The sequence below is a fragment of the Mya arenaria genome, chromosome 13 (assembly GCF_026914265.1).
Source record: "Mya arenaria isolate MELC-2E11 chromosome 13, ASM2691426v1".
In the NCBI taxonomy this organism is placed as follows: Eukaryota; Metazoa; Mollusca; class Bivalvia; order Myida; family Myidae; genus Mya; species Mya arenaria.
Window position 1 is genome coordinate 17,479,327 of NC_069134.1, and position 136,399 is coordinate 17,615,725.

The 136,399-nt window shown below is 35.1% G+C and overlaps 9 protein-coding genes across 12 annotated transcripts; 6 read left to right on the forward strand and 3 right to left on the reverse strand.

Moving 5' to 3' along the window:
- The first annotated feature begins 687 nt into the window (after positions 1-687).
- On the forward strand, positions 688-2,427 carry LOC128214981 (uncharacterized). Of its 2 annotated transcripts, none has more exons than XM_052921704.1 (2): positions 688-835; positions 1,170-2,427. In XM_052921704.1, exons 1-2 carry the CDS (start codon positions 743-745, stop codon positions 2,019-2,021), a joined length of 945 nt encoding a protein of 314 aa, XP_052777664.1. In that variant the 5' UTR covers positions 688-742; the 3' UTR covers positions 2,022-2,427. The 2 variants fall into 2 exon arrangements, with proteins under 2 accessions (XP_052777664.1, XP_052777665.1); XM_052921705.1 differs by having other exon boundaries at positions 688-829.
- A 2,569-nt stretch (positions 2,428-4,996) lies between these two features.
- LOC128215079 (uncharacterized) lies at positions 4,997-7,108 on the forward strand. The gene is made up of 3 exons (XM_052921805.1): positions 4,997-5,134; positions 5,368-5,564; positions 5,783-7,108. Exons 1-3 carry the CDS (start codon positions 4,997-4,999, stop codon positions 6,834-6,836), a joined length of 1,389 nt encoding a protein of 462 aa, XP_052777765.1. The 3' UTR covers positions 6,837-7,108.
- A 3,440-nt stretch (positions 7,109-10,548) lies between these two features.
- LOC128212772 (uncharacterized) lies at positions 10,549-15,355 on the forward strand. Its single transcript, XM_052918076.1, has 2 exons — positions 10,549-10,682; positions 14,316-15,355. Exons 1-2 carry the CDS (start codon positions 10,629-10,631, stop codon positions 15,168-15,170), a joined length of 909 nt encoding a protein of 302 aa, XP_052774036.1. The 5' UTR covers positions 10,549-10,628; the 3' UTR covers positions 15,171-15,355.
- Positions 15,356-31,720: 16,365 nt separating this feature from the next.
- Positions 31,721-33,364, forward strand: LOC128212883 (uncharacterized). Its single transcript, XM_052918272.1, has 2 exons — positions 31,721-31,851; positions 32,278-33,364. The coding sequence occupies exons 1-2, from the start codon at positions 31,765-31,767 to the stop codon at positions 33,133-33,135; spliced, it is 945 nt and encodes a 314-aa protein (XP_052774232.1). The 5' UTR covers positions 31,721-31,764; the 3' UTR covers positions 33,136-33,364.
- A 1,215-nt stretch (positions 33,365-34,579) lies between these two features.
- LOC128213192 (uncharacterized) lies at positions 34,580-74,560 on the forward strand. Its single transcript, XM_052918744.1, has 13 exons — positions 34,580-34,655; positions 36,581-36,832; positions 37,164-37,331; positions 37,597-37,775; positions 38,111-38,182; positions 38,432-38,610; positions 69,155-69,347; positions 69,990-70,081; positions 71,086-71,237; positions 71,675-71,796; positions 72,113-72,208; positions 73,622-73,768; positions 74,127-74,560. The coding sequence occupies exons 2-13, from the start codon at positions 36,583-36,585 to the stop codon at positions 74,202-74,204; spliced, it is 1,728 nt and encodes a 575-aa protein (XP_052774704.1). The 5' UTR covers positions 34,580-34,655; positions 36,581-36,582; the 3' UTR covers positions 74,205-74,560.
- LOC128213193 (neuronal acetylcholine receptor subunit beta-4-like) lies at positions 50,288-51,879 on the reverse strand. The gene has a single exon (XM_052918745.1). The coding sequence runs from the start codon at positions 51,693-51,695 to the stop codon at positions 50,676-50,678; it is 1,020 nt and encodes a 339-aa protein (XP_052774705.1). The 5' UTR covers positions 51,696-51,879; the 3' UTR covers positions 50,288-50,675.
- Positions 74,561-89,034: 14,474 nt separating the features above from the next.
- Positions 89,035-90,746, reverse strand: LOC128215516 (uncharacterized). Its single transcript, XM_052922200.1, has one exon. It carries the CDS (start codon positions 90,642-90,644, stop codon positions 89,904-89,906), a length of 741 nt encoding a protein of 246 aa, XP_052778160.1. The 5' UTR covers positions 90,645-90,746; the 3' UTR covers positions 89,035-89,903.
- Positions 90,747-99,711: 8,965 nt separating this feature from the next.
- Positions 99,712-100,857, reverse strand: LOC128215080 (neuronal acetylcholine receptor subunit beta-3-like). The gene has a single exon (XM_052921806.1). It carries the CDS (start codon positions 100,855-100,857, stop codon positions 99,712-99,714), a length of 1,146 nt encoding a protein of 381 aa, XP_052777766.1.
- Positions 100,858-122,308: 21,451 nt separating this feature from the next.
- Positions 122,309-130,339, forward strand: LOC128215591 (mitochondrial enolase superfamily member 1-like). 3 transcript variants are annotated; one of them, XM_052922303.1, is made up of 16 exons: positions 122,309-122,401; positions 122,563-122,671; positions 123,184-123,286; positions 124,205-124,320; positions 125,100-125,186; positions 125,532-125,558; positions 125,784-125,824; positions 125,979-126,010; positions 126,362-126,400; positions 126,865-126,947; positions 127,163-127,197; positions 127,390-127,477; positions 127,698-127,832; positions 128,127-128,298; positions 129,589-129,770; positions 129,990-130,339. In XM_052922303.1, exons 2-16 carry the CDS (start codon positions 122,585-122,587, stop codon positions 130,116-130,118), a joined length of 1,356 nt encoding a protein of 451 aa, XP_052778263.1. In that variant the 5' UTR covers positions 122,309-122,401; positions 122,563-122,584; the 3' UTR covers positions 130,119-130,339. The 3 variants fall into 3 exon arrangements, with proteins under 3 accessions (XP_052778263.1, XP_052778262.1, XP_052778261.1); XM_052922302.1 differs by lacking the exon at positions 123,184-123,286 and adding an exon at positions 123,670-123,772; XM_052922301.1 differs by lacking the exon at positions 123,184-123,286 and adding an exon at positions 123,834-123,936.
- Positions 130,340-136,399: the final 6,060 nt, after the last annotated feature.

Genomic DNA, 136,399 nt, shown 5'->3' on the forward strand with positions numbered 1-136,399 from the left:
ATAAGTGATACTGCATCAAAAAATTTCGGAGCACCTCGGCCTATTTCCATCGAAAACAACCCCGCATGTATATTGACGGTTTACAATGTCAGAAATCTTTTCATTTAACTACGCTCCAAGATCGCATAGTAATTTTAATGTAGCAGTTAAACTGTATAACTTTACTCTTGGGAGTCTGAATTATTTATGCAATAGTACTTCATTGGTAATTAATTTAAACTTAGTAACAAAAAATGCACAATTTATTATTACTAGTATATAAAATTTAACGAACTTCTTCTACTAATGTACCGGCATGCATAGGGGGAAATCGGACCTGATCGGCCATTTTCAAGCGAAAAAAAATGGCCGAGGACATCCGAGATTGTTTTCGATGGAGAATGGCTCAGAAAATGGCCAATGCGTTCCGACTTAAAATCGCTGAACCAATTGCTATCTAGAGGCCCGTTTCCCATTTCCATCTCCCGTAAACTTACGGTCAGAATATATGCGATTAATGGTCTTAAGATTTTTTCCCTAAACACGGGTTTACGCCTGAAATTTGACTAGCTTATGCATTATTTTCTTTATTGAAACATATTTACACGTATGATAACGACCAAACAAAGATAATGAAGTGTAGAGATAAAGTTTATCAATACATTTTCAGAAAATGAAAAAAAAAGATCCAGGGTCTAAATCGTAAGCGGAAAGGCGTATTCACAATTATTTGAGGATAAAAATAAGATAATAACCGCCTAAAATGAGTCTTAGGTTGAAAAAGAGTTGGATAAAAATGACGAAGTCCAGCGCTGCTGATGACACTGGTGAAGATAAAACCCAAGCAAAGGTAAATGTAAGTGACGTATTAAGTTTTATTTTCTTATGATCTTAATTTTCCAAAATTCATGTTAACTTATAGAAAAAAGGCTTCATAATATCATGTTCAAATGTTTCACATTGTCAATATTTTATTATTGAAACTATATTTGTAGGGATTTAACGTATAGAAGTATGCCATTAAAAGTTATACTTTCAGAAATGTTTGACATATTGTCATCTCACGGCTGACATTGTTAATAATATTTTAATAACTGTTATCTCCATATCTGATCGACTTGGTTAGATTATATCTTTCTAAATGTATGGCGTTGAAATATTGTTTTAAGATATGTATGAAATTATTATAGGATATTGAGCGATCTTCTGATGAAGGTTCAGGCTCCGTTGATCAGGCAATTATTTGCAAGGCAGAGGACGAAGTAGCGTGTGAAATTACCGGATGCGTTGTTTTGAATTCCAAAAGCATTGTTGTAGCCGACCGCTGGAACACGTCATTGAAACTATTGAGCACAGACGCTTCCAAGCCCGAAGTTATAAGCTGCTTGAAGCTAGAATGTACCCCGTTTGACTTGACACTGACCCTTGGGGACAAGATCGCAGTAACAGTTCCAGAGGAGAAGAAGATAGTGTTTGCGTCTATTCAGAAGGAAGAGCTTTCTCTTTGTGATGCGCCTGGAAAGGAGAAGAAAGATGGATTATATTTGCATTACAAGTGCTATGGGATAAACTACAGCGAACAAAAGCTATACGTTGTTATACAAAAGGATGATAGCGAAGAAAATTATCAACTTTTGATCTTGAATGTAGCTGATGGCTCCACTTTGAAATCATTTCCCATGCAGCAGTATCGGGGGCTACGGTACTTGGCCATTTGTCATGATAAAATCTATATGACATCTGACTCGGGCACTTTGCGATTTAAGAAGCGGACAGAAGATATAAAGATTGTTGAAAAGAATAGATTTTCGCACGGCATCATCGTAGTCGATGGGGACATCATTGTCTGCAATAAGTCCAGGAACAGTGTTCACACGGTTTCCCGAAGTAAATTCGCTTACTTCGCTGGTAGAAGGGAACTCCTTGAGATTCCGAAGCCCCTGGCACTTTGTTACTGTCCGGACAAAAAGAGACTGTTTGTTTCCCAGTCAAGAGAGAGTGGGGGTAGAGCAAACGTGTTGACTGTTTGTCAGATGAAGTAGACAATGTCAGCCCGTACTAAAAGCATTTGCTGTAAATGACTCCTTGTATAACGATTTTACCAGAGTTACTGCCTAACCTAACTGAATACATGCATTAAATGGCCTTATATAGACCGAGTAACAGCCGATTAAAGTAACCCATTTTTATATTTGAACAACTAATCAACATTATATTCTCCATTCTGGTTTCTGACCACGTGCACGTAGCGTATCTCGTTTGTATATTAAGCCAGACGAATGTGGTTGTACGTGTTATAGTAATAAAGAACAATGTATTTGTATAGACGGTAATGAAACACAGCATTATTTCAACTATAGTTACTTTTTAATAGGCATTTGTTTATTATCTTTCTTTCTCGATTACATCTGTTCGTTTTAATACTCTCATATGTTTATCTTCTTTCTGCTTCACTCTATTCTATATCACAGTACGTGATATGAACATTGTATTTCTATATATTGTGAGCTTTCTCTGTTTATGTTCTGCGTAAAAGGGAACAAAGCATTAATAAAATTTCTATATTCACCCTAGAGCGATTTAATTGTTAACTTACTAAAATAGTCGAATACAATATTTAAAACAAACAAACATATGAGAAGCACTACAGTTATGTACACACATATAGATATGATATGAGCATATTGTAATGACCCTGTCATCATACATAATACAGGGGCAGAAACAGGATGTGACGTCCGAGGGGGCGTAACTTAAAATGTGTGCATGGGGTTTTGGTACTCCCCAAAGACAATTTTAACAGTTTCTAGTCCGAAATGGTACATAATGGATTGTGCGCCGGAAGCGCATCTCCCCCTGAACCCACTAGGGGAATACTCACCTGGACATTTACTTGACATCTTTCTTGGGAACGAATATACAGTACTGATGGGGTTGGGGTTGGGGGTGGGGGTCTCCATGCACCTTACGTATTTACATTAACGTGTTGAGTATATTTAAAGTGTTACGTATCATTGTTTCATTAACATCATAATCCATACTTGTCCCATGATAATCATTTATAGTTTGAGTCTAATCGTGATTACCTAATTATATGTTTATAGATATGCTCTCAAAGAGACTTGTGAAAGTAAGAGGATTTATATTAAAGGGACTACACACCAGATTGGCACTAAAAACATAATTTTCTGTAACAAATCTCAAGAGAATTATTTAATAAAATGTTTTACTCTTTGATATCATAATTGTAAAAAATAGACCGTTAGTAACGGTTTAAGCCATAAAACATCAGTTTCGACCGGAAATGTGACATTATGCGATCTGATCTATTACCAGCAATCATTTATCATTGGTTTGCAGATATAAACGCAAAGATTTGCTCTTTCCAAGTCAAAAAATAAAGAAGTTGTAAAAACGGTATATCTTCGAGAGTGCAGCTTTTAGATGAATAATAAAATATTGCTTTATATGATAATAATTTTCATATCTTATCTAAGAAGTAATTCGTTGAAGTAGTTTCTAAACAAAATAATCCTACCTACACTGTTTTTTTCCAAAATGTTTGAACTGAAAGCTGGATTATATTAATTGAAAAAAGGGAGGTAATAAGACAATAATGGGCCATGATTGTCGTAAAGTTGGGTGGCGTATAAGTCCTTCATGATATAATTCATATTATTATACCTCACTTATATTCTCTATGTTAAATTCCCTATACCCGAGCGGTCAATATTTTTTAATATTGCCCGGTAATGTTGACTGGCAAAGTAATATCACATGCGCAAAAAAGATCCGCGTGCGCTTTAGAATTTTTAATGGCCGCATTAATAATAATAGCTGAAGCCCGCACAATAAATAAAATTGCATAACAAAACCGTTCAAGTTATCGACTACGATATGGAAACAAAAAAAATTGTCAGGACATCAGAGGCAGTGGAAACTGAATTCTTAACCTTTTGCCTCTCATATGGAGGCCGATGGAAATACAATAGTTGAGTCTATAAATATTCCAAAACTACAAAAAGGTCTAAAAATAGGCATTTTTTGGTTTCCCAAGGCTGAGGTGGTAAGCGCTTATTAAAATGTGTTGTTAATCTGGTTACAAACGGTGTTTGCATTATTTCTAGACGTAAATTGCAACAAAATTACAGCTAATAATGTAAACAAACAATAATTACAGAATAAATTGATTAAATTTGAAAGTTGTGTAATGGTAAAAATCTTGAATATGTATAAACATGTAACTGTGTTCGGTATAATAAAATAAAAATTGCATATACTAATAGCAACTTTATTTAACGAAGGTTACATACTAAGTGTACAATTATTACAGACATACTTCTTATTTCCAGCATGGCCTTCACACAAAATGTATTACAAAAACACATATACTAAGTTACATATTAAGCAACATACAAAACATACAATCACACTATTACTATCATCATTTCTTTGACAAACACAACTCAGTCTAATATGATGATTTAAATTACAATAGTTTCATACTGTAAATAATGTAAATACATTCAGTAAAACCACATTCAATCAATATATTTTCAACATTTACATATTTGGTAGTATCCGTTACAAGTTGTTGCAAGAATATCATATACGTACATTAACACAATTCACAATTCATGTAAACAATGAACGTTTTATTATAATGTGAATTAAATAAAGTGTCAAGTTTTTTTTTCGTGTGATAAAATTATTCTGCCAATTGTCCTTTCCGATAACTCGATTATCTTTCCCTGAATACTCTTCAAGTGGGCATGCGCAAAAAGCGGAAATTTACTTCCGGGGACTACACAAACCAGGAAGTAAACAGCAACAAGTGAAAATGGAAAGTAAAGATTCAAAACTAATAAAGAAAACGGGCAGGAAAACCCCTAAGTACTGTTGTATTTGTAAAGGAATTTACAGAGGAAAGGTTATTGATGGGAGAAAAGTGTCATTGCACCGTTTTCCTCAGAACAAACGTTTAAAACGTGTGTGGGTGCAGCGATGTAAAACGGTCATGAGATCGTTCCAGTGGAATGAACACAGACGATTGTGTAGTGAGCATTTTGTTGGCTTCAGAGGACCTTCATTCCAGCATACACTTCCATCTATGTTTCCAACTGAGACTGGTGCTACCAAAACCTTCCAGCCAACGGTATTTTTTATTTCTTATATTAGTTTAAGTTCTTCCTTACATGCACCTCAAAATGAATTATGTTATATCAACGGTGCTTAAAAACAATGTCATTGCACTTATTTGTAAATTTTGTAATTTAAGAAATGATTAAAGAATTGTTTTCAAATACAGCCTGGAAAAATGTGTACCATATAGCCTGGCAGATTTTGTACTAAAACATTTATCTTATACAGTTTCATTTGCAATTTCAGCTCCTTGATGAAGACGTAGGTGATGATGATGATGGTGATACGGTCAATGACGATTTAGACCTAGAACTGTCAAATGATGATAGTATACAGCCACAACTGTCATTTGTATCCCCTTCCGGGCATGCCATTGATACCTCTGTCCACCTGCATGATTACTGCATGGGACCAGTACTACAGCCACAGAATCAGTCCTTTAGGTATTGTTCAATATATATATATATTGCTTCTTGTGCTATGAAATCGATCTGATAAGTTAATTACTTCTGATCATTTTTCTTCATTCTTTAACAAAAATAGGAAAATTTAAGTGTTTGTAAATGTTTAAGGCCAAAAAAACAAACATTTGGTTAGGGTTACCAGACTGTACATGTAAGATGTGGTAAATGGGTACATGATCAATTTGTATATGTTTCAGATGTTGTGACACACAGACTGAGAACAACTGTGCAGTGATGGAAGTACAAACTGAAGAAAGTTTCCTGGGAAAAACAGCAGACTTCAGTTCACAAACAGAACATTCTACTAGAGACTTTGGTGTACAATGTCAGCTACCTATGCTCACATATGATGACGTAAAATACAATGACGATTTGGTCAGTTTTTACACCGGAATCCCTAATCGAGTTGTGTTTGAAGCTTTGTTTGATGAAATCAAGGATGAAGCTGAAGTGCGGACATCAAGGCGGAAACTTAACTATAAAGATTCAGATGGAGGACGGCCAAGAACTCTAAGTGTTCTGGATGAATTTTTCATGGTGCTGATGCGCCTACGTCTAGGTCTGTTATTTGAAGATCTAGGTACTAGGTTTTGCATATCCACTTCACAATGTAGTGACATTGTTGAAAGATGGATCAACTATTTACATGTACAATTATCCTTTCTTGTTCAATGGCCATCTCGTGAGGTAGTGAAAAATAACATGCCTGAACAATTTAAAGAGAAATATTCTAACACTAGAATTATTATCGACTGCACTGAAATTTACAGTGAAACATCCAGTTCTCTTTCTTTGAAAAGTTTAATGTACAGTGATTACAAGTCTCACATGACTCATAAGATTTTGGTGGGTATAAGCCCAAATGGTGTTGTAACTTTTGTTTCTGACTGTTGGGTGGGCTGTACCAGTGACAAGAAACTCACAGAAAAATGTGGACTCTTGGACTTGCTTGAAGAAGGAGACGCCATAATGGTTGATAAGGGTTTCACTATTACAGACCTTACTACTCCAAGAGGCATTCATCTCATTATTCCACCATTTAAACAGAAAGGAAAACAATTCTCTAAACGTGAGGTTCTCCTTACAAAAGATATTGCAAGTTTACGAATACATGTTGAAAGGCAAATGGAGAGAATCAAGAACTTTCGAATATTGCATGGCAATATTCCTATAACACAGTCAAGGAGAATTTCTAAAGTGTTCAAAATATGCACATATTTGACAAATCTATGGCCACCACTTGTTCAATAATAACTCATGTGTCAATGAAAGCGTTTGTATATATCAAGCATTAGATTTAGGGATAAAAACTTGTATACTTCTAACTAGAACAATGAAATTACAATTTTGTTTTAAAATCATTTTTTCGAGCAAGTTATATGATAACATATGAGATTACACATTTGATTCAGGTTTGACAAAAATGGATAAGGAAATATGCTCATGTGAATGGATTTCAAGATTTGATTTGAAACATGTATGCATTAACTGATCAATTTATTGATATAATTTTTTGTTTGTGAAACATCTGCTTTGTATTTTGTGGTTTTATTATTTGTAACATTTCTAAGAATAAAAGTCAAAGATCACTTATTAAGTTTGGCTCTGAAATGAGTTTTTTTTTATTTGCCATGTGTAATTGATCTACCACGTACTTCAAATCATTAGTATTGAATTGCTTAAAGGATTTTTCAGTATGAACCATTTTCATATCAGTTTCATAATTGAACTAAGTGGAAATAAGAATAGGCAAGAGTGCCATAGATCAAACTGAAATGCCCGACAAATGTTAACTTTAAGATACATTAGATTAAAAAAACTAGCCCCATGCTAAATATGTCCCAATGTTTAAAGGGACTGTACACCAGATTGGCACCAATAAAGTTTTTTTCTGTAACAAATCTCAGGACAAATTATTTAATAAAATGTTTTACTCTTCTGATATGATAATGGTAAAGAAATACCAAAATGTAAAAGAAAATTGAGCTATGGATTGAACTAGTGTCACCAAAATAGCTGTCCAGTGTTGTATCCACTTTGCTACGAAGGCTTATCCGAAACCATATGAATGCTTAAGCTAATATACCTTACTTGGTTATATCCCATGATATCATTTTAATGCATGTTTAAAGGCTGGTAGCTTATATTGACATTTAATGTATGTAGGAAGAGAATTCCAAAATTTTCATTGCTTTTTAGGCAGATGTATTTTTATATAGTTTGTTCTAGGTATTACAACAAAAAGATCCTTGTTTTCTGAAGAACGCAAGCTATAGTGCTCATTTTTGGCAAAAGTTAACAATTCTGTGAAGTACGAAGGAGTCAAACATTTCATGCTTTTGAAAACAAGTGATGAAAGATGATAATAGCACCTGTCTTCAAAAGATAGCAACCCAAACTGTTTGAATATGTTTCCACAGTGGCTAGTTCCCGACTTCATTATTAGCTTAATCGCTCTTTTCTGAATATTAGTGATTTTGTGGTATCTGAGGAATGTGTAAGTCCCCAGACACTACAACAGTACTCCATGTTTGACGTGATATATGCATTATAATACAATAATTTCATCTCGTCTGTTAGATAATATGCTATTCTTCTTAGAAGTGCCAATTTTGAATTAAGCTTATTCACTACAGTCTTAACATGTGTATGCCATGACAATGTCTGATCAACATGCACACCGAGGACCTTTTGACATTTCACGTTTTTTACTGACAATCCATCTATTGATAGTTCAAGTTGCAATGCATGTTTTGCCTTATAATTAGTACATAGAATCATACATTTGGTTTTTGATGGATGGATTGACATATTATTTGTCTTACACCAACAGTTCACACGATTAAGACTTTTTTGTAGATCTGATTGGATGCTCAATATACTTGGACCTATTTTGTATAAAGTGGAATCATCTGCATATAAGTCAATACATGAATTGGAAGAAATTAAAGGCATATCATTGATGTTCATTAGAAAAAGTAAGGGACCGAGTATTGATCCTTGAGGGACATCCGACATAGTTTTCATTTTCTCAGAGTTAATGTTGTTCCCTTTCACAAATTGCATCCTGTTAGTCAGATAGGACCTAAATAACTTCATAGACCTTTCTGTGAAGTGATAAAGTAAAAGTTTGAGTATTTCATGGTCAACTACGTTAAATGCTTTTCGGAGATCGAGATATATGGCCCCTACATAATCACCACTGTCTATACCCTTCAACCATGTATCTATAAGATGGGTTAGTGCAGTCTGGCATGAGTGATTTGGACGGATACCCGACTGATTTTTGTGTATAATATCCGATCTCTTAAAAAACATTTGCAACTGAGACGCAATATGTCGTTCAAATATCTTTGATAAAGTATTGAGAATGGATATAGGGCGATAGTTTCCCGGTTCGTACTTATTTCCTGATTTGTGTATCGGAACAACAGAAGCTTCTTTCAATTTGTCAGGAAATATACCGCTTTCTATACTGTTATTGATGATAGAAGCTATTGCAGGTGTTATGTAATCGCCACAATAGCGTAAAATGTTTGGTCCTATTCCATCAGGACCAGTGGACTTTGAAATGTCAAGTTTGTCAATGATGTGCTTTACATCAAGGGCTGTAATATTTTCGACATTAAATTGATGATGTCGCAATTTTTTAATCCAGATATTTCTGCAGAGTAGAAAAATGTTCCTTAGCAAATGGTTTTCTCTTAATTATATTAGATATATTGGTGAAGTGAGAATTTAAGGCTTGCAATATTTCCACTGTACCCTCAATATCTTTTTTCATTTATTATAAGTTTATTTGGAATACTTAATTGGTGTGCTTTGTTGTTTTTTGTGATATCATTCAGGTTTTGCCAAAGAAACTTTGAAGATTTATTATTTTTGATAGCATCGTTATAGAAGGATTTCTTGCTTTTGCGTATCATAGATAAAATTTTGTTTCGTGTTTTTTTGTAATTCTCAAAATCTTTGTGCAAAAAACAATAATCCCTCAAAAAAATTGTTTGTTTTATTTGATCCGAGAACCAAAACGGTTGACTCGCATGTTTAATTCTCTTTTGCTTGATTGTCGTATGGTTAGAAAGAGCAGTATGAATTGTATCATATAAAATGTCCAAAGCAAAGTTTGGATCTGCTATTGAATCGATAAGAATCAGATTCGAGTTAACTAAATCTGCTTTAAAAAGATCTTCATCGAAGCTTTTATAACATCGATATGTTATTGAATCGTGACTTCGCCTCGGGAAACAGTATTTCCCTCATGTTGACAATATGTACTGTCACACTGGAAGCCATGCAATATTTATATACTGTTATATGTAATGAATTGTCATTGAAAATTGAAAATTCAAGTTTACCCATTCATTAAGAATAAGATTATATTAAATATGCAAAACATCCTCCGTAACTTTTCTCTGAGCTTTGATGAATCGTGTCCTAACGGTTCGTAAACCAAGCTGTAAAACCCGTAGCTTACGAGTTTGGGGACAAGTTATCAAATACCTATTATCATTTGTCAAAAGGGTTGTAATAACGATTGCAGAAATACGTTTTGTTTTGTATCTTGATGTTTCTTTTTTCTTTGACCAGTTTATACAATTGTTTATTCTTAAAAGTTGTTTTAAATCAAACATATTTCATAGTTTTATTTATCAATAATAATATTGCCTGGTACATTTTGATCACGTGATCACGTGACCCTCCATGGTAAAACATTGAAACTTATTACAAATTATTTTGTGCAATAGATTAACGCTGCAAAATTACAAGCCCATTACCTAATTTGTGTTTAATGTACACCAGGATAAATGCATAACTTATGGCGTCGGCGATATTTGATAAGGATTTTATCTAAACCCAGATATGTATGATAACGGCCACTCAAATATATTGAACGTGCATAGCTAATGTTTATTAATGCATTTTTAGAAAACGAAAGATAACATTTAGAGCATCTGAAACGTATTGCGTATTAAATAATTATTTTCAAAAAATTAACTAACCCCAACAGTGAGTCTTAGGTTGAGAAAAGGTTGGAATAAAATGTTAAAATTCAGCGCTGCTGAAGACACCAGCGAAGACAAATCTTCAGCAAAGGTGAATATGGAATAATAAGTTTTATTCTATATGATTTTTAAATTTGCAAAATCGATATAAACTAAAAGAACAAAAGATATAAGGCGATATTGGCTTATATTCAAATGTTTCACATTAACATAATATAACAGGGGGTCCAACGTGATTTGTGTTTGACGAATTTTAAGTGAAGAAGATGTGTGAAGCACAATAAAATGGCGGCGTTTGAAGGAATTCGGTGTTTCAAAAAGGTATTTTCACCTAATAAGTAAGTTACATCACCTTTCTCACAATATAAATATGCCTATCCGGAGACCACACGTGTAAGCGTCTCTCGTTTTTTTTTTAACTTTTGATTCTAGAGGCCTTAACAAAAAGGTTATTGAATATATAAGCTGAGCGATTGATTGTTTACAAAGTGAAAATAGAAAATTTGGTGACTTGAAACTGTGTTTTCAGTCCAAGTGTACCATTCTTGTACCTATTTTAGCTATTTGTTATTGAATTTTTGCATTATTTATTTTTTCGACGGCTGATGCACTTACTTGGGGACTATACAGCCGATTTTTTTATGTTTAAACACCTTTTATGTTGGGCGACGAAGTTTTATGCAGTTATTGTGTGAAGCAGAGTCGAAATATGCATGCATCGATAAAAGTGTAATTAAGACACGAGCTGTAACACATGTTAATATTTATAACAAAATCAAATCTGAACGTGTATTTGTTATGCAGATTTTACTTGTATATAGTATTCTAGCAATTCATCTATCTGTACTCGGTAATTAAATTATTACTCGGTATAACAACGTAAGAACTCTTGATGTAACATGGACGTCCCGCAAGACCGTAAATACAATAAATGCAATATTTTTTTTCAGTCCGATATTATCATACCAACGAAAATACGTTTTAAAACAGTTGAAGTCTACTTATCCCCCCACCAACCCCGGCAGTTGTCTGGCAATGGATCTGTGGGCACAACGCTAAATAACAAAATATATGTATAAAATAAAATATGATATAACAATAAAGCACAATGACTTACTTTCACTGAAATGAACAGATATTTATGTTGTCTAACCTTGTCCAAAATAATTTGTTAAGAATATATAAAACTATTCTTATTTATGAAGGATTATAGAAAATTTCTCTTCGTATAAGCCTCAATTTTGAATATGTATTTTTTCTAGATCGTGCTCCCTGCGGACGAAATTACATTTCTTTTATAGTTAAACTAAGTCAACTAAAGGGATATGCAAATCAAACGAATTCATCACACAATAATATATTGAAACATCTACACTTTCATTATTTTAACGCCACCCATATTATACCATGACAAATATTAATACGACGCCGGGAACCCTGCGTCGGCGTGGAATCATTTACGGCAATCGGACTCTTCGTTAACAGTCAAACAACCATTTCACAAGATTTATATGATATTTTAGCAAGATCATATAACATAACATAAACACATAACATATAAAATTAAAACGTTTGAGTTTACTAAAGAAATATTATTTTGTCCGCAGAAAACACGATCTAGAAAAATACTTATTCCATTTTTAAGCTTAAGCTTTTACGAAGAGTAACCTTCAGAAATCAAGCATCACCGTGAATACAATGAATACATAACCGTTCGTTGTGCTATTGCATGTTATGGAGCTTTGTCAAAAATAGTGTAATCAATAAAAAATACTTTGTTTGTTGACGTTTTCATTAACAGCATGGAATCATGTCAGCAAGTGCACGTGACGTACGTTTCTACCATTGAATTAATGTCGTGTTAATTGAAGAGATTCATGAATACTGGCTTATGAACACTGCTACTCTGCATTGACCTAATCCTGAGGATTTCGCTGTTAATTCAGTTAAAACTTAGAAAAACAATAATAATTGAACTATATTTACTCATTAAAGTTTTCCTCTTGTTCCATGTTTCGGTTTGTACAAGTCTGCTTCGTAAATGTATTTTCCAGATATGGTAAGGTTATAACTAAGGGGAATTACTGTTCATTTTTACACTAGATGCAATTAATTATTCCATCTTGACAGGAAGAAGACATTTATATATCCGGGTATATTACCATATAATTTTACTCAACAATTTATTCTAGATCCTGTAAGACTACCTAAACATTGGTACACTTTTTTCAGAGAACATAAGTTATATTGTTATAAGTGGAGTGCTTATTTCCTCAACATCGTCGATGAGTTCAAAGTGGCTGTGGGTCCTCCCACACGAAAAAATTATCTTTGGTCAGTGTAAAATGGTGTATTTTAGAGTATTCAATGTTGCTAAAATAGTACGCAAGTGTATCTGGTGAGTAATTTTGCATATTAAATTCGCGGTACGTTGTTATTGGGTAAAAAGTTTCTTTTATTATTAATATAAATATGTGTTAGAGCTCGTGACATAATTACACTTACGCTTATTCTGATTCTGCTTCACACAAACACTGCATAAAACTTCGTCGCCCAACATAAAAGGTGTTTAAATATAAAGAAAAATCGGCCGTATAGTGCCATTGTAAGTGCACTTGCCGTCGAAAAGATAAAACATGCTAAAAAAAAAAAATAGCTAAAATAGGTACAAGAATGGTACACTTGGACTGAAAACACAGTTTCAAGTCAAGCAATTTTCTATTTTCACTTTGTAAACAATCAATTGCTCAGCTTATACATTCAATAACTTTTTTGTTAAGGCCTCTGGAATCAAAAGTTAAAAAATGAGAGAAGCTTACACGTGTGGTCTCCGGGTAGGCGTATTTATATTGCGAGAAAGGTGATATAACGTTCTTACCAGGTGAAAATACCTTCATGAAACACCGAAATTCCTCCCAACGCCGCCATTGTATTCTGCTTCACACAATTCCCTCACTTAAAATTCGGCAAACACAAAACACGTTGGACACCCTGAATAATGAAGCTATTATTATAGAGCTTTATCGTTGTTGAAAATTTATTACGATACATGTTTGAAATTGTAAACTTAATATTGTCACAGATATAGGACATTTTCAATTGAATCTGCGTACATATTTGCTTAACTCCACAAAACGAGTGACTTAAATAAGTTAGATTTTCAGCTGAAATGTTTGTCGTATTGCCATCACGCAGGAGTCGATGCTAAATAACAAGTTTTAAAGATGCACTCTTACTCCCAAATAGGATTTACTTCAATAAATACTATTGCTTTAATATTTCAAAAAGGATTAGTAAATGTCGAAAACAATGGTTCTTATGAAGGATACCAAGATTAATATGTATGGCATAAGTTTGATATGAAAGAAATGAGCATAAAACACGGTATTTCTACCTTATGAGACTATAGTAGACCACAGTAAATCTTAAAGCATTCACCAATCATTTAATATTTTTTCGCTTTCTGCTATTAAATACACGGTTTCAATCTTGTTATCAGTAAATAATATTTTCCATAAATGCATTCTTTAGTAAGTAGTTCATAGTTTATCAGTTAAAATGATACATGTGTATGCATGTATTGATTTTGAATAAGAGTGTCACTTTAATAAAATCGTTACCTCCATAGCCGATTGGCATCGTTAGATTAAACGATTTATATAGGCTTTCTCAAGGTTTGACGCTACCAAACTATTGTTTTAAAATATGTTTGTCATTATTTTAGGATATTGAGCGTTCATCTGATGACGCTTCACGGTCTGCTGATCACGCAATTATTTGCCAGGCACCAGGCGAAGGTGCGTGTGAAATTACCGGGTGCGTTGTTTTGAATCCCAAAATCATTGTTGTAGCAGACCGCTGGAACATGTCATTGAAAGTATTGAGCACAGACGCTTCCAATCCAGAAGTTATAAGCTGCCTGAAACTGGAATGCAGCCCCTTTGACTTGACCCTGACCCCTGGCAACAAGATCGCAGTAACAGTTCCAGAGGAGAGGAAGATAGTGTTTGCGTCTATTCAGAAGGAAGAGCTTTCCCTTTGTAAAACGCCTGGAAAGGAGAAGAAAGATGGATTCAATTTGCATTACATGTGCTATGGGATAAACTACAGCGAACAAAAGCTATACGTTGTTATACAAAAGGATGATAGCGAAGAAAATTATCAACTTTTGATCTTGAAGGTAGCTGATGGCTCCACTTTGAAATCACTTCCCATGCAGCAGTATCGGGGGCTACGGTACTTGGCCATTTGTCATGATAAAATCTATATGACATCTGACTCAGGCACTTTGCGATTTAAGAAGCGGACAGAGGATATAAAGATTGTTGAAAAGGATAGGTTTTCGTACGGCATCATCGAAGTCGATGGGGACATCATTGTCTGCAATAAGTCCAGGAACAGTATTCACACGGTTTCCCGAAGCAGCAAATTGGCTTACTTCTCTGGTAGAAGGGAGCTCCTGGCGATTCCGAAGCCCCTTGCACTTTGTTACTGTCCGGACACAAAGAGACTGTTTGTTTCTCAGTCAAGAGAGTGCGGCGGTCGAGCAAACGTGTTGACTGTTCGTCAGATGAAATAGACAATGTCAATCCGTACTAAATGCATATGTTGTAAATGACTTTTTGTATGACGATCTTACCAGAGACGGTAATGAAAAACAGCATTGTTTCAACTATAGTTGCTTTTTAATCGGCATATGCTAACAATCTTTCTTTCTCGATTACATCTTTTTGTTTTACTACTCTCATTTTTTTACTACTTCACTCTATTCTATATCACAGTACGTTTTATGAACATTGTATTTCTATGTATTGTGAGCTTTAAGTTCTGTGTAAAAGGGAACATAGCATTTGTAAATTGTCTTTATTTCAACCCTAGAGCGATTTAAATGTTTACTTATTAAAACAGTCGAATAACATATTTAAAACAAACAAACATATGGGAAACACTACATATATGTACTCACATATAGATATAATTTGAGCATATTGTAATGACCCTGTTATCATACATAATACAGGGGCAGAAACAGGATGTGACGTTCGAGGGGGCGTAACTTAAAATGTGTGCATGGGGTTTTGGTACTCCCCAAAGACAATTTTAACAGTTTCTAGTCCGAAATGGTACATTTCAAGTAAATTTGGGCGATTGAAGGAGGGTCGTGGGCCGGAAGCGCATCTCCCCTGAATCCACTAGTAGGATAACCACCTGCATTTTGAACTAGATCTCCAGTTTCTATATCCTGGATGAAGAAATTTGACAGGACATCCCATTCATTCACTTCCCCGTCGATGACCTCTTCAATCTTATCAGTAAAAAAACTGATCAATATCATCCTGTTCTGAGCTCTTATAATCTTTATCAAGGCATATCTGTTTCTCACTCGGTGATGGGTCATCATTTGCTTGGGAATTCCCCCGTTTTAAGGAGGTGACCTCTCTTTTTAAGCATTTTATGCTTTCCGTCATCGTTTCCATACATCTTGATAATTGGTTCCATTCGGGAAACGCTGTTGATGAGGATGACGCGTTATTCCCTATTTTGTCAGCCTATCAAAAAGGCTCTCTTGAGGCGCATATGCGCTGTTACTTCCACCCTGGCTATCTGCCAAATCCGCCTGAAAGGCAATATTTCTCTGTGTACCTTTCTTTCTAAATATATATACGAATTTCTAGGACGTGGTATCTGTCCGATTTGTCTTTTTTTTGTAGAGTATCATTTGTATTCTTAATTTCGTGGGATCCGATCCATCGAATCATTAAATAAAATACAACAAATTTGACGTGGTATCCGTCATATACTTAAGTGTAATACATATACTCGATCAAGACGTGGGATCCGTCGTTAAATTCCATAAAATACACATAATCCCGACGTGGTATCCATCGTATAATGTGATAAAATACATGTTATCCCGACGTGGTATCCGTCTGATAATCTTATAAAATACATGTTATCCCGACGTGGTATCCGCCGGATAAATCAATAATATATATGTAACTCCGACGTGGTATCCGTCCGATAATTTGATAAAATACATGTAATCACGACGTGGTATCCGTCGGATAATTTGACAATACACATGCCATTCTGACGTGGTATCCGCCGTATATTTAAGATAAAGAACATCTTTTATTTTCCAATTCCACCAATATAATTTTTCATTCGACGTAAAATTCGTCGTATATGAACACATTTGAAACGTGGTGTCCATTTCAAATACATTTGATACAACTGTGTAATCGTGTCGTTAATTTTTCGTCTTGAAAAAGAATGCAATATACCTTCTCTATACGTTCAGTAACTTTTTCAATTATTGATTTTCCTCAAATCAACAACTAAACTATTATTAACTAATTGAATCCTCGGGCATTGCATATTAATATACCCGCCATATATGTATTATTAATTGCATACCCCTGATTCTGCATTTATGCTTGCTCTATCATAAATAATATCCGCTATTTTCACTAAATTATTAGTTTCGAAGAATTGCTGTGAGCAAATTTCGCTGACCGTTCTCGGTGCACTGTAGCCTCGTAATAACCACCTTTGTGTGCTGATATTTTTAGCTGCGTCGGTTATCTGTGGAGCTCAGAAGGGATTTTATGTGTTGGATGAAATAATCATTAACAGTTTGAGTCACATCGTTGACGTCGCGTGGAGGCGCGACGTCAGTTTGGGATAGGTCTCAATATTGTACCATGGAGGATCACGACGTCAAAATGGACCACCCAAATTATTATTGTTAAATAAAACTATAAAAAATGCTTTTTAAAAAAAAAAACTTTACAAACAAACAATTGTATAAACTGATAAAAGAAAAGGGAAACATCAAGATACAAAAAAATGTATGTCTTATAACGTTATTACAAACCTTTCGGCACTTTAAATGGGTATTTAATAACTCGTCCCCAAAATCGTATTATTTTTAATAAATTGGTAAACTTCAAAAGTCAAGGACAAATCATTACATAATATATATAGTATATATGTATAGTTGACCAATTTATTAAAAATCAGATTTGATTGGATGACGGGTTATCGTGTGAGCCTAAGTAATTGTTGGGTTACGTACAGTTCCTACAATTTATCATTGATACTGTTATAATATTATAACATAACATAACATAAAGTTTATTCTGATGTAAGCATGTACAGCTTATTATCAATTAAACATTTTTTTTCAAACATACCTGTATGTAAATGGTATACAGTCAAACAATAACATAGATAATGATACAAACACAGAAAACAAAATAATAAGTTAATTGACATGAGAGTGTATAATACAAAATGTAACATATCACACAGGAAAGTGGATTGCAGAGTTTCTTACTTTATTTGCCTTTATCAAATAAGTTGCTATTTTGTTAAGGAAGTGTTTTTTCGTTGTATTCAGCATGTATACAAATTTGAACATATTCGGTCTTCTCCGATAATACAAAGGAATATATTTTTCACGAATTTCCCTATATGTTGGACAAATAAGAACGAATGAAATTCGTCTTCTATGTCATTATTTCCACAAATAATTGTTTTTTGTTGTCGCCTGTTTTCTGTGCCTGTTTAGTATTCTTCAGGTATGGACCCCCTTGAGGCCACTAGTGCTACACCGAGGGTTGCAGTTACAGCAACATCAGGGACACCTTCCACTAGATCCGCCAAGCGTCCTCGGGCAGCTATTGGGTCAGACTCCTCTGTTGACGGAGAACTCTCCTACCTGGATCTTGACACGGGAAGGGTACTATCAACCAGGAACAAGAATCATGTAGGGCATGTTATGTTACCAACCGAAGCCTATGATGCTATGATGAGAAAACTCAATATCCTGGAGAATCGCCTTGCTAAGCTCGACAAACTTGATAAACTTTCCAACATAGAAATACAAATGGCAGCACTATCTGTGAAAGTGATTGATATTGATGACCGCTTGAATACCTCCGAATACAACACTGCTGAACTTACCCAATCTGTCTCATTCCTTAGTGATAAATATGACCAAGTGATCCAAAACAGCAACACTGACTCTGCCAGAATATCTATTTGTGAAAAAGAACTGCATTGCATTAATACAAACAATGATGAACTTCGCCGAACATTACCTGACATGAACCAGCTAAATAAATCTCTAAAAGAAGACCTGATTGACCTTAAATGCAGAAGTATGCGTGACAACCTCATATTCATAACTATTCCTGAAAAAGTACAAAACACTGGTGGACGAACTTTTGAAAATACAGAACATGAACTAAACTGCTTCCTCTCTGATAAAATTACAGATAAGAAACATACAGTTTGAACCTGTACACAGGCTGCCCCCCCCCCCCCCCCCAAAAAAAAAAAGAGGACAAAAAGGCCCTAGACCTATTATCGCCAAGTTTAGTCTCTTCAAATAACGTGAATTAGTACGGAAGTCATCATATAAGCTTAAGGGCACCAATTATGGTATTAGGGAGCAGTTCCCAGAAGAAGTTGAGGAGAAGAGGAGACAGCCCTACCCAGTTATACGCCAGATAAAGAGGAACAACCAGAAGGCTACGCTCGTCGAAGACAAACTCTTCGTCAATGGAGCACCAGTCCCACCTGATTAGCTGCCCCTTCCAGAGACCTCCCGACAGGAACCACTCAGCACTCGACTGTAGAACTGCCATGGTGGAGACCCATCACACCGACAAAATTTATCATTTTCTTGTTTAAATGTTTGTGGGCTTAAGCCAAAACTAGATATACCTGATTTTTGTAGTTTTTTTTATCAAAACTTGATATTTTTGCATGTACTGAGACAAAACTTGATGACTACGATAAAGTTAGGCCACAACAAATTGATCATTTGTTCTACGGATTTTGCCCAAAAAAAGTAGGAGCGAGCGAGCGAAAAAAAAAATTAAAATACTTTTTTTTAAATTTAAGGCAATTCAGAGGCGAGCGCAAGGCGAAAAATAAAATAAAAATTAAAAAGTTTATTTCTTACTAAATTTATCATGCAATATGTCAAGAAATGCTTTTTAATTGCAAACATAGGTTCTTAGTTTAAATATAAATGAAAAGGTTTTGATTGTATCACATGAAAATCTGTCTCAATATATAACAAATGGCAATAAGATCCAGTGCTTTACTATTACTTAAGACACTGCCGATTAAATTGCGGGACAACACAATTGAAGCAGTATTAAACAAATCTGCAAATTTGGCACCGGTCATTATATTAGAGCAGGTGGTGGAATAAAGATGTTTCCCTTTCAAGACCTCGCCTTTACCACGAACCAATGGTTTATAGGTCTGTGCCTTGAAAAAAAAATCATGACACCCTCCATAGCTTCAATGCCCGTAAGAAACAGGCCACTTTAATAACAGGCCACTTTACTACAAATCGATCAAAGAAAACAAGTGGATAAGAACAAAGAATTGAGAAAATTAAAACAGTCATTTTACTTATAAAAGGTTTTATTTTCTGATTTTACTGATGTTATTTTTATACTGTACATGTATGTGTAATGCACTAGTCAATTGTAACCACGACCCCCAAGGTCCGGGGAATAGCGGGGACTTTGACTGTCGGTCCAGCCAACCCCGGGTAAAACCAACGGCACTGCGGGGGAAGGTGAAAACACGGCCCATTTCACCGGCTATCTCCGGTATACCCCCAGTCCTGGGGGGGGGGGGGGGGGGGCATGGTTACAATTGAATGGTGCATAAATACAGACTGTTTCTGAAACATTTACAAGTCCTTTTATTTTTATCAATTACGATTATAAAACTGAGAAATGCATTTTAGAATTTAAAAAATAACTCACGAAAACATGTTCATTTGTTGTAAGTCGAGTGTCCGTGTATTTTAATATAAGCTTTGCACTCAAAATCTGATTTAGTTATTATTTAACACTAAATTTTGAGTACAAGACAATGAATTACTTAAAACACACATTAATAATTATTGCCTTCGACGCTGTGAAACTGTTGTTGTTTACTGAAGACTATAATCCATTGACTATGACACTGATTTTCAAATTTTACATTAACGAAAACTGAAAGTATCCTGCAAATTAATACCGGAAATAGATAACAACGGTGTGTCCTGCAAAATGTTCCCGACAAAAAAAGACTGTCAACAAATATCGGCTGTTTTGCGGTTACCCGGAGCTGATTTTGTACTGACACGAGGGAAGTTTGCTCGCGGAGAATGTAAAGCATGGAAATACCTTCAAAAAAAGGCGAAGTCGACGTTGCAGGTTCAAATTTTAAGTAAAAAACCTTCAGAAAATAGAGGAAATTCAGAAGTAAAAAAAATACATAATATGCGCGGCCAAATAGTAAATGCGGGCGCAAAAAAAGAGGTTTTTTTATTATTTTTTCGTTTTTCGAATTTTAGGTGCGGCAAATCCGACGAACAAATGATCAATTTGTTGTGGCCTTAAAGTAGAAAACTATACATTTGTACCAAAAAATAGAATGCAAAAAGTTACCAAAAAATCTGGAGGAATAGGAGTTTTTATTAAAGATGATATTTTACCTCATTTCAAAACTATAGAAAACAACTGTGAATACATTTAATGGTTTAAAATTGCTAACACTCTGGTTAATACTGATAAAGATGTTTACTTTGGAATAACTTATGTCCCTACAGACAATTCCAAATATTTTTCCAGAGAAATCTATGAAGCCTTTTACCAAGAAATTGATATACATAGCACATCGCATACAATGTGATTTTATTAGGGGATTTTAATTCAAGAACCGGCTCACTGTCTGATATAACAATTGTTGACAACTTTATTTTTGAGCAAGTTGATATCAATCCAAATGAAGTATTTGACGAAAACATTGCACAGTTGTTAACCTCTTCTAATATGGCTTATAGAGTTCTGTAAAAGCAACGATCTTTTAATAATGAATGGAAGAGCATTTTCTGATAAAAATGTTGGTAGTTTTACTTGTTAGAATGCTTCTGTGGTAGATTATATTATTGCCTCTAAAGAATGTCCTAAACTGTTTAGTCACTTTGAAGTCACTGGCAAAATGACAAGTGTGAAGAATTTGTAACAAACCTAGATATGCAGAAAATAAACGATATTATAAATGTTCATGATAGTAGCAATACTATATTTGATAAGGTAATATTAAATGAGGTTGTTTCAAAAATAGGAGATGTACTTACATCGTCTGCAAAAATACTTTTGGCACTTGCGACAAAGATACTAAGAAGCCGATAAAGAAATATCCAAAGAAAAAGTGGTTTGATTACAACTGTAATAATGCCCGTAAAGAATTTCACAATAGTAAACAAAATTATATTTCTTGCAAATCGGATATAAATAAACATCGTATGATAAATGCTAGTAAATCATATAAGAAAACTATTAAAACTTCTGTTGTAAATTATAAACGTAAATTCAAGAAAGAACTTAGAAACATGCAGAGTAAATCTCCAAAATATATTTTTTTTTAATTTCTTTAAAAATTTGAACGCTACAAATAGCGATAATGTTGAAGAACCTATTGCAGACTTCCCAGATGTTGATGTATTACATAGTTTAGATAACAACATTACCAAATCAGAAGTTACAAAGGCTATTGATAAGTTGAAAAATGATAAAGCCTGTGGTCTAGATCAAATAGCAAATGAATACATTAAATCAACGCGTCATATTTGTATTGATGTCTATGTTAAATTGTTCTATGGTGTGCTGCAAACTGGTATTCTACCTGAAGCTGGGCTTGTTGGTGTTATACTACCGATCTATAAAAATAAAGGAGACATGATGTCTCCGGAAAACTACAAACCATTACAATCTTAAGCTGCCTTGGTAAACTATTTACTGCAGTATTAAATGCTAGGCTTACATCTTTCATTGAAGAAAATGAGTTGTTGTTAAAAAATCAAGCTGGCTTTCAAAAAAAACATAGCACTATTGACAATATATTAATTTTGCATTTATTGTCAGAATATTGCAAGCATATGAAAACCAAACTATTATGTGCATTTATTGACTTTAGAAAGGCGTTCGATTCTGTATGGAGAGCGGGCCTCTGGGCAAAACTAGTTAAATATAATATAAATGGGAAATTGTTCAATGTCATAAAAAATATGTATAATAACATTAAATCATGTTTACTGTTGAATAATAACACAACAGAATATTTTCAATGTTGCAGCGGTGTCAGACAAAGCGAAAATTTATCTCCTATACTGTTTTCTTTGTTTTTAAATGAATTAGAGCATTATATGCTTAGTAAAAGCAACTCATGTATTGATATAACTGATGTTGACCTTGATATATACTTGAAAATAGTAGTATTATTGATACAGTACTGTTTGCTAAATCAGAAAATGAGCTAATTTCTTTAATGAATAATTTTGCTGATTACTGCGATAATTGAAAGCTTGATATTACTGTTGAAAAGACAAAAGTTTTAGTATTTGGTGACAGACCAAGACGCAATAGAAATATCTTTGTTAATAACAAACAATTTGAAGTTGTAGATGCTTTCAAATATCTTGGAGTAACTTTTTCAAAAAATAGAAGGCTAACAAACTGTAAAAAACATGTTGTGGAGCAGGCTAGAAAAGCTTTATTTTGCCTTTATGTGAAGATTAGAAATCTATGGCTACCATTAGATTGCCAAATTAAGTTAATTTTGACAATACAGTTGCACCTATTTTACTCTATGCTTGTGAAGTTTGGGGCTACGGTGACCTTAATTAAATAGAAAAGGGGCACACTGATTTTATGAAGCATATTTTGAATGTTAAAAAGCACCCCTCATATAATGTTATATGATGATCTTGGCCGATACCCTTTAAGTATTTTGATTAAAAAACGCATAGTAGGATTTTGGTATAAACTGACCCATAACCATTACAATATGTCATCCATTTTGTATAAATTTCTATTGAAAGATTTTACTGATCATGAACATTATTATAGATGGTTGAGTAATGTCAAAGCTATTCTTGATGAATGTGGTTTGAGCTATATATGGCAGAACCAAGATTATACTGCTTCAAAGCAATCTTTGTTAAATCCAGTCGAAGCTTGTTTAAAAGACCAGTTCAAACAAGCCTGGAATAGTGATGTCTTTAACTCCTCCAAATGTACCAATAACAGAATTTATAAAATTGAATTGGAACTTGAAAAATGTTATCTTAATGTAAATGAGAACATTGTCCAATCTCTAATTAATTTTAGACTTTGTAATAATCATTTACCATTTGAAAAAAAAGATGGCTCGGCATAGACAGAAATGATAGAAAATGTCAATTATGTACTATAAATGAAATTGGTGATGAATTCCACTACCTTTTACTGTGCCTATATTTTGATAATGATAGGAAAAGATACTTACATTATGTAAACATGCATAAAACTAATATATTTACTTTCAAAAATGTTATGTGTGAAAATGATCTTTTGAAGCTGAATAACCTGAGCAAATTTGTCACAATTATATGTCAAGCTTTTAAACCCTTAACCAACATTACTTTATTTCTCTAATTTTAGCATCCACTGTCCTTATAAATAGTTCTAACTGTTTATGTACTCAAACTTTTGTTTGAACCTACTTAGTACTACATTACTAACCATACAGCCTGGTTAATATATTTTATTGTTCTTTTACATGTGTATATACAACATTTTGTATTATTCATGTTGATGACCTCAAAACACATATTTGTATTATGTGATGAGAGTAAATAAATGAGTCTCTAAATGTCCACACATCACTAAATCCAGTCAATTGTAACATCTCCTTAACATTTCTCACCCAATTATTTTTGCCTTGATCACATCTACGTTTCAACGTGTTATACATAGTGTAAAGTATATGGTTAGATGTGTAACAATTCATAAGTTTAAACCAATATTTTACAATTCTGACTTTCCTGATAACAAATAAAGGGAAACGTCCCGTTTCACCGTATAAAGCTAGGTTATTTGTGGTCATTTTTACATTAAGTGTCCTCTTTAGGAATTTACGATGCAGTCTCTCTAGGCTATCGGTGGGAAATCCCCACAATTCTGAACAATAATTAAGGATCGAGGAAACATAAGAATCAAATAAATCAAATGTGATATTTATTGGTAAATATAGGTCGATTGTCATATTCCGAAGTGACATAATTGATTTCAATGCTCTACTTGCAATATTATCGACACCTTTACGAAAGGACCCCAGAGCTCATAACAAACCCTAAGTAATTGTAATTGTCCACTACTTCTATGTTTTCACCGAAATACGTAAATATATCGCTTCGTCGTAACTGAGCCTTGCGGAAAACCATTAATTTGGTTTTGTTGATATTAACTTTAAGCTTCCATTGTTCATCGTACCCATGTAACATGTCAATGTGACTTTGTAATCCTTTGGCCGTTTCGCTAAATAAAACACAGTCGTCGGCAAACATTATCAAGAATATTGACAGCTGGTCTAGCGTTAATCCTGAGTTCATATTCTCGTGTAACATTGTCTCAATGTCATTCAAGAATAGGTTAAACAATATCGGCGAAGTGATCTCCCCTTGAAATAAGCCGATGCCATTCTCAAACAAGTCTGATAGCCTGTTCGTATGTTTAACACATGACCTAACATCATTATACATTGACCTGAGAATTTTTAGCATCTTTCCATCTATCCCTTCTTTAATTAGTTTAAACTATAGTCCACTTCTGTAGAACCGGTCAAAACACTTTAATAGAATAGTCGACGTAAGCAGCGTAGACCCTTTTCTTTTTATCTAGATACATTTGGACGAGATTATGCAATACGAAGATCGCATAGTAGTGCTATGGTAAGCTTTAAATCCAAATTATGCGTCCGTTAGCTATATTATAACAGTATCAATGATAAATTATAGGAACTGTACGAAACCCAACAATTACTTAGGCTCACACGATAACCCATCATCAAATCGCAGGAAATTAATTCGGAATTACTTGGCCATTTTTATCTTTGAACTTTGAACTTTTATTAAAAAAACTTATGGCCTATTACAGGCATACAGAGTTAACAAACAAAATGCAATAATAAAATGGAATGACGAACAATGGATACACATAACATTAAAAGAATGACATGGAAATTACTCTCTACAGCACTACAACAAGATATATGTACAATGAACAATGACATGGAAATTACTCTCTACAGCACTTCAACAAGATATATGTACAATGAACAATGACATGGAAATTACTCTCTACAACACTACAACAAGATATATGTACAATGAACAATGACATGGAAATTACTCTCTACAACACTACAACAAGATATATGTACAATGAACAATGACATGGAAATTATTCTCTACAACACTACAACAAGATATATGTACAATGAACAATGACAAAATAGTTTGCATGAGAAAAAAAAGAAAAAAAAAGTAAGGTGGAGTTGGAACTAACTAAAATTTATCTTTTAAATTTGAACAAAATAAAGTTTATGAATTTATCTTATCTAATTAAAGTAGAGGTGTCAGTGCTACACATTAACTTCTGGAACTTTAGTGTATTTGGATACTGATGGTAATATTTATCAATAATATTTTTCCTATCTGCATAACAAAGAACATCTCAAAAGATAATGAAACTCATCACCAAGGTCATTTATATCACATAATGTACACTTTCGTAAAGTCCTATCAACATTCATATAACGACCACTCACAACAGGAATACAATTGTTCAAACATCTAAATTTACATATCATATAAGCAAGATTCCATGAAACATGTGTAAGATAGTTTTCCAACTTAAAATCTGTTTTGAATAATCTATAGCTCATACATAATGAAAAGGTGTTAATGTCACTTGACCAATTTTGCTTATACTGATCTTGCAAAGTCAATTTTACTTTACTTTTAAACAAATTTACACTTATAACCGATTGAGAGAGCCAATACTCAGACAAACCCAGATTATTTAATACACTTTCCACTTTAACAATCCACGGGCAACTGTAGACATTATTGATATGCAAATTATACATAAGTTTATATAGGACAGCACAATATTTATCTGTTTTTCCAGGGACGAACAAACTCCAAATGTTGAGCATTTTTCTCTCAATCTTAAGATTAATAGGGTAAACACCAAGTTCACCAAGAACCATAACAAGTTGGAGTTGATTGATTTAATTAAGGTATCATTTTATAGACTTTGAGTTTCGATTTTTTTAAAATCGATAAATTAATGTAGTCATGTAAATCTTGAGTATAGAAGCTTTTAATTTAATAATTATTGTTTGGGTTTGTTTGTGTGTGTGTTTTTAATGTGATAGTTGGGGAATACAATTTATTTTTTATAACACTCTATATGTTTTAATTAATACAATGAAAATGAGTTTTGATCTTTAAAAAGCCGATAAATTAATGTAGGCATTTCGTACCCTAGCCATTTCTACCCTCCAAGTTTTGAAAGTGTGATTATATGACCCATGGCGATTTAGAGATGATACTCTTATTGTAATACAAAAACAGCAACACAGAGATCTCTATCCGATAATCATTCCTTCAATAGGCAATACATAGCGTGTCATTTGATACCGATATTTGTCATCTGATAATATCCCGGTATCACTGGAAAGTGATAACGGGTACCGGGTTTAAGCAACACCCTTCTTTCGGTTTGAGTTTTCCTTTGAGGTCAGTGGGCCATAGGACAAGGTCGTTGTGACTGTTAGCTGAAAATACACAGTTTCCTATCAATAATTGCTTAGGCATAGAGACCTCGAATATGACCAGCGCTCTAACTATTTTGACTCCAGTTGGGCTTAGATCAAGGGTGACCTTGAGCTGAAAATCCGATTTCGTTCAATAACTGAAGAATGCTTGTATCCAGGTTCCTCAAACTTGGTATGCTAGTAAACTGCATCTGCTTCCTTTAAGTCATCTTTCAACACCATATGCGACGTCTTTAATGCTTTGCATCAAAAGTAGTCTTGTTAAATGTTACTAGCAGTAACACGAATCTTATCAAGTTAACCAGTTATTATCTTACTTATTAGGTGGATTTTTGCAAACCATAATTGGTTAACCTGTTAGCTAGTGTTGTATAGCTTAAAAGGGTAATAGGTGGCAGTTCTGGGCACTTTCAAGCCTGTTTTAGACATATGATATTTATCTTACCGACAATTTTTCGCGAATATTAACTAGATAGCAAGTTAATTATAGCGAAAATGACGTGGTTAACACGAAACAATTCGCGAACGTAATCAGGTTATCTTATGGCAATAATATGGCACCATACGAACTCTAGCTTCCATCGCGATACTGCATTTCATTTTCTGATTTAGTTCAATTCCAACATGTTTGCCTGATATTGAACACTGGACAGAGAAACTATTTATCTCTAGTGATTAATTCTTGTGCGTTTTCTTATCGAAAATGATATATGAGCTTTAACTTTCGTTGGGTTAGTATCGCCATCTGTTCGCATAGGCAGACACAATGTCGGTTTGCTTTTGTATTGCTAGTTTATGTTGTGATACGAGCGTCAAATCATCGGCGAGCGTGGGATTTCCCGCCTTTAAATGTCCTACGACAGGCCCATACTGGGAGGATTGTAGGTCTTGGAGGAGCTTGTCTTTGAACAAAAGATAGGACCACGTGGACCATTCTCCTCCCTGTTGGACGTTTTGCTTGACCGGAAGTTGGGATGACGAAATGCCGTTTACCACAATGATACTTTGTAAATCTGAATAGCAGTTTATGAAGGCTCGTAGAATTTTACCTCGTATCTCATAGTCACGTAATTCCACGAAGAGACAATCGAGCATGCACATTATCAAATGCAACTGAAGTGTGTCGGCGAGCCATGTTCAAGGTTGGAGGCTATAGTATGGTGGAGGTTAAACGATACGGTTAAGGAGCCTAGTCCTTGGTGATGCTCGTTTTGTTGAGCACACAGAAAAGCTTTCCCGTGTACAGCTGACCATTGCAGTATTTCGGCTGTGGAGAAGTTTTTCGTCAATCTGTATAGAGCACCGGAAGTTATGTTTTTGGGTTGTAGCTGTTGCAAATGTGTTTCGGTTTGTTTCCTTAACGTATTGGTATATTTATTCCGACTTTGCGTTCACTGAGGTGATTGTTTAAATCATACTAAATCAGACAGAATAAAATATTTCCGTCTCAAATTTGACGATTTATTGTCTGCTTCAGGGGTGAGACGTTTGGCGGAAGGGTATTGGTGGGAATGCACGTGGTTTTCATGATGCGATATATAAGAAGGTTTTCGCTGAAAACGTGGTTCGCCAATCGAGGGTTTATTTGGGAGCGATAACATTTATTTATTTAGTCAGTATGTCACACCCTCCCACCATTGTTGTTTTTAATGATTTATGTATCAAAATGTGTTTTGTTGGTCTTTATATTAAAGACAAATACTTGTAAGAATCTCGTATAGCAAAAGTATACATCAAGGTGGGTGTTTTCTAATATTTTAGGGGACCAGTTAAAATTGCAGAAGACTTTCACAAGAAGAACGTAACCTTTGGTTTGCGTTCAAATGAATTATATATTTCAAGTGTTAAAATGATTAAATTAGTTTCGTTCCATTTGAAGCAAGCATTTCAATGTTCACATCGTCTTTCGAACGGAAACTATCGTGTTCCGCGGGTGCTCCTTGTTGTATCGTTTTGAACGGATGACGTGGCCGTGACGTGACCGCCGTCAGAAATCACGCCAAAAATGACAGAGGACAGCTCTAACCGCAATGGACATCACATGGGCATGATTTAGGACTTTGTTTGCGTATTTCACCTTTTAAGCGTTTTGGTGCGCTCAAATTTAACAATACATGGATATTATTTATCAACGTGCATTAAATTTGATGTTGCTATATATATGTAAATATTGAATATACATGGCATATGTGCATTACTCGCTGCTTAGGCGCGGTGGTACAACTTTCCAGAGTTTTCTGCATTTCCAAATCGGGCTGAAGGTTTATTTCTGGTTTTTACTCTGGCCTAGCGCATCTTTGTAGGCGAGTGTGAAGTTTGGTTGCCAGTAAGCATAATGTTGTATATGTGGACGATTTGAATGAAATATTGATCTTATAAATTCACCATTAAAATAAAATTGTTTTTACGAATATAGTGTGTTGTATAATTTGTACGTGCATCTTTTGAATTGCATTTATCATTTTTACTGATTTCTTTCATAAAACTATGTTACATGCAATATTCCTTATCACGCTTCAATAGGCAAATATATGAGAGTTGCAAATTTTATTTGAACTATGGGAATGGGTGAAGGGGCCATAGATAAAAGTGAAAAATGTGCCGAGGGCCAAGAGCGCTTGTGCCCACACTGGGCGAGGAAACAGACATATCTATATTTTTTTACGGCGTCTTGTGTCATTTTGTTTATGTAAATGTCACTTCAATCGTCGTAATCCCCCATCCCCATGTATTTAGTGTAACAATGCATTTTTTTACAAACTACTTCAGCAATAATTCCATTCAAAATGCACAGCTTATCACTTCAGTCAAAGTATCCCCATGTATTTAAAGTTACAATGCATGCCCCTTTCAAACGCTTCTAAAGGGTTTTCGGTGCTTTGCTTAGATATCATACGTTAGGCAAGTTTTATGAACATACACGTTTTTATTGTTTAAGGAAAATGATTTTGATTTTACGAGCAACTTTAGCAATAATTCCTATCAAAATACAGAGCTTATCAGATGGTCGTTTTCTCGCGATGAGGACAAACATGTGGTCAGTTAATGTATGTAGAAACTATTTTTAGAAAATCAGTCAGTAAATGTAGTTGAAACTATTTTTAGATTATCGGAAATTGTCCGTTCTAAGAAAGTGAATATGATTGTGCTTTTTCAAGTTTTATTGATAAATAAATGTTATTTATGTTTTAATATGTAAGTATCTGTGTAGAAATAATACTAGTGCTGTTATGAATGCTTCCCACTCTTTGGGTGTTTTACAGGTTAAATCCAAACTACTTTTCTTCATCAAACGTATGCATAACTCACTGTCGTATCAGGGCATATGTGTTAGAATAAATTGAAAGCCTAATGTCCAAAACGATGCCAACAAAACACCGGAACGAAGCGTTTACGCAAAATAATGAAAACATCTTATTAGAAAAGAACACGCCTAAAAGTCAAATATGAATAGTATTTTGTTATTGTATAACAGGCAAATCATAGTATTTGAAGCATTAGCAACGCGAAACCTGAGATACAACTATTTTGACTTTCAGACAATCACTTTTGTTTCTTATCTCATAAAAGTAATATAAAAATACACCATTACAAATAAGCGTGCTTCATTGTCACACCAGGTTATAATAACAAACCCTGCAGGCGATGGTACACTTGCGGTCGGTAATAATTTCTAGAACAACTTGGGCTCAGCTCAGAGTGAATATCAGTATGTTACCTTCCTACCAGAGCCTCCATTATTTTGACCCACATTAATCTGATAAATATAACGATCTATATATAGTTATATTCTGCTAAAAATAAAGCGCCGGGTTACAGAAATACAGCGCGGAAAGAGCCGAACAAGCAAGAACTCATGCTCGTACCGCAATACAACTAATCTATTTTTATGAATTAGTCGTCATTCTGCTAAACATAGAGCGCATTGAGACAAAAAATGGGTTAAAACGACATGAAAAGAAGTAGTTCTTTGAAGTTTGCGGTCTTAAGACTACCTGCACGCATGCGCAGATAGTTTAAAAACTACAGAAACAGGTAGCCAAAAGTTTAAACATAAACCCTGTTTAAATGGCACAGGGTAAACGCCTAAGACATAGAACACAAAAACAAAACAAAAACACACACAAGAAACATGGAACAACAACACAAAACTCCACAAACAGCACAGTGCATATATATTATATAAAAAACCCACAATGTATACAAGCCCAGTTCCTGTTTTGTGTTGTAATTAACGTATACCAGAGTACATGTATAGTTTATTGCGTCGGCGATATTTGATTGGGAAGTAATTGTTTTTCTCACAATCTTAGTAAGTTATTTTATCTAAACCAGATATGTATGATAACGGCCACTCAAAGATATTGAACGTGTATAGATAATATTGATGAATACATTTTTAGAAAATGAAAGATAACATTTCGAGCATCTGAAACGTAACGCGTATTAAACCTGTTCGTTTACAAAAAATAAATAAAAATACTCCCACAATGAGTCAAAGGTTGAGAACAGGTTGGAATAAAATGTTTAAGTCCAGCACTGCAGAAGACAGCGGTTCAGATAAAACTTCAGCAAAGGTAAATTTTGAATAATAAGTTTTATTTCAAAATGATTTTAAAATTTGAAAATCCATACAAACTAAAAAAACAACAAATAAGGCGATAAAGGACTATCTTCGAATGTTTCACATTGTCAAAATATTGAACCCACATTAATATGGCTTTGAAATTTATTACGATAGATGGTTTACATTGTGAACTTAATATTATCAAAGATATCGGACATTTGCAATTGAATCTGCATAAATATTTGCTTAACATGAGGTAAATAAGTTCAGAATTGTTTTACATATTGCCATCTCGCAGAAGCCATTGTTAAAAGCTTCAATAAAACCGTTCCCTCCATAGAAGATTGGCATCGTTAGATTAAACGACTTATTTAGGCTTTCTAAAGGTTTGACGTTACAAAATTATTGTTTTAAAATATGTTTGTCATTATTTTAGGATATTGAGCGTTCTTCTGATGAAGATTCACGGTCTGCTGATCACGCAATTATTTGCCAAGCACCGGGCGAAGGCGCGTGTGAAATTACCGGGTGCGTTGTTTTGCATCCCAAAGGCATTGTTGTAGCCGACCGCTGGAACATGTCATTGAAACTATTGAGCACAGACGCTTCCAAGCCCGAAGTTATAAGCTGCCGGAAGCTGAAATGCAGCCCCTTTGACTTGACACTGACCCCTGGGGACAAGATCGCTGTAACTGTTCCAGAGGAGATGAAGATCGTGTTTGCGTCTATTCAGAAGGAAGAGCTTTCTTTTTGTGATGCGCCTGGTATGAGGAAGAGAGTTGGATTCGATTTGTTTTACAAGTGTTATGGGATAAAATGCAGCGACCGATATATATATGTTGTTATAGAAAAACAAAGAGTAGATCAACTTTTGATGTTGGATGTAGACAATGGCTCCACTTTGAAAGCCTTTTCAATGCAGCAATATCGGGGGTTACGATACGTGACAATTTTTCATGATATCATCTATATGACGTCTGATTCCGGCGTTTTGCGATTTAAAAAGGATAAAGGGACAGATGATATAAAGGTTGTTGAGAGGGAGAGATTTTCACACGGCATCATCGAAGTCGACGGCGACATCATTGTCTGCAATAAGTCCAGGAACAGTGTTCACACGGTTTCCCAAAGTAAATTGGCTTGCTTCGCTGGTAGAAGGGAGCTCCTGGCGATTCCGAAGCCCCTGGCAATTTGTTACTGTCCGGACACAAAGAGACTTTTCGTTTCTCAGTCAAGAGAGAGTGGGATTAGTGCAAACGTGTTGACTGTTTGTCAGATGAAGAAGATAATGTAAATCTGCAACACATGCATATGACGTGAATGACTTTTTGTATGGCCATCTTTCCAGAGTTACTGTCTAACCTAATTAAAAGAGTGTAGTAAATTTACTTATCCATGTATAAACTGTATTTGCATGTACTTACTGCTTTTATTTCCAATGTAAAAGGGGACTTATAATATATGAAATAGCAGTTGAGTTTATTCGTCGTTAAAACGTTTTGATATAATTGAGATGTTATGAACAGCAGCTATCTTTACTGTGAAAACACAACCAGAGCAAGATGTCCTGCGTTAAACGTTTATCGTCTGAAATGGGGACGTTTTTCCCTTGTATCAAAACAGTTTAAAGTTATATCAAGGTCCCCATTTTAACGAAAATGTTCCAAATACATCGTTTAAATAAAAATTAAATAGCGACCTCTAGGTGAGCTTTATGCAATCAGGTTATACACTACTAAATAATTTCCGTATACATTTCAATGTAGATATGCAACACTTCAGATTGGAATAGATGCCATTTCTTGCGTTTCACGTACATGACAACAAAAATGCCAAGGTATATCTCAGAATGAGCTTACTAATCACCAAGATGAATTATTATACATATTTGTATAATCCTCACTAAATGTATGTATTCAGTGGAATCAATTTTTCTATTCTTTTCTTGTAATTATAAGTGGCATTGACCTTAAAAACCCTGGAACCATTTCAAGGTACCTTTTCGCATATGCTCGGCTATATACCAAGCCAAGTGTCATCACTTATTATCATTATCTTTAAAGGCCTAGTTTAACTTATGTTTGGCATGATAATCCCCTGCAGTGCATCTTCTGCTAACTGCACTGGTGTCACTGTGGGTGCCAATTTCCTGTGTATTTGTTTATTGGCTCAGGGCAATTTAGGATCCATTTTAATAAAAAAATATCCCAAACTGCACAGCAGGATACTCAGATCGGAGATCTGATAAGAGGGATCAAGCCAAGTAAATAAATACATTGTGTACTGTACTCAGATTTGGGCGGGGGTGGTGGTCACTTATAGAAGGCTTAAACTAGGCCTTTAATACCAACCGAGAGTTATATACAAAAATTAATGTATTAAACACGGACATATTCATATGAACTTTTAGTAAATGCGTACTATCTGAGTTAGATCCAAATAGAAAATGCGCATATTGCTAAACACCAGAGCCCCGATTCTCGAAAAGAACATTTTCGTTTTAAAACCCACGTGGTCTTTCTCAGGGAGGTGCTTAAATTTTGCCACCTTTTTGTTTTGGTTATATTTTTCTAATTTATACCTGATAGGGCTATTTTGATCTGGATAAACTTTTTAATATAAATACTATACGGCTCTAACAGAGAGTAATTCTCTATGTCTGTGCAACTCGCTCATTTGTCTCATATCAAGTATCAACTCTTACGTAGCAGCAAAGGGAAGTAGCCGCTGCGTGGAACTTGACTAATTTCGTTGGGTTAAAACAAAGGTTAAAAAATAGAACGAAATACGTTTACCGAGACGACATTTCAACGGGTACAGTATTTTTTTCATTTTTTTTTCTTTTTTTTCAATTAACTGTTTCATAATCTTGGTTTGCTTAAAATACTAGATGCTTTCATTTGAACTTTGAATGAGCTTACTGAAGAGTTAGTCCAAATAATTGTACGTTGACGGATTTTTTTTAGATTTTTGATATGGCAAATCCTTTAGGGATTGGAAGAATCCCGTATAACACGTCTATTATTTTAGACTAACTCAGTTAGTAACTGAAGAGTCTTTGACGATTTTTGTTTTGGCGACTCATGTTCATGAATGATTTAGTTCATGTGCACTTATATGTACAGTATATGTACCAACTACTTGATAAGGTGGTCCTGACAATGTACATATACATGTAGCTACTGTTTGTCCCCGAACATGGTGGTGTGTACAGTGGAAGAGGTGTCACACAAAGGCAAGCTCTAGTGAGGTCAGACATATACACTGTATGTGTAAGAAATAGAATAGTTTTTATTAACCCTTTTTTTTAATAGTATTACTTTCAGTATACCGGTGGGTGGGTGGCGTCATGGACCTATAAACCATGGATTGGCAACTCTCATCTGTGTTAATGCGGTAATCTCAAACTCACGCGTGCAGCGGGATTTCATTCCAAGATCTTACCGTGTGGTCATTTTCGAGACGTCCGACATCGGCCGAATATATACATGTAGGAAAACATTAATTAAAATTGACTCAAATGCGCGGTACTTTCATTTGAGTTGATAATAGTCCAATTGAATCTGATTAAAATCACAGTTTTTAATTATAATTAAATCTATACCGAACAAGGCATTATTAGCAGAGTTGGCGGAAATAACCGAAGATCGCCGTTAATCAACGATCGGGGATTCGGCTGAATTTTCCGATATTTGCCGAGTGCGCGCTAAGGATTGTGACTTGAGAATTATTATTTCTTATCGTTTTACCGATATAGGGCAGTTGCCAATCCATGGTTTATAGGTCCGTGGTGGCATCTAGCAGTTTGTTGTCTGCTCAAAAACTTTAGAAGCCTTTGTCCAATGTTCACCTAATTTGGTCAGAACAAGTTCAATAACCAGGCATATTGCTCCAGTCACTCAGTATTTTTGTCCTTAAATCATAAAAAATACCTCAACTGGTCTTGTCTGCTCAATCAATTAAGAAGTTTTGTCCAATCACCACCAAATTTGGTCAGGATGTATATTGTAAGATTTTTTCAAACAAGTTCGATTACCAGCAATATCGCTGTAGTCATTCGAGAGCTATGTCCTGTAATAATAGAAATTATCTAAAATTAGTCTTATCCAATCAATAAATTATAAAGCCTTTGTCCAATCATCAAGAGTTAATGCCCTTTTCTTATTGAAATTACCTAAAATTGGCCTTGTCCACTCAATAACTTAAGAAACCTTTGTCCAATCATCACCAAATTTAGTCAGAATGTGTTTGGGCATAATCCTTGGAACAATTTGATAACAAGCCATATCGTTTGAGTCACTCAACAGTAATCACACTTAAATAATATAAGAAAATTACCTTAAATCTGTAGTGCTGATCAATTATATTAGAAGCCGTGTTCATATCATAATTTCATACCAAACTTGGGCAGAATGTGTATGGGCAGAATATCTTATAATTACATTAGTCAGGTTTGATACCTGGCCATGTCCACTCATTCACTCCAGAGTTATGACCTTTGAATTGGCAAAAGCTGTATCTACAGTGTCTGCTCTCAATGTTTGGCTTAATGCACAACCACTTATCATCAAACGTGGCGTCCTAAAATAAGGTTACGCTGTCTTAGAATTTAAACAGTTTGAACACTGTCATACATATTATTTGGCCACAATACATGGAAATGGATGCAATGATGCTTGATCTTCATGTACATGTAAACATTCATGCATACAGAAGTGAATTTACACCATTTTTTCCAGTTATGGCCAGTATTGGACACACAAGCATTTCATTTTTAAAGGCCTCTGGTGGCCTGTGCCAGCTGAGAGGATGCCGACTCCTCCATGCTACCTTTTACCCCTCGGCCACCCGACCCCAGGAGAGGCGGATCAAACCATTCCCTGTCATCAGCGGAGAGGTAGACACTGGTTCACCTGAGTTTCAGCAGAATTTGGAATCTTCCAACAAACTGATGACAACATATGAGGAGATCTTGAAGAAATCATGTGCAGGCATGTTATTTCCTTTAAAAATTTTATTGTGAAGTATATCTTGGAATTCAATGTACAACATAAACCAGCTGTTTTGCATAAAATTTGCATGGTGCATGTAAACTTGGTTTTGGTAACATGGAGGATTTGTACAGTGCAGTATGTTATTTATTCTCGGATAAAATTGCGGTCTTAGTGCAAGATTGACATATAATATATATATATTAATAATTGAACTTGTATATCAACTTATGCAGAGCCTTTGATTTGTAAAAGTATGACCAGGAACATTTTTGTTATTGATTGCCTAATGGTTAATTGTCAACACAGTTAACATGTTGATTTATTTTAGGTGGAGGTGAAAAGGCCATATTGCGACACACAAAGCAGCACAAGAAGTTGTTGGTTACAGAGAGGATAAACCTGCTGCTGGACAACTATGATGATTTTCTGGAGTTGTCTCCCATTGCAGGGCATGCAATGCAGTATGGAGATGTGCCCAGAGCCGGGGTCATCACAGGTGTGAATATGGGGCATGAGTCTCTGAGAATTTCCTTGGAATCATGCAGTTTCTCTGAATGTTTTAGTTACCCCTAAAAATCCCATCCTCAGAAGAAACCATTGCAGATAGTAAGCAAAGGCTTAACAATTTACCATATTTTTTTGGCCTAACATAAACATGTTTTCTTGAGCTTATATTGGGCTTTTGTCAACACAAATTTATTCTTTGATTTCAGTTTTCAAAAAAATAATTAAAAAAATGTTACATCACTAAATTATTATAGGTGTAGGAAAGATCCATGGGAGGTACTGCATGATAATCGCCAATGATGGGACGGTGAAGGGCGGGACAGTTTACCCTATCACTCTGAAGAAGCAGCTCAGAGCCCAGGAGATAGCTCAGCAGAACAGGATCCCCTGTGTATATGCCGTGGACTCAGGCGGAGCATTCTTGCCGCTGCAGGTGACCTGTTTCTAAGTTTATCTGTCTTGAGATTTTGTCCTTTGTATTGAAATTGTTGGATAGATGGTTTATTAAAAATGAAGTTAAAATGGTTAATTCTATCTGTTTTGGAACTCATTAAGAACTATAAATTGATGTCAAGTACATGTATGTGGAAAACTGTATCAGATCTATTGTATGGAATATTGATGTTCTATGTTAAGGGTGTAGGGTGAACTTTTCTTGTAATCTGTTGTGGTACAAACCATGATAATTCCATAATGCAGGTTTGATGCTTATTCAATGCCTTCTGTGTTATGAACTCTCACAGTTTTGAAACATGTTATATCCTTTAGTCTGAGATTTTCAACCCTGGAGGTCAGACATTCTACAATGAGGCAGTCATGGGCTCACAGGGTATCCCTCAGGTATGCTCATATGTTATGCTTACCTGTAATGAGTATATTATGAGGTTCATTGTATATTTAAAAGATGTCAGTTGTTTGTGTCTTATGAATGATAAAGAAAAAGAAATACAGAATCTTTATAAATTTTCAAGATTACTTGAAAGAAACGCCTTTTCTGAAAGCATTTAAATGACAACTCCTAGTTAAGATATTTTTTTTTTTTAAATAAATACAAAAATCCAGCAAGAGAAATAATCATGTGTATTCCAGGTAGCTATAGTTTGTGGTAGCTGTACAGCTGGCGGGGCTTATGTGCCAACCATGGCAGATGAGGCAGTGATAATAAATCGCATCGGCACCATCTTCCTTGGTGGTCCTCCCCTTGTCCAGGCTGCCACAGGGGAGATCATCTCAGCCGACGAATTAGGGGGAGCAACTCTTCACTGCAGGTAGTAGGACTATGTATTCTAGCAGATTATTTGATAATTCACCAAATCACGCAGTTAAACATATAAGAACAACCCTACAAAGCCCACACTGGAAAAATGGATACCTGCCTCACTCTTAGTTTAAATGTTTTCATAGCTTGGCTTGTTACAATGTTTGAATTATTTTAATCTATAAGGCTTATAACTTATGTTGGAATATTTACTAGTTTGTTACAGTTATAATTACTCATAGATTCATGCCATGGGAGAGCATGTAGTTGCTGATTTGTCCGTCCGTCCGTCCATCCATCCTTTCATTCGTCACACCCTTGTTTAGAGAATAACTTCAAAACTACTGATGGGATTGAAATAAAACTTGGTATATAGGTAGATTGGAGTGGAGTACAAAAAACCATAATCCTCTCATGCATATTAACTATTTTTTCATGATTGGTGCATGTCTGGGACATATCTTGTAGAATACTTTAAGGATTGTAATAAAACTTCAAATATATATAAATGGCATTGAGAGAAAGTGCAGTGATCAAGAATTATAATCCTTTTTCTTTAGTTATCTCCCCTTAACCTGGTATTTTTCAAAAATGGGTTCTTATCTGAGCCATATCTTGGAAAATACTAAATGGATTGAAATGAAATCTTTAATGTATATAGATGGCAATAAGAGGAAATGCATTAACCAAGAACCATAAATCTGTTTGCATTGTTTGGTTATCTCCCCTGAAACTCCCCTTATCAGAGTTTGTTTGGGCCATAACTTTGGTATTTGTGATTTTCAGTTGCTGCTTTTTTATTTCTTTTCTTGAAACTTACTGAATTTAATTCTCAAATCTGCCCATATCTTTTCATGTTATGATTTTTTCCAACTTGTTTATCATAATGCTACAACCATTTACCTTCAACCAGCTCACAATTCTGCCTTTTCATAGAAAATGGGCGTATTGGGAGCATCAATCGCTTCATTTTCATGTGTTGTTTATCTACTCAAAATGTCCCTTGAAATAATTGAAAATGTCATAGCACATTCACTTCAGTAATGTATTAAGGATGTCCAGTTAGCGCTGTTGTCTATTAGCACTAATGTTTCTCACCTGGTAGTCATTAAGGCGTACAAGTGGGTTGTCTCCTGGTACTCTGGTTTCCACCACTCTATTGCATGACAATGTGCCGTCAAGAGTGATAACTATAATGTTGTAATAACTCATTTCAGAATTGTTGTAAAATAAATAAGTTTAAGTAAATGTATTAAGATTGTGTTTTTGAAGATGGAGCAAATTAAGGTTTGGTTGATATGACATCATGACTCTCCCATGGTTGATATGACATCATGCACCTCCAATGGTTGATATGACATCATGCACCTCCCATGGTTGATATGACATCATGCACCTCCCATGGTTGATATGACATCATGCACCTCCCATGGTTGATATGACATCATGCACCTCCCATGGTTGATATGACATCATGCACCTCCCATGGTTGATATGACATCATGCACCTCCCATGGTTGATATGACATCATGCACCTCCCATGGTTGATATGACATCATGCACCTCCCATGGTTGATATGACATCATGCACCTCCCATGGTTGATATGACATCATGCACCTCCAATGGTTGATATGACATCATGCACCTCCCATGGTTGATATGACATCATGCACCTCCCATGGTTGATATGACATCATGCACCTCCCATGGTTGATATGACATCATGCACCTCCCATGGTTGATATGACATCATGCACCTCCCATGGTTGATATGACATCATGCACCTCCCATGGTTGATATGACATCATGCACCTCCCATGGTTGATATGACATCATGCACCTCCCATGGTTGATATGACATCATGCACCTCCCATGGTTGATATGACATCATGCACCTCCCATGGTTGATATGACATCATGCACCTCCCATGGTTGATATGACATCATGCACCTCCCATGGTTGATATGACATCATGCACCTCCCATGGTTGATATGACATCATGCACCTCCCATGGTTGATATGACATCATGCACCTCCCATGGTTGATATGACATCATGCACCTCCCATGGTTGATATGACATCATGCACCTCCCATGGTTGATATGACATCATGCACCTCCCATGGTTGATATGACATCATGCACCTCCCATGGTTGATATGACATCATGCACCTCCCATGGTTGATATGACATCATGCACCTCCCATGGTTGATATGACATCATGCACCTCCCATGGTTGATATGTCATCATGCACCTCCCATGGTTGATATGACATCATGCACCTCCCATGGTTGATATGACATCATGCACCTTCCATGGTTGATATGACATCATGCACCTCCCATGATTGATATGACATCATGCACCTCCCATGGTTGATATGACATCATGCACCTCCCATGGTTGATATGACATCATGCACCTCCCATGGTTGATATGACATCATGCACCTCCCATGGTTGATATGACATCATGCACCTCCCATGGTTGATATGACATCATGCACCTCCCATGGTTGATATGACATCATGCACCTCCCATGGTCGATATGACATCATGCACCTCCCATGGTCGATATGACATCATGCACCTCCCATGGTCGATATGACATCATGCACCTCCCATGGTCGATATGACATCATGCACCTCCCATGGTTGATATGACATCATGCACCTCCCATGGTTGATATGACATCATGCACCTCCCACATTCATTTTTGCAAGAATTGTATACTACATGATACATGATAATATTATTAGCATAAAAGACATTCTTAATATCATTCACGCTGTTTGTCATATTAGCTTTAATATATAAAAAACTTAAGTATTATTACAAGACAACCGTTCTGAGCACGGTCACTATTTAACGGCCAGGACTATGATGATACATATTTCTTATCACCAAATGAGCAATAGGAATGCTATGGTGAGCTCACAATAATGTGTGCAATATGTAATAACCTTTATTCCATGAAAAATTCATTAACTTTCGTTCATAGCCAGTACCTTGAAGGGTAAATAGTTCTCAGGACATTAGTTGTAATTTAATGGAAGCTCAGAACATATCTCTTGAACAATGTTTTACCTGATCACAAGGGAATTCGTACATAATCAATGCAATCATGTGGTTTATAATTGATTTTGATGAATGCTGAGTGTTGATGTGAAAAGATTGTGAAGTGCCTTCAAGAGAGTATGGCTCATAAAATATTTCCACATCTGATGCTGTATATTACAAAACAACAACACAATATTTACAACATTTTAAGATTTATTATAAAAAACCCAAAAACATTGGAGAAGCAAAAATTAATTCTTTCTTTTATACACGGTGTGCTCCGATCCTGTGCAGCTCGTTAAGTTTCTAAAGGAGTACTTTTATCATCAACCCACATTTGGTGACCGAATGGCTATGAACCAATTCCTGTACAAAAAAGTATCAATTGTGTATATGCAAATGAGGCACAAGTTAAACAACAATTGCAACATACTACTGACAAGACTTTGTACTACGTCTAATGGAGCAAAATCAAATGTTAAGAAAATCCTGAAAGTAATAACGTAACTTGCAAATTACACATCGGCCCCGTCACAGGAGTTAGAAGATGTCCCTCAAGAATATCGTCCCTGTCACAGGAATTAGAAAATGCCCCTCAAGAATATCGGCTCTGTTACAGGAGTAAGAAAATGCCTCTCAAGAATATCAACCGTGTCACAGGAGTTAAAAACATGCTTCTCAAGACTATCGGCCCTGTCACAGGAGATAGAAAATGCCCCTCAAGAATATCAGCCCTGTCACAGGAGTTCTAAATGCCCCTCAAAGTATCAGCTATGTCACAGAAGTTCAAGGTTGCCCTCAAAGTATCGGCCAAGTGGCATGAGTTCAAGGATGCCCCTCAAAGTATCGGCCAAGTAACAGGAGTTCAAGGATGCCCCTCAGAGTATCGGCCCTGTCACAGGATTTCAAAGATGCCCCTTAAGAATATCAGCCCAGTGACAGTTCAAAGATGGCCCTCAAAAGATAACTGTTTGACGAGGAGATATGGGAAAATATTTTAAGAAATCCAATTAACTCTGTTCTCAATCTATCTCAAATCATATTCGGCACTTAAAAGCAGCATTTTGTTAAAAAAGATAATGGATTTAGTTTGATGATCTTTTTTTTTCTTTAAGAGTGTAAATATTAAAATAGTACAAAGTTAATGGATATCAGATTGGAAAGAAATTGAACTTGAAGGTATGTAGTTATTGCACTCATCTAGTTTGGTATATTTAATGGTGAATTCTTGCATTGTTAGGTACTTTGATCTTGCAACGAAAAATGTTGTTAAACGACCTAAAAAGAAGTTGTATTATTGCAGTACATGTACACCCAGAATGAATGAAAAAGCCAAATAAGTTATTCAAATTATAAGCTTTATACAGAATGTATCCATATTTGTCCTCATCTTGATGCATGTTAAGGCAATAAGCTTTGAAATGAAATGAAGTGTTTTCAACGATTATCCGAAATCCATCAATCAAGTACTGTATTGCGAAATTGCGTGCACATTGATGCAAGCTACTATTATAAGTTTATATCTACATTTATATTAAGAACCGCCCATAAAACTTCACAAAAGGTGTCAAGGTCATTCTAGGGAATACCACATTATTATGCTTGTTTCTTTTAGACATGAATTTACTTTTCAACAATCAGAATAAAACAGTCATGCTTAGTGTTTCTAGACAACTTATGTTGTTTTATGTAAACTTTTATGTAAACAAGACAACTGTTGTGAGCATGACAGATAACAATTTCCAACACAAGGCGTCATCAATGTGTATGACGTTGACAGCATTCGCCTAGAAGGGGTGTGTCTTTATTGACGTCAGTCCCCTACTGTTTTCAGACAGCTCGAGCTGCTTAAATAAACATAAACAGCAAGAAAACTATGGTAAGCAGGACAAATAACATTAGAAATGTCCAAAACAAGGTGTCATCAATGACGTTGACAGCATCCACAATCGGAGGGGACTGATTTGATTCTGCATTCGACCTTCCCGGGGTCTGCTGAACATGCTCCATGTCTAACTTCTCGCATTGGCCATTTTTTATATGTTCGTCTTCATGTTGGTCATCTTCTTCAGGAGATTTAGAGCGAACTTGTTGTTTCTTCGAGCAGAGGTTGCAGAATTTGTAGACAGCAAGCACCGCCCCAGTAACGACACCATTTGTTTTTGAATGAGTCGAGTGTACAAGAAACACGGAGATAGTGGTGATGAACATTCCTATGGCAAGCTGGGTATTTATGTACAGTTGAAGAAAGGAGACAGTTTTTGATACCTTGGGCATTTCATCAGTAACGATATTCAATAGAACAATAAATGTTAGAAACAAAGCCACACTGTAGCTCATCCTTTCGCCACAGTTTATGGACAGTTTAAAGCTTAGTACATTCATCAACGACAGAAGAATGACGGGCAACAGGATGTTTAAAATGTAAAAAAGTGGTCTCCTCTTAAGAACTAGGGTACACTTCAAAAACGTTACGTGTTCATTGATGGCGTGATAGTCTACACTTGCGTCTAAAAGTTCCCACTCACCGTTTTCATTTTCATCGTACAATAATGTGCTAATTTTTGCTGCTGCTGGAATCATCATTAGCTCATAATCCAAGCTGCTGGACTTCCCAATGATGATATGACATGTCTGTGTGTCGAAGGGATACCTTGAGATGTCCACCTTGCAACTGGTCTCTGTGTTTCCACCGGTGTTCCAATTGATAATCCCGTTACTTGATATTGCAGGTTTCATAAAGTTGGATGTTCGTAATTCAAATGTATCACCAACAGCATTGTGAATCATAAATTCGGGAATCCACATGTCTTTTGGAGATATGCGAAATCCAGAGGTGTTGTTAAAATCACTAGGGTTCCATGTCATTGTGTCAGAAATCCACATCAGAGTAAATCCGAGAGTGCAGCTTAACACTTGTGTCTTCTCGTTCAGACTTTGAATGGCGGTCAAGATGGGAAGGAAGGTCACGTTTAGTGTCTGTGATTGGTCCGTTAGTGGCCGTATATTTTTGTTCATCTTAGATATAAGATACTCTTCAAGTTTTTGGTGATTCTCAAACGTGGCACACGTGCACGTGCGGAGTATTAAGAACACCGAGAAAACTTTCATTGTACTCATTGTCGTCCTCTTTAATTTGCTATAATCCGCCTTGCAAAACGTTCTGTGGCTCAATATAGTTTATAGCTTCCGGCGTTCAATCTGATGAGTATAAGACAATAGTATACCATTTCTGCGTTTCTGCAATAGTTATTTTTATTTAAAGACCATAATTATATTAGTTAACCATCAGAAGATAATATGTTTGAATCATGTTGAATCCCGGATTTGGGTACATTTTAAACAATTCAAAATCCCAGACTATCACAAGTCATTAATGGGTTCCAATATCCGCCCCTATCAATTATTGTCCACAAAATGGTAGCTGTTCCTCCTATCGTCTGAATATCTGTGTTTCCAATAGTGCTGTGTCTCAAACCCAGCATTGGTTGACAAAGGGCATCATTTACTGTATAACGTATTTAATTGATTTACAATTGATGCTATAATACCAATCAACTAATGTTTCTGATGACTATTAAACGTATCCGACGATACATGTTTGGTTCAACCAACATATGCAGGACTAGATCATCTGTTATTAATAATACAACTGCAAATTACTCTCACTTTTTCCCACCTTTCCAAGGCGGTGTCCCGAACATGTATTGGTAAAGATGTTTTATGCATATGTGGTCTGTCTGTGTTATTTGTAAGATGCTTGTCTTTTGTTAAGTGTCTGATTAGACTATAAAGAGGGTATTTGTTAAATATTTGGTTGCAATGATCGACCCGTGGGTTGAAAATCGGATACAGTAATGAGAATTTCAACGGATCAATTTCCTAGCTGAGATGAGTACTGTTCAATCCGTGTTGTAGTCAACATAGTTGTTATTTTTGTAAGTTGGTCATTATTAAAACTGATCAGATATTAGAATTAAACGTAAATAACATTAATTAAAAAGTTTGAAGGTGATTTTTGAAATTTTTTGAAAATGCATATGACCAGTAACGAAAAACTTGTGACTAAATTCACGGTGTTTGTTTTATAATAACAAGCCATCATATCAAGTCACTTGGCGTAACGCACAATAATGATGTCAGTTAACGTCGTCGAGAACACTGGTATGGCAAGAAAGGAAACGAAAATAGATCCATTTGGCACTGACTATTTTTCACCGTATAAAACACTAACCAAGGGAACGGGTTAAGGAACGGGTTCTGGCGATTTTTGCAACGTAAACAATTATAGGAATACTCATCACAACGCGAGTGTCTTCGGTGATTTTGAATGGCGGCACAAATATATATATTTCTTTCTTAGCTTAATGAGACACACGGGGAATAAAATTTGACCCGAACCAAAACATATTGCAAGTTACATGTTGCAATACAAAATTCTACAACCAGCCGAGTGTCTTAATGTTCTTTGCACGAAAACCATTGTACCCTTTTATATCCATCAGTCCCTTCGGCTTCGTGACTTGTATAACAAAAACCATAATGACCCCAAAGTTTATTAGCTTCATACTCGTCTATTCTGTTCTGTGTCTGCTATCTTTCTTAGCGAGGGTAAACTTAAATTCTTTTTTGCGTTTAATTTTTAACCCTACTGCACGTACTGGCCAAAGGCCAGAACAGCTAATGCGATGGCATGTTACCGTCATCCTTGCGTCAAGAACAATTGCTTGCGAACGCGATACAGTCTTCAGTTTTTATATCTATGTCAAACTAATACAGTAGTAAGATATGCATGACAGCTCGGTTTCTTTCAAAAACTAGCCAGATCCACCACTGCATTACTGGATTATGGACCTTCGAACAATCAAAATTGCTTTAATTGAGGCTGTTTACACAATTGATCCCCCATTTATTTTCCGATGGTTACTAAACTTAAACAATAGTTTGATAATGATATCGCTATCACGATTCCTTTTGAAAAACAACAACAGATCCTCCAACACATGACTGTGTTATGTCCCTTTGAAATTGACAGAATTACTAAAATTTAGCTTTTAACAGAATGGAGCCTCCTATTTAAGCCATACTGGCCAAATGCCAGAAGAGCTTATTCGATGGCGCGGTCAAAATTGCAATAATTGACCCTGTGAACACGATAAAGTCTTCATTTATTAACATACGCATTAGCTAGATATTCATAAGGGCTCGGGTCCTTGGAAAAACAGCCAGATTCATCAATGCATAACTGGATTATGGCCCTTTAAAATTGACAAAATTGTTATATTTTAACTAATTAGCGCAATAATGCCTACATTTATTATCCGATGCATACCAAACTTTTACAGTACCCAAATATCTATCAGAGCTCAGTTCCTTTTAAAAACAACCCACATTCAACCGTGCATAACTGGATTATGGCCATTTAAATTTCAAAATAGCAAGATCGCTTTAATTTAACTTGCGAACAAAATAGCGCCTTCATGTATTATCCGATTCTTACAAAACTCATACAGTAGTAAGCTATCGATCAGATGAAATATCAATGTTTTTTTTTTCTTGAACCAGCCATATATGTCTATGCATGACGGGATTATGGCCCTTGAAATAGTCGCAATTGCAATAATTGAGCTGGTGAAAGCATTGGTTCCTTCATTTCAATATGACTTTTACCAATTTATACAGAAGTTAGATCTATGAGAGCTCGGATCCTTTCCAATATATATGCAAAAAGCTACAGAAAAAACTAGCCAGATCCTTGAAATTTGCAAAGCTTGTGAACACAGTAGCGACTTCAATTTTATTTCATCTTCGCCAAACTTTTACATTAGTTAGATATCCATGGGAGCTTGACTCCCGTCTTAAATAATATTATATATATTCTTATGACCATTATGACATTCATTTAGGACATAAGTTGTAATATTATACCTCACATAAATGTGGGTATATAGGAGTGAGCTTGTCGGTCGGTCTGTCGGTCGGTCGGTCTGTCGGTTTTCATGGTTTCCGGACGATAACTCATGAAATGCTAGACAGATTTGAAATTTTTTTGGTACACAGGTGTTACATCAGAAGATACAGGTCAAGTTCGATATTGGGGCTGGTGGGGAAGGTCAAGGTCACTGTTACTAAAAATAGAAAAACAGTTTCCGGACGATAAATCATGAAAGGCTTGACAGATTTGAACAATTTTTGGTACACAGGTGTAACATCAGAAGATACAGGTCAAGTTCGGTATTGGGGCTGGTGGGGCCAAGGTCAAGGTCACTGTTACTAAAAATAGAAAAACGGTTTCCGGACGATAACTCATGAAAGGCTAGACAGATTTGAACAATTTTTGGTACACAGGTGTAACATCAGAAGATACGGGTCAAGTTCGATATTGGGGCTGGTGGGGCCAAGGTCAAGGTCATTGTTACTAAAAATAGAAAAACGGTTTCCGGACGATAACTCATGAAAGGCTTGACAGATTTGAACATTTTTGGTACACAGGTGTAACATCAGAAGATACATGTCAAGTTCGATATTGGGGCTGGTGGGGCCAAGGTCAAGGTCACTGTTACTAAAAATAGAAAAACGGTTTCCGGACGATAACTCATGAAAGGCTAGACAGATTTGAACAATTTTTGGTACACAGGTGTCACATCAGAAGATATAGTTTGGTACACAGGTGTAACATCAGAAGATATAGGTCAAGTTCGATATTGGGGCTGGTGGAGCCAATGTCAAGGTCACTGTTACTAAAAATAGAAAAAACGGCTTCCGGACGATATTTCATGAAAGGCTAGACAGATTTGAACAATTTTGGTACACAGGTGTAACATCAGAAGATACAGGTCAAGTTCGATATTGGGGCTGGTGGGGCCAAAGTCAAGGTCACTGTTACTAAAAATAGAAAAACGGTGTCCGGACGATAAATCATGAAAGGCTTGACAGATTTGAACAATTTTTGGTACACAGGTGTAACATCAGAAGATACAGGTCAAGTTCGATATTGGGGCTGGTGTTACTAAAAATAGAAAAACGGTTTCCGGACGATAACTCATGAAAGGCTAGTTTTTCTTGTCAGCAGTGTAATTTCTAAATTACTCAACAGATTTAAATAAAACAATACATGCATGATAAAAGAAGATGCAGTGTGCAGTAACGTTGGAGTTATGGCCTCTTTTCAAAGGAATGGTTTGCCATTCCTGTGTCCAGGCGGCATTTGGGGGTATTCGTCACTCCTGTGACAGCTCTAGTTTGTATTTTTTCTGCTGCTGGCCCCAAGCTTTTTAAAAGTTTGAATTATGAATAAGATCTGAAATTCATTAAAGTTAGGTAAATAACACGCCTACTTTCAGCATGTCTAATGTAAAATTAAAAATGTCACAAAGCCGTAGGAAATGAATTAAAGAGTTAGCTTTCGAACGAATAGCTTTCGAACGAATATCTGTCTTTGGCCTTGAAGTATACACTGCGGGTGTTTTGGGTTAGCTGTTTCAGTTTCAGGATATTGGCAACATCAGCAAAAACCTACCTTTCGCCAAACACACACATAATAATATATACACAGATGGCAAACAAATTGAAAATAAACCTGATTAATTTTGACAAGTATATACAAAATGCATGTTTATATATATCAAATAAATAAAGCATATCCATTGCATCAAATCAAGAGGTTATGACAACAAGAGCATGAGGACGTTTTGTCATAGCATTTATCACGCAATTTATCACGTGGTATACCAACACTGAGTACGTCGACAATAAGTCGCGAGTTACCGCCTTGCAATGGTCAGTAAAAAATACACAATTCACCTACGGCTTTTAAAATCTCAACATTTATATTACGAGCTTATATATATATTCATTTTAATACATTTTTAAATAAAATGAAATTAACAGTGACACTGACGTGGTACTAATTATAATATTCCACTATCAGTGTCCTGCTAAAAATTAGTATCGAACTGTTGGAAAGCGTGTGCTTTGTTTCATATACATATAACGAATTAAAAAAAGGCATGATGTCAGCCTCAAGTACCCAATTCATAGCCGATTGACACTGTTGTATGTTTTCAACGTGTCTTCAATATCGAGTTTCCAGTAATGCACAGTTAACAGAATTATGTGTATTTACTCTCTGCTATGTTCCATCAACGGAAAGGTACTTTTTGTGTAATCGATTCTGGTAAAATAAGATAATGGATGGGTTGTCTTGATTTGTTTTTGTTTTATTTTAAGTGTAAATAAAACACAGTTAATGGGTTCCATTATTGTATGGCATTAAAGTGGATTCATTGAACACTCAAGAGTTGTTCAAACTCGCATTAAAAGAAATTGTTGTCTTTGTAAACATTATAAAAGACCAATTGACATTTCTAAATTTATTAGTGCAATGAAAAATATAAATATGTTCATACTAAAGATAATTTGAAGGATTAAGGATTTAAGTCACTGCAAATAACGTCTGAAATATCCAAACATCAAAATTATCAATGAAGTTGACAGCTAACGTTATGGACGGTCTGTCTTTCGTCGTCCGCGCAGCTCAAAATGATCCATTTTAAAGATTTTACATTGTCCATTCTCGACAGTATATTGTGCATTGTTGATTTGTGTCTTGTGTATATTATTTGAGGCGTCATTCCTTATTGTTTCTTCGAACATAGTAAGCAAAATGGATACCTTACGGATTATTTTGATTGAGACATTAAATTGAACAATAACAACTTAAAAGAAGAAACACTAAAGCTCATCCTTCTCCACAGATTATGTACAATTTAAAGCTTAGAGCATTCTTCATCGACATAATAATGACGGGAAAGAGTATGTTTAGAAAGAAGAAAACTTCATTTGTTCATTGACAACATAAAAGTCTACACTTGTGTCTGAAAGTTCCCTCTCAAAAAATTCATCGTTCACTTATGAGCTTGTCTTGGTGTAACATTGACAGCATCCGTCATAGAAGAGGGTGTCTCTATTGACGTCACCTACTATTTACAGATAGCTCGGTCTGTTAAAATAAACATAACAGCAAGAAAACTATCGTGATCAGGACAAATAACATTAGAAATGACCAAAACAAGGTGTCATCAATGACGTTGACAGCATCCACAATCGAAGGGGACTGATTTGTTTCTGCATTCGCACTTCCCGGGGTCTGCTGAACATGCTCCATTTCTAACTTCTCGCATTGGCCACTTTTTATATATTTGTCTTCATGTTGGTCATCTCCTTTTGGAGATTCAGGGCGCACTTGTTGTTTCTTCGAACAGAGTTTGCAGAATTTGTAAACAGCATGCACCGCCCCAGTAACGTCATCATTTGTTTTTGAATTAGTTGAGTGTACCAGAAACACGGATATCGTAGTGATGAACATTCCTATGGCTAGCTGGGTATTTATGTACAGTTGAAGAAAGGAGATAGTTTTTGATACCTTGGGCATTTCATCAGCAACGATATTCAATAGAACAATAAACGTTAGAAACAAAGCCACACTGTAGCTCATCCTTTCGCCACAGTTTATGGACAGTTTAAAGCTTAGAACATTCATCAATGACAGTAGAATGACAGGCAACAGGATGTTCAAAATGTAGAAAAGAGGTCTCCTTTTAAGAATAAGGGTACACTTCAAAAACGTCATTTGTTCATTGATGGCATGATAGCCTACACTTGTGTCTAAAAGTTCCCACTCACCATTTTCATTTTCATCGTACAAAAATGTGTTTATTTTGGCTGCTGCTGGAATCATCATTAGCTCATAATCCAAGCTGCTGGACTTCCCAATGAGGATATGACATGTCTGCGTGTCAAAAGGATACCTTGAGATGTCCACCTTGCAACTTGTCTCGGTGTTTCCACCGGTGTTCCAATTGATAAATCCGTTACTTGATATTGCAAGTTTCATAAAGTTGGATGTTCGTAATTCATATGTATCACCAACAGCATTGTGAATTATTAATTCGGGGATCCACATGTCTTTTGGAGAAATGTGAAGTCCAGAGGTGTTGTTAAAATCACTAGGGTTCCATGTCATAGTATCAGAATTCCATGTAAGAGTAAATCCCAGACTGCAACTCAACACTTGTGTCTTCTCGTTCAGACTTTGAATGGCGGTCAAGATGGGGAAGAATGTCACGTTTAGTGTCTGTGATTGGTCCGTTAGTGGACGAATATTTTTGTTTATCTTAGACCTAAGATAACCTTCAAGTTTTTTGTGATCCTCAAACGTGGCACACGTGCACGTGTGAAGTATTAAGAACAGCGAGAAAACTTTCAGAGTACTCATTGTCGTCCTGTTTAATGCGTTTTAATCCGCCTTTGTAATAAGTTATGTGATTCAATATAGTTTATGCTGCCAGCGTTCAATCTGATGAGTACAAAGAATACTATTTATGCGTTTCTGCAATAGCTATGTTTATTTGAAGTTCATTATTATATTATTTATCCATCAGAAGATAATATATTTGAATCATGTTGAATCCCGGAGTTATGCACATTTTTAAACAATTCAAAATGCCTGACTCCCACAAGTCATTAATGCGATCCAATATCCGCCTCTATCAATTATTGTCTACAAAATGGTGGCTGTTCCTCCTGTCGTCTGAATATCTGCGTTTGCAATTCTGCTGTGTCTCTAACCCAGCATTGGTTGACAAAGGGCATCATTTACTGTATACCATGTTTAATTGATTTACAATTGATGCTATAATACCAATCAACTAATGTTTCTGATGACTATTAAACGTTTTCCTAGATACATGTTTGGTTCAACCAACATATGCAGGACTAGATCGTCTTTATTAATAATACAACTGCAAATTACTCTCACTTTGTTTTTCACCTTTCCAAGGCGGTGTCCCGAACATGTATTGGTAAAGAAGTATTTATGCATATGTGGTTTGTCTCTGTTATTTGTACGTTGCTTGTCACTTGTTGAGTGTCTGGTTAGACTATCAAGATGGTATTTGTTAAAATTTACCACAATTAATACAACTGTGTTGACATACCAAACAGAATAAATAAATGTCGAAGACCATGATTCTTAGGATACCGAGTGTTATTTGTAAAAATGGTGCAGATTACACGGTATATCTTCCTTATGAGGCTATAGTAGATCACAGTAAATCTTCAGCATTCACCAATCGTTTAATAGTATTGTGTTTTCAGCTATTAACTACACTGTTACAATCCTGTTATCAGTACTGTACTTAACATTTTCCATAAATGCATTATTCAGCAAGTAGTAAAATGTTGATCAGTTAAAAAATATGTTTGTTAAACATGTGTATGTATTGATTTTGAATGTCACTTTAAATACTTGGTAACAATGATTGTCCCTTAGGTTTCAATTGCATCATTGAAAATCGCATATATTAAAAAAATCAACGGGTCAATTTCCTAGCTGAGTTGAGGACTGTTTAATACATGTTGTAGTCAACATAGTTGTGATTTTTGTAAGTTGGTCATTATTAAAACTGATCAGATATTAAAAGTAAACGTAAATAACATTAATAAAAAAGTTTGAAGGTAATTTTTGAAAATGCAAATGACCAGTAACGAAACACTTGTGACTAAATTCACGGTGTTTGTTTTATAATAACAAGCCAATATATCAAGTCACTTGGCGTAACGCACAATAATGATGTCAGTTAACGTCGTCGAGAACACTGGTATGGCAAGAAAGGAAACGAAAATAGATCCATTTGGCACTGATTATTGTTCACCGGAGACAGCACAAAGGAAACGGCTTCTAGCGATGTTTGCAACGTAAACATTATATATAACAACGCGAGTGTCTTCGGTGATTTGGATTTGCGACACATATTTTTCATCCATAGCTTAATGAGACACACGAGGAAAGGTATTTGGCCCGAACCAAAACATATTGCAATTTATATCACTACTTGATTACTAGTATTTTCTAAATTATATGCTGCATTACAAAATTCAACAACCAACCGTGAGTGTATTCGTTCTGTGCATTAAAACCATTGTATCCCTTTTATTAGCTCATCTGAGCACAAAGTGCTCAAGGTGAGCTATTTTGATCGGTCTATATCCGGTGTCTGTCGTCTGTCGTTTGTCGTCCGGCGTCGACAATTGCTTATAAATGACATCTTCTCCTAAAACATTTCGACAATCTTAATGAAACTTTACAGGAGTGATCCTTGGTTGATGTCCTTTCAAAATTGTTCAAGGAAATGAATTATATGCAGAACGCTGGTTGCCATGGCATTATTACGGTAAAACTACACAACATTTTCTTGCGAACGCGATAGAGTCTTCAGTTTTGATTGCATGTTAATCAAACTTATACGATAGTTAGGTATCCATGATAACTTGGCTTCTTTCGTAAAATAGCAGTATCCACAAATGCATGAATGGATAATAACCCTTGAATTTATCAAAATTGCTATAATTGAGGTTGTGTTCACATTAGAGCCCCCATGTCTTTGAACGATACTTACTAAACTAAAACTGTAGTTTGATATTGATTTGATCACGGTTCCTTTCGAAAACAATCCAGGTCCGCCAGTGAATAACTAAGTTATGGACCTTTAAATAGTCAAAAAAAGTTTTGCTTGAGCTTGTGAACACAATAGAGCATCCATTTATTTCATGCATACCGGCAAAAGAGTGAAAAATATTAGTGATTGATAACTTGATCATTACACTCTGGCTCGAGTGAAATGATAACCCTTGCTCCTTTCACTCTGTACATGCAACTCTGGACTATTTGTTCCCTCTTTTATAACATAAGATTTGCTTTCCTTGACTTGGAAAAAATACATGTATGTCACAAGTACATGTTTGTTTTCGTCTGTAGTGTATTGTTTTCGTCTGTAGTGTATTGAATTGTCAAAATCAAATTATGCAATAGTTTTAATTAACCAAACCTTTTTTTGCGATTGATTACCATGGTATAAATATTAAAAGAGAACAAGCTTACCAATTTATGTGTGAACTATTTTATTGAACATACTGTTACAATTAACTCGCCGCCTGGTAGCTATCGGTTGAATATTTTTTACTCGGCCACATGTGCTAGTAATAGAGTTGATAGATATTTTTTCCCGAAAAAAACTCTTACCGCGTACATGTATGCCCAATCATTTTGAATTTGACCAATTTCCAGTTTACATTCATCAGTTCAACAATTCATTTTTAGCTCGACTATTCGAAGAATAAGGAGAGCTATACTACTCACCCTGGCGTCGGCGGTGGCGTCGGCGTCGGCGTTGGCGTCACACCTTGGTTAAGGTTTTGCATGTAAGCACCTTTAAGTCATTATCTCAGTAAATACATCAGTTATTGCATTGAAACTTTAAATATGTATTCCCAATTATCTTACATACTAAATTAATGAAGTTCGATAACAATTATTTGAATATAATGCAAATAATAGGTCTTTATTATTCGACTTAGAAATTCTGGTTAAGGTTTTGCGTGTATGCACACATAGGTTAATATCTCAGCAACTACTTGAGGTATTGCATTGATACTTGATACAATGTTATTCAACCATTCAACCTACTAAATTAACCAAGTTAGATAACTCTAGTTTGCATTTAATGCAAAATAATTGCCCTTTATTATTCGCATTAGAAATTCTGGTTAAGGTTTTGCATGTAGCCACATTTAAGTCAATATCTCAGCAAATATATCATGTATTGCATTGAAACATTAGATATGTATTCCCAGAAAACACTTTTTTAATTTAATGCAAATTATGGGCCTTAATTATTTGACTTAGAAATTCTGGTTACGGTTTTACATGTAAGCACACATAAGTCAATATCTCCGCAATTACTTGATGGATTGCATTGAGACTTTATACAATGGTACTCAACCATCTACTGAAATAACCAAGTAAGATAACTCCAGTCTGCATTAAATTAAAATAATGGCCCTTTTTTATTCGACATAGAAATTCTGGGTAAGTTTTTGCATGTAACCACTTTAAAATCAATACCTCAGCGATTACATCATGTTTTGCATTGCAACTTTACACAAAGGCTCCCATCTATTTAACCTTCTTATTTAATCAAGTAAGATAACTCTGTCTTTTATAATATATAATTTTTGCCCCTTTATTATGCGACTTAGAAATTCTGGTTAAGGTCTTGCATGTTAGCACACATAGGATAATATCTCAGCAACTATTTGATGTATTGCATTGAGACTTTATACAATGGTATTCACCCACCCAACTTACTTGAATAACCAAGTTAGATAACTGTATTTTGCAAATAATGGCCCTTTATTATAAGACTTAGAAACTCTGTGCAAATATTTTGCATGAAACTACATTTATGTTTATATCTCAGCACACCATGTATTGCATTGAAATCTAATCTAACAGTGATCCATGCATGTTTCGCCAAAACTTTTCAATCCTTACATTGAAAAGCGGCGGAATAGTCGAGCGCGCTGTCTGTGTGACAGCTCTTGTTCTTTTTAAAAACATTCAAAGTCTGCGCTGCATCCCTCTCAATAGCATCTTCGGGAACATCCTCGAAATTACCTCTGGTGTCTTCGTAAACACACGGGAACGTGCCATTTACCTTTTATATAGATATGAAACTGATTCGATGTCTCAACAACAATACATCCTTCGGTTGCACTGAGCATGAATTCACCCCGAGAAAATACCGTAAGATCCAGAGTCTGAGAGCGACAGTGAATAGATATACACTACGAAAAACACTTAACACAGACTCTGTTGCTTTTAAGAATCATACTTTTATAAGTCCATCTTTTTTAATTTAAATATGTTGAATTTTTTTTTTGAATGTACTAAAATGTCACATGCTAAAGTTTATTTCACTCGTGGTCACAGTAAAATAATATTTTCACTCGTGGCTACGCCACTCGTGAAAATATTTTTTCTGTGACCACTCGTAAAATAAAATACGATCTTACACTGACTTCAACAAATATCCTCTTTTTATTTCCCCGATGTTTACTAACTTATACAGAGTCTGATATTAACGTTATCACGATTCCTTTTGAAAAAAAATCTTCCAATGCAGTGACTGTGTTACGGGTCTTAAAATTGACAAAATTTGCTTAAATTTAGCTTTTTACAGTATAGAGCCCCTAGTTTAAGCTCTGCCGAATGCCAAAAGAGCTTATGCGATGGCGCGGTGACCGCGATAAAGTCTTCATTTATTATCCGACGTTTACCAAACTTATACAGTTGTATAATTTCAGTTAGATAAGATATTTATGAGATCTCGGTTCTTTTTTTAACCAGCCAAATTTGTCCATGCATGACTGGATTATGGCCCTTGAAATAGTCACAATATCAATAATTGAGCTGGTGAAAACATTAGATCCTTCATTAAAAAAATTATGCCTACAATTTTATCAGTGTTTGAGCTCGCAACCTTTCCAAAACAATCCAGATACGACCAATTATGTCCCTTTAAGTTTGCATAACTGCTATAACTGCGCTTGTGAAAACATTAGCGTCTTCATTTTAATATTATCTCATATTCGCCAAACATTTACATTAGTAAGATATCCATGAGAGCTTGGCTCCTGTCTTAACTTATAATATATATACGTTCTTATGACAATTATGACATTTATTAAGGAAATGAGTTGCAATAATGTACTCGGCGACTTGGAAATGTGGCTGCAACAAAAACATGCATATTATTTGCTTTATGTTTGATTTATTGATAACAATATTCATTTTGTAGGTTTGTTGTCAAAATAATATTTGATTTAACTAACTCCCTTTTTAGATCTACTGGCCAAATGCCAGATGGTCTTATGCGTTGGTAATATGTGCGTCCGTGCGTATGTGTGTCCGTGCGTGCGTCAGTGCGTCTGTTAACAATTGATTCTGAACAAGATACAGTATTCAATATTATATCTCGATGAAACTTGTACAGTATTAGATATCCATCAGAGCTCGGTTCCTTTCGAAAACCAGCCAGATCCGCCCATGCATGCCTAGATTATGGCCCTTGAAAGTATAAAAAAATGCTTTTTTGAGCCAAGTCTATTTTCAGCAAAGTCTACACGTAAAAGTTAGTCTAGGATTAAAGGGAGATAACATGTTTTTTGGTTGTGCAGTTAATTTTGTGTCGAACTCTCCTCTCCCTTGCCCTTGTTGAAAGATATCAAAATTAAAGTTTAAAGGGGTTGGTTGATATTTAGCTCTATTGGCCAAAGGCCATTTTTATCTCTATTGGCCAAAGACTAAAACTTTGTGTGTGTTCGCGCACCCATCTTAAAACAATTGCTTGTGAATGTTTGTTCAAGTAATGCCCCTGGGGTCAGTTCTGGCCACGCCCCTGTGTTCACAGGTTTGGTATACTTAAATTGGGCAACGTTAGAAAATCTTTTGTCTGAAACAGCTTTGCAGACCCTTGCTATTTTGAATAAGGCATAATTTAGTGATCCGCTACCGTGGTTGTTAAAATTATGCCCCTGGGGTCAAACTGGCCCTGCCCCAGGGGTCACAAGTTTCCTAGTGACTTATTTTAGAAATATTTTCTTGTTTCAAACCACAAGGCTCATACCTTTGATATTTGTTATGGGGCATCATATGATGACCGTCTAGCAAAACAGTTGAAATTATGCTCCTGGGGTCAAAGCTGGCCCCCCTTTTGACCTACTTTTTATTTTTAAAGCTGCAGTAATGAAATTTTGACCATGTGTACAGTTTTGCAAACGAGCATCAATGTTGTCCTCGGATGACCTTGACTTCGACCTCTTGACCAACCTTTTTATTTTTAAAGCTACAAAAATGAAATTTTGTCCATGTCTATAGTTTTGCAAACAAATATCAATGTTGTCCTCGGATAACCTTGACCTACTTTCTTATTTTTCTGAAGCTACAACAATTTAATTTGGACCATGTGTACAGTTTTGCAAATGAGCATTAATGTTGCCCTTAGATGACCTTGACTGTGACCTTTTGACCTACTTTCTACTTTTTGAAGCTACAGCAATGAAATTTGGACCATGTGAACAGATATTTATTTTCTTCTTTGATGACATTGTTTGTGACCTCTTGACCTACTTCCTTTTTAGAAGCTACAACAATAAAGTTTGTACCATATGTACATTTTTTCAAATAAATATCAATGTTGTTCTCGGATGACCTTGACTTTGACCTTTTGACATACTTCCTTAATTTTAAAGCTTCAGCAGTGAAATTTTGACCATGAGTACAGTTTTGAAAGCAAATATTCTTTTCCTCACATGACCTTTACTTGGCACATATTAAAATAGTTCATGCAACTAATCTGCTTACAACACTTTTTGTCCTCAGATGTTGAACGTGCAACGTTTTCAGCTAACCCAAACATAAACACAAAACGTGAACTATATGTTTGTTGTCTATTACCATACATACATGCTTTGGATTGAAAATGAACACAAGAGCCATGCCAGTAGAGCATATGCCCTCAATGGCCTCTTGTTTGTTTATGCAAGTAAATCTTTTGGATTGTTTGTTTTGATTTAAATGTTTCATTCTTGCGTCATTTATCAAGTTCTTAGTATATTATTGTTAGATCGGAGTTTCATAAGTGTTTTAAGTAAATATAGCCTATTATCAGCATGTCTAAAATAGAAATATAAAAAAGCTTTAGGAAATTACTTAAAGAGTTTCGAACGAATATCTGTCTTTGGCCTAAAGTATACAACGGGGTGCAGTTCAGTTTAGTGACAACATCAGCAAAAACCTACCTTTCGCAAAACACAAATATAATAATATATACACAGGAGGCCATCAAATAGAAAATTAAACAGATTCATTTCAGACAAGTATATACAAAATGCATGTAAAAATATATCTAATAAATAAAGCCATACATTGCATCAAATCAAGAAATGATGGCATCATGAGTAGGAGGACGTTTTGTCATAGCAATTTTGCATGACGCAATTTATCACGTTATATAACCTCACTGAGTACGTCGACAACAAATCGCGTGTAACTGCCTTGCAATAGTCGGTAAAAATACACAATTCACCTACGGCTTTTAAAATCTCAACATTAAGAGCTAATATATTTATTTTCCTCATTTTAATACATATTTGAATGAAATGAAATTAACAGGGACACTGATGTACTAATTTTAATATTCAACTATCAGTGTTCTGTTTAAAGTTAGTATCGAAATATTCGTGAGCATGTGCTTTGTTTCATATGTATGCAACGAATTGAAAAAGGTATGCTGTCTGCCTCAAGTACCCAAATCATAGCCGATTGATATTGTTGTATGTATCTTCAATACCGAGTTTCCAGTAATGCACAGTTCACAGAATTATGTGTATTTACTCGCTGCTATTTTCCATTAACGGAAAGGTACTTTTTGTGTAATCGATTCCGGTAAAATAAGATAATGGATGGGTTGTCTTGATTTGTTTTTGTTTTATTTTTAAGTGTAAATAAAACGCTGTTTATGGGTTCCATAATTGTATGGCATTTAAGTGGATTCATTGAACACTCAAGAGTTGTTCAAACTATTGAAAATAATTGTTGTCTTTGTAAACATTATTGATATAATAGGCCAAGTGATAGTTTTAAATTTATAAAAGCAATGAATAACATAAATATGTTCATGCTTAAGATAATTTGAAGGATTAAGGATTCAAATCACGACAAATAACGTCTGAAATATCCAAACATAAAATTTTCAATGAAGTTGACCGCTTCCGTCACGGACGGTGCCTGTCTCTCGTCGTCGGAAGAGCTCGAAATGTTCCATTTTAAAAGTTTAACACAGTCCATTCTCGACAGTATATTGTTCATTGTTGATTTTCGTCTTCTGTATATTCCTCGGTGCGTATTTCCTTATGGTTTCTTCGAACAGAGTTAACAAAATGGTGATAAACATTCAATGAGGTTTAAGTATGCAAACTGAAAGCAGCAGGTAAAGGAAGATTCCTTCGCATTATTTTGATAAAGACATTCAATAGAACAATAACAATTTGGAAAAAAGAAACACTTAAACTCATCCTTTCTTAACAGTTTATGTACAGTTTAAAGTTTAGAGCATTCACCATCGACATAATAATGACAGGAAAGAGTATGGTTAGAAACAAGAAAATTTAACAACATAATCGCCTACACTTTTGTCTGAAAATTCCTCTCAAAAAATCATCGTACACTAGTAAGCTTTTCTTGGAATTATCATAAGCTCATACTCGAAGACGATATACATTCATATGAGGATATATCATGTCTGGGTGTCGATCGCTTTTTTCCAAAAAATACATTGTACAACTGATCTTTGTGCTGGTCCATGTGTTCCAAATTGTCATCTCGTTTTTTTAATGTTTCATGCTGCAGGATGTTTGAAATTCGTATGTAATACCCACAACATTGTGACTGACTATTTCAGGAGTTGCTAAAATCAGCACAGTTCCATGTCAAAAATGTCAGATGTCCCTTTCAGAGGTTGTCAAAAACTGCATTCAACATTTGCGTTTTTCCTTTTCTGACTTTGAATTGCTCCAAAGTAATGGGTGAAGGTCACATTTTATTCAGTGATTGGTCATTTTTGGGCCAAATTTTCTTGTTAATTTTAGATGTAAAATTCTCTTTATGTCTTGGATATTTTTAATGTGGCACCTGGACACGTTGTTGTCGGATCTTAAGTTCAATACTGTCATTCCTTTGATGTTAAACTTTAAAGGATCTGCTACTAGTCGTCATATAATACACAATTATATTTAACGAGTTTAGGAAATGTATTAGTTGGGGAGGCGCCGGGACAAATTGAATACACTTTTGTATTTTATGATGACGAATATCAGATTCTTATGATCACATGCCGTTTGTCGATAATAAATAAAAACACTATTTATAATTAGAATGAATACTGAGGGGACATCCAGTAAGAATCCGAACATAAACATTATACTTTTATTGTTATTTACTTTCTTTTAAATAGTGAGATACAAACATCATGATGAAAAACGTTAATATGTGTAAATGGCATTTTGTCCTACTTTAACAGAGAAAGAAAGGTTTTAAGAAATTTGTTTAAGGGAAAAATCACGTTTTCTTCCTATAATTTAAATCGGACTTCACATACTTTAACCAGCCCAACTGCGTTCACACCCCGATAATGACATCAGTCAGGCATTTCATTCCCTAAATGAACCAGTTCCTGTATACAAAGTGCAAACCAAATAAAAGCAAATATCAAATCACACTTTAATCATTAGCAAGACCAATAAATTAATTAAAACTGATACATGTCAAATGTTATATATAAAAGATATAAAATTGAACTGTTAAGCATGAAAAAAGCGTATCTGACAAATTACACAAGTAAGTTGAAAACGAGCCCAGTACAGGAGATGTTGGAAACTCTACTGATTATGCACTCAAAAATCTATCTCAAATATTCTGTGAATCTTCGTCATCATTTACAAGTAGAATTAATACTGAGATGATGTCCAGTAAGAATAAAAACGTAAACCCTACGAGCCCAGTATAGGAGATAATGGAAAACCTTTTAAGGAATTTCTACTGATACTCAAAAATCTTTCTAAAATATTCCATGGTACGTTAAATGTGCCTTTTGTCAATAATGTTAAAAACAGGTAATGGATTCGGTTTGATGTTCCTTTGTTTTTCGAGAGTGTAAATATTGAAATTGTAAAATGTTAATGGATTTCAGAGTGGGAAGAAGAATTTGAACTCACAGGGATGTAGTTGTTACACTCATCTAACTTGATATATTTAATGATGAATTCTTGCATTGTTAGGTAATTGTTATTTAATCGACGTAAAAAAAGTTCTTCACACAATCAGCTTTATATCCATATTTGTCCTAAACTTGATGCCTGTTAAGGCAATCATGCGAAATAAAATTGCCCGAAGCCGCTCTTACTCTGGAAAACCAAAGACCTTTTAATATCAGAAACTTGTAATCAGAAATTTCAAATCTTAATAAGTCTTTTCAATGATCACCAAAACAGGTTGCAAGTTGATGCAAGCTACGGTTAAACGAGTATATGTTTAATATTATCAGGAACGACCCTTTCATATGATGTAAGACTGGGGACATTTGAGGGCATTACACATTAGTATGGTTGTTTCCTTGAGGCAATAATTTACTACATGTATTTAATAATTAGAACAAATAATCAACCTTAGTTTTTAGAAACAGCTAAGGTGTTTTATGTACATATGTAAATACTATTGTTGTAAGCATGACAAATCACATAAACAATGACAAACACAGGGTGTCATCAATGTGTAGCGTTGACAACATCCGTCATAGAAGGGGCTGTCTTTATTGACGTCAGTCGCCGACTGTTTTCAGACAGCTCGGTCTGTTTAAATACATATAAGCAGCAAGAAAGTTATTGTAAGCAGGACAAATAACATTAGAAATGTCCAAAACAAGGTGCCATCAATGACGTTGACAGCATCCACAATCGAAGGGGACTGATTTGTTTCTCCACTCTCACTTTCCGGGATCTGCTTAACATGCTCCATGTCTAACTTCTCGCATTGGCCATTTTTTATATATTTGTCTTTATGTTGGTCATCTCCTTTTGGAGATTTAGGGCAAACTTTTTGTTTCTTTGAACAGAGTTTGCAGAATTTGTAGACAGCAAGCACCGCCCCAGTAACGTCATCATTTGTTTTTGAATGAGTCGAGTGTACCAGAAACACGGAGATTGTGGTGATCAACATTCCAATGGCTAGCTGGGTATTTATATACAGTTGAAGAAAGGAGATCGATTTTGATACCTTGGGCATTTCATCAGCAACGATATTCAATAGAACAATAAATGTTAGAAACAAAGCCACACTGTAGCTCATCCTTTCGCCACAGTTTATGGACAGTTTAAAGCTTAAAACATTCATCAACGACAGAAGAATTACAGGTAACAGGATGTTCAGAACGTAAAAAAGTTGTCTCCTCTTTAGAACTAGTGTAAACTTCAAAAACGTCATTTGTTCATGGACGGCATGATAGGTTACACTTGTGTCTAAAAGTTCCCACTCACCATTTTCATTTCCATCGTACAATAATGTGCTTATTTTTCCTTCTGCTGGAATCATCATTAACTCATAATCGTAGCTGCTGGACTTCCCTATGACGATATGACATGTCTGTGTGTCGAAGGGATACCTTGAGATGTCCACCGTACAACTTGTCTCTATATTTCCACCGGAGTTCCAATTGATAATCCCGTTACTTGATATTGCAGGTTTCATAAAGTTAGATGTTCGTAATTCAAATGTATCACCAACAGCATTGTGAATTATAAATTCGGGAATCCACATGTCTTTTGGAGATATGCGAAATATAGAGGTGTTGTTAAAATCACTAGGGTTCCATGTCATTGTGTCAGAAATCCACATCAGAGTAAATCCGAAAGAGCAGCTCAACACTTGTGTCTTCTCGTTCAGACTTTGAATGGCGGACAAGAAGGGAAGGAAGGTCACGTTTAGTGTCTGCGATTGGTCCGTTAGTGGCCGAATATTTTTGTTTATCCTTGACATAAGATAATCTTCAAGTTTTTGGTGATTTTCAAACGTGGCACACGTGCACTTGTGCATCATTAAGAAAAGTGGGAAAAAAATCAGAAAATTCATTGTTGTTCTATTCAATGTGTTTGATTCATCAAGTGAAAACTGTTATGTGATTCAATATAGCTCGTGTTGCCGGTGTTCAATTGGTATAAGGCAAATTGTATACTATTTATGCTTTACTGCAATGAATATGGTTATTGAAAGTTCATTATTATTTTGTTTATCCATCACACGATAATAGGTTGGAAAGCCTGATTCTACTACTTATAATACAGCTCATTATTTCATACTCCCACAAGTAATTATTTGGTTTCAATATCCTTCCCTCTCAATTATTGTCCACACAAATGGTAGCTGTTTCTCTGATCATCTGATATCTGGCCTTGCAAGACTGATGTGCCTATAACTCATCATTGGTTGGCAAAGGGAATCATAGACAGCATAAAATATTTAATTGATTTTATAATTGGTATTTTATTACCAATCAACTAATGTTTCTATATCAATTATGTTGACTATTAACGTTAACCAAGATACATGTGCGGTTTAACCATGAGGTACAGACCCTTTTTATCTGTTTTCAATGATCCATCTGTAAATGACTTTGACTTTGTTTCTTTGACCGTACCTGTGAATTTGAACTCATGTGGCTATAGTTGTTTATAGATGCAACATGTTGCTTGTTTAATGACATAAGGAACAGAGCCTAATAAACATTCAATAAAACACAGTTCTACGTCAGTATATGTCGGGTCACCGCCTTGCAATAACACTCAGTTTTACGTCAATGTATGTCGGGTTACCGCCTTGCAATAAATCACAGTTCGACGTCAGCTTCTGTCGGGATACCGCCTTGCAATAACACATAGTTCGATGTCAATGTATGTCGGGTTAGCGCCTTGCAATAATACGTACTTCAACGTCAATGTTTGTCGGGTTACCGCGTAGCAATAACACACTGCTCGACGTCAGTATATGTCGGGTTACCGCCTTGCAATAACACACAGTTCGGCGTCAATGTTTGTCGGGTTAGCGCCTTGCAATAACAAATAGTTCAACGTCAATATATGTCGGGTTACCGCCTTTCAATAACACACAGTTCGACGTCAGTAAATATAGGGTTACTGCCTTGCAATATCACACAGTTCGACGCCAATGTATGTTGGGTATAGCGCCTTGCAATAACACACAGATCGACATCAATAAATGTCGTGTTACCGCCTTGCAATTACACACAGTTCGACGTCAATGTATGTCGGGTAACCGCCTTGCAATAACACATAGTTCGACGTTAATGTATGTCGGGTTGTTAGCGCATTGCAATAATATGCACTTCGACGTCAATGTATGTCGGGTAACCGCCTTGCACTAGCACATAGTTCGACGTCAATGTAAGTCGGATTGTTAGCGCATTGCAATAATACGCACTTCGACGTCAATGTATGTCGGATTAACGCCTTGCAATAATACACAGTTCAATGTCAATCTATGTCGGGTTACCGCCTTGCAATAACACACAGTTCGATGTCAGTTTATGTCGGGTTACTGCCTTGCAATAACACAAAGTTCAACGCTAATGTATGCCGGGTTACTGCCTTGCAATAACACACAGTTTGACGTCAGTTTATGTCGGGTTACCGCCCTGCAATAAAACATAGTTCGAAGTCTGTATATGTCGGGTAACCGCCTTGCAATAAATCACAGTTTGACGTCAATATATGTCGTGTTACCGCCTTGCAAAAAATCACAGTTCGACGGCAATATATGTCGGGTAACCGCCTTGCAATTAACACACAGTTCGACGTCAATGTGTGTCGGCTTAGCGCCTTGCAATAACACACAGTTCGACGTCAATATATTTCGGGTTACCGCCTTGCAATATCACACAGTTCGACGTCAATGTATGTCGTGTTACCGCCTTGCAATAACACATAGTTCGACGTCAATGTATGTTGGGTAACCGCCTTGCAATAACACACAGTTCGTCGTAAGTATATGTCGGGTTATTGTTCAGTATATGTCCGGTTACCGCCTTGCAATAAGCACAGTTCGACGTCAATGTATGTCATGTTACCGCCCTGCAATAAAACACAGTTCGACATCATTATATGTCGGGTTACCGCCTTGAAATTAAACACAGTTCGGCGTCAATGTATGTCGGGTAACCGCCTTGCAATATAACACAGTTCGACGTCAATATATGTCGAGTTACCGCCTTGCAATAAATTACAATTCGACGTCAATATATGTCGGATTACCGCCTTGCAATGAATTACAGTTCGACGACAATGTATGTCGGGTTACCGCCTTGCAATAACACGCAGTTCGACGTCAATGTATGTCTAGTTAGCGCCTTGCAAGAAACACATAGTTCGACGTCAATATATGTCGGGTTACCGCCTTGCAATAACATACAGTTCGACGTCAAGGTTTGTCGGGTAAGCGCCTTGCAATAAAACACAGTTCGACGTCAATGTATGTCGGTTACCGTCTTGCAATGAATCACAGTTCGACGTCAGTATATATCGGGTTACCGCCTTGCAATAACACAAAGTTCGAAGGCAATGTATGTCACTTTGGGTTAAACCTGCTAACGAGATCCCAACCAAACAACATTTATATTAAACGAAAATAGATTTGTTTTCCTCTTTTTAATACATACGTTTAATAATCAGAAATAAGCAGGGACACTGATATGGTACTATTTACATGTATATTTATCCACCGTGTGCCCTGCTTCAAGTGAATCCTGAGCAAACATGGGCTCTGTGTCATAATACGTTACGTTTTAAAAAGGTATAACGTGGGCCTCAAGTACCCATTTGATAGCAAATGTACACCTTTATATGTTTTTAACGTGTCTTTTCAGTAATGCACACTTCAGAGAACTATTTGCATTTACTTTTTGTTATACTCCATTTATAACTTGAAAGGTGCTTTTAACGGTAACGATAATGGATGGGCCGAATTGTTTTCGTCTTATTAAAAGTGTAGGTTTTGTAAAGGAACAAAGTTAATAGATTCTATTATCGGATGACATAAAAGTGAAATCATTGAACACTCGAGAATATTTTTCCATTTTAAACTTTTACATTGTGCACTATCGACAGTTTATTGATCTTGTTGATCATCGTCAGTTTGGATATTCCTTGAGGCGAATTCGTACATTGCCGTACATTGCTGGCAAATTGTAAAACGCAAGAACTACTGCTGTTATCTCATCATTTGTTCAGTGTTGTCAGCAATTCATAGATTGTGGTGATTAACGTTATAATGGTGTGTGAGTATGCACAACTGAATGTAGCAGATAACGCAGAAACGCTGGAGCCCATGCTTTCTCCACAGTTTATGGACATTATAAACATTCACAAACGACAAAAGAATGACGGGAAATTTTTAGTTAAGAATTTAGAATAGTAGTTTCCTCTTTCAAACTGGGGTACGCTTTAAAAACGTCATTAATGCACTGTCAACATAATGGTCTACACTAATGTCCGTTCGCTAACACCATTTTCATCGTACACTAGGGCTCTTATTTTGGTTTCCTTTGGAGTAGACATTAGCTCATAATCGAAGCAGAGGGCCTTCCAGTACGGATATGGCATATATGGATATCGAACGCGGGTACTTCCAGACATTCACTGTACCACGGTCCCTAAGCTACTCCCGGTGTATGTGAATGGTCACTATGTTTTCACCAGTGTTTCAATGGGTCATCTCGTTATTTTAATGGTGATTGTCGTCCGTCATCATCCATCCGTCGTCAACATTTTTCCACAATCAACTTTTCTCCTAACCCACTGCCCGCGCTGGGACACTTCCAACCAAACTTTACAGTAATGTTTCTTGGGTGGTCCTCTTTAAAATTCCTTCAATAAAAGTGGTTCTATGCAGAACTCTGGTTGGCATGGATATGCGCACAGTGATACAGATTATGTTAATAGCCAAATAGTTCTAAGGAGAGTTGAGCATTATTTCTTGAAAGTGCTTGAAAACTGTTTTATGGTAACATTTAAAGCAAGAAATAATTAATTAGCGTTCTAAATATTGCCATAAGATAAGGTTTCCATGATGCTACAGACGACAGTTTTCAACAAGGGAGGTAATTACTATGCGGCGACCATTAAAAAGAAGTTCCATACGGGCATTTTATCTCCGCCCGTGGGCAAGATAAGCATTTCTAGCATTGTTGAATTATGGGATCTACTTATCTGAGGTGGAAAAAATATAGGGCAAAGGAAACCATATCGGGTGAGAGCGAAGCTCGAATATGGTTTGCTTCGCCCCGTATATCCCATATCGGGTCACCTATTAACCCCGTAATTTGTATATTACCTCGATAACCTGATTTAATTGATAAATGTTTCACTTATTCATCGAAATCGGAAAAAGCCTTTTGAGTTCCATATAAAGATAAGTAACCGTATATGGAACAATATGGGATCATCGTGTGGCCAGTCCTTGACCTGAATGTTGTTGGGTGATTCAAAATAGAGGTTTGATATAGCGCCATCTTGGCTCTGTTGTTTCAGCACATAAAACCATTTTCTTGTAATACCAAAGTAATATGAGGCTACCAGCGGCTAGTTGGAAAAAAAACGGTTTAGTTTTCAGTTTAGTCAAAGTTATCCGATATGTGTTTTGGTTGGTCAATATTTATCAAATAGTAAGTACTAACCAATCAAGTCCTTTTAATGAGTCAACTAGCCTAACCTCTGAACAACTTATCAACGTATTATACAATTGGTTACAGGCGACAAAACTTCAAATATTAGACTATTGAATAGCGTATGACACAGTTTCTGATGACAGTGTTTAAATGGTATATGAATTATGACCATTGGTTGTTAAGTCACGAACAACATGCCACTACTCGTGGTGCACTCCTCTCAATTTGACCATTCATTGAATGGAAGGAAATTTCTACCAAATAATATCCAATGTAATGTATTAATATTTTTCAGTGTGAGTGGCTGTACTGACTACTTTGCTGCTGATGAGTATGAGGGGTTCCAGACAGGCAGGGACATTGTAGAGGGACTCAACCTACCTCCTCCCCCGGGCCCTCAGAGGGAGCCCGAAGAGCCCTTATTTGACCCAGCTGACATTGCAGGCATTATACCAAATAAAAAGCAGGAATATATGGATGTCAGAAAGGTTTGGAATAGGAATTATTCTCTGCATAGTAAATATTTTAAATTCTCGATTGGATGACTTTTATTATAACTGATATTAAATTAAGAATATGAAATAATCTTGGGTTGGCATGAAGTTGTAGTGGGATTATGTCTTTTGTTTTTGCTGGAGTTGTCTGTCTGTCTGTCCGTCCATCACAAATCATGTCCTTTCCATATCTCTTGAACTGCATGAAGGATTTAGAAATAACTAGCCACAAATGTTCACCATATTGAGACGATGTGCAGAGCGCATGTTGCAACAAGCTGGTTCAATGTCATGGATACATAGGTCTTTGCTGTGTATGTCCCACTGTTTCTTATTCAACCTTTCCATGCTCTTTCCTAAATTTGTTTAATGTCAAATGTCGTGGAACTGAATGAGAAAACAAAAGACATGTGTTTTGTTCGCAAAATCAATCGTTTAGTTATAATTGATTTTAGGGAGAAATGTTTAATGTCAATGGTTGACCATAAGAGAAACTTTCCACTTAAGTATCATTCTTCTTGTGAAAGTGTGCTGGTCAAACTTTCCAAAGAAGTGGCTCAACTGTTAAAATCTTAGTTGAAATTTCGATTGTAAATACTTAAATGGCATAACCTAATTATTATTTCCTAATTTCAGGTGATTTCCCGCCTGGTCGATGGAAGCAGATTCAGTGAATTCAAAGTGCAATATGGCTCAACACTCATCACAGGCTTCTCTCATATCAAAGGGTACGTATACAGACACATTTAATGATGCAATACTGCATGTAAGCTTCAATAGTTTACCTGGTCCTTTTCTAGCCGACGGTATATGGGTTTGACTTTTGGTCGATGATATTTTCAATATGTCTTTTTCAATGTTTTATTGCATGACAATGGAAAAACATATTTAAAATAAAACTCGTTCATTAAAGTGTCATGATGCGGCTAGAGGTGTACCGGGTGCCTGTAATTCGTACAGTACATGATGATTATTAACATGTCATAATGTTTCCGAGATAATTCACTCTTATTAATAGTCAAATTGGTGTCAGGTCCCCTACGTATTGTATGGGTGTTTGCGGCTAAAGTTAGCAATTTGGTTCCCCGCTTGCAGTGTATGCGCTGCGATGCATCCGGGATACAAAACAAAACAATTTATTAACTTGAGCTAACGTAAGGGACTGTAAGCCTGTACTTAACTCATGTCTGCCCCATAACATATAGTACAATCAACCTAACTGTGAAGCACAGTCAGATATTTTATAATAAGTTGATAGAAATATGATAACAAAATGTGAAGCTAAATATTGTCTTGTTCCCTGTCTAAAATAAAATATATAGTTCCGTTATCAAAGGGGTAGGGGCAGGTAATCCAGACTAAAATTAAATAAACGAATATGCAGTAAACCAAAATAAAATATTTTACCCACAAGGAAATTTGGAACAATTGACAGTCATGTAGCAAAAGATATTCACCGTTGTTCTCATGAAGAAAGTGATATACTATTCATGAAGAAAGTGATATACTATTAGGATTTAATGTAGAACAAATATACTATTAGGATTTAATGTAGAAAAAATACATCAAATTCATATGTATTAACTATAATTGTAGGCAGTTACCATCTCACTATCGTTAACATGAAGTATGTGACTTGATCAGCTCTTTGTTTTCTCCATTGTTACTAACCTTTAGAATACGGTACCTTTTGCAGTTTGAAAGTTCATCCTAATGTCAGGTCTGTTTGTAGGTATCTGGTAGGGATATTAACCAATTCAGGGGAGATAACAGACACAGCGGCTGCCAAGGGAGCTCACTTTGTCAACATGTGTTCGGAAAGAAACATTCCACTTATATTTCTACATAATACAACAGAGGAAACAGAGTCTGCAAGCTCATATGGTAAGGGGTACATGTGTTTAAATGTTAACGAAGGTTTTTACGTTGCGTGAAAACCAAGACAAAGTCAATAACATGTAACTGATACAGAATGTTAGATAAATAGATTTATTTCGGCAATGAGTGCATAACATGGACAATCAAAAAACATGTACATTTATAAATATTAGAATATTAGATACATGCAAATTTGACTGGTCCATGCCCTGCGCACCAGCACCAAGGATAACTTAAAACAGGGTCACAGAGAACCCTTATTTCCACTGAGGTCCTTGTTCATGAAATAAGTATCGTATTGTATATGCATGTTAGTTTGTACATGTATATATTCATGGTAAGTTTTAGAATCTCATCAAACAATACATATATATGTTTTTATGAACTGCATAACAACTGAGTTTGCTGTGTCATAATTTTAAATTTAATTACCTTTCTGTCAGGCTTGCAAGGAGGCAACTTGTTACGAGACCATGCAAAGCTGATGTCAGCAATCAGCTGTGCCAGGGTACCTAAAATATCTGTTGTCATTGGTAACAGTATTGGGTCGTCAAACTTCCTCATGGTCAGTGAGCATTCTTACAAGACAGGGAAAAGGGTTATTGAATTTCGAACAATTTGGTTTCAATTACTATTTTATTGCTATGACTTTTCTTTTATCTGCGATACACGATGTGTTGTGTAGTTAAAACATGTATAAGTATTAGCTACATAGATTCATACATATTTGAATTTACGTTAAAGTAGTTCACATGTACCTTAAAATTAAACAGACACAGGGTTAGTAATTTCAGATTTCTTGTCGTATGTCACTCAAACGGGTTCATGTTCGTTTATTGAATACAGTTCTATTAAGGTTCATAAACTTACCTTTTTTCCAGTGTGGCAGATCTTGTAGTCCAAGCTTCATGTTTTCCTGGCCCAACGCTGTCATCGGCATGCAGGAGAAAAATGCTCTTGTTCAAAGTATAATAAAGGTGTGTCCTTTGGTAGCCTACCTTTAAAATACCAAATGGTGTCCACTTTAAATGGCCATGAGAAATTAACCCTAGTAGGGATTAAACCAAACTACCAACCTATTGCGTGGCTGACACCATAACCACAAGTCCACTCTCTCCCTTAGTTACACATCTTATTACTCTGTGCATGCATCCATTGAAGCTGTTTTAAAAAAATCAAGTATCTCGGATCCATTTAGGAATTAGTGATGTTTATCATTTGAAAAACATTTTTATATAAATAAACAATACATGACAGTGTATATACTTTTTAGCTCGACTATTCGAAGAATAAGGGGGCTATACCACTCGTCCCGAGTTTGTCCGGGTTATGTTTTAGGGCATGTTGGTAATTTCACTTATATCTGGTAACTTCCTTTATATAAATCACTTTATATTTCACACAGTTATTTAGGACCATCACACAATGAGGTTTCTTAATCCATATTGTCCTAAAATTAAATGTAAGGCTTAGCCCCTAATTGACTTAGGAACTTAGGTTAAAGTTTTAGGGAACATTGTGTCAGGTTTAAGTTTTGCCGCAAATTTGGATATTTACTAAAACTTTTATACCCTTAATTCAGTTAACTAAATACTTCACACAATTATTTACGACCGTCTAACAATTAGGTAAAATAACACCATTTCATCTTAATTACAAATTATGGCACCTGATTTACTCAGGAACTTGGGTTAAAGTTTTAGAGCACATTGTGTCCTGTTCAAGTTTTATGGCAAGCTGTTGTTGCGTTTTGGGGCCCCTTAGGTCAAGGTCACAGTTACTATAATAGATAACAGTTTGGTTCTGAATAACGTAAGTTAGGGTTGACATTCTGTGACTAAACAATGGTATGTAGAAAGAGTTTAATGGAGGGCATCCATGGAATTACATTTTGGGCCCCTAAGGCCAAGGTCACTGTTAATAAAAAAAAAAGAAAAACAACAGATGAACTTAGTCTCACAACGAAGGCTGAAGTTCTTCTGTCAATCATTGAAAACCTGGTTTCGTCGCACTGCGGCTGTTTTTGTTAGCTTTTTAAATTGACTTTTTGTTATTGCTTTTGGCACATATTACATCATTATTGTATTCATTTCTAAGACAAAGCGTCGCTGAGTCGAGAGCGCTGTCTTACTACAGCTCTTGTTGTGTAACATATTTTTGATGTAGCATGTCAGATTTTATTAAGTTGTTGTTTTTTTCTTCAGAAAACTATATGCACAAATTGAATAAATAAAAGAGAATGTGAAAAAAAATTAAGAAGCAGTTATATTTTTTGTTTTCTCAGAATATGTTTTGCATTGGTGGGGTAGTCTGGGGACAGGTTTTCCATTGCAATGTCCGGGTTCTATGTCTTACCTTCTTATCTGTTAGCTAAAACGTTTCCTCCTCAGGATAAATTTGCCATCAACGAGGGCGGCCCTGAGAGACAAGAGATGGAGCAGAAATTGTTACACAGGTTCTCCATGGAGATGTCTGCGTTCTACATCAGCTCTCGTCTCCTTGACGACGGCATCATCCTACCTCATAACACTAGACAGGTGGGTTCTACGTGTTCCGCAGTCAACATTTACTTTATAATAGATGGTTCATTTTATATATGATTAAAAGGACTATCGTACCATAATAACGTCTTTTTGGGCAGTTCTTAATCAAGTGATATTAATTGATTCAGTAAAATCAATGCTGTTTATCGGAATAAGTGTTGCGGCCACTTTTTTCGACATATTCTAAAACTCAAAGTTTAAAGTTTAAGCCATTCCAATGATCAACGGACATGGAATCCTCTCTTTATAAGAACTCGCATATATTATTTTATGCGAGACTTTGATTAAGCCTTCTGGTATGTTTGGATTTTTATTTCATCAATGTATTAATGGAACGTACCTTTGTTTTTAGGTGATAGGCCAGACCCTGGATATAACTACCGCCTACATGCCTCGACAACACCCTGCTTATGGAGTAGTAAGGATGTGATTAGACTTGGCGATATGTTCTTGCTAATTCTGTGATACAAATACATTATACTGCAGTGGACATGACTCTTTCTTATATTATAACACATAATAACTTGTTTATGTAAGTCAAGTACGTAAGAAAGTTTTTGAATGTTTTGTGACCTTCGTATTTTATCGCGTCTTACTTTTGATATTTCTGTTGCAGTATCATATTAAGCATTTAAGCATACAGTCATTTGAAGTACCTTCAATATTGATAACAAGGTTTATTTATATTAATAAACTGTGCATATTTCTAGGTTGTTTTGTACTGTTTCAAAATATAAATGGTTAACAAATGTGTTCTCATAACTTTTTATAAAAAATAAAACTAAATAAAAGTATTCAGTTCGTTCTGTTTTCACCCCCCCCCCCCATTTCATTGCATAGTTTTGGTGATTAATATACGCTATTCAGCAGTAATACACCATTTTCTTTCATGCCTTTCGATGAAATATGGAGTTTTATCAGTGAAATAACAACAGTGAAAATATCAATTTGACATATTCACTGTAAAATAAGGAGTGAAAACAACTTTTAGAACTTATTTTAAAATCTATTGTAGTTTCTTCCCCATGATCGAAACAGAACACTTCTATTTGAACCAGAAGATGTTGGCAAACAAAATATTTAAAATTTAAAAAAAATGTTAAACAAGATAAGATTTTTATATATTTGGAAATTAACAACTTACCGTTTATTAGAAAATTAGTTTACCGTTTTTCAAACATTACCTTGATCTTGAAGCTGAATGTTCGAACATATGTTTTCATACCAAACAAAATGCAGACGAAACCAACTGTTCGAACATAAATAGAATGTTATATTATCGTTCAATTGTAGTGTGAACTGTTTGGCCTTGTAATACGTAATACGAACTTACCGGAAAATTCAAACAACAATTTACAGATTAATTGATATATTTATTACTCCACCCACGCCACAAATGGGCTCAAAATCTGTCAACAATCTAGCGAGGTCCTCATCATTACCTGGAAAACGACCAGCGAAACAGACTGGTCTCTGACAGTTATATGACTGAATATCCATGTATCATGAAACATACTCTCAAACTAAGAAAAATGTTTTATATCTAATGATTATCCGCAATTGTTGTACTAAATGATTCGACCTTTCAAATTTTCATTCAATAAATGGCGGCGTAGTAAGTTAGTTTTGTATTCATGCCCCGCTTAAAATAAAAGTGTTTTCGTTATTTTTTGGATCATAGATGCACTCATAAAACTTCATTGATAACTGTTCATAAAATATTTGCACTAGAAAACGAGCGAATAATAAACTATAAAAACTATAGTATCAGAGAACATTTTCTCAACAAACCGGAAATAGGAAATTGACAGCCACGTCACCAGCTATCAACAGTATAATTTTGCGTAAGGGGCGTCCCACTGGTAGCGGCGTAAATAACATCCTTTTTAAAAAAAGGGGGTAATTAAGAAAATACTATAAAGCTCGGAAATTAAGCATAAAAGAAACAGAAAATTTATTTATTTCAGTGTAAGAACGTACATAATTTCACTCGTGACCATAGAAAAACTATAATTTTCTATGACACTCGTGAAATAAAATACGATCTTACACTAATATTTGCATGTGTCTGGATATAGTCCGTGTTTATTAAATATTCTCTAATTTCTATTTAGAGACAACTACAATAATATCTTTCCTCATCCTGTTGCCTTTTTAATGAACTAGCTTAAAACCACTCTCTCTTAGTAAAACCTAAGAAGTGAAATAATGCTCCTCATTGGCTTACTACAAATCATCAAATTTAACCAGTCCTTCCTTAAAGAACATTAGCAGCTAGTAAACAGGAGCAGGATAGATGTCATTTGTATAGTTGACAGCATCACCGTGATAGATGATTGCACTCTGTCACGCGATATAGCTTAAAATAAATTGTTGAAACCTATTCATTTTATAATAGACTTGCGAATTGTTGAAACCTATTCATTTTATTTCAAAACTAATAATGTCATGATGGGCGACTCAGTATAACACATTTCATCCAAACCTTTATAGATATAGTCAACAATAATACTTTTCACGTGTAGTTTTTATCACCGTTGATTCATTCCTTCATTCAACAACAACAATCACTGGAACCTCAAAGTTTGAAACCTATTTCATTGTATGGATCTAAAATCTAGGGTACCTCAAAACGGATGGCCATCGAGCGAATACATACTGTTTTCTTTTAATCTGTGCTTGGTGTAAAAAATCACCAACTTAAAATGATGTTGTTTATGCCAAGACAAGAAGGCCTGATTTTAATTCATATGGTACAATTACTTAGGTTTGATTTTGGTTTAAAGTAACCAATGCACAATAACACAAATATATCTCAACGTGTTAAATACAATAATGTTACAATATAATGAAACATTGTCAGAGATAACTGAATTCGGAACGTTGAAAGTAGTAATAATGAATCGTCATGGGCAAGATCATTAAGCGGAGGTTTACCAGTTAATCGATTGGATAATGGAACCATGAACTTATGTTTATTTACAAAATATAATGACATTATTGGTCAACTGATGTTATATTTATTTTATTTATTATTTATTCAATTATTTAACTGTTTTATTGACAACTGGCGACTTGCATTGATTTTTGCTTTAGCATTTTTTATACAAGGCTTTTTGTTTAGAGAGGAGTATGTCACGGTGAAATTTAATATTTATTGATAACATTAATCCCATAATTTGATGCTTTTATTCATTTCCGACTATTAAATAATATGATTATCAATTTGCATATAGTTTGTTAATTTTCCTAATGTATTCTTGTCTAAAGTGATTTTATTCACATTCCATATATGTATATATAAGTGGATTTGTCATTATATAATTAAAATGAATGATCTGTATTTTGGGCTGGAGGCCTTGTATTACGAAATAAATTATTCGTATTCGTATTATTGCACTAAGTAAAGTAAGAATGAGTTCACATAGATTGATCGTAGATGAGGGTAGATGGAGATCTTTTGAATGACAGACTTTGTCCCATTTGTTATGTACTTGAAAAGGAATTCAATCTGATTTTGAAATGTTAGATGTATGTTAAGAAAAGGAATAATTAATTTATGTACCTAGATAATGTCGTCAATGATCCGCGCAAACTAAGTGAAATCAATATTTGCAAAATTCCACGAGAGTCGAATACGACATTCCGGATCAAAACGCAGAATTAATAATCCTTTTATTATATACATTACTTGTTAGATCACTTAAAGGCCACATGTTTTCATAATAAATGCCATTTAAACGGCGCACTATTTTGTTTTATGACGTCATTTTAACATCGCGCAACGATACTTGTTATGACGTGACGTCACAAGAGTGGACACTGGAGTGGAATACGGACGACCGTATTTTGCGAACTGTATAGCGTGTGGATTTATGATGGGTATATAATAAAGATGGTTATACTACTTGCCACATTGTCGGAGAAGGTGTCTGCGTCGGCATCGGCGTACGGTTAAAGATTTAGGGAAATTTTGTATTTTTTCTTACATTTTCGACAGATACATATTATATCATTAATTGATTCAGTTCTAAGAAGTTATCAACAGCCACATATTACATCATTAATTCATTCATTTCCAAGACAAGGCAGCTTACAATAGAGCGTTCTATTCTGTAATTTAATTTTGATAATATTTGAATTGAAACAAATACCACCTAAACCTTGCTTCGACAGTATGTGAAACATACAATCAGTGAAGCTCTCAAGGACTACGAAATTGCTTTATAGTTATAAAAGTTTTAAGCATGTATCATTTATCTGATTTAAAACTTCATGAGGGTTGTCAAGCGAATTAAGACAAGTCATCCTTCATTAGGATGTAGAGATATATTAGAACATTTCAGATATTAACATTGAAATGATTTCTATGATAAATTTATATTGATTCATTTTATATTATTTTGCATGGATTACATCATAATGATGCTTCTGTTATGATATGATATATTAAAGGTTGAAAAAATAAATAAAACGTTACTACGGTAATATATAGCATAGCAATTGTATTCATTTGTTTCTTAAATAACATACTGTCCTCTTGGTGAATACTTAAAAAACAATCAAACTTAACTTTTTATAATTAATATTTTAAGCTTTACCAGAGCATTTTTGTATTAATGATGGATGATAACCTTAAAGAGTAAGGTAAAATTCCAAATTAATACCGTTATTCTGCCTATATTGGGTTATCAGAAGAAATCATCAAGTAAGCTCATGTCTTTTTAAATGAACATAAGGACGAAGAAAACCAAAGTAAGCAGGACAAATGACATTAGAAATATCCAAAACAAGGTGTCATCAATGGTGTTAACTGCATACACCATGGAAGGATATTGATTTATGTCTTCGTTTCCCATACACGCATTCGTTTGAATCTGCTTCATGTTTATCACATCACATTGGCCATTTTTCACATAGTTGTCTTTATGTTTGTCAACTTCTTCAGGAGACTTCTTAGGGCGAACTTGTTGTTTCTTCGAGCAGAGTTTGCAGAATTTGTAAACAGCAAGCACCGCCCCAGTAACGTCATCATTTGTTTTTGAATGAGTTGCGTGTACCAGAAACACGGATATTGTAGTGATGAACATTCCAATGGCAAGCTGGGTATTTATGTACAATTGAAAGTAGGATATAGTTTTTGATACCTTGGGCATTTCATCGGCAACGGAATTCAGGAGAAAAACAAATGTTAAAAACAACGCGACACTGTAGCTCATCCTTTCACCACAATTTACAGACAGTTTAAAGCTTAAAACATTCATCAACGACAGTAAAATGATAGGCAATAGAATGCTGAAAATGTAGAAAAGTGGTCTCCTCCGTAAAACTAAGGTGCACTTCAAAAACGTCATATGTTCATTAATGGCATGATAACTTACACTTGTGTCCAAAAGTTCCCACTCACCATGTTCATGTTCATCATACACTAGTGTGCTAATCTTGTAATCTACTGGAATCATCATTAGCTCATAATCGCGGCTGCTGGACTTCCCAATAACGATATGACATGTCTGTGTGTCGAAGGGATACCTCGAGATGTCCACCGTGCAACTTGTCTCTATGTTTCCACCAGTGTTCCATTTGGTCATCCCGTTACTTGAAATGGCAAGTTTCATGAAGTTGGATGTTTGTAATTCATAAGTATCACCAATAGCATTGTGAATTAATAATTCGGGAATCCACATATCTTTTGGAGAAATGCGAAATCCAGAAGTGTTGTTAAAATCGCTAGGGTTCCATGTCATAGTTTCAGACGTCCATACCAAAGTAAATCCCAGACTGCAGCTTAACAGTTGTCTCTTCTCGTTCAGACTTTCAATGGCGGTCAAGAAGGAACGGAAGGTCACGTTTAGTGCCTGTGATTGATCCGTAAGTGGCCGAATATTTTTATTCACCCTTGACATAAGATACCCTTCAAGTTTTTGGTAATTCTCAAACGTGGCACACGTGCACATGTGCAGCATAAAGAACAGAGAGAAATATATTATAGTGTTCATTGTTGTTCAGTTCAATGTTTAAATGTTGTTTACTTATATTCCTCCGATGTAAAAGGTTCTTTTATACATTATAAATTGTGCCGCCTATGTTCACTGTTTGTTTGTAATGACAAAAGTAAACCACTTCTGCCTTACTGCAATATCTATGTCATTAAAAAGTATATCATAATTTCATAATTTTTCCATCATACAATTACAATCTGATGTCTGATTACAGTAATATTATTATCCCAGATCCCACAAGTTATTTACGGGTTCCAATATCTGCCTTTTTCAACTATTGTCTCCACAATTGGTAGCTGTTTATCCAATCACCTGCATGCTTTGGATTGCAAGAGTGATCTGTCTAAACCCTGTTATTGGTTGGCATCATTGGCTGCATGAAAGGTTTGATTGATTTCAAGATGGTCTTATATTAAAAATCAAATAAAGGATTTAGATATCTGATGACCATAAAAAGTTTTCCAAAATACATTTATATTTCAAGCATCAGCCACAGGATCATTTTATCTATAATACACCTGTACATGACTATGACTGTTTCGCTGACCATTCAAAGGCGATGACATCCAACACTTATTCATTAAAATATATCAACGCATGTGTGGTCTGTATGTGTTGTTTTATTGTTTCTCTTGTTCATTGCTAGTTCTATAACCAGGTTCTTTTTTCATTTGGCTGCTTGGCCTGAAGTGTCCATTGTATTTTTGAAATTTGCGTAAATCGTTTGAGAATTTGATTGGATCAATAGCACTAACAAAGGGAGCGGCATTTAACGATGTTTGCAACGTAAACAAACATAGGAATGAAAATAACAACGTGGGTGTCATTGGTGGTGTGGAATTGCAACAGATATATTTTCTGTCATAACGCAATTGATAACAATACTATTTTTGGTGTGTTTTCCCGTTCTGTGAAGGTTTGAAGTGCTTCTAAGATCTCTGTTTGAAATTATCATTTAATGCGTATCATGTTTTCGAACATGCAACGGACCATCCGAGTGACTAAATCGTATTTTGCCCTATTAAAGTACAGTCCAGTCCATATATCAATCAGCCTCGTCCGCTTTGTCTTGCCGTGACATGAATACTAATTCCGTGTTAATTGTACGAGGTTTGGCCATTTAAAAGTATTTTCGTCAAGATATAAATCAAATTTCAATATTGAGTTCTATAAACGCAGATTTTATCCATGTTGGTAAAGTATGCTTGAGTGTCTGATTTCATTACGATTCTACAGCTAAGTATCTCAGAGTGATGCAAGTAATACTGTGTTTAAATTATGTTGCCAAGTCAACAAATTGACATCATGTTACTGATGTCGACACAAGTGATGGGTTTGTATTAGGACAGAGTGGTGTGCATACAACCAATCATAACATAGAAAATGGCTGTTAATGTCTAGTTGATTAAAAACTGAGATGTGTACAAACAATTTGGTGATAAAAATGTGTTCCCCAAATATTTGGTTAAACTCATTTAGCACTCCATTTAAAATTGAGGATGGTGATGACTGTGTTGTTATTATCTTCCACACTTGGGTATCCAAATATTTATGTATTTTTTCAAATTTTAGAATGTTTAGGCTTAATATCATAACATTTTGCTGGAATCAACCTATTAATCATTGTCTTGAAGTACAAAAAACTTTTATTTCTGGCAGATCTTGACTAACATCCTTGGAGTGTCTGTTGTTCAGCCTGTATTATAGGTCATTGCTCTAACGCTGTAACTATAAAAGAACGACCCCAAATTAAACTGATAATTCATCAGGTTACAACTAACAATAAAGTAGAATAGATTTTTGGCTCATCGACGATAACTTTACGCCACAAATATTCTCAGCTGACATCCGACCTGCAATTATACAAACAAGAGACCATATGGCAATCTCACGTAAAATAAAAATACCCAATACGCGTGGTCCGGGTTATTGGAAATTCAACAATTCCCTTCTCGACAATAAAGAATACAAAAGCAAAATTAAAACTCTCCTTACCCAATTAATCCAAATGAATATTAATCCGCAAGTTAAATGGAAATTTTGTAAAATTGAAATTAAGGAAAAAACAATAGAGTTCTCTAAATAATTTTCAAGAAAACAGCATAACCATTTGAACATTTTAGAAAAAGAACTCAAACTTCTGTATGATACTCAAAATCAAAATGAAGACACTAAACGCCAAATTAACTCAATTGAATCAGAAATAAATGAGATATATAAACACAAAGCCGCGGGTGCACAACTACGTTCTAAAGTTTACTTCATTGAAAAGGGTGAAACTAATTCTAAATTATTTCTGAATCTAGAAAAAACTCGCCAAAGCAGAAAAGTTATAAATTCCTTAAAAATAAACGGAGACAGAATCATTCAAACTGAGGAAATTTTAAACGCAGAAGTAAAATTTTACAATGATTTATATACAAATGTTTTAAATGATAATGTAGAATATGAGAATTATTTAAATAGTATCAACATACAGTCTACTTTAAGATCTGATTTAGCCGACAAATGCGAAGATAAAATAACACACCAAGAAGCAACAGCAGCTCTTAATGACATGAAGCTTAACAAAAGCCCTGGCCTAGATGATCTAACTGTTGAATTTTATAGAGCCTTTTGGGATATTATTGGTAATTTAGTAGTTTTGGCACTCAATGAAAGTTACAATAAAGGTGAACTGTCTTATACTCAGAAACAAGGTTTGTTTTCATTGCTGTATAAAAAAGACGATCCAGAAAATCTTGAGAATTGGCGTCCGATATCTCTTTTAAACATAGATTATAAACTCCAGCAAAAATTCTAGCAAATCGCCTTCAATTGGTTCTTCCGAGTATTATAAGCCTTGATCAGCAAGGGTATATAAAACATAGAAATATATGTTTTAATATTAGATTAATAGAAGACGTAATAGACTATACTGATATTCTCAATCAAGAAGGAGCAATACTATTCTTAGATTTTAAAAAAGCCTTTGACACAGTTGAATGGCCGTTCATGCTTAATATTTTGACTTAATTTGGATTTAAAGAACCTTTTATCAAATGGGTCAACACCCTTTATTGCAATATAACATCAAAAATTTCAAATAATGGATGGATATCTGACTCATTTTATCTACATAGTGGAGTCCGTCAAGGATGTCCTCTTTCTGCTTTGCTTTTTATTATAGTTGTTGAAGTTCTATCAATGAAATTAAAATGTTGTGAAATGTACGAAGGTATAAAGATACAGGAAAAACATATACAAATTACACAGCTTGCTGATGACACAACATTATTTCATAAAAACCAAAATGAAATACCTATTGTTCTAGAAATAATAGATACCTTTGGAAAACATTCAGGTCTTAAACTTAACCGGACAAAAACGCATGATCTTTGGATAGGTAGATCAAAATACAAAAGTATCAAATTGATTCATGGTATTAATTTTACAACTGAATATATAAAATCTCTAGGGATTTTCTTTGGCAATGATAAAGATAAATGTGTAATTTTAAGCTGGACTAAAAAAATTGAAAAATGTAAACAACTTATTAATTCATGGAGTAAACGAAAACTCACCTTTTTGGGGAAGATAACTGTTATAAAATCATAACCTTTTTCCAAAACTAGTATACTTAGCCCAAAATATAGTTACACCTGATCTCATTATTAAGACAATTAACTCGATGATCTTCGAATTTTTTTGAAACGGAAAAAGAGACAAAATAAAGCGCACAACAATTATTGGAAATAAACTTAAGGATGGTTTAGATATGCCAGACTTTGCACTTTTCTCTAAAAATATAAAATTAAAATGGGCAACACATCTTATAAGCAAAACTAATGCTAACTGGAAAATTATACCATCTGTATTGCTTGACCAGTTCGGAAAAAATTTCCTCATCTTCTACATGAACATAGACTCAATCAAATCTTTACAACCTATCACATATAAACTAACCAAATTTAATAATCAACTACTTTCAACGTGGATTCATTTTAAACAACTGACTGCCAACCAAACTAAAATACCCAATACCTTTTATGATATTAGAAAAGAAACTGTCTGGGGCAATAAATTTATAAAAAATAATAATAAAAGTATACTGTTTAAGAATTGGATTGAATCGGATTTAATATTCGTAAACGACATTCTTTCAAATACTGGCACTATAGACACCAATCTGATTCTGAATAAACTTAAAAACAAAACTAATTGGATAGCGGAAATAAATATAGTCAAAAAAGCCATTCCGATCCAATGGAAAATATCTGTGAAATCAAACGGATCAATAAATACTAATGTCAATTCAAAACTTTTAATAAGGCTTGGGAACAAACTAATTAACGAAATGACAGACAGACAGACAGACAGACAATTTATTTTGACTTGTACAATGTACATCGTCAACAACACATAATGATATAACATATAATGTCAACGTGTATGTAAAGTAACAGATAATGCAGACAAATTAGTATATATATACAAATATATATGTACAAAGGTATTCAATACTTGTAAGTAATTAAATTAAATAAACTAATATATATATATATATATATATATATATATATATATATATATATATATATATATATATATATATATATATATATATATATATATATATATATATATTTATTTATTTATTTATTTATATATCAGAGGATGAACATTAAATAGAATTATGTTCTAACATTAATCAAAGCGGATCTTTCTTTGAGAGCATTTTTAACAAACAGACATAAGTTAATCAGTTCAGCTCTATTGTTAGATTTCAACAGGTGCATATATTTAAATACAGAAGGTCTTATAAAGTAACAATTGCTGATATATTTCTTCCTTAAATTGATAAAGGATTTACAAACACAAATAAAATGATATTCATATTCGATGTCATTAGAGTTACAACACAAACAATATCTTTGGTTGCGTACAACGTTATTTCTATTGTATCTACCAGTTTGAATATGGAGTGGGTGCACGGACAGCCGTAGTCTACAAAAGAAAAAACGTAAGCTCTTTGGTAAAATATCTAAATAAGGTTCATATTCCAGACAGGTTTTAAAATGTCTATACACATCTAACACCGTGCTATTTTCTATAGTACTATACCAATCTTGTTTAAAAGTATCGATAATTCTACATTTGAATTTTTTTATGAATGATTTAACATCAATATTGTAAATATCACCAAACACATAACTAAAACCATAATCATTTAATATCTTTTTAACATTATACACCCAATTACGGCAACCTTTATCACTATCACTCTTAGCCTGTTTGTATACAGATTTTATGATAATATTATCACTGTTAGCAACCTTAAACCAATAAGACAATATACGCACATATCTATGAATATATAATGGATATCTACCCAACTCTCCGTAAACAGTGGCATTGCAAGTGTTTGTTTTAACGTTCAGTAATCTTTTACAAAATTTCAAATGAATTCTTTCTAATTCCTTTGATTTAGTATACCCCCAAACCTCTGCCGAATAATTTAAAATAGAACCAACAAATGCGTCAAATAACTGACACATAATTTTGGGTTTTAAGTCATAATCTTGACATTTACAAAATAATACGTTCATTGCCTTAAGTGCTTTGCCATTTAAATGTTCTTGGTTCAGGTTAAAATTTCCAGTATAATTAAAAACAACACCCAAATAATTAAAATCATCAACAACTTGTATATCATGACCATTGTAAGTCCATCTTTCATTGGGAAATAATCCGCCTCTTTTACGAAACACCATGATTTTCGTCTTATCAATATTCACCTTTAATCCCCAGGTATCACAGTAATTTGACAAATTGTCCAAATGGGATTGAATTTCTTCAGGAGATTTTCCTACAATGGCCATATCATCAGCAAATAATAGCATAATTATGACAATATCATCTATTTGTAATCCTGAATTAATATCATTTTGTAAATACAATTCAATATCTTCCACAAATAAAGAAAATAACAAAGGGGACATAACTTCACCCTGACGCAACCCGACAGCATAGCTAAAGTATTCAGAATATGATGACAACGATTTTACACAAGATTTAACCTTCATTTACATATCACGCACTATTCTAAGTATTTTTCCCTGTATTCCACATTTATACATTTTCAGCCATAGGGCATTTCTATAAATAGTATCAAAACATTTCATCATATCAACATATATAACATAAAGCCTTTTGTTTTCAAACAAATAATTTTGAATAAGTCAAGTCAAGTCAAGTCAAAATTTTATTAGCATTATTCAAATTGAACATTGCCAAAAACATATATACAAGATGGCATTTAATGATATCAGTATAACATCAAAAGAGAAAAGTATGTTTTATAATATCATGGTATAATATAATTTATACAATTAAGCATTTCTTCTATCTGTAGCAAACGATATATATGTTGCTATGTTATTTAACAGCTTAACATTGTCAGTACTTAACAAAGTATTAAATTTGGTCATGTTTGGCCATTGGCAATAATATCTTGGTAAATATTTGACACGAAGGTCTCTATACTTTGGGCATATCAAAAGAAAATGATACTCATTTTCAACAACATTCATATTGCAATGTACACATTTTCTATCTTCACGATTAATATTCCTATATCTCCCTTCTTCAATATTAAGACAGTGTGCTGAACATCTAAATCTAGTTAAACACATCCGTAATTTGATATTATTTATACAAGACAAGTATTTTTCAATGACAAAATCGTGTTTAAAACCAACATAAGATTGTAATTTATCTGAGTTTCTAACACTCGTATACCATTGTTGCAAATAATTATCATACAACCGTCTTACAACAGCCTCTAATTGCAGTCGTGTAACATTTTCACAATCAAACATAAAAGTAAATCCTAGCTCATCGAGCAGTTCCTTCACTTTTAGTGTCCATGTATTTATATACATACCATTGTTATTTTTCATACTATAAACTTTATATAAAAGAGACCCAGGATAACGTTTTATTTTATACCAAAATCTAATTATTCTATTTTTTCTAAACAATGATAATGGGAATCTTGCCAATTCACCATATACTGCAGCATTACAAGTCTGCTGTCTCACACTTAGAATTTGTTTCAAGAATTTTAGTTGAACTCTCTCGATATCCTGAGCTCTATGGAAACCCCATACTTCACAACCATAATTCAGTATGGGGCTTATCATAGCATCAAATAACTTTAATTTATCACGTATATCTAAAGATATAACATCGAACAATCGATTTAAAGAATACAAAGCACGCAGTGCTTGTTCTGACAACTGTTTTTGTGATTGCAAATATGTACCATTTTGCGATATTGCAACACCTAAGTATGTGAATTTTTTAACAACATCAAGTTTATGCCCGTCATACATCAAATTAACATTCTCAGTTCTGTTTCCTTTTTGACATACCATTACAAAGCTTTTATCTATGTTAACAGTTATACCCCATGTATTACAATATACATGTAATTTATTCAGTAAGAGCTGCAAACCTTGCTCAGTATATGAAAATAAGACAGTATCGTCTGCAAATAAAAGCATAAATATACGAATTTCGTCAATAGTGACTGTATCAATACAATCTCGACTTAAACTATCTTCCATATCATTTATAAAAAACAGAAATAACAACGATGAAAGAGGCTCACCTTGCTTAACACCCATATTGCTATCAAAATAGTCACTATATTGTGATCTAATACGTACACATGATTTCACTGATTCATTTATTTTTTTGAGCATCGATACAAGTTTGGTTGATGCACCATATTGTAACAATTTGTACTATATACCATTTCTATACACAACATCGAACGCTTTACGAAAGTCTATAAAGGCACAGTATAATTTTCTTTTATCAGTATTAATAACCTTATTAATAATAGATGACAACACATAAATACAATCAACAGTACTACGTTTGCCTCTAAAGCCAAATTGGTTATCATTTAGTATAATGTCGTTATCAGCCCACAGGCGTAGTCTATTATCTAACAATATAGAAAATATTTTAGAGAATATACTTGTTAAGGTAATACCTCTATAGTTATTTACATCATTGAGGTTTCCCTTTTTAGGAACCGGGACTATGATACCTCTAGTCCAACTTTGTGGGTAAATACAATTATTGTACATATAATTAAACAATTTACATAAAACAGGTGCAAATAAATCTTTACAATCGATAAACATTTCGGGTGTTAAATCATCAACACCACCACTTTTACCTCGTTTTAATGAACTAAGAGATAACAATATAAATACAGCATCAGTGGTAGAGCGCCCTTTTCTGAATCCGAATTGGGCATCCGAAATAATATCATGTTGTTCACAAAACTTTTCAACACGCTTATTTATAACAGTGGTAAATAATTTCGATAAACAACTAACTAAAGTAATTCCCCTATAATTATTTACATCAGAATATGATCCTTTTTTATGTAAGGGGATTATAATCCCTTCAGTCCATTGTTCGGGAAAATAACCCGAATTTAATATATTGTTAAACAAATCACATAGATGTGATGCTAAAATATCTATAGTTTCAATAAAATATTCATTCAACATATTATCAGTACCATAGGCTTTACAACGTTTTAATGACTTAGTAGCATTTATTATTTCTTGTACAGATATTGCCTCGTCAAGTTCTGGAAAACTATTATTTGGTGCATTAAAATCATAATTAATATTAAAATCCTCTGCGTCATGATTAAAGCTGCCAAAGGCAGAGGTACCGAGATTTGCGAAATATTCTCGAAAATTATCGAGTGGAATTTTATTTGATTTGTTTGTAGTTTTAGACTTAAAATATTTCCAAAATTCTCTAGGCTTACTCTTTCTCAAATTTTCAATATCTCCCATTCTCTTTCTATAATCAATATTCTTTCTCTTACGAACTATATTCTTGTACTGTTTTTTCGCATTACATAATAACAATCTATTTGCATCTGACCTATCAGTATTAAAAATTCTAAGAGCATCTAAATACAAATCACGTGTTACAGTACAATCATGATCGAACCAATTCTTATTGTTATGGGTATAATTCTCAAAATATACATGCTCTGAATAAAAACGTTCTTTTGAAAACAATGGTTCAGCTACACTCTGAATAGTGTTTGTGAAGGCTTGTAACATATTGTTAACTGCGTCTCTGTTTGAGCAATCAACATTATGAAAAATATTATTGAAAACAGGTAAATTAGAAATCCTGGAGCGAAATTGCTCCCGAAAAGAGACATCCCATTTAAATTTAAGCTCCGAGTACTTTGTAGTATTAGGTTCAATAGTATTGCATAGCAATGAAATATGTAACGGAGCGTGGTCACTCCATTCATTGAAAGATTTAATAGTAAATTCTTTAATCTGTGAGAAATTACGCTCGCTTGACAATAAATAATCAATCATAGAACAACCGTTATGTGACAAAAAAGTATACTGATCAGTGTTACCAATACGACCATTAACAATACGAATACTTGACCCTTTACATATATCTAATAGTTTTATCCCATGGCTATTACTTGATTTGTCGATAGAGGCCCTATCGGGGATACAGTCAAAGTCATAATCAGGGCTGTCAATATTACAATTATATTTATCATGTATTACATAGTCCTTTTTATTACTCGTTCTACTATTAAAATCACCACATACATATACATTACCAAGACTGTCATATAAAGACAAATCATGTTCTAAAATATCAAACAAATCAACATTAACAGTGTTATATATAGGTGAATCTTCGCCCCAAATATATGCACCACATAAATATATATCCTCAACTGTGTTAAAAAAATTGTGGTCAAACTTAAGCCATATAATTGTGTCAAAGTGGTTTCTAATAATTTCAATTCCCTCGCTTAAACAATCTTTATAATACAAAACAATACCCCCACTATTTCTTTTAGCGTTCCTATGCTGAAATTTACGATAAAAATTATGCGATTTATACCCCTTTAATTCAATATTGCTAGAAGAATCACACCATGATTCATACAAAAAACAAATGTCATATTTATCTAAGATATTTACAAAGTCGCTGCTCTCCTTCTTGTCCCTAGTGAGACCGTGGACGTTCCACGAGAGAACTGACAGCTCACTCCCGTCGTGTCCCTACGTCCGCACCGGCTTGCCGTCCACGTACAGGGTGTCAAAGATGATCCACGCACGCTTACCCTCCTTCCTGGCGTCCTTCATCTTGGGCACTAAACGTCGTCGTTTGTCCATCACTTCCGGCGGAAACTGTTCATACATTTGGCAACCGGAGCCAGCCAACTGCTTCCACTCGCGACGTACAAGTTCCCTGTCCTTAAAAAACGTGAATTTAGCAATGACGTTGTGAATTCGCCCTTGTACCGGATGTCCCGGAGAACGGTGGATGCGCTCGAAGCGAATGGACTCAGCCGTCTCCTTCGCCAGCTTGAGCTTCTCTTGTAGGTGCTGTCGTAGTTTGGATTCCGTAACATCGGCTGGTTCGTTCCCGGAAGTATTATCCTCTGGGATGTTAGTAAAAACTAAATTGTTTCTCATAGATTGAGACTTTAAGTATGCCACGTCATCCCGTAGATCATCACGCTGCTTTTCCAACCTGCTGACCCTCTTAGTCATCAGCGCCGCCTCCACGTCGTGCGTCTCGATACGGTCTACAAGGCCGTCCAACTTCGCGTCTGTACATTTTATACGGTCCTCAATAGCTACCCACATCTTGTTGAGTTCCTTCTCAAAACTAGAAACCTTCTTTTCAAGAGTGTCTAAAGAGTTCAGCTTTTTCTCCATAGTACAAAGCTTATCCCCCATGGCCTTCATACAATCCAGCAGATCCTTGTTGGTGGGTTCGCGGCTGCCTTCCGCCATGCTGTTACTGTTTTCCGCCCCACAGAATACTTCACCAACAGTGTCCTTGTGCTCTGAGTTGTTTACATCCGGGAATAAAACAGCCGAAGCCTTACCCAAGATTTCGCTGATGGAAAAACAATCGTCAGAGTCATAAGACGGGCCTCTCTGTTTCGTTTGTTTACACTTGTTCCTATTGTCCGAATTATTCCCACTGCTGTTTCGATCTTTTCTCTTTTTAGTCATTATTTATTAAACACATATTTAATCCGTATTAATCCGTATGATAAAGTTCACTTGTTTTAAAGTAAATCCAAGCTCAATTGTTGAATTATAACCAAAAAAAAACACAATTTTTTATCCCGATTCAAAAAACGCGTCCATTACCCGCCATATCACGTGACCTTTCAATGGTTGACAGAAGAACTTCAGCCGTCATTTCAACAGCTTTTCTATTTTAAGTAACAGTGAATTTTGACCCAGGGCCCCAAAATGCAACCCAATGAAAGGTCTTCATAAACTCTTCCTAAATAACAAGTTTAGTCAAGATAGGACGACTTCGTCACCAAAATAACACATCAGACTTTACTATCCCTTCCCTTTTAAAGCTTTTCAACCAATTAACACCAAGTATGACAAGTAAGGAAATATATCAGCTCTTTGTCCGGCAAATTTTCAAAAACCGTATATCCATAGTTACTGGAATAAACGTGTACAAGTAAGTATCGAGTGGAAATCATGGTATTATATAGTTCATGAATCTATCGTTGACAACAAAGTTAAACAATTCAAAATTAAATTATTAAATAATTTAGTGGCGACTAACTTAAATTTATTTACATGGAAATTGAGAGACAATCCCCTGTGTATGTGTTGCAAGGAAGTTGAAAATTATTAACATTTTTTTTATCAAATGTTCTTCATTATCAAATTTTTTGGTCGACGATAAATGCCTTATTTAAAAAATGTGGTATAAAGAAAATGTTTAATGACATCAAATATATTGTAATAGGATATAAGATACACCAAAAAGAATACAGCTGTGTTAATATTGTTTTAAGTCAAATATGTTACTGTATTTATAAAACATACTATATATGCGACCGGAGAATGAAGCCCATAAATATATTGTTTTATTTATATTATGATCTGATTGCTTTAGAAACATACCTACGAATAAAAAATGTCAATTACCGATTCCTGAATGACTTTACAAAAAACCTTAAGTACATTCAATAGATACTTTGAGTATATATATATATATATTTTAAATCTTTGTCTCTGTATTACTTTATTACCTGTGACATTGATGCTTTTTATGCCCCCGAAGGTGGGCATATTAAAATCGCACCGTCCGTCTGTCCGTCCGTCCGTCCGGCTCTATAACTTTCCCTTGTATGGACAGATTTTAAAATAACTTGCCACATGTGTTCCACATACCAAGACAACGTGTGGCGTTCAAGACCCGTGTCCCTACCTCAAAGGTCAAGGTCACACTTAGTGTTTATTCACAATGGAGTGCTGCATATAAGGACATAGAGTATAGGTTGTCGTGTCCGGGATGTAACTTTCTCTTGTATGGACAGATTTTAAAATAACTTGCCACATTTGTTCCACATACCAAGACGACGTGTCGCGTGCAAGACCCGTGTCACTACCTAAAAGGTCAAGTTCACACTTAGTGTTTATTCACAATGGAGTGCTGCATATAAGGACATAGAGTATAGATTGTCGTGTCCGGGCTGTAACTTTCCCTTGTATGGACAGATTTTAAAATAACTTGCCACATTTGTTCCACATACCAAGACGACGTGTCGCGTGCAAGACCCGTGTCCCTACCTCAAAGGTCAAGGTCACACTAAGTGTTTATTTACAATAGATTGCTGCATATAAGGACATAGAGTAAAGGTTGTCATGTGCGGGCTGTAACTTTCCCTTGTATGGACAGATTTTGAAATAACTTGTCACATGTGTTCCACATACCAAGACGACGTGTCGCGTGCAAGACCCGTGTCCCTACCTCAAAGGTCAAGGTCACACTTAGTGTTTATTCACAATGGAGTGCTGCATATAAGGACATAGAGTATAGGTTGTCGTGTCCGGGCTGTAACTTTCTCTTGTATGGACAGATTTTAAAATAACTTGCCACATGTGTTCCACATACCAAGACAACGTGTTGCGTGCAAGACCCGTGTCCCTGCCTCAAAGGTCAAGGTCACACATAGTGTTTATTCACAATGGATTGCTGCATATAAGGACATAGAGTATAGGTTGTCGTGTCCGGGCTGTAACTTTCCCTTGTATGGACAGATTTTAAAATCACTTGCTACATGTGTTCCACATACGAAGACGACGTGTCGTGTGCAAGACCCATGTCCCTACCTCTAAGGTGAAAGATACACTAAGTGTTTATTCACAAGGGAATTCTGAATATAAGGACATAACAGTGTAGGTTGTCAAGTATGGGTGGTATTTTTTATGTTCAGAGGCAATTTAAAATAACTTGCCATATGTATTTGACACGTAAAGGCAAGATCAACTTTTCATGTACTGACCTTGTTCGTAGGTCAATGTCACATTCGGGGGCATTCGTCACATACTGTGACAGCTCTTGTTTGATCTAATAAACGGACTGTTATACTTTAGCAGTTCCAAAAAGAAAAAAAAATAATGTTGAAATGTTGAAGCCTGGTGTCACCATACAATTTTGTATTCGTTTGAAAGTGTTTAATTTGCTTATTAGTTATATTAAAATGAAATGACCGAAAAAAACGTTCCTTAAAAATGATAAAGTTAGTACAAATTGTATATTTGCCTTTTAATTCAGCTGAAATCGAACTTGAAATGACACACTTTTGCAATGATTTTAGACCAATTATTTTTTCGAATATTTATTCCGCACATAAAGCGCTTTAAAATGATTTTCAAAAATATGGCGTCACAAGACATGTATTAATTTCAAGTGTGACTGGTAGTTCATATTGCCCATTGTTAGCAGTTAATATTTCACTATCGTTAAAATGAGTTATGTCACTTGAACAGCCGTTGAATGCTGTGGAGACAGTTTTCTCCGATGATGACGACCTTTAAAACATAGTAACACTTGTTTTGCATTAAATCCCATTATCACGCCCATTATTCAGAGTAGATAATGTTCATCTCAGTTTGTAATAAACATACGTTCCACTCATAGTTCTACACAATACTGTGGAAAGAGAGTCTGAAAGATCATATGGTAAGAGGTGCATGCGTAAAGATGATAATTAAATTTTTAACATTGCTTTTAAACCAATACAAACTAATTCAGTATTAATATGCTAAGTTTGTGCATGCCTATAGAGCTATTTATGGTAAAGTCTGGTATCTCATCCAACGGCGTGCTTGTTTTAATGCACCAAGTTAACAAATGTTTACTTCAATGACCTGCTGTGATACCATGCAAGTCTGGTGTCAGCCATCAGTTGTGCAAGGGTACCCCATACCTACATTTTGTTATTAGTTACATCATATGTTCGGCAATCTTCCCCAGGCTGAGTGAGCATTTTAATATTATTACCTTTACTAGTTCGAGTCACAATTTCTCAAAGTTATCCGATGAGTATATGTGGTCATAGCTGTATTACATAATCCTACATAAAATATGACATGTTAAATCATGTTGAACAATTACCTTTAAACACTTCATATATGAATGTATATATTATGGAGACCAAGTGTGTATGCAATTGTTGACACATCTACTACCATTTAAAAAAAGAAATTCTCGCCACTCATATATTTAATAGACAGTGTTTAATATGAAGTTGAATAAACTTACCGTTTTTCTGTGTGGCAGATCTGGTGGTCCCAGCTGCATGTTTTCTGTGTGGAAGATATTGTAATCCTAGCTTCATGTTTTCTGTGTTGCAGATCTGGTGGTCCCAGCTTCATGTTTTCTGTGTGGCCGACCTTGTGGTCCCAGCTTCATGTTTTCTGTGTGGCAGATCTGGTGGTCCCAGCTTCATGTTTTTTGTGTAGCAGATCTGGTTGTCCCAGCTTCATGTTTTCTGTGTGGCAGATCTTGTAGTCACAGATTCATGTTTTCTGCGTGACAGATCTGGTGGTCCCAGCTTCATGTTTTTTGTGTGGCAGATATTATAGTCCCAGCTTCATGTTTTCTGTGTGGCCGATCTTGTGGTCCAAGCTTTATGCTTTCTGTGTTGCAGATCTGGTGGTCCAAGCTTCATGTTTTCTGTGTTGCAAATCTGGTGGTCCCAGCTTCATGTGTTCTGTGTTGCAGATCTGGTAGTCCCAGCTTCATGTTTTCTGTGTAGCAGATCTGGCGGTCCCAGATTCATGTTTTCTGTGTTGCATATCTGGTGGTTCCAGCTTCATGTTTTCTGTGTGGCCGATCTTGTGGTCCCAGCTTTATGTTTGCTGTGTTGCAGATCTGGTGGTCCCAGCTTCATGTTTTCTGTGAAGCAGATCTTGTGGTCCCAGCTTCATGTTTTCTGTGTGGCAGATCTTGTGGTCCCAGCTTCATGTTTTCTGTGTGGCAGTTATGAATACAAACACTGATTCAACTAGGTATAAACAAGCTCATGTGATGACGTGCCTTGGACTTGCATTTAAGTGTTTATATGGGTCAAGGTCACTGTTTCTATAAATAAAATAACGCTTTACGCTTAGTATTTTACATGGCAGGGTTTCTGAGCCTCACTTGGGGATGATCCGTTGTAACCAGGCAACCCGAAATAAGTTCAATGCACAGAGCCTTGTCAGCCTCCACTAAACATGGATTGAAATAACTCTCTGTTCAATCTTCTCGGTTGTATAGTCTTGCAAATGTCTTATGTACACCGCACAGAATGTGCGGTAGGGTCAAGCTTTAATACAGTTGGCGCGGGCAGAGCTCATAAAACAGTCCCCTGAACAATACACGGAGAAACCCTGCACTCGTTTGAGACAAACTATATAAATATTCAAGAAGGCAGAGTGCATAACTTTTGTATAAACGAAGGTAACAACAATGAGTCTTATACGTTGTTTCATAAATTTGTCGACATAATAATAGATTAAGGTCCAAATTGCTAGCTAGCTCAAAGAGCTTTTCGGCCTTTGTCTACTATGCCCAATGACTTACATGGAATGTTCTTAACGCACTGTTGGGTGAAAGTCCAAGGGAAAGTATTATAGATCTTAACTTTCTGTTTGGTGTTAGTTGCGCCTCTTTTGTTTAGCTTGAACAAACAGTCACAGCACTTCTATCTCCAGATTATTATCTCGACGATTTTATTTTTGATGGTGCCAATGGAAAACAACAACAATTGCGATATTTTACCCAAAAACTTCCATAAAGTTGCACCGAGCTCGGTAACACACAACTGGACTCGAGATTGACTCACTTGTGATAATTATACGAATCCCCTTTTCTAAAATTAGGAATTGTGTTTCCTGTTGTTTCGATATGTAGACAAGAACTCAATTTCAGTTGTTGGTTAATAAATTGTATTTTTGGCCAATTATACAATGAAAACTACGGAGACAAACCTAGTAATAAAACACCTAATTATAAACCCACTTTAAAGGCAAACTATTCGTTCGAGTAGAACTGTTCTAAGACGCTTTGAGGACGCGATGTTGGATTGAATAATAACTTGTTTTAAATAAAGGATAACGCAAGATATGCGTGAAGACAGCTTGTACTGTGGCTGAAGTTTGCTCAATTACCGAAATTGTTTGGTTTTAAAGGTGTTTAATTTTGATTGACTACTAGACTTGTCCCTGTTGTTGTCATGGTATTAGTTGCTCGAAAATGAAAGCCTTCAGTTGTTAACTGAATGTCCGGGGTGCTGATTAAAGCTGTGGGTGCGCTTTCTTTGGCAAAGTGGTTTTCTTTCAGTAGCCTCAGCACCGGAAAAGGAAAATTAGTATTGAATATTGCTATAAGTTTGCGTGAGGGGCATCCAACCGGTAGCGGTTTAGAAAACACCCTTTTCAAAATGGGGGTAAAAAAAATAAGAAAATGAATTAAAATACTATAAAACTCGGAAAATAAGCATAAAAGATACAGAAAATTTGTTTATTTCAGTGTAAGATCGTATTACATTTCACTCGTGATCATAGAAAATCTATATTTTCACTCGTGAAAATATGTTCTTCTATGAATACGATCTTCCACTGAAATAAACAGATATCCTCTACTTCTTTTTGACTTTGATGTGATATTATGGCATTTTAAATAAATGCCCATTGTCAATCAAAGCAGTGTGTTTCTTGTATTTTTCCTACATACATTACTAGTTATACCGGCTTCGGGTCGCCGTTCAACCCAATAAGTATACAATTTATAATTATTTAACGCATTGATACACGGACAGATTAAATGCCTAATTCTAGTTCAGTTCTTTCTGTTTAGACCTTTTGGTGGGTTTCCCACTTTGAAAAATTAACGTGACGAAATAAATGCTAGAAAAAAACAGAGTATATAATGACACCAATAATATTATTATTATTATTATTATTATTATTATTATTGCATGTGTTGAACCAAATCATTTCATAATCTTAGTTTATTAAGTAAATGTTCTCCGTCTAAGGCGCAGCAATAACCACCACTATGGTAAATTGTCCTATTTCTTTTTGGCTGTTCGTATTAACTGCAACATGTCCTTTAATGATTGACGTTTCCAATGCACCAAAACATGTCTGGATGGTTGATTATTTGATTTGTAAGCGGAACACATATATGACGTTGACGTTGTATGAGCATGAGCATAACCGACGTTATCTTCTGTTTTAACCGTTTTAACGTTACACGGATCATTTGAGGTGTTTTGGCTACAGTTTTCATAAATCATATTGCTTTGATATTTTAAGAAATATTAATTTTGATATTGGTGTAAGTGTAACTTTTATTCAACCTGTATATGAAAATAACATTACAAAAACAAAAATATATACTTTTATATGTCAGTGTTCTACGTAAAAAGATCATACACAGATATACAATTTAAAAACAACAACATATATATATATATATACAACACCATGCTTGCCAGTTGTGGTGGCAAGGCTATGAGGGAGTAGGTGTAAAGAAATCGAGATGAAACTCAATAATGAACACTTCCGCCACCACGCTAGATCTGATCGTTATTCATTGCGGTGAATTGACATAGACAGAATTAAAATAACACCTCATCAAATATCTTAATGAATGTGTACCTTGAGTAATCTTTCCCCAGACACCGTTTATTTGTTGTTGTTTTTTACATACTACAAAGGTTGTCATGGATATATTCAAAGGTCCCCATTGCTTTGCTGACGGAAATGAGTTATGTAATCATAATGTCGCGACTTGCTTTGAACATAACTCTTCTTATCCTACTTAATGACAAAGGCATGTTCTTGAACTGCTGTGTGTTTTACTATGGTGAAGGTTTCACGACTTTGAATGCTTGTTAATATTTACAATAAAAACTTCGTTATTTATTTTGTCAAGTTCAGCTCATTCGGCTGCTCTGTCACATGGCGTTTAGCACTACATTTTTTATTTCAAATATTATTGAAAGCACTCAAAAATTTAACCGAGACGAAATTCAAACTTTGCATTTGCCGAAAGAGAATACTTAATTTGATATTGAATTACTTACATCTGTTAAAACTGAGCTGCATTTGCTGCGCTTGTTTATTTGCTGCAATAGTTGAATGTCGTTTTATATTCCCATTGGTGTAGGATGCAAAGGAAAATGACACAAGTGACCAATTGGCCTTATATGCATCCATCCTTTTTGTAGGTAAAAGTTCTTTAGTTATAAAGGTAACATTCCAACCGAAGCAAGTGTTTTAAATGAATATGACATTTAAAGCTGCACAGATCGAACGTTTTGACAATGTTTTTATTTTTTGTCTTGGAACGAGCCAATTTTTGCGAAAATCCATGGAAACCAGTTATATAAGACTGCTGACAAAAAATTAGTTCGCATTTTTTTTAAATTTAAGTTCAAGAAATGATGTTTAAGACATTTTTCTTAAACCGTTAGTAAGCTATAAAAAAATAATTTTCGAACAAAAATATGAAAATCTGCGATCTGAATTTTTGTCACAAATCATATATAATTGGTTTGCAGATATTTATGCAAAAAAGTTGATCTTTCCAAGACAAAAATATAAAAAAAGTTGTAAAAATGGTATATCTGTGGGATTGTAGCTTTAACAAACAAATTGATGATCAAAATATATGTACAACGTTCAAATATTTTGTAATACAAAGACTCGTTTTGAAACTAAGTTGGGTATAAATAGCGCCAACGCCATTATATAAAACTCATAAATAATACAAATGATCGTATACAACTTGAGGGCAAAATATATGGCAACGCAGGCGACTACTAACACTGACAAAAAGAAGTGCTTCCGAGTAAAGCGCCAATAATTGGGGACATAAAGCGGCAACAACTGGCGACATAAAGCGGCAACAACTGGCGACATAAAGCGCCAACAAATGGCGACATACAGCGCCAACAACTGGCGACATAAAGCGGCAACAAATGGCGACATAAAGCGCCAACAACTGGCGACATAAAGCGCCAACAACTGGCGACATAAAGCGCCAACAAGTGCGACATAAAGCGGCAACAACTGGCGACATAAAGCGGCAACAACTGGCGACATAAAGCGGCAACAACTGGCGACATAAAGCGGCGGCAACAACTGGCGACATAAAGCGGCAACAACTGGCGACATAAAGCGGCAACAACTGGCGACATAAAGTGCCAACCATGGGTGACATTCAGCCAAAACTGCATTTATAGATAAGTGGTAACACGAATCTTATCTAGTTTACCAGTTATTATGTTACTTATTAAGTGGAATTCGCAAACCATAACTAGTTAACCTGTTATTGTTATACAACTAAAAAAAGGTAACAGGTGGTAGTTAGTCTTATAATATTTTCACGGATATTTACAAGATAGCTAGATAATTATCGCGAAAATTAAGTGGTTAACACAAAACAATTCGCGAACGTTAACAGGTTATCTTTCGGCAGTTATATGCCACAATACGTTGCAATTAATCAAGTTAAATGTTTTTAGACGCTCACGTCTGTTTAAATAAACATAAACAACAACAAAACTAGTGTAAACAGGACAAATAACATTAGGAATATCCAAAACAAGGTGTCATCAATGACGTTGACAACATCCACCATGGACTGAACTATGTCTTTATTCTCAATACCTGAGGTCAGGTGAATTTGCTTCGTGTCTATTACATCACACTGGTTTTCTTCATGTTGGCTTTCATCTTCTGGAGATATCTTAGAGCGATCATGCTCTTGTTTTTTTGCGCAGAGTTTGCAGAAGTTGTAAAATGCAAGGACCAATCCAGTTACGTCATCTTTTTTTGAATGAGTTGCGTGTACGAGAATCACTGAGATTGTGGTGGTGATCATTCCTACGGCAAGCTGGACATTTATGTACAGTTGCAAGTAGGAGATAGATTTTGATACCTTAGGCATTTCATCAGCAACAACATTTAGTAGAACCATAAATGTTAGAAACAAGGCCACACTGAAACTCATCCTTTCGCCACAACTTATGGACAGTTTAAAGCTTAGTACATTCATCAACGACAGAAGAATGACAGGCAACAGGATGTTCAAAATGTAGTAAAGAGGTCTCCTCTTAAGAACTATGGAACACTTCAAAAATGTCATTTGTTCATGGACGACATGATAGGTTACAGCTGTGTCTAAAAGTTCCCACTCACCATTTTCGTCATACAATTGTCTGCTAATCTTGTCTTCTACTGGAATCATCATTAGATCATAATCAAGGCTGCTGGACTTCCCAATGATGATATGACACGTCTGTGTGTCGAAGGGATACCTTGAGAGGTCCACCGTGCAACTGGTATCCGTGTTTCCACCAGTGTTCCAAATAGTCACCCCGTTACTTACTATTGCAAGTTTCATAAAGGTGAATGTTCTTAATTCATATGTATCTCCAATGGTATTTTGTATTATTAATTCGGGTATCCACGTATCCTCTGGAGAAATGCGAAAACCAGAAGTGTTGTTGTATTCACTAGGGTTCCATATCATAGTGTCAGATTTCCATACAAGAGTAAATGCCAGACTGCTTTTCAACACTTGCGTCTTCTCGTTCAAACTCTGAATAGCGGTCAAGAAGGGGAGGAAGGTCACGTTGAGTGTCTGTGATTGTTCAAGTAGTGGGCGAATATTTTTGTTCATCTTTGACATTAGATAACCTTCAAGACGTTGTAGATTCTCGAACGTAGCACATCTGTACATTTGCAGCATTAACAATAGCGAGAATAATTTCAGCGTATGCATTATTTTTCAGTTCAATGTTTGTATTGAAGTGAAAATTGATTTGATTCCTTTAGCACTAACTATTTTGCTATTTGATTACCACCTCCGATCTTTACTATAATAATATAATAGGACGTTTTGGCTTAAAGCCTTTATTAAAAGATTAACATAGTATTTTTTTATTATTTTAAATTAAATGTTGTTAATATTTTGACAAAGGCCTTTAGGCCGAACCTTTATATTGAAGAGTTACACTAAATAGATATATTTCCTGAGGAATAATTGCAGAGACGTATATTTTTTCCATTATTACGTTAAGTTATCAACAACGAGATTTCAAAACTGACTGTCTGGATTCAGTTCAGTACAGCGCATTGTAAAAAGTAATTGGTAGATTCCAATATCCACCTTTATCAATTATTGTCCACGTTCATCCAATGAACTGAATTCCTGGGCAAGTAACTACGGGGTTTGGCGTGCTAATAACCCATCATTGGTTAACACTCGGTACCACTGATTATATAAAATGTTTAATTGATTTACATGTAGTAGTCGTCGAAGTGATATGTATGCGACCTAGTAGTGATATGTAGTCGATATAGAAGTGATATGTTGTCGACGTAGCAGTTATATGAAGACGAAGAAGTATTGATATGTTGTCGACGTAGTAGTGATATGTTGTCGACGTAGTAGTGATATGTTGTCGACGTAGTAGTGATATGTTGTAGACGTAGTAGTGATATGTTGTAGACGTAGTAGTGATATGTAGTAGACGTAGTAGTGGTATGTTGTAGACGTAGTAGTGATATGTTGTCGACGTAGTAGTGATATGTTGTAGACGTAGTAGTGATATGTTGTCGACGTAGTAGTGATATGGTGTAGACGTAGTAGTGATATGTAGTAGACGTAGTAGTGATATGAAGACGACGAAGTATTGATATGTTGTCGACGTAGTAGTGATATGTTGTCGACGTACTAGTGATATGTTGTCGACGTAGTAGTGATATGTTGTCGACGTAGTAGTGATATGTTGTCGACGTAGTAGTGATATGTTGTAGACGTAGTAGTGATATGTTGTAGACGTAGTAGTGATATGTAGTAGACGTAGTAGTGATATGAAGACGACGAAGTATTGATATGTTGTCGAAGTAGTAGTGATATGTTGTCGACGTAGTAGTGATATGTTGTCGACGTAGTAGTGATATGTTGTCGACGTAGTAGTGATATGTTAGAGACGTAGTAGTGATATGTTGTAGACGTAGTAGTGATATGTAGTAGACGTAGTAGTGGTATGGTGTAGACGTAGTAGTGATATATAGTCGACGTAGCAGTTATATGAAGACGACGAAGTATTGATATGTTGTCGACGTAGTAGTGATATGTTGTCGACGTAGTAGTGATATGTTGTCGACGTAGAAGTGATATGTTGTCGACGTAGTAGTGATATGTTGTAGACCTAGTAGTGATATGTTGTAGACGTAGTAGTGATATGTAGTAGACGTAGTAGTGGTATGTTGTAGACGTAGTAGTGATATATAGTCGACGTAGTAGTGATATGTTGTCGACGTAATAGTGATATATAGTCGACGTAGTAGTGATATGTAGTCGACGTAGTAGTGGTATGTAGTCGACGTAGTAGTGATATATAGTCGACGTAGTAGTGATATGTAGTAGACGTAGTAGTGATATGTTGTAGACGTAGTAGTGATATGTTGTCGACGTAGTAGTGATATATAGTCGACGTAGTAGTGATATGTAGTCGACGTAGTAGTGATATGTTGTCGACGTAGTAGTGATATGTTGTAGACGTAGTAGTGATATGTTGTCGACGTAGTAGTGATATAAAGTAGACGTAGTACTGATATGTTTTAGACGTAGTAGTGATATGTTGTCGAAGTAGTAGTGATATGTTGTAGACGTAGTAGTGATATGTTGTCGACGTAGTAGTGATATATAGTCGACGTAGTAGTGATATGTAGTCGACGTAGTAGTGATATGTTGTCGACGTAGTAGTGATATGTTGTAGACGTAGTAGTGATATGTTGTAGACGTAGTAGTGATATGTTGTAGACGTAGTAGTGATATGTAGTAGACGTAGTAGTGATATGTTGTAGACGTAGTAGTGATATGTTGTAGACGTAGTAGTGATATGTTGTATACGTAGTAGTGATATGTTGCCGATGTAGTAGTGATATGTTGTAGACGTAGTAGTGATATGTTGTAGACATAGTAGTTATATGTTGTAGACGTAGCAGTTATATGAAGACGACGAAGTATTGATATGTTGTCGACGTAGTAGTGATATGTTGTAGACGTAGTAGTGATATGTTGTAGACGTAGTAGTGATATGTAGTCGACGTAGTAGTGATATATAGTCGACGTAGTAGTGATATGTTGTCGACATAGTAGTGATATATAGTCGACGTAGTAGTGATATGTAGTCGACGTAGTAGTGATATGTAGTCGACGTAGTAGTGATATATAGTCGACGTAGTAGTGATATGTAGTAGACGTAGTAGTGATATGTTGTAGACGTAGTAGTGCTATGTTGTCGACGTAGTAGTGGTATGTAGTCGACGTAGTAGTGATATGTAGTCGACGTAGTAGTGATATGTTGTCGACGTAGTAGTGATATGTTGTAGACGTAGTAGTGATATGTTGCCGACGTAGTAGTGATATGTTGTAGACGTAGTAGTGATATGTTGTAGACGTAGTAGTGATATGTTGTAGACGTAGTAGTGATATGTTGTAGACGTAGTAGTGATATGTTGTAGACGTAGTAGTGATATGTAGTAGACGTAGTAGTGGTATGTTGTAGACGTAGTAGTGATATGTAGTCGACGTAGTAGTGATATGTTGTAGACGTAGTAGTGATATGTTGTAGACGTAGTAATGATATGTTGTCGACGCAGTAGTGATATGTTTTAGACGTAGTAGTGATATGTTGTAGACGTAGTAGTGATATGTAGTAGACGTAGTAGTGGTATGTTGTAGACGTAGTAGTGATATATAGTCGACGTAGTAGTGATATGTTGTCGACGTAGTAGTGATATGTTGCCGATGTAGTAGTGATATGTTTTAGACGTAGTAGTGATATGTTGTAGACATAGTAGTGATATGTTGTAGACGTAGCAGTTATATGAAGACGACGAAGTATTGATATGTTGTCGACGTAGTAGTGATATGTTGTCGACAAAGTAGTGATATGTAGTCGACGTAGTAATGATATGTTGTCGACGCAGTAGTGATATGTTTTCGACGTAGTAGTGATATGTTGTCGACGCAGTAGTGATATGTTGTCGACTCAGTAGTGATATCTTGTCGACAAAGTAGTGATATGTTGTCGACTCAGTAGTGATATGTTGTCGACTCAGTAGTGATATGTTGTCGACGCAGTAGTGATATGTTGTCAACGTAGTAGTGAAATGTATTCGACGCAGTAATGATATGTTGTCGACACAGTAGTGATATTTTGTCGACGAAGTAGTGATATGCTGTCGACGCAGTAGTGATATTTTGTCGACGATGTATTGATATGTTGTCGACTCAGTAGTGATATGTATTCGACTTAGAAGTGATATGTTGTCGACGTAGTAGTGATATGTTGTCGACGTAGTAATGATATGTTGCCGACGTAGTAGTGATATGTTATCGACGCAGTAGTGATATGTTGTCGACTCAGTAGTGACATGTTGTCGACGGAGTAGTGAAAGTTATTCGACGCAGTAGTGATATGTTGTAGACGCAGTAGTGATATTTTGTCGACGAAGTAGTGATATGTAATCGACGCAGTAGTGATATTTTGTCGACGAAGTAGTGATATGTTGTCGAATCAGTAGTGATATATAGTCGACTTAGAAGTGATATGTTGTCGACGTAGTAGTGATATGTTGTCGACGTAGTAGTGATATGTTGCCGACGTAGTAGTGATATGTTATCGACGCAGTAGTGATATGTTGTCGACTCAGTAGTGATATGTTGTCGACGGAGTAGTGAAAGTTATTCGACGCAGTAGTGATATGTTGTAGACGCAGTAGTGATATTTTGTCGACGAAGTAGTGATATGTAGTCGACGCAGTAGTGATATTTTGTCGAGGAAGTAGTGATATGTTGTCGACGCAGTAGTGGTATGTAGTCGACGTAGTAGTGATATGTTGTCGACGCAGTAATGATATGTTGTCGACGCAGTAGTGATATGTTGTCGACGTAGTAGTAATATGTTGTCGACGTAGTAGTGATATGTTGTCGACGCAGTAGTGATATGTTGTCGACGAAGTAGTGATATGTTGTCGACAAAGTAGTGATATGTTGTCGACTCAGTAGTGATATGTTGTCGACGAAGTAGTGATATGTTGTCGTCGCAGTAGTGATATGTTGTAGACGCAGTAGTGATATGTTGTCAACGTAGTAGTGATATGTTGTCGACGCAGTAGTGATATGGTGTCGACTCAGTAGTGATATGTTGTCGACGCAGTAGTGATATGTTGTAGACGCAGTAGTGATATGTTGTCAACGTAGTAGTGATATGTTGTCGACGCAGTAGTGATATGTTGTCGACTCAGTAGTGATATGTTGTCGACGTAGTAGTGATATGTTGTAGACTCAGTAGTGATATGTAGTCGACTTAGTAGTGATATGTTGTCTACGTAGTAGTGATATGTTGTCGACGCAGTAGTGATATGTTGTAGACGCAGTAGTGATATGTTGTCAACGTAGTAGTGATATGTTGTCGACGCAGTAGTGATATGTTGTCGACGCAGAAGTGATATGCTGTCGACGCAGTAGTGATATGTTGTCGACTCAGTAGTGATATGTTGTCGACGAAGTAGTGAAATGTATTCGACGCAGTAATGATATGTTGTCGACACAGTATTGATATTTTGTCGACGAAGTAGTGATATGCTGTCGACGCAGTAGTGACATTTTGTCGACGAAGTATTGATATGTTGTCGACTCAGTAGTGATATGTAGTCGACTTAGAAGTGATATGTTGTCGACGTAGTGGTGATATGTTGTCGACGTAGTAATGATATGTTGCCGACGTAGTAGTGATATGTTGTCGACGCAGTAGTGATATTTTGTCGACGTAGTAGTGATATGTTGTCGACGAAGTAGTGATATATTGTCGACGTAGAAGTGATATGTTGTCGACGAAGTAGTGATATGTTGTCGACACAGTAGTGATATGTTGTCGACGTAGTAGTGATATGTTGTCGACGTAGTAGTGATCAGAAGTCGAGGCAGTAGTTATATGTTGTCGAAGAAGTAGTGATATGTTGTACGTCGTGATATGCTGTCGACGTATTAGTGATATGTTGTCGACGAATAAGTGATATATAGTCGACGTAGTAGTAATATGAAGTCGACATAGTAGTGATCCGTAGATGACGAACTAGTGATACTTAGTCGACATAGTAGTAATGATAAAAATTGTTGCGAGAGAGAGAGAGAGAGAGAGAGAGAGAGAGAGAGAGAGAGAGAGAGAGAGAGAGAGAGAGAGAGAGAGAGAGAGAGAGAGAGAGAGAGAGAGAGAGAGAGGGGGGGTCACTTCCTATCCAAGCGGTCAAAGTGTGTCCATGTATACCGTAAGTCAGGCAAGTTGCACGTGAAAGTGCTGAATACTCTTGAAAGTGTTTGCATTTTCAAATCATCATGAAGTGTTTTGTTTATACATACCAACAATTAACAGATATGGTTGTCGTGTTTTGTATTCGAAACTCACCATCCTCGGATTTTAATCAGGTCAGTTACTTCTTCTTCGTGGCCATGCTAGTACCCGTCTTCTGATGAATCTATGTTATACATAGTAATCACCCTCCGACGAAGTCTTCCTTTCTGCTTAAGAGTTTGGTCACTCTACGAACACATGTGATCCATAGATGACTATCTATAATGATAAAAATAGTTGTTTTTGTCTATTTCTATCCGAGATAGGTTTTAAAGGGACTAGACATCAGATGGTCCCAAAAGTCGGTAAATACAGTATTTCCTCAAAACAAGCGTATCATTGTCAATGCGTGCTAGTGTTGGGCCGATAATGCATACTTTTACATTATTAAAAGAATAAACACAACAATCATGTCGCTGTCCCAGTTTTCCAGTTTAAACAAAGCGTGGAATAGTGTTTTTCTTTCGAACACCTCGCATGTGATCGTTACACACACTGAACTATCATTAAGCGTTTTAGGAACTCGCTGTCATTTTTAGCAGAGTTGACTGCTTTCAAAAGTTTCCCTCGATCAATATCATCACCAATTCTGATCAGTCAGGGGTATTCCACTTCCCTGCAATGTGTCTTCCGTGAAGCCATCAAGGGTGTTTATTTAGTATGTGAAGGTCACGGGATGACTAAAGATAAATATACCGATTAAACTAACTGGGATTTACGTTGTAGACACACCCAGTAAATTTCGAATTTGAAAAATGCGCAAAAACTGCGAAAGATGAATGTGTTGTTAGCGATGTGATACCTCAGTCAGTGAGATTCAATACGTTGTACACAACAATTTTACGTAATTTTGGCAATTTTCGTTTGTGTTGATGTATCATCGGGTGTCTGATCCCTTTAAGTAACGCCCCTCCTTAGCATCTTCCTTCTCCTCTTCTTTCCTTTCATGTGTGTCACTGTTTAAACGTACTAATTGTGTAGGTTTATACAGCACCCTGCTAGCAGCGCATTGCGTGATATAAGTGAGTTATCTTAATTAAAGACGACTCATTATTTAAACAAACAACAAATAAAACTTAAAATTAAAATTAAATTATTGTCATATAATTTAGTAAAGCTGCTTTTGTGGATCAGCTTATGTCGAATACAACAACAGAGTATAAACTATCTGCATGTGGTGATTCATATGAAGTTAAGCTTATAATTTACATTGACAAGATATCGCACATTTTCAATAGGGCTAATTTTAGGAGAATGTGTTGGCCCACGAATTACATGACGCTGTAGATATTAGCCACATCGAGCGAATTTGGGCCTTCGGTCATAATTATTAAAAAATGAAATAATCATTAATTCAAAATAACAAAAATGGAAAAAAAACTTTTGTCATTAAAAAAGCCACACACATGTAAAGAAAATACTTAAACCTAAGGTATGTGAACAATTCTCACGAAAATCCAGATTTTTACGTTGTCAACACTAACGTCTAGCAAGTTATGCAAGTTCAAGACGATCAGATATTAAATTTTATTCAGAACTTTTACCTTTAGAACAACTTATGGCCATTCCTATGTGGAACTACATTCTCCATTTTTTTTTTAAATTTACTCGTATAAACCTCTAAAAATGAAAACTAAGAAACCATACTCACTGTTTACATCCAAATTCCACTCATTGGCACTATAACGGAAGACGCGTTAGAGGATTTTCAACACGTCACAAAATGTTATGGCTCCAATGATTACCCGGCGTGATAATGCATATCACTACTTGGATGTTTTCGAAATTATATAATGCATTGAAATCTACAGGGACAAAGCGAGAAATTAATTCGTACTTAACACTAAAACAAGTTGTTCCTTATTGCATTATATATGTGGCCAGCCCATCCGCAACGTCATTTCAAGACTTGTATACCACACACGTTCATGGCCCAAAAGTTCATACTAAGCTTTCTACTCGTCTGCTCTGTGTTCTGTGTCCCAGCTGCTGGGGCGGATTTCTCGAAACTTCTTAAGTCTTTTGTAACACGATTAAGCTAAGATCAGTAGTATTGTTCTTCTATATTTTGTGAAATATTTAGCTTTTTGAAGTTTTTTTTATTGTTAATTGAAGTTATCTGTCTAATAATCACGAAAAACACAAGTTTTATTTATTCAAACCAGGTTAAATTAAGAATATTTGCAAATCAAAATAAGCTACCTAAGTCTGTTAGGCTAAAGAACTTTCAAGAAATCAGGATCTGATGTCTCTTTTAATCTTTATAATAGTTCAGACTCTGTTAAGTATCAAATACAATTTAAGCATTTTGCATCTTAACAGGATCACCGTTAAAATAAAATTGTGGAATACTGGGCTTGTCCCTGTATTTCCATTGCATTACTGTTAAAATACGCGAGCTTGATATGCGAGTTCAATTTTTATTTTTGTGCACGTAAACTGGTTTAAACCCCTAGTAAATTTATAATTTACTGACCGTTAAAAGGCGGTACCTAACAATCGTTGATAAACATACCTATTTTTTTATATATACTATATATGCACTGTGCTGTTTGTGGAGTTTTGTGCTGTTCTTCCATATTTCTTGTTTTTTTATTTTTTGTTTTTGTGTTCTATGTCTTTGTCGTTTATCCAGTGCCATTAAATGGGGTTTATGTTTAAACTTTTTCCTACTAAGCTTGTTTCTGTAGTTTTTCACATAAGTATTAGAATAAGTGTGAAAAACATTCTCAATAATGCAACATTATAATGATTAATAAAATTATAACGCTTTATGGTGATGTTTGCAATAAATATTATAATACTAATGCATTATTGAAAACATTACCCGCATTGCACGACGCAGTATAGGTCGGAAACTTATATTGGGCTACTTCCATGAAATTACTGGGGATCTATCAATGAAACTCCTGATGTTCACTCAGTATCAAGACTAGATATGAACATTGCATACATATTTGACAAACAGGTATACATAGCATACATTGTTTAATAATAATAATAATAATAATAATAATAATAATAATAATAATAATAATATCAATAATAATAATAATAATAATAATAATAATAATAATAATAATAATAATAATAATAATAATAATTATTATTATTATTATTATTATTATTATTATTATTATTATTATTATTATTATTATTATTATTATATAGAGTTGGGGTTTTTTCATTCTTTTATATATGCATGAACTGAATGGCACTCTGTTGGCTTAAATATACTTATCAAGACTACTCGTTTGAAACTACTAATTTAGTTATATAAAGACTCACAGAATTTTACTCTATACAATACATTGCGCGATATAGAATAAGTTAACGCTGACAAATTTTAGGGATCATTAATTAAACTTGTAATCATACTACTACATGCCCCTTATATTAATAAATACAATAATTTAATACTTGAATGTACACTTCATTCGGAATGGTTTTGTTCCGAAGACATTAACTTTCTTAAAGGATTCTATGGAACTGAGGGATTTATTTAAATGAAGAAAATGATCTTTATTCAAGAAAAATGATCTTTATAAGGTTTTAGCTTTCGATCAAATTCTTAAACATTTAGAATGTAATATATGTTGTTACTTGTTTATTTTCGTGAAATAAATATGTTTAAACCAAACTGAGGGGAAAGCAAAGTGGCAATTATATCATGACAAATTGTACAAACGTGCTGATAGAAATAATTATAGGCTATTTTATTTACAGAATGGCTGTATTCTGTTTTAAATCATTTTGGTTTCATTACTTCATATCCTTTCAAAATTCCGATAACTTGAGCTGCTAAATGCCAGTAGTTTCCAATGAACAGGGGCAAAGCAGTGTAAATCACCTGACTGGGCGCAGGTGCTTGCTGGTGTGCACTCTATACTTTATGCCTTAATCTTTGAATAGCCACTTTATGCTGTATCTCTAACACTATGGTAAAACACATAATTAATTATTATTTATGTATCAATGTTTTGTGCTAATATTTTCCAACTGGAATTAATAAAGAAAATTAATGTACAAAAATGTTACAAAGTGAAGCAGTAATGAATGGCATTCTCTTCCGTCATTTTCATGCCTTCTTTTAATCGAATGTACGATAGCATGTCGCATGATCTAGAACATCAGTTAAATATTTAATGAGTGTCGCAAATCAATTCGAAAGTTTAACTTGTGGAATAAAAACTGATTGCCTAAGATCTTAGCTTCGAAGTACAGAGTTCATTATGCTCAGAAATATTAATTCGAACAAGCGATCGTAATATACGTGTGTTGAGAAGATAGCCACATTATGGGTATATAAATGACTTTAAGTCTATGATGTCGATTTTGCATGCATCAAAGGTAAATTGCTTTCAGAAATTAAGTGAAATTAAATTCATGACAATCATCGAGTTCCTTGAGGCTTGAGGATGCATTACGATTAATGAACATGATTTTGCTGTTTCATTATTAAACAGGGAGAGGTCAACGCTAACGGCAATTCTTTTCGTTTTTTATAATACCCTCTTATATAACATTGTTTCTGACAAAGCGGCGCTAAAGGGGCATTATGTTTAACAAACATCTCTTGTTTATATTTGATTATACATCAACGCAATGAAAACTGCAAGGTGTGCGTAATTATTCAATATAAAAGGGTGATGACACATCTCGACAATACAAACAACAAAAGAACACTATTATGATAGTATATGCATATCACATAGGGATCCTGAAGAATAAAAAAAGGATCGACGTCATGACCGTGAAAAATGTTTAGCTATCTACCTACAATCAGCGACATGCATTGAAAAAGCCATGACAACAAACGTTTTTAATTATTGTCTTAACTTCAAATATTTAGCAAATTTTCCATTTTTTCGACACAAATATCATCCTCGTTTTACTAAAAGTCTACTATTGTACCAAACTATTATGATTATTAGCAATTGTATTCAATACATGTATTTCCTTTTATTATATACATTCATTTTTCACATGCTTACCCTTGTTTTCCGTGTAATATACCCATTACGAATATTTTTATCTTACACATGTGTAAGATAACATATCAGACATTTCTATTGGCTAGACTAATCACACGCGACCTAGATATCCCTCCGCATTGTTTGTAAACAAAAATGGTTTAAACGCCAACAAATACTAACCTCAATAATGAAGAGGAAGGACTTCCGGTTGACAAATGGCTTACGAATCATAGTGCCAGAAAGCATCTTGTTCGAAAACTTTCTGATAACAATGTTCCGCCAACCAGATATTGCAGATTACTAGTCACAGAAATATCCAGTCAGTCAACAAATACAGCCACATTAGTGACAAACAACACGAGAACATTTCAAACATCTCCATCTTAACAGGCAATATGCGACCAATGCCATACAATTTGCTTGCCAGTTTTATCAGCTGTCGGTTACCAAAACACAAATACGAATTCCGCAGCACAGGTTTCTCATCACACGTACGTCCCAAGACGGTAAGAACAGCTTGTTCTCTGGAAACATTCTTGATGGAACTTTTTCAACATCAACATCCATGCAGTGCAGAGTAAGGCTTCGTCGTAATCATCTGCATGTTGTGAAAATCCATAAAGGACCATGTACACTAAGAAAACGCTTTAAAGTCATCGTAGAAAGCGACAGCGAATAACTTTTAAATCCGTGCACACAGTAAAACTTGACAGACGATGTAAGTCACATAAACCGCGTAATTTTTAAGCATGTACTCTCAGTGTGACGTCATCAAGTTGTGTACTTATTGTGTTTTAATGGTTAAAATTGTTCGTTATTCATGTTGTTGGATATTTTACTACACATGTTTATACTTGTGACTTGTTCAGAGCTTTATCAGAATTAAAACTTGATAACTGCTAGCTGTTTTTGTCATTTTCATTTGGAACTATTTATATGGCGCATCGTTGACATTCCACTCAGTGTACTTTTGCTGTCAAACAATGGGTTTAGAAATGTGAACGTGGAACTAAATTGGTAATAAAAACACAGTTTTAAGCCTGTGATAAAAAAGATCTGACACTCGTTGTCATTGTATACAAGATTTTTATTAAACTCGTCCATGAAAGTTGTTAGTAAGCTCGCCAGAGGCTCGCTTACTAACAAATTTCATGAACTCGTTTAATACAATCTTGTATTAAATGACAACTCGTGTCAGATCATATATATATATATAAAAAAATTATAACTTAGTTTGTTTTACCATAAACGTTAGTGCAACATGCAAACACGCAGCAAAAAAACATCGAAAACACGTGACAACACTTCCAAAACATGAAACACTATAGACGGAACGCCGTGACAGAGGGTCTGCCGTAAACCTAGGTTTTCGTTTGGTAGTGAAGAAGATGATTATTGTCTTTTCAACCATTCAATATCAACTTTGAGTCACAATTTCTTAAAGCTGCACTCTCATAGAATGTCCGGTTTTACAACTGTTTTTATTTTTTGTCTTGGAACGAGCCGTGTTTTCGAAAATGCATGGTAACCAGTGATATAAGACTGCTGAAAAAATCAGATCGCAGGTTGCCTTATTTATGTTCAAAAATTGATGTTTTATGCATTTTCTTAAAACGTTAAAAACGCTTTTAGCCATAATACATTAATTTGTAAACGGAAATTTGAAAACTGCGATCTGATCTTTATTCAGCAGTCTTATATTACTGGTTTTCAGATATATACGCAAAAATTGGCCCATTCCAAGACAAAAAGGGTTTAAAAAAGTTATCAAAACGATTAATCTGTGAGAGTGCTGCTTTAACGTTATCCGGATATTATCGTGTAGTCAACGGTCCATAAATAATAGTATATTTATCGTTGTACATGTCTTCTGTATTTTAATTATTTTTCAAATATATTGATTATATCTTTGAACACCTTAGAGAATCCATGTATTAAAGTATCAAACTTTCTACTTCCATCCCATTTTCCTTGAAAACTTATACATTGAAAGGTAGTTTTTAATATCAAGTTGATAAGTTTTACATGTTTTTCAGAGTAGTCCAAGCTACACGTTTTCTTGGCCAAACGCTGTCTATGGCATGCATAATACAAATGCTCTTGTCAAAAACATATCATATTGAATCTGCGTGCCTCCTTTTAGCTCCTTTGTGAAGCATTTGGTATTATGATTTGGCGTTGTAGAAGCCAGCCCCGTGAAATACGAGATGGAGCAGAAGTTGTTGCACCGGTTCGCCATAGAGATGTCAGCGCTCTTTGACTTATCTTCCCATTTCTTATGTATTCTTATTTATTATCTCTACAGATATAAATTGCCAAAGAACAGCAGACAAAGCTGAAAGGAAATACATGTTTAATGTGGTGTTTTTCTTTTGACCTTTCCGCTGCAATGTCGTTTTGAGCATGCAACATTGTTGACATGATCTGCTTATATTACAGGTCAAGGTTATTTCTTACTGCTTAAAAATATGTAAATGAAACAAGCATAGACTCGTTATTGTATATACAAATACAACTTAAAGTTTTTAATTCAATCTGTTTTAAAAAAATACATTTTTACAGTAATTGATAACAATATAAGAATATTTTTTAACATACCTCAATTCATGGCACCATATACTTTCACCCAGTTTTACTCTGGGCTATTATTATGGGATTATTGGGGTTCCAACATACTGTTTCTGCTCAATTACTTGGGTTATCAATAAATTAGATTTACGGTATAAAATAATTTCATGTGATGTTTATTAAGGTTTGGTGCGTGTCAATATCGCTTCCAATATAAACTGCTCAGTTAATCCAAGGGCTCTGAGGTTTGTAAGTTGTAATTTGCTACCCGAACCAAGGTGACGTGCACAAACCTGTCTGGTCTCTATTTACCCGGGACTGGTCCTTTTTGATTTTCTCCTTTCGTTAATGCAATGTTTTAGATGACATTTATTTTAGCTTTAAATTGTCTTTGGCTTTAATACATCATCCACTGATGAGGCAAGTTTTCCCGTCAAGGCTTCCAAATGTTCGCACCGGGGACGCGGTAAGGTCAAGTTATAAAACTCCCAATGGGCACAGGCAGAACTTATAAACTAAAAAAAAATACAAATTGAATTATGTGCATGAAACAGAACTCACATCATTGTAATTGTTTATGTTCGCACCCATGCAGCTTAATATATTTAAAAGATGTGGTTCAAATATTATAAAGTTTCCTAAATATTCAGTACCAACAATTTAATTTGCCCTTTTAATGCTAGGTAATGCATTTGTTTCTTAGAAGTGATATATCTGTTGTGAGCCTATGAGTACATACATATAATATGAATGCGAAAAGCCATACAGTTATGCATACTGAGCAAGTTTCATCGATATTTCTTTCCACCTTGTTGCATGCTTAGGCAATCCCATCCACTCTATAACAAAATGCCTGAAGCCTATGTCACTTGGGAAATACATTATTTTGATATATATATTTATATCAAGCCGAATCGTCATATTAAACAGTAAACAGCAATATAATGTTCAGTAAAGACTAAAAATAACATATTTTCCATGAATAATGGTCATTAAACATCGGAAGCACTAATTATATTACATATGTTATGAGTAAGAGGAGTAAAAATGACTTCAATAACATTTTTTTACAGGACAATATTGAGTAGTCTGAACTTGTTTTTGCTATTTCTAATGCTGCACAAGTGTACTTGTGCTACGTTCGAGAATCATCAACACCTGGAAGGGTATCTAGTGTCGAAGATGAACAAAAATATTCGGCCACTAACTGACCAATCTAAGACACAAAATGTGACCTTCCTCCCCTTCTTGACTGCCATTCTAAGTCTGAACGAGAAGACGCAAGTGTTGAGTTGCAGTCTGGAATATGGTATTCTAACACTATGACGTGGAACACCAGTGATTTCAACAACATTATGGTTTTCACGTTTCTCCAAAAGACATGTGGATATCCGAATGTAAAATTCACAATGCTGTTAGTGATACATATGAATAACAAACATCCAACTTCATGAAACCTGCAATATCAAGTAACGGGATTATCAATTGGAACACCGGTGGAAACACAGAGACCAGTTGCACGGTGGACATCTCAAGGTATCCCTTCAACACACAGACATGTCATATCGTCATTGGGAAGTCCAGCAGCTTGGATTATGACCTACGCATGGGGAATGGTAGACACAGTGGCTGCCAAGGGAGGTCACTTTGTGTATTTGCTACATGTATCGTTGATAGTTGGTGCTTCACGACTTTAGAACCAATGTAATGTTTTCGAGTTTTTTTTCAAACATTTTTTCAATACTTTTAAACGACGTTTTGGGGATATATTTTTGCCATGGCAATTTAAAAGAATTAATGCACTGGGTTAACAACATGGGACGTAAGTCGTTAAGCGGTTTAAAATAGTGCGAATTAAAGGACCACCTTTTTAAATAAGTTCCATTGCCTTAACTTACTAGACATACATTTGTGAGATGAAAGCAAGGTTTTTTTTATACATATAGGTTTATTAGTTACTTTTATGATTCTAGCTAATTGTATTAAAAATTCACTAATTTACACTACCTATTCTTAGGAAATGACGGACAGTTATCAGTTACAGTTTGAGGCCACTCAAAATATTATTGGATTCGCTTGTCGCGCCTACTGTCTTCCAACGCTTTCATTGGTAAACGTAATTGATTATGTTACCGTATACACTGTTAATATTTTTATAACTTTTTAATTGGATCAAAATTATGTATAACAATGTACAGGTTTTGTGTATTTTTTATTATAATGTTTGTTACACTGGAATGTAGAAATGTTCATATATTTGTATATAAAGTAGAGAGTTCCCGTGATGAACACAGCCCCGAGATAGATGATGAACCAGAAATTGTTTCACTGGTTCATCATTGAGATGTCCGCGTTCTATGACTTACACATCTTCCAATTTGTTAGATATGTTTTCTTGTATCCCTAGGAGAGGTTTTGCAGTTGCAAGGACACCCTGGAGAAAAATGAAATGGAACAACAGCTGGTGCACATGGTCCCCAGGGAGATGCCCACGATCCTATTATAATTTGTTAGACATATTTGTTTTGTATCATCCGTGGCGAGGGCGGCCGGTATAGAGAAGATATGGTAAAGAAGTTGTAATACAGGTTATCGGTGGAGATGTCCACATAATATGACTTACCTTTTAAATTTTTGGATATATTTTGTTGTATCTTTCGTAAAAAATGGTTGTGGCGAGGGTGGCTCGGAAAGACAGAAAACGGACAGAAATTGCAAACCTGGCTCCAATTTCTCGAAACTTCTTAAGTCCTTTATAACAGGATTAAGCTAAACACACGATTTTTTGTTTTCAATATTTGCGTTATATTGACATCTTTGAGAGTTTTTATTCTTTAGACAGGAATATTCTTTATGATAATCACAATTAACCATTTTTCATTTATCAACATCAATTTAAGTATGTATTTGGGCTTATTGAAATAAGCTACTTAAGCCTGTTAAGCTTAAGAAGTTACGAGAAATTGGGGCCTGGTCCTCAATGTATATGTCACTTTGCTATGATTTACCTTCTAATTTGTAAAATACGTTGTTGTTGTAAAATCAGCAAAGATTTGGCAGTGGCAAGGACAACCTGAAAAAAGCAACATGGAACAGAAGTTATTACAAAGGTTCTCCATGGTGATGTCCACGTTATACATCAGTTTGTGTCGCCTTGGTGACGGCATCACCCTACCACAACACTAGACAGGTGGAAACAATGTGTTCAGTTGTCATCAAGTTATTTATTGTAAGTGGTTCGTTTTGAAATATAAATGAAAGGAAAGTGTCGACAAATGGACGTCTTTTGGATCTGTCCTAAGTCATGTGATGTCCCTATGATTCAATAAACAAAATGTACTTTTTGGAGAACAAATGTTGTCCACACTTTTTCGACGTTCAGTTTTGCAAATTTTCAATTGTCAAATGACATGGCGTCCTTTAAGAAGTACTCATATGAGAAATAGTTTTTTTGCGTGGCTATCAGTAAATATTTTCTGGTCAGTTTCATATATTTATTGACTGAACATACATTTGTCTAGGTGGTATGCCCCGATCATTCCGTGCTTACGGTGTACTGAGAATACATTATTTCTTAATCAAGTACTTCAAACATGATAATACAGTTTGTGTTCGTATATATTTGTATTTAATTAAACGTGCACATATCAAAGCTGTTTTGTACTGTTTGTGAATGTGTGTAAATGTAACAAAAATAAACATTTCATGACATGAAATTATTTTCACCAGTTACATGCCATTATATAATTGCATTTGTCTTGATTTGAATAAATGTTTAGAGTATGTGTTTTTAACCTTGTGTCACTCTGGGTTATTAGCATCCATGGGATTGTTTTGTAGGTCTCGAGCCGATGGTTTGTATTAAAATAAAAATAGATAAAGAGAATACCGGTTTCCGCTTAAGAATGGAACTGTGGCGGGATCGTGCGGAGACCTTGGTAATGATAGATTCTAGGTAACTTTTCCAAACGTTAGAAAAAAAGCTTCCCCCGCTCAATGATTTAAGTTAGGAATACTATTGTATATGATAAAGTATGGTACTTAGCTAAATCATAATGGTATTGAGACGTACCTAGGGGCTGTAGTTTGGTTTGATGGAGTCAAAGGCGTTAACTAAAATTCATTCAATAACTTGAGCGTGTTATGTTAACATATCCTGTGTATACATACGAACCATTTACAGTGTGTGTATACCACGTGATAAGTCGCTTCATAAATGCTTCGTCGGAAGGCAATATTGTACCTAACTGAATATTTTCCACAAAGATAACTTTACTATTTATTCATCATATTTAGTGAACTTGGGCGCAGTCTACGTCGCTTGCCAATCACTGCATTCGGTCTTCTACTAGAGTTTGATTGAGCACTGTCAAAACATCATTTTTAAAACAGGTTTGTCGAAGTGTTTGAGCAAACTAATCACCTAATCAAACTCTAGTTATAAAACGGAGGCGGGGCTCATTAAGCGGAATAGACTGCCCGTTCATTTAAAATGGTGAAGAAAAGGAAAAGTTATCTTTGTTTTAAGTCTTCGTTCGAAGCAAAATCTAGCCTTCCGACGTAGCATCTGTGACGTCAATTATCATGTGAAAACACACACTGATTTAATTGCCTTTCGAATTGTATGGACCAATGTTAGTTACGATGCTACTAGAACTTAAACACACGTTGGAATTGTAATAGAAAATAATTTTACGGTCAATATTCTTAATATTTTTTTGATGTAAGTAATTGCCATCCGTTCAATATTTCATGCGGATTTAAGTATGATGACATTAAAAACATAAGGATAAGTCAAAGCATTTTGTAAACGTTTTGGCATTATTCTCTATTCTATGCATTTAAATTTTAGCGCAACTTATTTGAACTTCATTTTGTAAACAATTTATTAATAAATTGTGTTGTTTAAATTGTTTGGGATGTTTGTCTTCCTGTGTTGAAATTTGGTTCAATGGTTTTGAAGTCAATTTCACTGATATAAAACCAAAATGTTAAAAAAGTGCTTCCTCCATAAAACGTACAAAGGTCTCCCCACCTCAGCTCAATATTCGAATGAGGTATTTGGATGATACTTTTATGGGGGAAAAAAATGCTTGCTATTTTGGATATCCAAAATTTCGATTTGCAAAATTTCATTCTGGCAAAAAATTTGAAACCTTGCCAGTTTCGTCACAATCGAGGAAAAGTGGATGATTTGTCAAACGAATGTCTTTGATGTCGTGTGACTTCCCAACAAAATAAAAACACTCAATAATACTGATCTTTATCTTAAATGTAAGCTTCTTAAGTGAAATTCAGCTGAAAATTGGTGAAAATGATCTACTTTCGTTTGTAAACATGCATGCGTTTGATGGGAGAATCGGTTTTATAATCCATGAACAATAAGTTTAACTAAATAACCGAAATACGTGTGAAGATTAAACATATTTATATGGCACTGCATTCCCCGATTTCTCAAATAAGCCCCATAATTGTGTTATTAGATAAAATAACGAGTCATACTTACGTTTTATGGTGATATCCGTACTTTTGCTCTAGCTCGGAAGTGTCATTAGCTCTTTTCTATACACAGCTCCTAAAAGAGCTGAATGGTCGACAAATGGGCTAGGGCTTATTTTTGAATGGTAGACAAATGGGCTAGGGCTTATTTTTGAATGGTCGACAAATGGGCTAGGGCTTATTTTTGAATGGTCGACAAATGGGCTAGGGCTTATTTTTGAATGGTAGACAAATGGGCTAGGGCTTATTTTTGAATGGTAGACAAATGGGCTAGGGCTTATTTTTGAATGGTCGACAAATGGGCTAGGGATTATTTTTGAATGGTCGACAAATGGGTTAGGACTTATTTTTGAATGGTCGACAAATGGGCTAGGACTTATTTTTGAATGGTCGACAAATGGGCTAGGACTTATTTTTGAATAGATGACTAATGGGCTAGGGATTATTTTTGAATGGTCGACTAATGGGCTAGGACTTATTTTTGAATGGTCGATTAATGGGCTAGGGATTATTTTTAGATGATCAACTAATGGGCTAGGGCTTATTTTTGAATGGTCGACAAATGGGCTAGGACTTATTTTTGATTAGACGACTAATGGGCTAGGGCTTATTTTTGAATGGTAGACAAATGGGCTAGGACTTATTTTTGAATGGTCGACAAATGGGCTAGGACTTATTTTTGAATGGTCGATTAATGGGCTAGGGCTTATTTTTGATTAGACGACTAATGGGCTAGGGCTTATTTTTGAATGGTCGATTAATGGGCTAGGACTTATTTTTGAATGGTCGACAAATGGGCTAGGACTTATTTTTGAATAGATGACTAATGGGCTAGGGATTATTTTTGAATGGTCGACTAATGGGCTAGGGCTTATTTTTGAATGGTCGATTAATGGGCTAGGGCTTATTTTTGAATGGTCGACTAATGGGCTAGGGCTTATTTTTGAATGGTAGACAAATGGGCTAGGACTTATTTTTGATTAGACGACTAATGGGCTAGGGCTTATTTTTGAATGGTCGACTAATGGGCTAGGACTTATTTTTGAATGGTAGACAAATGGGCTAGGGCTTATTTTTGAATGGTAGACAAATGGGCTAGGACTTATTTTTGATTAGACGACTAATGGGCTAGGGCTTATTTTTGAATGGTCGACTAATGGGCTAGGACTTATTTTTGAATGGTAGACAAATGGGCTAGGGCTTATTTTTGAATGGTCGACTAATGGGCTAGGACTTATTTTTGAATGGTCGATTAATGGGCTAGGGATTATTTTTAGATGATCAACTAATGGGCTAGGGCTTATTTTTGAATAGATGACTAATGGGCTAGGGATTATTTTTGAATGGTCGACTAATGGGCTAGGACTTATTTTTGAATGGTCGATTAATGGGCTAGGGATTATTTTTAGATGATCAACTAATGGGCTAGGGCTTATTTTTGAATGGTCGACAAATGGGCTAGGACTTATTTTTGATTAGACGACTAATGGGCTAGGGCTTATTTTTGAATGGTCGACAAATGGGCTAGGGCTTATTTTTGAATGGTAGACAAATGGGCTAGGGATTATTTTTGAATGGTCGACTAATGGGCTAGGGCTTATTTTTGAATAGTCGACTAATGGGCTAGGGATTATTTTTGAATGGTCGACTAATGGGCTAGGGAATATTTTTGAATGGTCGACTATTGGGCTTATTCTTGTTATTTTAATTGTATTATTGTAATGTGCTTGCAATAAACAAAGTGGGGAGTGGAGGGTAAGGCAGAAAATTTTTGTAAGGAAACGTGTACTGTCAAGTGACCATGAAGTTTGGAAAATAGGAATATATACATGCAAGCACAGTTACAACATGCACAGATATGCCCTATTTGCCGAGAAAATACGAGGAAATGTGGATAAAATTAACACGATTATTTGTAAACATTGCCTCGTAGGCCACAATTTGTTCAATAACATTTCTATCTCAAAAGTTATAATACCAAACTAAGATGTCGATCGAAGAACATGTTTTTCGCCATATACTGGACGCATACATTTTTTTCAAAATTTAAAGAAAAAGTTCACCTACCCGGCAAAAATTGAAACCGGTACATATCATTCGAAATCCGCAATTTTTGTTTACCATGAAACATTTTTCTCACTTAATGTTTGCATGAAACCAAATTACATCCTCCCCCTTTGTCTAGTGGGCGTCATAAAAATGTTACGTTGATCATTCAGTAATAGCTAAGCACTTTTAATTATAAAAAAAAATGTATAAGTGTTTGTCTTATTTGTTTTATAGCATGAATTATATATCATGCCTATATTCTAGATTTAATGATAGAAAAATCAACATTAACTTAACCTTAGCTATGTTAAATTATTTTACAACACTTATTATAACAAAATTGCACCGTTCATTTTCAAAAGATAAATGTGGGGAAATAACTAGATATATGAATATTAAAAATAGACTAATACATTTGATTGTGAATTGTGTGTGGTTTATATATCTAACGTAACACTGTAAGTACTAGTGGTCATTGAGTATTAAGTGCAAAGTGGCCTATAATTTAAATGACCCTGAAAGAGGACTCATTATGGGAACTGGCATCTGTCGAGATAGTGAAAGGCAGAAATGTGAGTTTGAATACTTAACATCTTATTATCTTTGTGTTGGTCTGTGATTTAAGATTTATACACCTAGATACATTGGAATTAATGTGCAGTGTATTTCTTGATACAGGAATTCGATAGTTTTTTTGAAGAAGGTAATAACAGAATAACTGTTAACTATGAAATTCTTTTTCTTTTAAACATTCTTTTCATTTATCTTTATGTTAATACATATTTATGCCGTGATTAAAGGACAATTTGCAAAATGGTTAATGAAAGGTGTTTTTTTTTTTAATTTACATATTGTTACCTATAGCAAGACGTACTAGAACTCGAATATGTCTCGGCCAACGAAGATCACGGCCATGCATGTGAAGGACATCCGCTTTCCCACATCGCTGGAAAAGGACGGGTCCGATGCCATGGTAGGATATAATTTGCATATAAAACACTTGAAATTATTTGGGTGATTGTGCAAAGTAAGATATTTAATGCGCGTCGTCGATCATTGAATGCACCCAAAACAGCCGCCATTTTGTTAACACTCGTGCATTTCGTTCCTATACCTAGGGCTAACTTATTCCTATGAGCAAATGACCAAAAATGATGAAACTGTTTAAAAAAAAAACATACGAAAAACTTTCGTTGGACTCTTGGCAAAACGGCCACTAGATTTTTGGATTACTGTGATGCACAAGCATATTCTTATCTAATATATCTTAACTCAACAGTCAAGATAAAATGACTATGCTTATTCGTATTGGGTTTGACGAAAATGAAACAGAAAATATCTATGTCCGAAAACGTTTGATTTATCTTTACACTGACTCCTATCCATTTTTCAACAAAAAGATGACAATCAAAACTAAACAATAAGTGATACTAATGTACATCTAGTTTTAATGTGAAACCAAATGAAGTTTTGAATGCTTGTCAGCACACAGCCCCTGACCATTCCGTTGCCTATGTCATACTGGAGACTGACGGTGACCTTCAGGGCACAGGAACCACTTTCACGTGCGGGCGCGGCACTGAGATAGGTATATCAGCCGCAGGAAAAACCTTGCCTACTCCCTAAATACTCAAAGCCTTACTAATTGTCCACCTTTACTTGCAGAAATTGCAATGTTAAGCAGCAGCTTTAATACTTGTTAAGAACAAGAACTATTATTTTCATCACAAGATCCTTAACCGATAATATCCGATTGACTCGTGCATTGCAAAAAATGTCTAAAAAAAGCTTTAATATTTATTTGGACCTGAAAGAAAGGTGATTGGTAAAACCGAAATATTCTAAATGGCAATAAGGAAGAGACATATAAAACTATGATTATTTTCCGCTTCATTTCTGCAATTGTTCAGTGCAGGCATGTGCTTGCGGTGATTTTGTGTAGGTTTAATTGTGTCATTATTTCTAACTCAGCATGATAGCCCTGACTATTCCTGCCCTTATATTATACTTGAGACCGATGGCCACTTGCAAGGCATTGGTAGCACATTCACCGCCGGGAAGGGCAGTGAAGTAGGTACGTTACCCGTGTATTACAACCAGACAACCTTGCTTTTAACGCTTCTGTTTTCACAAAGCATGATGCTCCGGACTACTCCTGTCCGTACATTATCCTTGAAACCGACTCGGACCTTCAGGGCATTGGCACCACATTCACGGTTGGCAAGGGAAGTGAAATTGGTACGCATTTATGCATGCGGTTTATTCAACTTTTTTATCTATTTGTGAAAAGGTACCCAAGTATTGATTGACCCTCTTACTGAATAATTGATAATATTGATTAAAATTGGTATGCATATGGTAAGCAAGCTAATCTTTTTGAGGAGTTATTGCGGAAAGCGTAAAGTGTCCGTCTACGGTGCTTTGCTTTTGTTTTGACTTGTATTGCATATGATTTGCTACTACAATTATATCCCTTTCATCCACAGTGTTCATTGTTCATTCCCAGTATGTTTTGCTGCTGATACTATGAAGAATAGAGTGGTTGGTCGAAGGCTAGACGACATTTTCAACAACTTCGGAGCATACTGGCATGAGATAACTTGTGATTCACAGTTCAGATGGGTAAGGATTCGTTATACATAATGGTCATTTTTGTTACTGTGTTTTAAGAGATTGATCACATAGATCTGCTAACTGATAACCCATGTTCCAGCGGTATTCGAAGATACTCACAGATGTTTTGTTAGAAATGATTTTAAAACAAAACAAAACATTAACTGGCAGATAACATTTAAACACAGTTTTATCAAATCTAAACCTGAAATAATAATATTAGACTATTTTCAAAAGCGTTACTTACGCCTTTCGACAAAATAGAGAATGAACAACAGAGCTCTCACGAATGATGTCTTACCATTGTGTTCACATTTCAAACTGTTTCGATGTAAGACTATTTAAAACGTGAACTAGATGCAGGATAAGCGGATCATCAAAAACATACTTTGATTTGATAAATGCCTGTAGGAGCCAAATGGACATTTCACAAGATACCCACAAGACAACAAACAGAATACACACACACACATATATATATATGTAAGACTATTGTTCAGAAATCAATGTTGGAGTTAACTCGGAATGGCCAAACGCCATTGGGGTGCACTCCATTATTTCATTATTTGCAGGAACTGGAACAAATACTACAGTGAACAATAAGCACTACTTATATTCCATGATATTTCAAGTATTAGAAGAAGAATGATCATGAATGAAGTATTGGTGATGATAATATCTAGTTCTTGGGCTGAATATTCTGTTCACCCATAGGAGTATTGTTATGACAATTAAAATAATGCTTCCAAAGAATTTTGATATATTTAATAAATTGCGTTTGTATTCAGATAGGCCCGGAGAAGGGTGTGACCCACCTGGCTACAGCGGCTGTGGTCAATGCACTGTGGGACCTCTGGGCAAAAATGGAGGGAAAGGTACGCCGCACAATATTTAGTTTCTTGCCTGTCGTTTTAAAAGGAAACAATTTTGAGAAATTGCTATATATTATATAGATATAAAATTGTTTTTGTCTTCGGAAACGTTATATATTATGGTTTCAAATAATCTCGAAATAGAATACTGTTTAAGATATTCAATGGAATTGCGTTCAAGATAATAACATTAATATCGGTACACATAGTCACCAATGACAGTTCAACTGGCCCTTATATCAGCGTAGCTAAACTATTTTTATATCATTCGGGCTTTTTTATTAATTACACGGTAGGACTATTATCAAAATATTGAAAACTATAAATGAAAAATATAACATTTTTCAGCCACTGTGGAAGATGCTTGTTGATATGGTAAAATTTGATATTATTTCCTTAAAAATGTAAATGAGGATTACTAAAATAAATAAAATATAAATATGTTTATATGTTGCATGCCTAATAAAGCTGTTCATCAATGGATTATTCGGGATTTTTTAAAACGAGAATTAAGGAGAAGTAAAATAATTCACATGTTATAAAAATATGGAGACAATCAGTTATTTGTGAAGTTTTCTTTCTTATATATTTCTCTTGTAGGAACCAGAAAAGTTGGTCAACTGTCTAGACTTTAGTTACATGTAAGTCATGATATATATATATATATAGCGTCATAATGTAATATACATTAAATGTATTTTTGCACATAAATGTTGATTTATTTGAGCTAGCAAATAGTACGTTTGAAATATATTTTTAGCTATATTATTGCCAATATATTATTATCTTTTTCAGAGAAGACGTCCTTACAAAAGATGAAGCAGTTGGTAATTCCATTTTTCGATGTTCAGATTAGGCACTTCAGAAAGTTAACCTGTATTTCTCAGTTTGTTTTTATGACTGACTAATGGCAGTATGGAATGTCGAAGATAATCTAGATAAACATGCGATTACCTATACAAGGGGAATGACACCAACAAATTCGATTTAACATATAAGCCACATTTGCATGTATGATTTAGCTGATGTTTTTCTCTATAGTGAATATAATGAAAGTCTTGAAAAGTCGTGTATCATTAGCAAAAGAAGAGTCAATATAAATGGAATTCTTTAAAGTTTTGCTGTGTATAACTGTGAAATATTCGTAAACGACAAAATGGTGATTGGTTTCATTTTAGCTATGCTGAAGAAGAAGGATGCTACGAAAGACAAAAGAGGTACAAGAAGTTTCTGATAGTGTCAAGCATTGAATTGTTTATCAAAACATAATTGAAATACTAATCAAATTACCTGAACATTTCATTGTGACAGTTTAATTCCAAAAACATTGGTATTTATTGATATCAATATTGGCAAAAGACCTTAACTTTGTTCAAAATGCAATGGAACCCAGTCAGACAACTGGTTTAAACCATATTTATTTCAATAAAACCCATTCACTTCCCAGGTATAAAATGTTTGAGCATCATCCGGCGCTATACTTAAGGAAAAGTAGTCTTGCGATTTAAGTACAAAACAAAGTTAATAATCACGACATAATTGCGAAGAAAGCGTTGAAGCTTATACGGTGACTCGCTTCTGACACTGTGATTGTTTTAATGGTGCAAGTTTCAAAATCAAATCATGCATGTACATTGTACAACACTATTTCAACATCTTTTTATATCGCCTTGTTTCCCAGAGGCTGAGATGTTGAAGACAGGCTACCCAATTTATACCACCTCTTGTGGGTGGCTGGGCTACAGTGACGAGAAAATCACCAAGGTAAGCTTGTTACATATAATAATAATAATAATAAAAATAATAATAACTATGGTAATACATGATAATTATGTCATGATTCTTTCTATTTAAAAATTGAAGATGCCTTGATAATAATTATATAAAAATATTCGTCTGTTATTGTGCGCATGAAATATACAATGTTTAGCCATTAACAAGTAAATGATAAAGAAATTCATTTTTTTTTAACCTTTTAGCTTGCTACAGAGGCCATGAGTCAAGGATTTTCAAGGTCAGTACATGTTACGAGTAAAAATCTATATAATCAGAACCGGTATAACGAGAGACAAATGTTCAAGTTAACATTTGCTTCCAACCGAAAGTGTTTTAAAAGGTTTGATGTTGTAAGTTTATAATAAAGTTTGCTGACCTATCAATGTTTAATTATTACAATCCAACGTATACGACGACCATGTATTTCCAGGTTCAAGATGAAGGTAGGGAAGGACCTGCAGGACGATATCCGCAGGGCAGCCATCTTCAGGAAGGTTATAGGACCAGACAGAATATGGGTACACTTCTCTGTCTTTTTTAAGTGATGTCGAGGTATCAGGATCAGTGTGTGTGTGTTGGGTTCCAAACCACCCTAACCAGTTGTATGCTGTATAGTTTTCTGTTCTGGGTGAGGGGGTGGTCATCCAATGTTGCGTGGTAGTAAATTGTTAACAAACTTTTCTGCCTGTTGGTAAGTGTGTACGCATTCCGTAATAAACAAAACCCTCGGCTCTCCAGTGTGTGGACGCCAATCAGGTTTGGGGTGTCCAGGACGCTATAGACTGGATGACGGCACTAGCCCCATACAAGCCGCTGTGGATAGAGGAGCCTACCAGCCCAGATGACATCCTTGGTCATGCTGCTATAGCTAAGGTTGGTTAAATGTGTGTTGAAATTAATCATAATATGTGACTGTTTGATTGGACTTGAAGGACATTGTCCCATTCAAGCCTCTGTTAATAAACTATTTAATAGTCTTATGACTATATCTTATGACTATACATAGGTGCTACGTATGCAGTATGAAATTATGAACTACATGTATTTATTAATCTGGGTAATCGACATGATTTTCCTACAATTTGAAGTGTTAATGAGAATATTTAATTTAACCAAAATGCATTGTTAGTAACTTTCCGTGAAAGAAATTTTCAATTGCTAATTTAGGCTTTGAACCCTCTTGGAATCGGAGTGGCGACGGGGGAGATGTGTCAGAACCGGGTGATGTTCAAGCAGTTCCTACAAGCCAACGCCCTACAGTTTTGCCAGATAGACGCATGCAGGCTTGGAGGGGTGAACGAGGTCCTAACTGTCATCCTTATGGCAGCTAAGTTTAATGGTAGGAATTTCAGGTCTTACATGATACTTCATTGTATAAATGGAGGTAGACTTTGAGGGGTGAACGTACTATCAATAGCAGGTATCTCAAGTCTTATACATACGATCAGTACTGTCAATGGTAGATATCTCAACTCTTATACATACGATCAGTACTATCAATGGTAGGTATCTCAAGTCTTATACATACGATCAGTTCTATCAATGGTAGGTATCTCAAGTCTTATACATACGATCAGTTCTATCAATGGTAGGTATCTCAAGTCTTATACATACGATCAGTACTGTCAATGATAGGTATCTCAAGTCTTATACATACGATCAGTACTATCAATGGTAGGTATCTCAAGTCTTATACATACGATCAGTACTATTAATGGTAGGTATCTCAAGTCTTATACATACGATCAGTATTATCAATGGTAGGTATCTCAAGTCTTATACATACTATCAGCACTATCAATGGTAGGTATCTCAAGTCCTATGCATGCGAGATGTATTATTAACGATAGGTATCTCAAGTCTTATGCATATTAGATGTATTATCAATGATCGGTATCTCAAGTCTTAGGCATGTTATAAGTACTATCAATGGTAGGTATCTCAAGTCTAATACGTGCGATAAGTACTATCAATGATAGGTATCTCAAGTCTTATGCATGCGATAAGTACTATCAATGATAGGTATCTCAAGTCTTATACATGCGATACGTACTATCAATGGTAGATATCTCAAGTCTTATACATACGATCAGTACCACCAATGGTAGGTATCTCAAGTCTTTTACATGCTATACGTACTATCAATGATATATATCTCAAGTCTTATGCATGCGATAAGTACCACCAATGGTAGGTATCTCAAGTATTTTACATGCGAACAGTACTATCAATGGTAGATATCTCAAGTCTCATACATGCGATAAGTACTATTAATGGTAGGTTTCTCAAGTCTTATACATACGATAACTATATTATTGCATACACGCCCAACAGTTTTGCTAAGTAGACGCCTGCATGCCTTGAGCAGTGAACGAGGTACCTAGTTGTCGGCAATGGGAGGACGATAAGGTCTTATTTGACATTATACAGTGTATTGCGTAAACGTCTTACTGTTTTGCCAGATAGACGCGTGAGGTGTACCGAATGCCACATCAACAGACACTTAAATATTTGATGATATCTACATTTATTTAGAGAGCGCTTAAAAAGGGACATTCTCAAATCAATCGAAGAGCTCTCCAAAGATTCAGAGAACACGTAACATTTTGTGGCTGTTTTTTTACTTCAGTGCCAGTTTGCCCCCATGCGGGAGGTGTCGGCCTATGTGAGCTGGTACAGCACTACTCCTTCTTCGACTATATCCGCTGTTCGGGATCCCTGGAGAACAGGATGACCGAGTTTGCGGACCACCTACACAAGGAAATGTGTGCCCCCGTCAAGGTCAGGGATGGACACTACATGCCACCACAGGTTCGTTTATTTGTATAATATAGAAGTTACTTACAATAGAGACCTATGTTTTTTCTAAACTTATTTTTACCGAAACTACCTAATAATACATGTACTGTATACTGCCATAAGAAAGATCAAATGAAGAACTGATACTTTTTTGTTGTATGTAATTTCACAATAACAGATCAGTTTTTGTATTCAGGACTTGTTTCTGTAGTGCATGTGTTTTATTTCCAGGCCCCAGGTTTCCTTGTTGGTATTGTGCCCGATGTTCAGAAGGCGTATGAATATCCAGACGGTTCCGCCTGGCTAGATCTATTTGAGAAAGGGCTCTTTAAGAGGGATCACGATCATGAGGATAATTAGACTGAAGGTGGAGAATGCAGGAACTAATGATAGAAATAATCTTACTATTAATAATATTAACATAACTATATTTATTTTAGTGTTTGTTTTGATTGTCCTCTTCTGGTCATTTAAAAAAAATGGTGTTATAGATCTTATTATTATCCTTCTTTATTATCGGTTCACATACACAGGATTTTGCTTAATAACAGATAATTGACGCATAGATTTAGAAAATCAGATAATACATTTAGTAACATGTACATACAAGTTTATCATCTTTTATAAGTAATTTGAAGAATAAACGTTTTTAAGATATTATTATTTGTTTTCTTTTATTCACAATCATGAGAACAATAACAATATGGTCTGGTGCATACAGTGTACATGTAGTTCTTTTAAATTTTGATAAATATACATGTATATCATCCTAATGTGCAATTCAATAAAGTTCATAACACAAAATAACATACATAGTCAAAGTAATAATGTATTGCACAAAACAAGGAACACTAATTTCTCTATACTTCAATGTCTACAGCACACACGTATGTTATCATTCAAACAGTAAAATGGAGACGTGTACCCACATCAATACAGTTTGTACAACCATACTAGATTTGTAAATAAGGCAGTAATATATGAGAGTATCACAGTTCGTCATTGTATGATTAAGTAGTCCAAGGTATAAGACATCTAAATTCAGCACTAGTCCATGCGCTTGCCAACTTAGTCGAAGCCTTTTAAGATCCAGGAAATAAGCTCAACCCTCTAGTGGTTCAAGTTGGAGGATATGTTCCACACACTGTGAGGCATATTGTGTCCTGAACTGCTGAAAGATGTAGGGTGGAATGTGAGTATCTACCCTCTGAAACAGCGCACAGACAACAGTGAAATATAGAATAAAACATTCCCGTTAATATTTGACAAATAATATGCAGGAAAAGGAAAGGGCAACTGAAGACAAATATTCTTTGAAAAAATCAAATAAATTGGGATTTTGAAATATTCAAAGTTTTTTATTTCAAATCAATACGTTTAGGGATTTTTAAATATACAAATAGTTTTTATTTCAAAACATAACTATTAAGTAGGGAAACAAAGATACTGAAGCAAATTCTTTAGAAGCTTGATCGAATGTGTTTTATCAGTTTTTGGATAAGTGTGAAATTAAAATGAAAAAAAAGATTCAATAACTTTCTTGAGCTGGAGATATAAACTCCTCAATATAAACTAGAAGGTTAAGAATCTCAGCTGACATATCTGGCAGACAAGTTGTATGCACGTATATTGTTTGGTATGCATTTTCTGTGAAGTCAAAAACTATTTTTTTTTTAAATTTTATGCTGACCACTTTACATTTCACATACATGTGTATGTCACCATGAACAAAAGAATTGGACATCCTGAAAAGCCACATTGCTTTTCTATGGTAGATCATTGGTCTTATAATACTGTGGAGAAATTAAGTAATAAATTGCCGGATTGATGTCATTATCGGGGATATAAACGCAGTTGGTTTGGTACGCGTGTAGTTCTTCTGACTCCACACACTATAACCAGCCCAACTGCGTTCATACATTTACACCAATAACTCATTACTTCATTCAAGAATTGATAAAAAAATACTTCATTTCATCTAAGAAATCTTTACAGTAATTTCTTTCTAATTTTCTTTAAAGAACGACCCGACCGTAAACGGAAACAGTTGATCAAATTACGTTACAATAACGCGCGAAAAGATCAACCACTTGTAATCACTTTTACAGGTAAAATTGAAAGACTAATGACAACAATGCATTTAACATATGATAAATCAACACTTTGTAAAATGTTGATGAAGTTTTTTCTTCAGGGCTTGCTGACTCAATCCAAACAATAAAAAGATAAACATTTTCAATTTTCATGTTTATTGTTATGCTATGACTCACGATCAGAACATATCCGAAGACGTTGCGTTCATCGGATGATAATCGCAATTGCCGAAAGGCAGTTCATTTTAGGAATGAAAGTTGATGTGTAAATATAGAGTGTATGAACTAAATATACCCTTTTATGGCGTCCACAAATGAGCGGACATTCTGGCCCATTAGAGCCAGGAAATTGTCTGTGTTGTCTACTTGAAACTGTTTTAAAGAGGTTTGATAACTGTGCAGCATTGAAAGTGAATATGCATCATTGCTTTATTTGTAAAAAAAAAATTCTTTTATTTCGTTTGCATTCGGATTAATTCAATCATCGCAAGGTTAAGTTCAGATAAACTTTTTTAATTGTTGGAGGCAAAATCATAACAGTTAACAAAAGCTATGACCAACTATTAGCCGACAACACAGTAAACTTTAAGCTTTTTGGTCATTTGAAAACATGTAACTATCTCGCTTTCACATAAATACAAAAGGAAATGTTGAAATGTGAGTTTGGAGATGTGTGATATGGTCACTCACTTTCTGATGACTTTGTTGTTCGTGAGTTTGGAGATGCGTGAGATTGCTCCTTACTTACTGATGGTCTTGTTGAAGGCGAGTTTGGAGATTTAATAGATAGTCGATTACCTACTGATGGCCTTGTTGAAGGTGAGTTTGGAAAAATGTGTGATTGCCTCCTACTTACTGATGGCCTAGTGATTAAAGAGTTGGTTTTCTATTTTTTATCGACTTTATCGGCATGGGTTGCACCCAACTAAAACAAAATATTTGTTTATACTTTATTGTATTTTTCTGCAATTTCGATATCATAGTTTAAACAATTGACTTCTATACTTTATTATATCACTGGAGATATTCTCAATCAACCCTATACAATTAGATAGTCATGTTTTGTACATACTTGCTCCACCCGATTTGCCGCACCTAATCGATCCATATTGGTATGATCTTTTATCAATAGTAACTGGCCAAAACATGTCATCATCGATGGACGGCTCAAGCTTCTGGCACGTTTATTTTAGTTGATGAGCCATTCTTTCCGTAGTATCGAACATACGAACGTTAAGTTGAAATAAGTCGTAAATGTCTTTTTCCACAGTGTGACAATCAATATTTGAGATGTAGTACGAAATGTTTCGGCGTCTTCGGACTCCTATAAAAGTAGTATCTGCTATACCATGTATACTAGTATTTTCATTGTCTTTTTTTTCCTTGAACTTTTTCTGGAGTCACACTTATTTCCACGCATTAAAAAAATATTATTAAAAAAGGGCAACTTTATTAGAACATTTTAAGAGCCATAGCACATTATCACATAAACTCCTATAAATGCAGTGTATGTCGGGGATATCAATATGTTTATACGGCAGGCCTTTATGGATGACAGCAGAATAAAAATGTTAATTTATCAAAAAATAGGAATACGGCCCATATTGAAACTCAAATTCAAAAGATGCACATTTTAAATTTAACCTTGTATTTATGATTTTGCTCGATGGAATATTTGCTTATCAAGGGCTCAACGCAATAGTGTCGTAACTCCATTTTTTTCACAAAATGATGTTTTTGCATTTTTCACATGCTTTTTCAGCTGTCATAAAAAAAAATTGAAAAATATTTATTTTTAAGTACTTAAAATGAAAAGTTGTCCAAAAGTCGTATCTTAATTTGACTATTTTCATTTATGCAACACTGTCGTAACTTGAGTTACATACAGTGTTGCACTGAAAACTATGCCAAGTTTGATTAAAAAAAATATGCAACACTGTAGTAACTCAATGAATTTCAACAAAATGATGTCAAACTTATGATGTTATAGTGCTGTGATGTCACTTTTCTCAGAAAAGAAAACAACCGCAGTAAACATATACATTTACATGTTAAAAATTATGAAATCCAAAGAATTTTGAAGATTTAAATACGCCACATCTGAAGATAACAGTGTTTAAGTGTTTTTATTTGTTTTGTTTTTTAAGTACTTATGAAATATTCCTTATCCTAGTTATGTATTGTAACTTGTGTTCAAAGAAGTTAAATGATTACCTTAATGTTTGATATTCTGAGGCGATTTAAGTTATTGCAGTAGCATGTGAATGAAGTCTTATCCTAATAAAACTGACTTTTTCCATAACTTACTTATCAAACTTATAGGATATTTATGGAAGCATTTTGATAAATAAATGAGACTTACTAATACTTCTATACCGTAGTTGTTAAAATAGCTTTTTAATGTGGTATTGGAAATATAATATTTGTTGAAAAAAGGCAAAATATTGTGATTTGGATAAGAATTTTTGCTCCCTGAACTTGGTTGGGAATCAAATAATGCTAATTCAAATAAGTTCTTGCCATTTTTTTGTTATCAATCTTAAGATTTCACATCATGCTCCAAGCAAAAGCTACTAGGCATCAAGGAAGCAAAGTGTTCTATGCAGAGGGAGACAATGTGTAGCAAAGTCGGTGTGCGCATTAGTAACATCCTATACATTTCAACCAACAAACTGGAATTAGAAACCGATGGATACAATTTTATTTAGGGGTGACAAATTTTATAGTTATGTTAATTTGAAAAGGCTGTACTGGTCAACAGATGACATTCCTGATGTGCTGGACTTTGTTAACATTGTAAAGGAACATTCACTACATGGAACTTTAGGTAGAAAAAGTACCGAAGTTCCCTTTTGGTCTCTTAAAGATAACCTAGCAGATACATTAGAATTGGATTTTCCAAATGCATATTTTCTATGGGGTGTTCCAGTCCCGCATACACATGCGCAATCATAAAAAGCAGACAAAGCATCTTCTTTTTTGATCCCCATAGTAGGTCCAATAAAGGAATGCCAGTATGTGATGGGTCAGCTGTCCTGATAGGCCATGAAGATATTGTGAGCATGGCATTGTTTATTGACCAGTTAGCCGAGTCTCTTGAGTCTGGGACAAGTGGAAATGAACCGTTTGAAGTACTCAAAGTCAAAATGAAATGAATACTGAAGAAGATACTGATTGAGGTTGGTCAGAGTTTAGTGAGATGGGGAAGGGAGAAATAACTTGCAAACCATATTTAGCTAATGAGCATGTTTGCTAAGGCATGACTCAGGAAGTGTCAGATGTATCAGAAGTTTGCAGTGAAGAATGAGGTTTTATAGATGATGAGGACACAGACAGCTACATTTTAGATGACTTGTTTCTAAATGAGGCAATGCCTGACTTAAATACCAGTTCAGAATTCTTTCAAACATTTGATTTGAATAGAGATGCTTGTGGAAATAATGTAAATCTTTGTGAGAGCTGGTACAATGATGATGTTACAGTTTACATTATGAATGACAACATTGGTGGGCATGATATTGAGGGATCTGATGTTGATGGGTATTATGTTGATATTTATGATGGTGATGTTGATTGGGGTGAAGTTGGAGAGTTGTGATGTTGAAGGAAGGGGTATGGATAGTAATGTTGGTGATGGGAATAATGTTGGTGGGAATGCTGTTGATGGGTTGATGGCAATGATGTTGATAGGGGAGGTGTTAATGGTTATGCTGCTGATGTGGTTGATGGAAATGCTGTTGATAGGGGAGGTGTTAATGGTTATGATGATGATGTGGTTGATGGAAATGCTGTTGATAGGGGAGGTGTTAATGGTTATGCTGCTGATGTGGTTTATGGAAATGCTGTTGATAGGGGAGGTGTTAATGGTCATGATGATGATGTGGTTGATGGAAATGTTGTTGATAGGGGAGGTGTAAATGGTTATAATGCTGATGTGGTTGGTTGCAATGCTGTTGATGTGGGTAATGTTAATGATTATGATGCTGATTGGGGTGGTGGCAATGATGCTGATGTTGATGATGTTGTTGTTTTTTAAGGAAGATGATGATATACAATTGACTTATCTTGTTGACAAAGGGGAAATTTCATTAGCTAATGAAAGTCAAAGCCCAATTTAAAAACCGACCAATGCAATAAACAGGTTTGTTAAGCTTGTGCATAAAGCAAATCATTCCAGATGTCCACCTCCCCTTTTTCCTTCTACTCCTACATGACACCGCAGTGTCAAAAATCAGGGTAGCCATCGCAAATAAGAAACTGGATTGTTTTGTATTTATGCTTGAAACACATGCCTTCCGCACATTGTATAGTCCGAAAATAGTTTTTCAAAGTCATCAGAAAAACAATAGTTAATTTGTTTTTCCTGTTTTACTTGGTATAATGCTGCTTTGGCTAAAACATATTTTCTAGTAATGACCTGAAGAGTTTTTGAAGCAGTTGAGTAGAACTATTAGGACAAGTGAACTTGTGTACTAGTATATGAATAAGAACTTCCCCTTTGTAGAAACAAACCAAATATTTGGTCAATATTGTCATTAAAGGTTCCTT

Coding starts and splice junctions, on each gene's coding strand:
- LOC128214981 (XM_052921704.1), top strand. CDS start 743: ATGAGTCTTAGGTTGAAAAAGAGTTGGATAAAAATGACGAAGTCCAGC. Junction 836..1,169: donor AAACCCAAGCAAAGGTAAAT/GTAAGTGACGTA, acceptor AAATTATTATAG/GATATTGAGCGATCTTCTGA.
- LOC128215079 (XM_052921805.1), top strand. CDS start 4,997: ATGAGATCGTTCCAGTGGAATGAACACAGACGATTGTGTAGTGAGCAT. Junction 5,135..5,367: donor CCAAAACCTTCCAGCCAACG/GTATTTTTTATT, acceptor TTGCAATTTCAG/CTCCTTGATGAAGACGTAGG. Junction 5,565..5,782: donor CCACAGAATCAGTCCTTTAG/GTATTGTTCAAT, acceptor TATATGTTTCAG/ATGTTGTGACACACAGACTG.
- LOC128212772 (XM_052918076.1), top strand. CDS start 10,629: ATGTTAAAATTCAGCGCTGCTGAAGACACCAGCGAAGACAAATCTTCA. Junction 10,683..14,315: donor AAGACAAATCTTCAGCAAAG/GTGAATATGGAA, acceptor TCATTATTTTAG/GATATTGAGCGTTCATCTGA.
- LOC128212883 (XM_052918272.1), top strand. CDS start 31,765: ATGAGTCAAAGGTTGAGAACAGGTTGGAATAAAATGTTTAAGTCCAGC. Junction 31,852..32,277: donor CAGATAAAACTTCAGCAAAG/GTAAATTTTGAA, acceptor TCATTATTTTAG/GATATTGAGCGTTCTTCTGA.
- LOC128213192 (XM_052918744.1), top strand. CDS start 36,583: ATGGCCAGTATTGGACACACAAGCATTTCATTTTTAAAGGCCTCTGGT. Junction 37,332..37,596: donor CAGAGCCGGGGTCATCACAG/GTGTGAATATGG, acceptor AAATTATTATAG/GTGTAGGAAAGATCCATGGG. Junction 71,797..72,112: donor GGTCGTCAAACTTCCTCATG/GTCAGTGAGCAT, acceptor CCTTTTTTCCAG/TGTGGCAGATCTTGTAGTCC.
- LOC128213193 (XM_052918745.1), bottom strand. CDS start 51,695: ATGACATGGAACCCTAGTGATTTTAACAACACCTCTGGACTTCACATT.
- LOC128215516 (XM_052922200.1), bottom strand. CDS start 90,644: ATGGCGGAAGGCAGCCGCGAACCCACCAACAAGGATCTGCTGGATTGT.
- LOC128215080 (XM_052921806.1), bottom strand. CDS start 100,857: ATGAACAAAAATATTCGCCCACTACTTGAACAATCACAGACACTCAAC.
- LOC128215591 (XM_052922303.1), top strand. CDS start 122,585: ATGTCTCGGCCAACGAAGATCACGGCCATGCATGTGAAGGACATCCGC. Junction 125,187..125,531: donor GGGCAAAAATGGAGGGAAAG/GTACGCCGCACA, acceptor AACATTTTTCAG/CCACTGTGGAAGATGCTTGT. Junction 127,833..128,126: donor GTCATGCTGCTATAGCTAAG/GTTGGTTAAATG, acceptor TTGCTAATTTAG/GCTTTGAACCCTCTTGGAAT.